At 41.7% G+C, this 134,315-nt stretch overlaps 2 protein-coding genes across 4 annotated transcripts; one reads left to right on the forward strand and one right to left on the reverse strand.

Moving 5' to 3' along the window:
- The first annotated feature begins 18,249 nt into the window (after positions 1-18,249).
- Positions 18,250-22,344, forward strand: anapc11 (APC11 anaphase promoting complex subunit 11 homolog (yeast)). Its single transcript, XM_068004100.1, has 2 exons — positions 18,250-18,507; positions 21,598-22,344. The coding sequence occupies exons 1-2, from the start codon at positions 18,399-18,401 to the stop codon at positions 21,741-21,743; spliced, it is 255 nt and encodes an 84-aa protein (XP_067860201.1). The 5' UTR covers positions 18,250-18,398; the 3' UTR covers positions 21,744-22,344.
- Positions 22,345-28,907: 6,563 nt separating this feature from the next.
- On the reverse strand, positions 28,908-115,187 carry card14 (caspase recruitment domain family, member 14). Of its 3 annotated transcripts, XM_068004101.1 has the most exons (22): positions 115,039-115,187; positions 86,941-87,049; positions 73,837-74,059; positions 72,824-72,961; positions 70,371-70,696; positions 65,814-65,984; positions 65,203-65,322; positions 62,967-63,092; positions 61,057-61,209; positions 59,736-59,855; positions 58,231-58,361; positions 57,404-57,492; positions 50,759-50,837; positions 46,553-46,742; positions 44,107-44,230; positions 41,922-42,165; positions 40,590-40,653; positions 39,541-39,664; positions 37,280-37,441; positions 36,680-36,804; positions 34,832-34,947; positions 28,908-30,229 (listed from the first exon to the last, which is right to left on the reverse strand). In XM_068004101.1, the coding sequence occupies exons 3-22, from the start codon at positions 74,045-74,047 to the stop codon at positions 30,025-30,027; spliced, it is 3,018 nt and encodes a 1,005-aa protein (XP_067860202.1). In that variant the 5' UTR covers positions 74,048-74,059; positions 86,941-87,049; positions 115,039-115,187; the 3' UTR covers positions 28,908-30,024. The 3 variants fall into 3 exon arrangements, with proteins under 3 accessions (XP_067860202.1, XP_067860203.1, XP_067860204.1); XM_068004102.1 differs by lacking the exon at positions 86,941-87,049; XM_068004103.1 differs by lacking the exons at positions 50,759-50,837; positions 57,404-57,492.
- Positions 115,188-134,315: the final 19,128 nt, after the last annotated feature.

A 134,315-nucleotide genomic window follows, 5' to 3' on the forward strand; every position in this document is an offset into this window, starting at 1 on the left:
ACATATGAATGGTGACAGTTGGCCTAAAGGAGAAAGTACTGCCCTAGAGTTTAGAGTATTACTTCTTTATTAGAGGGGGACATTTTGGCTATTTTAGTAAAATTTGATCACTATGCCTCCCAAAAGAGACTATAGTATTAGAAAGCATAGTGGCAGCATTACTATTGGCTTAATAGACAAATGCACCCCAGGTGTGGTATTTACAAACCAGGAAAGTTCCAGGTTCAAATCTCTGGTCTGTGTTGAATTTGCTGATCTCCACCACTACCTTAGTGTCCTTAGGGATGACCTCCACAATCCAATGCTCGTCAACACTCACTGTGTAGGTTCACACAAAGAATGGTCACTTTGACAAAATACCAGATGGCAGCTTACGCAACCATGGAGAAAGCTACAAAAACAAACTGTTACATGGATTTGATATTTTAAATCTAGTTACAAAATTATTTTGTTTTTTCCTACTGAACTTGAATAATGAAGGTGCACCCTAGCAGCAAATCTTAGTGGCTCTCAAACTGTAGAGCACTGTGAGGGATCTGATTCCTGTTATGCCACCTTCCATCAACTGCCTCAATCTGCTGCTGCTGCCTTCCCTTCCAATTCCTAACTGTCCCAATTTACCACCAGTCCCAGTGGGTAGCCACTTGGTGTGTCACTGATCCCTGCAGACCAAAATGTTCCAGGTTCGATCCCTGGCCTGTCTGTTTTAGCTAAAAGAGGGCCAGCAATTGGGGTAGTGTTGGTAAATTCTTCATTCAGCTGTTCCAACCCTGCTCTCCACTCAGCTCTTGCCGATGCCACTCTCACTCCTCCCTCACTTCTGTTTCTCCCTGTGACAACACAAGCACTGCAGAAAACTGAAGAATACTGTTGCAGACAAATAGAAGAGAGGCAAAAACAAGTAAAAATGGAGAAAAGAAAAAGTAAAATGAAGAGGGAAGAGGTAAAGAGAAATAGAAGTGAAGGGGAAGAGGGAGAACTAGAAAAGAGAACAGATTTGAAGCAGGGGAGAGGAAGAAGTGAGAGAGAAACCAGGAAAGGAAAGTAGGAGAGAGAGAACAAATAGGAGTGAAGAGAGAGAAGTGAAGAACAGAGACAGATGAAGAAAAACACAAAGGGAGAGAAAAACAGAAGGGAGAATAACAAAAGCAGCAAATAGGTGAGAATGGTGACAATGCAAGTTTTGCAGGCATTCTTTTTTGTGGACTTGCAGTATGCATTAGTATCCAAAGCTACCATATATACTTGTACATAAGGTAGCATTCAATTGTGGAATAACACCTCAGCAAGGGCAATGCTTTTTGGAGGGAAGGGAAGAAAACTGAAAAAAAAATGGATGATTTTAGCACATAATTACTTATGGTGTGAGACCTCGCTTTATTTTCAGAAATTTTTTTTAAGGGCTACCTTAATGGCTGTATGGGTAGCCACCTAGTCTATCACTGATCCCTGCAGACCAAAATGTCCCAGGTTCGATCCTTGGACTGTCTGTTTTAGCTAAGCGAGGGCAAGCAGTTGGGGTACTAAATCTGGTCCTCGCATTCCTAGGCTGGTGTTCCTTCTCTTGATTGCTTTGCAGTAACTGCTGCTGGAAAGTACCAGCATTTAGACATCAGGTGTAAATTAGATCCAGCTCAACTGTAATGCCCCCCAAATCGAATTGTCTGCCTACATGAAGAGTGATCACTTAGTCATAGAACCATATCCCAGTATAACGTAGCATTTTCAGGAAAAGAGGGGTGAAAACGTGCAGAACGTTAAAAGATTAAGTCGGATTGTCATTCAAGTTTTACATAAATCATTCGTCTCCTTTCTTAAAGCATACTGAACCATGGACAGGCAGAGTTGATAGGTATACTGGTTTGGAAATTGGATGGTGTCTGAATTGGGGCACGATCTCAGTGCAGTGCTCGCTGCCACACCTAACGATGCCGGCAACTATGTTGGGAGTACTTGGTGCTGGGTGCCCAAAATAGAAAAGTATTTTATTCTAACACCCTTCACCTTGACATGCACAAAAAATCCAACAAATATATGAAGGGAATCACAAGCTAAGGTGTAAGATATTTGCTTGACAATTTATGCATTATCTATCACAAACCCTACTGATTGCAAAATTAATTGGTTTATTCATTAGAATTATAACCCACAATTTATAAACCAGCTGGAGTTGGCATCTTGATTTTTTTTAAACTCCATTATTTTATGAAGATGGCCCCTTCTTAGCCAACCACTTGTACAGTGGGCAGGAAAATATTCATTCTAATGAATCCCTGGATCGTTACAAGGGGATTGAAGTTCACAAACTTCAAAAAGGAATATCAATTTGGACCATTATCTTTGGACAAGAGATTTGTAATAATTAATTATAATACAATAATGATGTTTGACCAGAGTCAAAAGATTTACATATTTTGATAAGCTGACCAGTTACAGAATTTTTAAAAATACCAAGTATTTTCCTATAAAGGCCTCGTGCTTCCATTCTTCCTTTAGACAGAAGGGGGGAGCAACAGGGAGTTCCAAATGTCGCCACAATTTTGCTGATGACACTCTGTTCAGCTGAGCTAAAAGACTTAAAAGGATGCAAAGTTAGACAACAGGTTTTGCTTCTTCCTCATTCTCCATTCCTTTTCCCTGCCAAAACAAAAAAAGAGATTAGTTGCCAAGACTGTTGAAACTCATCACTAAAAGGCTGATGTTTAAAAAGTCTTATTTCAACAAACTTGCAGATAGCACTTCATTTCTGTAAAAATTGTATCTTTAATAATAGATTCTAAACTATTTTTCTAAAAGATTGTAAATACCTTGCATTCTCCACAATCTGGAATGCACCTTTACTGCTCATTATCAATGTCCTGAACTAACTGGCACTGACCACCTTCTGTTATAGGCTATATTCAATCATACCTAGGCCTGGAGTCTTTCCCCCTGATTGATTAGATAGAAAAATATATATGTCTCTGACTGCCTCTCTACCGCAAGCCCACGGACAACCTCACGATGCTCCACTTTTCCAGCTTCCACCCCAACCACGTCAAAGAGGCCATCCCCTATGGACAGGCCCTACGAATACACAGGATCTGCTCAGACGAGGAGGAACGCGATGGACACCTACAGACGCTGAAAGACGCCCTCGTAAGAACGGGATATGACGCTCGACTTGTCGATCGACAGTTCCGACGGGCCACAGTGAAGAATCGCATAGACCTCCTCAGAAGACAAACACGGGACGCAACCAACAGAGTACCCTTCGTCGTCCAGTACTTCCCTGGAGCGGAGAAACTACACCATGTTCTCCGCAGCCTTCAACATGTCATCGATGACGACGAACACCTCGCTAAGGCCATCCTCACGCCTCCACTGCTTGCCTTTAAACAGCCACCCAACCTCAAACAGACCATCGTTCGCAGCAAGTTACCCCGTTTTCAGGAGAATAGCGTCCACGACACCACACAACCCTGCCACGGCAACCTCTGCAAGACATGCCAGATCATCGACACGGATACCGCCATCACACGAGAGGACACCACCCACCAGGTACATGGTTCATACTCCTGTGACTCGGCCAACGTTGTTTACCTCATACGTTGCAGGAAAGGATGCCCCGGAGCATGGTACATTGGCGAGACCATGCAGACGCTGCGACAACGGATGAACGGACACCGCGCAACAATCGCCAAACAGGAGGGTTCCCTCCCAGTCGGGGAACACTTTAGCAGTCAAGGACATTCAGCCACCGATCTTCGGGTAAGCGTTCTCCAAGGCGGCCTTCGAGACACACGACAACGCAAAATCGTCGAGCAGAAGTTGATAGCCAAGTTCCGCACCCATGAGGACGGCCTCAACCGGGATCTTGGGTTCATGTCACGCTACACGTAACCCCACCAGCAAAAAGGGGGAAAAAATTTATACGTTTTTTAAAATTCTCTCTCTCTCTCTGCCATTTTGAGTTTCTTTCTGCCTGCCTGTGTAATAGACACAATGTATATCTAGTGTACTGGGACGTGCTGTTCTCCGTGACTGGCCTGTTTGAATAACAACGACACCTTTTGATTGGTGTGATGCTGTCCCAACATAGTATAAGAGATGCGATTTGAGAACCTTTTCATTCATTCATCTGACGAAGGAGATAATCTCCGAAAGCTTGTGATTTTAAAATAAATTTGTTGGACTATAACCTGGTGTTGTAAGATTCCTTACATTTGTCCACCCCAGTCCATCACCGGCATCTCCACATCATGCCTCTCTACAGGGAGAGGAAGAAACAAAAATTGACCTCTCCCTCAACTCTAGGTGTTGAAGATTGTTCCGCCAAGCTGCTAATCAAAGTTCTCACCTAAAATGACAGACTGCTTCCTTGGTGTGGAGGCTTGTAGCACTTGTTCAGCTAAGTCCCTGCAGGGTATATTGAATGAAAATCATTTTAGAACTTGGTGCAAACTATTTTGGGATGTACTCAACAACTTCCCATTGTTTTCCCAATAGCATCCTAATTGACTCTAAAATGTTAAATTGATCATTTGTAAGCTAAACTTGACATTATATCAATAACAAGATAAATTAAAACAAGATCCCTTCCAGGCCAAATAGGTGAAAGCCCAAAAGTTTGAGTCACGTTTAACATTTGTTAAACATCAAAAAATTAATATGTAATGTTACATCTTCAATCCTGTTCTATTGCAGTTTTGTTTATTTCTTTATGGTTGTTTTTGGTTAAATATGCTGGTCTTAATAGTATATTGTTTATAAAATTTGATGTTAAGAATAATTCTAAATGGCTGACCCACTAGCTTAAAGTGTAGATGCATGTGGCTGTCAATCTTAGAGGTCACAAGTTCAAATTTCCAGGCCACATATCACTTGGCTTGGCTGAGTTCTGTTAGCTCCTAGCCAAGCTACTGGTAAAACACTATACAGAAATGAGAAATACCCACAAAATATAATAAAGGAGAAAAAAAGTAAATAATTTACCTAAATCTGCGCTTGCTTTTTTGGAATCCCCCCTCCCCCCACCAATTTCCTCCCCTCTTCATGTGTGAGTCCAGACAATGAGCATTGCAGACTATTAAATTGTGTGGGCAAATCTCAGCCAAACCAATACTTGTCCTCACCCAACATCCGCACATGCACATTTTCCAGCGGGGGATATGATAAGGAGGAAACCCTGGTTGATCTCCTCTCTCCTAGTTGAGGAGCATGAGGCCAACTGTAGTGCATCTACTGCCATTTAGGTGAGATTTTATCTTGTTCGTGTGTTGCATCGAGCCCTTTGCCGAGTCCATCAGGAGGGATGCGGGTATAAGAGGGGTGACGATCCCAGGCAGCGGAGGCACTCAGGTCAAGGCCTCCCTGTACGTGGACGACGTTGCCGTCTTTTGCTCGGATCAGCTGTCGGTCTGCAGATTGATGAGCATCTGCGACCAGTTCGAACTGGCCTCGGGGGCCAGGGTAAATCGTAGCAAGAGCGAGGCCATGTTCTTTGGGAACTGGACCGACCGATCCTTTGTCCCCTTCACTGTCAGGTCGGATTACCTGAAGGTGCTGGGGATCTGGTTTGGGGGGCCGGGGCGTGCACCAAAAACTGGGGGGAGCGTATTTCCAAAGTTAAGCAGAAACTGGGACTGTGGGATCGACGATCCCTCTCGATCGTGGGCAAGAACCTGGTCATCAGGTGCGAGGTGCTCTCGGTGTTGCTGTACGTGGCGCAGGTCTGGCCCATACCTCGCTCGTGCGCTGCGACAGTCACCCGAGCCATCTTCCGCTTTGTCTGGAGATCAAAAATGGACCGTGTCCGCAGGGTCACGATGTACAAATCTCCAGAGAAAGGGGAGAAAGGCGTGCCCAACGTGGCCCTCATCCTGATGGCCACCTTTGTGTGCGGCTGCATCGAGCTGTGCATAGACCCTCGGTACGCAAACACAAAGTGTCACTACATGCTGAGGTTCTACCTGTCCCCGGTGTTGAGAAGGATGGGCCTGGCCATGCTGCCACGGAACGCTCCGTCCAGTTGGACCGTTCCGCCCCACCTATCCTTCGTGGAAAAGTTTGTGCAGAGAAACACCTTTGACCACAAGGCGATCAGCAAGTGGTCCGCACGTAACGTCCTCGAGACCCTGAGGGAAAAGGAGATGGTGGATCCTGTCGGTTGGTTCCCCGAGCAGACTGTCAATGTCATTTGGCAGAACGCCTCATCGCCAGAGCTTTCAAACAAGCACCAAGACCTAGCTTGGCTGGTGGTGAGAAGGGCCCTTCCCGTCAGATCCTTCATGCACTCCCGGACTCTCAGCGCCACCGCGCGCTGTCCCAGAGGAGGCTGCGGTGGAGACGAGACCATCAGCCATCTCCTTCTGGAATGTGCCTTTGCAAAGAAGGTCTGGAGAGAGATGCAGTGGTATCTGTCCAGGTTCGTCCCGAGCAGTTCCGTAACACAGGATGCTGTGCTCTACAGGCTGTTCCCGGGGACGCACACTGAGACGGACATCAACTACTGCTAGAAGACCATCAACTCGGTGAAAGACGCCCTATGGTCTGCCCGAAACTTGGTCTTCCAATGCAAGGCGCTGTCCTTGACCGAGTGTTGCAGACTGGCACATTCCAAGGTCCAGGACTACGTGCTAAGGGACGCACTGAGGATGGGTGCGGCCGCCGCAAAGGATCTGTGGGGGAAAGGCAACCGTTTAGAGCCTTCCCGCCATTGTATACCGTGGGGCTGCAATCAGGGAAAAACCCCCTCGGGCAGAATGTAAAATTCAAATTGATGTAATGTACCCGTAATAAATCTGTAATGTATCTGTAATGACTCACCTGTATTGATTGTGATGCAATGAGGCACCCTAGAGTGTCATGAACTGTAATTATGTCCAATGTGTTTCATTGAACTGTACTTGATGTAACCTGCAAATTGCATAATCTATATTGTGTACGTTTGGAATGTAATATGACAACTGTATTGTATGAACTGCTGCAAATTTTAATAAAGTATATTTTTTGAAAAAAAAAATCAGTGAAGGGACATATTTATACCTAACCCCCACCCCCCCTTTTTTTTATAAAGGGACTTAAACTAAAAAAAACAAAGACATGACTGACCCACCCTGAGCTCTCCTTGTAAGGGATTGGTCAAGTGAGCTGCCAATCAAACCTACTACAGCCCTCCTTGGTTGGGTCCTTTGGCAGATACCTCACGATAAGCTCTCATGAATGAGGCTTTCCCAACATACATGTGAATGTCACTAGAATGTACTAATGACCCCATTGTCTCAAACTGATAACGACATTCGAGAAACACAATTCTGTCAGGCATTTTGAGGGAGAAATTGTTCCTCGTTGCACCCATTTTCCGGGCATAAAACAGGGACAAAAAGGACCAATTTTGGGGTGCAATGTCCCACACCCGATCTTCGCCTGCGTTATGCGCGTGCCATAGTGGTATTGGTGGCTTTCCAGGCGCCCCTGCCGCTCGTCCTTGCATATGCAAATTACAGGTCCAACGCCTGTTTAAGGACCACTACCAGAAATTCATCTGCCTAGGGTGGCCTACTCTACTCAGGATTAACAGTGCCATGTGTGGCCTAAGGAGCAGTCCTAAAAGGGATTGCTGGGGGCCCCAAAAAATATATAAGTATTTAAAAAATGTTGTTTTTGGTTGCAGTAAGAGTAGGGATGTCTTACTACAGTTGTACAGGGCTTTATTGAGACCTCACCTGGAGTACTGCGTACTGTTTTGGTCTCCTTATCTAAGAAAGGATATACTTGTCTTAGAGGCAGTGTTAGATTAATTCCTCGGATGAGAAAGGTTGTCCTATGAGGAGAGATTGAGTAGAATGGGCCTATATTCTCTGGAGTTTAGAAGAATGAGAGGTGATCTCATTGAAATACATAAGATTATGAGGGGACTTGACAAGGTAGATGCTGAGAGATTGTTTCTGCTGACTGGAGTGTTTAGAATTAGGGGGCATAGTCGCAGGACAAGGGGTTGGCCATTCAAGGCCGAGGTGAGGTGGAATTTCTTCACGCAGAGGGTTGTGAATCTTTGGAATTCGCTACACCAGAGGGCTGTGGATGCTGAGTCATTGAAATTATTCAAAGCTGAGATGGATAGATTAATAGATTCTAGGGGAATCAAGGGATATGGGGATCAGGCGGGAAAGTGGAGTTGAGGTCGAAGATCAGCCAAGATCTGATTGAATGGCAGAGCAGGCTCGAGGGGCCGTATGGCCTACTCCTGGCTTCTATTTCTTACGTTCTTATTTACCTTCATATGAAGCCAGGAGGAGCACAGCACTACTGTGGGCCACAAACATTCCGCACTAGCCCCCCCTCCCATTCTCTTCCCCCTTCAGGATTTACCTGAGGGCCACTGCCGGCAAGACAGGCAGCCCAAGTTGTTCCCATGACAACCGGTGAGCTGCATCTGGAGGCGCGACAGGCCCCGGAAGCTCACCGCAATTATTAAAACAAAGCCCTCCAGCTTCTGATGTGTGCGCAGGCCGTTTGCCTCTCCAAAACAGACAGAGACCAATTTCTACCCCTTTGTCTGGTCTAAGCTTCTGGCTAGAAAATACTTTCATGTTGATTTAACGTTTTGTATAGTGAATTTAACTTAATAGTATCAGGATATAAATAAACCTGAAATTTCTCCTAGTTCAAATAGTCAAAAATCTTGAAAGGTTGCATTTATATAGTGCCTTTAACACAGATAAATGTTCCAAAGTGCTTCACGGAGACATAATCAAAAAAATGTCACATCATGTAATAGTAAAAATGTAAAAGTGGGAATATCCTGATCATAAACACTTCACATTTTTATTTCACAAAGTAATTTAAAATTATTTGTATTTACTGTATGTTTAAGACACAAGCTTAAAAAGAAAACATTGGGAGAAAAAGAGCTCAATTGGTGTTCTTGCAAACATTTCTGATTTTTATCCAATATTTTTCTCCGTGTTAATTTTTAACAAATCTGCAAACAAGTTCACAAATAAGATATTTCAATAGATATCTCAACCAACACCACCACAACCTGTTTTAACTGGCCATTTATCTCATTGCTGCTTGTGGGACCTTGCTGTGTGCACATTCTGTATTATGTTTGCTATAAAACATCAGTGACTACACTTCAAAATGCCGAGAATGTAAAAAATACTAAATAAATTCAAGTTATTTCTTTCTTTCTCAAGTTACAAACTCACCATTAAAGCCAATAAATCATCATAATTTGCCTGAGTTGCTATGTAGGCACAAAATAATGGTACATACTTTAAATTGGGTCATAACCACATTAGCTCACCACCCACCTGCAGAAATAAGCCAAAGGAAGCTTACCTATGCAACCTAACCAATGAACAGACTGAGATCCATAACAAGTCGAATGCTTTAATTTACTTAAGAGAGAATGATGAATAAAATATTCCAATTAATCATATAATTTTTTTGTAGCATTTTAGCAATCCATTGAGGTTGCAAACTGAATACAACTTTACCGAGTGCATTTCCCTATGATATGCCAGGAACACATTCACACATTTTATGGTTTTTGCTTTTATTACTTCTAAAATACTCTAAGTCAAAATGAAAATCACATCCATCTATATATCTATTAAATGGGATTTGGTGGTTTCCCCTGCCCTATTTTCCTCTATTTTATACTCTGGGACTGCCCAAACGTGGGCAGAATCCTAGAGGAAAATCTAGCCCCATATGCTAGCAAACTATTCCATTATCGCAGACATCACAACCAAGCCCAATTTTGCATGCGCACACACAAACTTATTTCCAGCAGGGGTCTTTGGATAGTAAACAGGAGTAGCAACCATGGCCGATTTTCCCCGAACTTAACCCAGGGGAACTGAGGCCAACTGGAGCACACCTATTGCTGCTCTATCTGGATTCAGCTAACTCAGCACAGACTAGGGATTAAACCTAAGGCTTTCCATGGTTCACAAATTAGTAGATAAACTTGTTGAGCCATCGGGGAAATCCCAGCTGAACAATGTTGTCGTAAAATGCTATGTAACTTTTTTTAAAACTGTTCTGAAACTCAGACGGCGCAAATTGTTAAATAATGAACTGGGAAACTAAGGAAAGGCAGACTGAGTTGAGGTTCAGAAGACAGTGCTCATCATCAGTCCATGTTCACAATGTTTGCTGATCCATTGTCCTTTCATTTATTATCAGTGAAGTTGTTACATTTTGCATTTATTAATTGGTTGATAGAGTCCTGTAACGCTTAACGCTTTATTGAATTACAGTTCATTCATTAGCACATCCTGTAAAATCACTGCAATAAAGTCAACAAAAAAGGGAAAAAAGTCAGTGTCCCAACACCTTTAAATAGTGCGCTGAATGTCATAACACATGTCTGAGTTTGGATTTCAGCCTCTAATGTTCTACGAATTTGGCTAGTCTCCAAAAGGAAGTTTCACGCTCTCTTCCATCAGCAATTTATCTCACAGAGAACAATAATTGGGAGGGTGATTTATCCATCCTATAAAAGTGAACCCCCTATTGGCTAAAAGAGAGGCATTGTAATGAGCTCTACAATTCAGACTGTCCCATTCTTAATGGTGAAGGAAAACAGAATTAAAGGTAGCAAGGCAGTGAAAGGGGAAAATGACAACAAAGGAACCATCATTACAACAGCACAATGGCAAGATTATACAGCTCCTTTAACACAATGGTATGGCGCAGATTACAGTTGCTATTGTAATTCAACCAAGTTGCTAAACTCGTTTGAATTACAACTAAATCGTCACATATCCCCCTCCTTTTACTCTTGTAAACAATTTTACAACACCAAGTTATAGTCCAGCAATTTTATTTTAAATTCACAAGCTTTCGGAGATTTTCTCCTTCCTCAGGTAAATGTTTCAAGATCTCCTTGAAGCCTACGCATTTATACATATTGAATAATACATGGTGTTTACAGACTGCCCCTGCAACTGCCCGTTGCCAAGGCAATCACCGTGTTCAGACAGAGAGGTGTCATCTGCAGAACCCCCGAATACACATTCAACAAAAAAACAAACAGGGAAAAAAAACAGAGAAAAAAAAACACAGAGAGAGGCAGAAACATCCGGAAGGCAGAGAGAGCCAGCAAATGACCCATTATATTAAAAACAGATAACATTTGTTCGCTGGTGGGGTAACGTGTAGCGTGACATGAACCCAAGATCCCGGTTGAGGCCGTCCTCATGGGTGCGGAACTTGGCTATCAATTTCTGCTCGACGATTTTGCGTTGTCGTGTGTCTCGAAGGCCGCCTTGGAGTACGCTTACCCGAAGGTCGGTGGATGAATGTCCATGACTGCTGAAGTGTTCCCCGACTGGGAGGGAACCCTCCTGTTTGGCGATTGTTGCGCGGTCTCCATCTTTTCTGAAGGCAATGACTCATGCTGAGGTACAATTCCATAGTCACCTGCAGTCTTTGGTACTTCATTCAGAACATGGCATGGATCAAAGTCAAGTCCTCTTTCCCCACAAGAACTATGATTTTTATATTTATTTTTCAAATTAAATACACACACACACACCTTTCAATAATCATCAGCAGTTCTGACAATTCTTTTTGTACGAGAGTAGAAGCAGGCACTGGTGGGCTTGTGAAATGTAGTAAAATAGACAGAAACATTGGTGAGATCTGGAAGGACAGAGACAGCATTAAAAAAGTGATAGCTTACCAAAGGTAGTCACATTTTTGGGAATGCTGAGGTGGGGATAGGAATGAATGTGTCAGAAGATACTACCGATTATTCCAATTTAGAGTAAATTTTCCTGTTTTTTTCCACAAAATAGTATCCTCTCAAAAGGTAAAGTATGAAGGATAATTACTTCAATATTTTGTTTATAAAAAGAGCTGGGATCTGTGACAGGCTGTAACTACTGATGAGGAAATTAAGCTCAGTTGCTATCAGGCTCTAAATGCAAATGAGAATGCTCATTCAACTGCCTTCCCTACTTCTTGTAAACAATTTTACAACACCAAGTTATAGTCCAGCAATTTTATTTTAAATTCACAAGCTTTCGGAGGCTTCCTCCTTCCTCAGGTGAACGTTGTTGGAAATGAAATCCTCGAAATGAAATCGCATTTATAATTCACAGAACAATGCTTGGTGATTACAGACAGCTTTTTCAACTGCCCGTTGCCAAGGCAATCAGTGTGCAGACAGACAGGTGTTACCTGCAAGGTCTCCGAATATACAAATCACCAAAAAAAACAAAAAAAACAAAAAAAAGAGATAGAGAGGTAGAAACATAGAAAAGACAGCAACTGACCCGTTATATTAAAAACAGGTAACATTTGTTCGCTGGTGGGGTAACGTGTAGCATGACATGAACCCAAGATCCCGGTTGAGGCCGTCCTCATGGGTGCGGAACTTGGCTATCAATTTCTGCTCGACGATTTTGCGTTGTCGTGTGTCTCGAAGGTCGCCTTGGAGTACGCTTACCCGAAGGTCGGTGGCTGAATGTCCTTGACTGCTGAAGTGTTCCCCGACTGGGAGGGAACCCTCCTGTTTGGTGATTGTTGCGCGGTGTCCGTTCATCCTTCAGTACTTCCATACTTCAGTACATTCCCTCTACCCTTGTCAGTAGCTCAGACTCAACACATACTTCCTTGCTCTCTATCAAAATCAAAGGATCCTTATCTGGAGGCAAGGCTATCCCAACAAGTTTATCATGTTTCTCAAAAACATCCCAAAGAATATTTTGCGTCCGTCTTCACAAAAGAGAGGGACGATGCAGATTATAGTTAAGGAGGAGGTATGTGAAATATTGGATGGGATAAACATAGTGAGAGAGGAAGTATTAAGGGGTTTAGCATCTTTGAAATTAGATAAATCGCCAGGCCCGGATGAAATGTATCCCAGGCTGCTAAGTGAAGCAAGGGAGGAAATAGTGGAGGCTCTGACCATCATTTTCCAATCCTCCCTGGCTACAGGTGTTGTGCCGGAGGATTGAAGCACTGCTAACGTTGTACCATTGTTTAAAAAAAAAGAGAAAGAGATAGACCAAGCAATTATAGGCCAGTCTAACCTCGGAGGTGGGCAAATTATTGGAATTGATTCTGAGGGATAGCATAAATAGTCATTTAGAAAGGCACGGGTTAATTAAGGACAGTCAGCATGGATTTGGTACGGGAAGGTCGTGTCTGATTAACTTGATTGAATTTTTTGAGCAGGTAACAAGGAGGGTCGATGAGAGTGACGTGTTTGATGTAGTCTACATGGATTTTAGCAAGGCTTTTGACAAGGTCCCACATGGCAGACTGGTCAAAAAAGTAAAAACCCATGGGATCCAAGGGAAAGTGGCTAGTGGGATCCAAAATTGGCTCAGTGGCAGGAAGCAAAGGGTAATGGTTGACAGGTGCTTTTGCGACTGGAAGGCTGTTTCCAGTGGGGTCCCGCAAGGCTCAGTACTCGGTCCCTTGCTTTTTGTAGTATATATTAATGATTTGGACTTGAATGTGAGGGGCTTGATCAAGAAATTTGCAGGTGATACAAAAATTGGCCGTGTGATTGATAGTGAGGAGGAAAGCTGTAGACTGCAGGAAGGTATCATTGGACCGGTCAGGTGGACAGAAAAGTGGCAAATGGAATTCAATCCAGAGAAGTGTGAGGTAATGCATTTGGGGAGGGCAAACAAGGCAAGGGAGTACACAATAGATGGGAGGATACCGAGAGGTGTAGAGGAAGTAGTGGTAGGAGTGACCACCGCACTGTCCTCGTGGAGACGAAGTCCCGTCTTCGCACTGAGAACACCATTCAGCGTGTTGTGTGGCATTACCACCGTGCTAAATGGGATAGATTCAGAACAGATATAGCAGCTCAAAACTGGGCATCCATGAGGTGTTGTGGGCCATTAGCAGCAGCAGAATTGTATTCCAGCACAGTCTGTAACCTCATGGCCCGGCATATTCCTCATGCCACCATTACCAACAAGCCAGGGGATCAACCCTGGTTCAATGAGGAGTGTAGAAGAGCATGCCAGCTGCAGCACCAGGCATACCTAAAAATGAGGTGCCAACCTGGTGAAGCTACAACTCAGGACTACATGCATACTGAACAGCAGAAGCAACATACTATAGACAGAGCTAAGCGATTCCACAACCAACGGATCAGATCAAAGCTCTGCAGTCCTGCCACATCCAGTCATGAATGGTGGTGGACAATTAAACAACTAATGGGAGGAGGAGGCTCTGTAAACATCCCCATCCTCAATGATGGCGGAATCCAGCACGTGAGTGCAAACGACAAGGCTGAAGCGTTTGCAACCATCTTCAGCCAGAAGTGCCGAGTGGATGATCCATCTCGGCCTCCTCTCGATATCCCCATCATTACAGAAGCCAGTCTTCAGCCAATTCGATCCACTCCACGTGATATCAAGAAACGGCCAAATGCACTGGATACAACAAAAGCTATGGGCCCCGACAACATCCCGGCTGTAGTGCCGAAGATTTGTGCTCCAGAACTAGCCACGCCTCGAGCCAAACTGTTCCAGTACAGCTACAACACTGGCATTTACCCGACAATGTGGAAAATTGCCCAGTTGTGTCCTGTCCACAAAAAGCAGGACAAATCCAATCCGGCCAATTACCGCCCCATCAGTCTACTCTCAATCATCAGCAAAGTGATGGAAGGTGTCGTCGACAGTGCTATCAAGCGGCACTTACTCACCAATAAACCTGCTCACCGATGCTCAGTTTGGGTTCCGCCAGGACCACTCGGCTCCAGAAACTCATTACAGCTTTGGTCCAAACATGGACAAAAGAGCTGAATTCCAGAGGTGAGGTGAGGTGAGGTGACTGCCCTTGACATCAAGGCAGCATTTGACCGAGTGTGGCACCAAGGAGCCCTAGTAAAACTGAAGTGAATGGGAATCAGGGGAAAACTCTCCAGTGGCTGGAGTCATACCTAATACAAAGGAAGATGGTAGTGATTGTTGGAGGCCAATCATCTCAGCCCCAGGACATTGCTGCAGGAGTTCCTCAGGGCAGTGTCCTTGACCTAACCATCTTCGGCTGCTTCATCAATGACCTTCCCTCCATCATAAGGTCAGAAATGGGGATGTTTGCTGATGATTGCACAGCATTCCGTTCCATTCGCAACCCCTCAGATAATGAAGCAGACCGTGCCCGCATACAGCAAGACCTGGACAACATCCAGGCTTGGGCTGATAAGTGGCAAGTAACATTCGCGCCTGACAAATGCCAGGCAATGAACATCTCCAACAAGAGGGAATCTAACCACCTCCCCTTGACATTCAACGGCATTACCATCGCCGAATCTCCCACCATCAACATCCTGGGGGTCACCATTGACCAGAAACTTAACTGAACAAGCCACATAAATACTGTGGCTACAAGAGCAGGTCAGAGGCTGGGTATTCTGCAGCGAGTGACTCACCTCCTGACTCCCCAAAGCCTTTCCACCATCTAAAAGACACAAGTCAGGGGCGTGATGGGATATTCTCTACTTACCTGGATGAGTGCAGCTCCAACAACACTCGAGGCTCAACAACACCCAGGACAAAGCAGCCCGCTTGATTGGCACCCCATCCACCACCCTAAACATTCACTCCCTCCACCACTGGCGTACCGTGGCTACAGTGCGTACCATCCACAAGATGCACTGCAGCAACTTGCCAAGGCTTCTTCAACAGCATCTCAAACCCATGACCTCTACCACCTAGACGGACAAAGGCAGCAGGTACATGGGAACACCACCACCTGCACATTTCCCTCCAAGTCACACGCCATCCAGACTTGGAAATATATTGCCGTTCCTTCATAGTCGCCGAGTCAAAATCCTGGAACTCCCTACCTAACAGCACTGTGGGAGAACCTTCACCACACAGACTGCAGCAGTTCAAGAAGGCGGCTCACCACCACCTTCTCAAGGGCAATAAATGCTGGCTTTGCCAGTGACGCCCACATCCCATGAACAAATAAAAAAAAGAACCTTGGAGTGCATGTCCACAGATCCCTGAAGGTAGCAGTTCAGGTAGATAAGGTGGCTAAAAAGACATACAGGATACTTTCCTTTATTAGCAGAGGCATAGAATATAAGAGCAGGGAGGTTATGCTAGAACTATGTAAAACACTAGTTAGGCCACAGCTTGAGTACTGCATACTGTTCTGGTCACCACATTACAGGAAAGGTGTGGCTAGAACATTGGGAACGTCCCCTCTCCTTTGAATGATACCAAAGGATCTTTTCCATCCACCTGAGGGGGCAAACAGGGCCTTGGTTAACATCTCATCCAAAAGACAACACCTCTGACAATGTAGCACTCCCTCAGTACCGCACTGAATTATCAGCCTAGATTATGTGTTCAAGTCTCTGCCTGAAGCATCACCTCACAACTTTCTGAAGTGAGTGTAATACTCCTGAGACGAAGCTGATATATCACTCTTTGAATATAGGCACTTCTCATTTAAAAAATTGTTTTCATCTATTTCTATTTTTGCCCACTGGTCTTAGTTTCCTAGGTTACTTTGAAGTAATAATGTAGTTGTGCTATACCTTTTAAAATTTTATATGCTTTAGAACTGTAGATATATCAGCTTGGCTTAAATGAGAGCAGTCTTGCCTCATGGTCAGAAGGTTATGGATTCAAGCACATAATCTAAGCTGACAGAACAGTGCAGTACTGAGGGAGTGCTGCATTGTCAGAGATGCTGTCCTTCAGACAAAATGTTACACTGAGGTCCCATCTGCCAGTTTACATAGATGCTAAAGATTCCATGACAGCTGTTAACAAAGAGCTGGGAGATCGCCTGGTGGCTTGGTTAACATTTCCCTCTCAATCAATATCAAAAAAACAGATTCACTGGTCATTGATCTCATTGTTTGTGGAATCTTGCTATGTGTAAAATGGCCACTGCATTCACCTGCATAGCAACAGTGACTGCACCAGACTAATTTGTTGTATGTGTTACTTTGGGATGTTTCTACTTCTGTTCTCCATTCTGTAAAGTACTGAGAAGTTGTTCCATATGCAAGGAGCTCAATACAAATATAAATTGTTGCTGCACACAATAGACAATTCACTTAGTACTATTAAATGGGAACAAATAGGACAGTAGTAACTTGTTTATGCCTGTCTGTACAGCCAATAATGTCAGCACAGGTCTCGTTTGTATAAAGCAACTAATGGTAAATTGGAAACATCCATTAATTTTTCCTACTATTTTCAGGTCATTGAGTAAAATATTCATGGTAGTTCCATGAATAACTGATGAGTCATGATGTCTACAGGGTTAAGATGGCCACGAGTTTAATATTTCATGTTTAAGGGTGTGTTTCCAAGAAAGTGGGTGGTCAGGTACAAACTGAAGTACGTATAACATAAAGGAGTGTTAAAACTTTCACATTTTTGCACTTAGACTCTCCATTAAAAGGGATTGCACGTGTAATTAAAAATAAATGATGGAAGAACAAACGGACCAAAATAGCAATTGTTAACTACTCAAATTACCTACAGGTAGGATGGCCCCATCATAGAAAGGTTACAGCAGGGAAAGAAGCCATTCAGCCCATCGAATCCATGCCAGCTCTACAGCAAGAACAATCCAGCTGGTCCCACTCCCCCGCCCTATCCACGTAATATGCAAAATTTATTCCATTCAAGAAATCTGCCTCCGCCACTGGCAGTGCGTCCCAGATCCTAACCACTGGCTGCATAAAAAAGTTTTTCCTCATATCACCTTCGGTTCTTTTGCCATATCTTTATAATAAAAAGTAACTACTCAAATACCAACAGAAAAGAAAATGCAGCAATCCTTTGCACTACAATTGGTCCAGCAACGCAGCTTAAGGATGCTGCAGCCGCGAATCTGCTCGAGCAGCCCGGCGGAGGGAGCAAAAAAAACCAATCAGAAAGAGCCGCTGACCGAGCCAATCAGAGCGCTCGGAACCTGGCTGCGCAGACATTGCGAATCAAGCGGCGAAAAAAAAATTCGATGATGGAAAAATCTCGTCAACTGTGGAATTTTTTTTTAAAACACAAAGGAAAACGTTTCTTTTTTGAAAAAAAATCACCTTAAAAAATACTTTTGTTTTCTAAATCGCTTTTAATGTCACATTTCGGTTGAGCGCTCGGTTTTGTCGGAGGGGGTGGCCGCGGCAGCGAGCGCGGACCAAGCAGTGGTGATGGATTGTGAGCGAGGGGCGGCGGTTTGAAGCTCGCGCCCGCGGACCAGGCAGGGGTAACGGATTGTGAGCGAGGGGCGGCGGTTTGAAGCTCGCGCCCGCTCTCGCGGACCAGGCAGGGGTAATGGATTGTGAGCGAGGGGCGGCGGTTTGAAGCTCGCGCCCGCTCTCGCGGACCAGGCAGGGGTAATGGATTGTGAGCGAGGGGCGGCGGTTTGAAGCTCGCGCCCGCTCTCGCGCTGCTGTGATGCGGGTGAAGGTGAAGCGCTGGAATGCCATCGCTTCGTGGTTTTGGGTAGCGAACGATGAGAACTGCGGTATCTGCCGGACGGCGTTTAACGGCTGCTGCCCGGACTGTGAGTACGGAGTCGGAGCGGAGGGGGAGGGGGAGGGGGAGGGGGACTTTTCAACTCCCGCACCGCCCGCCGACTAGCACCGGGCCGCGGCCCGGACTGTGAGGGGCACGGGCTTCAACAGCAACCGGCCCGCTGATGCCGGCAGCAGGCTCAGTCACACCAGGCAGCAGCTGGAGTTGGCTACAGCCCCGGCCCAGTTGCCGGTCGTCCGAAGCAGTCGATCCCTCATTGGGGGCCGGTTCCACCCAAGGAGGATGAGGCTATTTGGCGGGAGGAATACGTCCGACCCCGAGTTGGCATCACCACTCTATTCTAAATCGCTCCCATTGCCTGGAGTGGTGAAATTCCTCTTGTAGACCTTCCTGGAGGTTGGCAGCTACCAGATCACCAAGTGGAGCTTTGCCTCTGGAGGTAGTCAAATGTAAGGAATCTTACAACACCAGGTTATAATTGGACTGTAACCTGGTGTTGTAAGATTGTTTACATTTGTCAACCCCAGTCCATCACCGGCATCTCCACATCTGGAGGGAGTGAATGAGACCATAGTATGAGATATCGTTAAGTGCCTTTGGAGACACGTTAACCACCTTGTTTATATTGCACACTGTTAATATAAAGTGGTAATTGGGCACTGTTTAAATTGTGGGGAATATAAAGTTTATTTGATGTGCATGTGTATGAACACTGGATGATACAAGTTTTTTTTCTTAACAACCTTTCAATACTACGCTTTCTTGGATTTAAATAAGATGAGTGAATGCCTGCTGCCCGTTCCGTTGCGTTATGAAGGAGGAAGACTCACACTGGTGGTGCTTTTTGGGCAGCAGTTTTACCTTTTTGTTGTAACGGCCCATACTATAAATGTGTTAAATTTATAAATGCGATTAAACGGCAATTGTGTAGTATTGCTTTAAGTGACTTACTTTTAGTAAGAAAAGTTTAGTTGGACTGACTTCTCCTTCGTGCCCTTCAATCGTTTTTTCTGCTAGTACATTTTGCACAGGCTGGATCCACTACTATACCCCAGACAGCACCTCTTTCATTAAAGGATGCATCATACAGATATCACACTGTTAAAGATGCGAAATGCCACGTCCTTCTGAGCTGCAGCTTGAAACTGAATACATTAGAATCTAAAAGTTTCCTAACCAAATAGCATTTACACTTTTACCCAAGTTGATTTAACAAAAATGAGACTGTGGGTTTAAATACATAGCTCCAGTATTGCAGAATAAAATATTGTGTATTATGTGGTACTGTATAATATTCCTGACCGATAAACAGTTCATCATCCAACTTGCCACAAGCAGTGCTTTGTTGGACAAGTCTAAAGTACTGCAGATCGGAAGGATGGCTGGGTGACATGTACTTCATGAATGTTATTAAAATAGCTAAACAAGGAGGTTTAAACTCGCAATGGTAAATGTAGCACTGATAGCAGGATGTTTTTCAGAGTGAACAATGCATGGAAATCACTCTGGAAAAGGTAGTGGAAGCGAAAGCCTGGAATTGTTGAAGAAACAATTGGATGCTGCAATGGGGAGACTATAGGGTCTTTCTGGATGGTTGAAGTAATGGCCAAATAGCTTTTCTGTAATTATCATGTGTATTAGTTATTTGCCATTTTTTTAAGTGTCTTGGTGTTTATACACCAATCCCTAGCTGCCAGGGCTCTGCTAATCTAGTTTTCATTTGGCTGGAAGTATGCATGTGGGTAACATGCCTATTCGCTCCTTACAGTGTGCTCACTTCATGGCTGCTTCATTTCATGGTGGCTGTTTTATCAGACTCTAGCTGAGTGTGGAATGGTGGGTAATCTTCACTAGAGTGCATTATCGCCTAACAGCTTCTACTATTACATCACCTTGATATTTTTAAATGGATATAATGTGAAAGAAAGAACATGCATTTATTTAGCACCTTTTATGAACTCGGGATGTCCCAAAGCGCTTCACAATTAATTACTTTTGAAGTGTGGTCACTGTTGTAATATAGGGAAACGTGGTAGCCAATTTGCGCACAGCATGGTCCCACAAACAGCTATGAGATAAATGACTAAATAAACTCTTTTTAGTGGTGTTGATTGAGGGATAAATGTTGGCCACGACAGTGGGAGAACTTCCCTGCCCTTCAAGTAGTGCCATGGGATCTTTTATATCCTCCTGAGAGGGCAAATGGGACCTTGGTTTAACATCTCATCCAAAAGATAGCACCTCCAACAGTGCAGCATTCTATCAGCACTGCACTAGAGTGCCAGCCAAGATTATGTGCTCAAGGCCTGGAGTGGGCTTGCACCCACAACCTTTTGACTCTGAGGCAAGAGTGCTACCACTGAACCACAACTGACGATTGTTGAGTGATTTTGAGGAATTTATAATTAGTAAGTGAATCAGCTCCCCTTGCTTGCATCTTTGTACCAATGTTAGATTGTAAAACACTGCCTGAACAGGCTTGCTACATAATTTGGCTGGGCTTGGTGCAGAAATTGGGTTTGAGGTGCTACAGAATTCTAGGGGTTCTGTTTTTACCTCGACACTCGAGTGTTTGCAAAAAATGAAAGAAAAAAGATTGATTCCTGTGCTCACCTTTCCTAAAACTTGCATGATTGTGCATTGTTCAAATTTAAATGTAAACACTCCATTAATGCTGATACTAGGGTGAACTACATATGCATGGTAAAGGAGTACATAATAGCTGGGATTTCTTCCTACACCATTCAAGTGAGACTTCTGGTGGGCGATTAAGAGGAGATATTTAAAGTCAATAAATTCCAATAATAACCTCAGTTCAGTAACATGAAAGCAGATTTCAGTTTATTTCACTTACATTTTCTTGGAAAGCTGTAGTTGGACTCAGACCAGAAACTAGTTTCTGTATGGCACCAATTTTAACTTTTGCGTCTCAAACATTTTTTTAATGGACTTTTTGGCCTGAAGAAGCCAAAGTGAAAAGCTTATTGCACCTTTTGATCTGAATGCTCCTTTTCTGATGTCTACAGATTATTCAAATTCTGTGCAAGAAAGTAGCACGAGGCAACCTGAAGCTGAGAAATGTTTCACAGAATCCCTTACATAGATGTTTGTGTTTCAGGTAAAGTGCCAGGAGATGACTGCCCATTGGTGTGGGGTCAGTGCTCTCATTGTTTCCATATGCACTGTATCCTGAAATGGCTGAACTCTCAGCAGGTCCAGCAACATTGTCCCATGTGTCGACAGGAGTGGAAGTTCAAAGAGTGATGAGTAACTGGAGAAATTGAGTGAGGAATCCTGAAGGCTCAGAATCGGACTTTGTACAGACCTTTTCTTTGGTTTCTCAACAATAATGCAATAAAACAACATCTTTAGCTTGTTACCAAGGAGATTAAGGACAGTCTAATACTTTTGTAAATATTACATAAAGTGGTGTAAAGCAAGAATAACTGATGAACTACGTAAAATAGTTGCAATGCTAAGTGAGCAGCCAGATGCTATGTATAAAACTGTTTAACATAAAAGGTCAATATGACATCTTTGACTACCTACTATCTGACTTCATGGCTAATTGGTGAATTAAAACTTTTGTTCATAAACATTGCTATGTATTTTTTATTCTCAAACCATTAAAGAGACTGATGCAGTTCAACTAAAGGAGGTCTGGCTATATTTTTGAAAATGTAGCACTGCATAGTTTCTATGTGTTCCTGCTAGAAAGCAGAAAATCTGTTTGTGCAGCTTTAGCAAAATGTTGTGGGGAAGGGGGAGAGAAATGGTGCTTCACTTTTTAAAACAAAAACTCATCACTTCGACCAAAGTTTTGGATATGTTAAATGCTAAAATAAAGGATTGACTTCTTTTAAAAGCTGTGAAGTTATTGAATTACCATTGAATTTTACAGCACAGATCGAGGCCATTCAGCACACCAATACCTGTGCTGCTCTCTGAAAGAGCTATCCACTTAGTCCCATTCACCCTCCCTTTCACAAAATCACTTCAAATTTTTCTTTTTCCCCTTTAAAAACTAATATGGATTCTCTTTCGGGTAGTGCATTCCAGACTTCGTTCTTTTGGTAATAGTCTTAAATTTATGCTCTCTAGTTACCGACTCACCAATCAAAGTAAACAGTTTTCCCTATTTACCTCATCACAACCCCTGCTTTGAACACCTGTATCAGATTGCTTGACTATCTCTGTTCTAATGAAAAGAGCTACAGTTTTTCTAGATTCTCATCCCTGGTATCATCATCTTCAGTCTCTTCTGCACCCTCTCCCTGGTTTTCACATCTTTCCCAAAGTACAATACATAAAACTGGATGCAAGATTTTGACTGTGACCTGACCAATGATTTGTTTAGGTTTAGCAATTATTTGCTTTTGTACTCTATTCCCCTAATTATAAACCTAGGGTCCTATTTGCTTTTTGTTAGTTTTTTCAGCTTGTCTTCTGTTTAAAAAATGACAGTAAATTTTAATACATAATTCATTGAGGAAAAGTTTTAATGCAAGTTATATATCTGAACACTAAAATAGCACAAACTATAGATTTAAGAGGCAGGAAGGAGAACAATATTTCCCTTAAAATATAGGAGGAAGGAATATGTGATGGAAGATTCATTTTACTAGCAAAAAAGCAGTCCCCTGGATGTCTGCCATGCCAACTCTTATGATAGGAACAAGACCCATTCAGTAGAATTGACAGGTTGACATTAAGTTGAATATCAAAAAGCTCAATATTGGCCATGGCTTGAGTTGCTGGTCAGTCAGCCTTATTTGGCACAATGCACTGTAACTTCAGAAACAAGGTCTATGATGATATGAGGAAAATTTGGCCTTCAAGCTGACCAAGGATAATTTTCTGTGGCCTTCAGAGGCCGACTGAATGAGTATGCAGTTGAAAGATCTACAAAGCAATGAAAACTGAAAGTATAAGAATTTTGTTAACTTATCAGTGATCTTCCTGGCTTTACAGCAATATATCTGACACTAATTTGCACTAAGCCGAGACTGATCATCATGTGGGAAGAACCAAATTGTTTTCAGTAAGTGTGATGAGAATGTGTTTATAGCAAACACTTCAACTGAATGGGTGATGTTCAGAACAGTTGAAAATAAAATGTGTTTATTTCACAGCATGATAGTAAATCTCTCACTTTTTAGAATGCATTATTTGCAACCAGGTTTGATCTCAGTATGTGTTTATATTTCCCCACAAGGTGTCGATCATATTTGATTTTATCTAATTTCATTTGAACTCCCTTTCTGTTCGTTGTTTTGATTTTGATCTAAAGGAAAATAGATCAACATTTTGAGGGATCTTTTGAGGTTGGGGAGCAAGGTAGCATAACAGAGGAGTTTGGAGAGAGAGCTGCCTCGAGTCAGGCCAAGACAGCTGAAGGCTCAGTCACTGGTGGAGGCGAGGGAGCAGGGATCAGCATCAGAAGACTGGAGGGCATAGGCTCATACAGAGCATGGAACAGATTGGGTGGGGCAAGACAAGACATATTTGGAAACGAGGATGAGTTTAGTAGAAGGTTATGCTGATAGGGTTAGATGAAGCAGGGTGGGAGATGGCTCACGTTGAGCATAAACACCGGCACAGACCAGTTGGGCTGAATGGCCTGTCGTGGTGCCGATGACAGAGAGGACGGGCAAGTGGGATAAGGTGCAGTTGGTAAAGTTTTGGACGAATGTACGTTTATGTAGGGTGGAATGTAGGAGACTAATGAGTGAGTTGGGGAGCTGGGCCTGCAGGTCATGAAAGAGTAGATAAGGATTTCAGCAACAGTGGAGGTATGGGTGGAGATGGGCACTGTTGTAGAGGTGTAAATAAGCAATTATGGTGGAGGATATGCAGTTCTGTAATGTTGCAGCCCACTAAAAACGCAAAACCATATTGATGGTATTTACTACACATTTTCTTTTCCCAGTTTTAACTTTTTTCCCGCATTTCATTAGTGCTCACTGGGCCATACATAGAGAAAATGAGCATATGACCTGCCAGGCCTTTTGCCAGTGCTGCTGTTGAGATCATAGCAAGAATGTGCATGAGACTACCACTTAGTTTTCTTCCCCCACCCTCCCTTGTGGAGCACTTGGCCTTCTATTAGGATCAAGATAAAGTCTGAAAAAAAGTCATAGTATGGAAATTTGCATCCAATTTGTTCTACCACTCTGGCACACCATATTGAAATGTACTCAATTTTATTTTTCTCACCACTGTTAGTACCACCACTCTTAGAAGCTATAAAATCTATTTTATTTTAGTATCTTTATTATAGTTTTAATTTGGTTATATTTTAGTCTTTATTTTAATGCCCTATCATCAGCTTCTGTTCCAGTAGAGCATTAGTGCATGGATTGTAACTTGTCCCTATGAATGTATTTTAACCCTTTTGCAGATGCAAACATGTTTACACAAATTGTACTCCAGATGGCACCAACCGAACATAAATTTAGAAATATTATGCACAAAACATGTGCAACCAGTACCTTTTTTGCAAAATAACTTTTGCTCGGACACACTTGTGGTAAATAAGTTAAATTTAAATTTTCAGTAAAATATACGTGCTCAATTGGATTGGGAAATGATTCGTATATTTTGTTAATGCTAAGTTTGATGGCATTAATTCTTGGGCAATGCTTGTATGTATTCTACTCAATGTGTTGGTGCAAAGATATATTCAGCCATTTTGATTTTGGGGTGTGGAAATACTGCTAGTATCTTCAGTATAATACAAATTAATTAATGTTTGTGGCTAGGAGTTATTCAAATCCTTAAAAAAATGAACATAAAGAAACTATCAAGATTGCTTGCTAGGTGAGCTAATAAAATAACTAGACCAGGCTTCATGTTACAGTCATTCAATTTACAGTATGGTATGTTGGTAGGCCTGCATTCTGCCAAATATGTGCTTAAAAGATAATTTGACAAAAAAAAAAATCAAGGTTTCTAGTGGGAGAATGAACCTATTGTCCTGCCACTTCATTTTGAACAGATAATCACTTTATAGACAGAATTTCCAATCCAAATTGAAGTATTGGTCTCAGATATTAATAAAACAATGGGTATGTGAATAGCATTTAACTGCACCCTCCACTCTGCAATACTTTGCTTCAGGAAGATTTTAGCACTAAAATAAAATGTGAAGCAAGAATATAATTTGTCATTTTATTCCCATAGTCAATGAGCTGTGGATCTTTTTTCAGTTTCATAAGTGCAACTAATTTCTTCAAATAGAAATTTGAAGAAATATAATTTCGCCAACAGAAATTATAATCTGCAAAAGTTTTCATGCTGAATATTATGGAATACAGTGAAAGCAAAATAGATACCAATGTTCATAGTACATTCAGAAACAATGTTACAACACTCTTGCTTCTAATCTGTGGTAACCACACAGGGACAATGGGGAATAGTACACATCTGAAACCAGACAATGCCATTGTGCTTTAAATGCATAACTGACATTTCAAGGGTTTGAGTTGTCGGGTAAAATTGACTCTATGATTGACATAAAAACAGATTATTCCTATTGAAGCCATTTTGGGAAGTTTCTTGTTTTAACATTAAAAACTACCCCCTCAATTGACTGCTGGAGTTGTAATGGCACTAGTAATAGCACTAAGGGAAAATGAAATTTTTTCTCCCTTTTCACACTTGCATTATTTGCAATAGAAGAATGTGGTTGGATATGTTGCTGTTTTAGTACTGTACTCAAAAAATTCTCAGCCTCTTTGCTACACAACTGCCCCTGTATAAAATGGGAAATTATGGCTGGGAGAGGTTGGTGAGTAAAGTCACCTTGATCATCTTGTACACAAAAGATTTCAGGGCAGGGGTGGGGGGGGGGGGGAAATCACTCTACAAAAAATACACCCTCACATAGTGCTGCCTTTCCTTCTCGATTATGCTTACTTTAAAATGAAAAGAAACTTATTAGGATGATTAGAAATTATCTGTTTAGCACTGTGCTTATGAAACTTTGGCTTGGAGTTACTGGAGTAAAAATTCATCTGGGCCAGTTTTCGTTCCCAGATTCAGTGCTGCACAATTAGCTCCTTCTGGTTTCACAGGAAGAGTTGAAAAAAAATCCATACTTATAGTTGGTGCCGCTTGGGCTGCTGAAGAATCCTGAGCAGAGCATATAATGGGGGCCTAACGCCTGTTTTAGGTGTTGTACCAACTGAATATCATTTGGAAAGGCAATAAAAGAAAACCTGCAAATGCTGCAAATCAAACAAAACCAGAAAATGTTGGAAACAGCCAGCAGCTGTGGAGCAGACAAATCATGTTTTTGGCTGGGCCCCTTTTGCAGAACTGAAAGATGTACAAGCATTTTTATAGTCTCAGAAAAAGGGGAAGGAGAGGGAAGAAACAAAAATACAACAACAGACAGGAAGTATCCATGGAACGGCTGTTAGATAATTTAACACATTGTTTTGGTGGTGCAGTGGGAAGAATAATTAAGCAAGAATGTGTGAATAGTCATGGCAATGTGAAGCACACCGACAGGAAAGTTGAGAAAAGGAAATCACAGAAAACCTATAGATCAGGTCTAAAATGAATACAGAAAATGCTGGCACCAGTTCAAAGAAAAAAGGAAAAAACAGGCCAACACATTCTTTTCCCCCCAATGCCACCAGCACCCTGGGTTCTGACAAAGTGTCTTTTTTTTACTCCAGTGACTCCAAATGTCAATCCACACCTACACTTAATGCCACTGACAGATGCATCCAACAGCACCAGTACCCTTTGTTAAGAAAATGGAGGATATAGCTAAGGTCCAAAGTTATTAAAGTCAATGTTCAGACCAGAAATTTGCAGAGTACCCATGAGGGAGATAAGATCCCGTTCCTCAAACTTGTCTTGAGCTTTATTGGAACAATGTAACGGTAAAGACAATGGCGAGAGTGGGAAGGAGAGTTAAAGTGGTGAGCCACAGGTGGCTCAGAGTCACATTTCCAATTAAAATGGAGGTGTTCAGCAAAGCATTTGTTCGTACAAATGTACAGCAGATTGCGCTGTGAGCAGTGAATACACCATACAGAAAGTACATCTAAATTGGTGTCTCACATGGAAGAAGCTCTGGTACAGAAGGTAAATGCAACAGAGAAACTGTGAGATAAGTATAGGATCTTTATAGGAAACAGGGTGAGTAGAAACATACCCCAGGTAGTTGTGGGAGTTGGTGAGCTTATAATAGATGTCTGTGGAAAGCCTGATGCTGGACAGAGAGAGAGAGAGAGAGACTGGAGGTAGACCACATAAAAGGTGAGGTGGAAATTGAAAGCATAATTAATAAAATATTCAAAATCAGAGCAAAAGCATGAAGCGGCACCAACACAGTCATGATTATAAAAGAAGAGGAGGCCAGAGAGGCACGAGACAGATTGTGTTCAGCATATCCTTACAAAAAAACAGGCAGAGTGGGCCCCTTATGGGTTCCCATAGGGACACATTTATCTGGAGGAAGTGAGTGGAGTTAAAGAGAAGTTGCTCAAAATGAGAATAGGTTCAACCAGCTGGAGGAGGCTCGTGGTGGATGGGCACTGTTTGGATCGCTGTTCGTAGAAGAAGTGGAGGGTCTAGAAAATGTGCTGGTGATAGACGGAGGCACACAAGTGGCGTTTTTTAACCCTGCTCACCTGGTGGAAACTGGGCAGGTAGGTAGTTAAAATCACCCATGAGACTTACCCGCCAATGTCCCACCTCTCTTCCCACAAGTTCCAATTTTAACCTGCCCTTTCAAGCAGTGGGAAGGACATCGGATTATATCATCATGGCCTGACAGCTATTTTAACAAGAGGCCCGATCGGGGAAGCCACTGTGACTTTCCAGCCAGGCCAACCTAGTGGGAAGAGGAGCCAGAAGAGGCCCAAAAAGGTAAGTCAGTTTACTTTTTTAAAAAAAACTTTCTTTGTGGGGCAGGAGGAACAGGAGTGCATCTATAGGCACCATGAGGAAAGTTTAAGCCTTCTCTGGCCCTTCTGAACCCCCTCCCCACGAGTGCTGGGGACCGTTCCACTTGATCCCTGGTGGAGGTCTCTGCTTCCTGTAATTCTGCTCCCACCCACTGGCCAGCTGCCATATGGGGATCACTCCTTCCACCTGTTTGCAAACAACTCTTAATGCATACTGCCAGGCCCACCATTTATACATAGAAAGTCGTAAGTGGAAACTCATAATTGATTACCACCACTGTTCTTGCCGACAGAAGGTGATTATTTGGTTTTCAGTTAAAGCCTGACTGAACTATCATCTAAAACAAAGTTTTATTGATACTTAAAGGGGACAAATCAGTTTGTTTAAATTACTTGATTAATGGAAATTGGATAATGTATCTCAGACACAAAAATATTTAGCAGTGTTTTTAAAGAAGTACAATATTCAATTTATATATTTCAAACAATTTCAAGACATTAAATATTTGTTTTCCTGGAGGAAACCAGGCAGTGATTTATTATGGTGCAGCTTAGATTACGGTTCACTCAGTCCTAACACTTCAACAAGTACTTACAGTATCGTCCACAGAGTTCTGCTGGTTCATGCAAATTTGACATGTCAGGCACTACTTAAAACATCTCAAGCATTTACAGTCTTTAACAGCTGTTTCATACCAAAAAAAATGGATTCATGCAGTGTTCTTAGTTCTTACAAGCAGTGGTTTCAAAAAAAATGACAAACACTTTAAATATATATTATACATACATAAATACAAAAAGTTCTAGTTAATAATTAAACAACAGATGTCCTCATAGGTATCTGGAAATAAGTTATATTATGAAGACAAATGCTAAGGTGCCACTCACTTGTTTTGCTATCAAAAAAGACAGGATACATAACCTCACTAGTACCTGGTAAACGTGCATGCATTTACTGGTGCCAATTTGTTTATCATTGTGACTGGATCACATTTACAACTTACATTTTTATAGTCCTCACATACAGAAAGATATCACAAAGTGCTTTACAAAGTAGGGTAAAATAATGGACCTATTTAAGTACAATCAAAGATCTTTCTAAAACTTCAATCACAGTCATAGAAATTCATTGGAAATGTTTCCCCCACCATTATTTGCCTAGTTTTATATAAATATTGAATTATTTTGAGAAGACTACTAGGCTATTTAGGCTCACTAAATGTTACATTCAAAGAGCTCAAGGGAAACAATTTCCCATTCAGCATCCATGACATCACTGTACACCACGAGTGCAGAAGTAGGTGGTTTTACTTTTGTTCTGTACCTACAATAAGAGTATTCCCCCTCTATATCTCTCTCCTCACAAGTTAGAATGATGCCAACGGGGGGGAAAATGCATCTGAAATTATACAATAAACCTTTGACTTTTTACGTATAATAAAAACATAACAAACTAGATTTCCAACGGTATGCACGAAAACGTAATAGCATCCTATGTCTGAAAACACACTGGCTGGAATTTCCTTTTCCACCCACCCCATGTATTAAGAGCAAAGGAAAAATTCACCCACTGATTATTAAATTCTTCAGATTTCCTTTCATACGATCCTTAGACAAATGCACTAGAGTGGTGCTTGTTCAATCCAGACAATTTTCTTTTGCTCATCCTTTATTGCTGCTTTTACTGAGGTGACGAGTGAATCAAGATCACTCCAACTGTCGGCAATACTGTTGTACAGGCATGGCAGGGTGTCCAAGCAAGTCTCCTCCCTTCGAGAACACTCCAAAAGCAAATCTTCTGTCACTCCGTATTTCTGCAAGATTTTTCTAAACAAATCAAGAATACATTAATGTGTCTTCTGCCACATAAGGACAGACTCTTGAAAGAGAATAAAGCGTATAAGTACCAAAAACTTAAGTTACATCAGAAAATTAGTTTTTTCCTCCCCATACAATCATTGTGTTAATAATTCTAGTTAAAGATCTCCTCGGTGGAATCTTGTGTTCACACCTTTCACACCCTAGGTTCAATGACCTAGGGAAAGGGGGTTCCCTTGGAGAGCATCCACTGAATAATACTGGCACTGACCAGGAGGCCAATTTGGAGGCTAATCATGGATTATTTTCTGAAGGTGTTCTTCTCTGGGGAATTTATGGAGGCTGAACAACAACAACAACAACTTGCATTAATGTAATGCCTTTAATGTAAAAAAAACCCCAAGGCACTTCATGATAGAAATAGATGAGAAACAAATGCCGAGCCATGGAGGGAGAGATTAGGATTGGTGTTGAGTAGATTTGTAATGGTGGAGAGAGAAGTGGTGACAGTGTAGATTAATAAGGACAGGTGTTATGGATAAGTGGGACTTAGTATAGGACAGGGTATGATCAGCTGAATTTTGGTCAAGTTGGAGTTTATGGAGTGAATTATCCAACTCAGCCTCCTCCTAAGGTCTCCACCATCATAGATGTCAATGTCCAACCAATTCAGTTCACTCCATGTAACATTGAGAAGTGACTGAGTGCATTGGACACAGTGAAGGCTATGGGCCTTGACAACATCCCGGCTGTAGCTTTGAAGACTTGCACACCAGAACTAGTTGTTCCCCAATCAAGCTGTTCCAGTGCAGTTATTACACTGACATCTACCTGACAGTGTGGACAATTACTTAGGTCTGTTCTATCCACAAAAAAAAACTTTTAAAAATCTAAACCAGCTAATTATCTCCCAATCAGCAGCAAACTGGTGGAAGGAATCATTTATGCTAAGCTGTTTCCCATATCATTCGTTATTTCACGAAAGGTGTAGGACACTTCTAGTAGGTACACCACTGAAATATAAGCAATCAAAGTCATGCTCTGAACCAGCAACAGCATTGAAATGCCCTCATAGAAGGATGGATGTGGACTGGCCACATGAGTACAATCTATAATACCCTGGAATTTTGTGAAGCCTGCCACATGGAAAAGGTTCTCCAGCTGTAGTATCCTTTCTACAAGGAAAGTTATGAAGATATTTTCCCAGGCAAAATGGCACCTGTTGTTTGCTTTATGCATCAATGGACAGCATACTGGTTGATTTAGCAGATGTCCCTTGTGGTGGCCTGGAAGGATCCTGATGCTTATTGCAGTGGTGACCTCTGCAGCTACAGAAGAACCATCCCATATCTTGAAGTCACCTGCAGGTCAGCTTGGAGAAGTTGGCATAGCTCTGTTACAGCCTCTCCAATTTAGGCAATGTACTACTTGCTGGCCTCCCATCCTCCACTCTCCATAAACTGCAACTTGTCCAAAATGCAGCTGCCCATATCCTATCCCTTAGTAAGACCCGTTTGTCCACCATCTCCATCCTGACTCACCTACATTGGCTCCCAATGCATTGAAATTAATATCCTAGCCCACGTCTTCAAATCTTTCCACTACCTTATTTTGCCCTCTCTCTGCAACCTTCTCCAGCCTATTATTCCCTCCTGCATCTTTCAGTCCTCCAGTGCTGCCGGTTTGTGCATTCCACTCTCCCCTCACCCAAACACTGTAGCATAGTCTTCAACCGCCACAGGTCTGCACTCTGGAACCCTCCCTATTCCCTTCTGCCTCTCTATTTCTCTCCATTTTTAAAAACCATCCCCAAACCGTTTTTTTTGAGCTCGCTTTCTGACACCTCTCCTAACTCTCCCGCCATCATCTACGAACTTGACCAATTAACATTGTAACTAATGATCACAATGGTTTTTTCAATAAATTACTGAATAAATTCATTAACTATCACTAACATTAACTTGGCACCATGGAATTACAATGCTATTCAGAAAATTCTGGCACATGCTTCCCCCTCAACTGGAGTTGATTCTGAGCTGTAAAACCATGCGCAGTCAAAACATTTATGAAGCAACATCAAGTTGTCAAAAACAAAAGGACTTGCACACAAGCTGAACATATGCAAATAAGCTTGCCTACACAAAGTTTGCTCCTGTTATTTACGAGCACACTGTTAAATTATTTAAAGCAGATGATGAATAGGAACCTTTAGGGATTTAGCAACAGGCATGCAAGAGGAAAGGTTGCAAGTAAGCAAGAAGAATAAAAGCTCATATCTATTCCATCCACACATCTGCTTTCTGTGCCATTTCAAACAAACCAAAAAATTTCTGCATGCACAAAGTTGCAGTATCTGTTGCGCACAATCTGTTGTGCACAGACGGAGGAAATGATATATGCGCATACACTATAGTACTTGCATACTTTGTACAGTTGTGGTGCCACAGATGACGATGGTTAAAGGAAGACATTCAGCACCTTTTAATCTAGTACATCATGATGTTGGTACAATTGTCTTAGGCAACAACTTCCGACGAGCTTACAGCAAGGTCGGTAGTTCACAAAACAAACTGGGGAGACTGGCGCAAGGAGGTTCACGGTCTCTGTTTTAGTGCTGCTTTTTTGTCATCTAAACATGAAGGTAAAAGTGCTTTTTGGCTCAGTTCTGCTAAGGGTGCTCTGATCCACCTGGGTACCAATTGACTTGCTGACTGAAACAAAACAAAAACGTTTTAGGTTTAAGGGCTCCCTTTTGAAAAGAACTCCTATGTCCCTTTTGGGGATATAGGGCAGGATTTTAACTGCCAAGTCTGGGTGGGTTCAGGGCAGGGGTGCAAACAAAATCGCATTTTTATGGAGCGGGAGGGAATCCTGGCTCCAAACAGCTGAAAAACGCGTACGACCCAGAAGCATCTGGGTGCGTGCACGGATCAGGAAGCCGGAAGTCCCGCCGGCAATTAAATCCGGCGGGCCGATAATTAAAAGGGGCAAATGTACCTCATTGAGGTACTTAAGTTTGTCTAAAATGCAAAAAATAAACTCTTAAAAAGATTTTAATGTTACCTGGGTGGCTTTCCCACGGCTTCCGATTCACGCCTGGTGAAACCAGGCGGGAAGGGCCGGATCAGTGAAAAATAAAATAAATAAGTGAAATAAAATTACATTTCCCATTGTAAAATATAAATAAAACATACCTTACAAATGATGTCACCTGCACCCCCACTGCTCCAATGTCCCCCTCCCCACCCCCCCCTGATGTCTGATGTGTCCCTCCTCCCCCATCTCTCTTCCAGCAGCCAATGAGGTCTCTCTCTCTCTCTCTCTCTCCTCCCCCCCCCCCCACCCCTCAGATGTGTAGTTCCTCTCTGTTGACAGGCAGCCAGCCTGTCAATCAGGCTGGCTGCTGGGCGCGAAACCAGGAAGAGGCATTGATTGGCCTCATTAACACTTCCCTTCCTGGTTTCGCACTGGCAAATCCTCCTCCCTGCTCTCCTGCTGGCATGCCCATAGTCTCCCTTGGTTATTACATGAGCATGGTATGATATAAAAAGTCAAGGATTCATCCTGACCATATATTATTTAATAGATTTATAAATTAGCATTTTTAAAGGTGACAATATATAAGATATGCCACATTGCTGTTGAATGAGATGTTAAAGGGGATATTTAATTACATGTGAAAATGTTCAGTAAGCGTGAATATGGGCATTTTTACATTAGCTTTTGCCTAGTTCAGATGGCAGGAGAGCAGTGTTCTTGCATTTACACTGCTAGAGCTGACTTCTGTAATCTGGCAACAAAACTGTCGACCCAACATTCCCCCGCAACAAGGGGGGGCCAGCTTTAGCAATTCAAAAACAGGGAACCTGTGCACTGATGCTGTTCTCCAGTGATCTGAACTAAACAAATGTTAATTTGAAAGTGCCTTACAGCTTCCGTATATACTGGTTGCATACAAATACCCTATTTTGAATTGAGCCAAATGTAAATGAATGGGATATGGTGAAACTTTCCTACAATATAAATTTGCGTACATCTAAGTTACATAAAGTTTGTTTGACCATATATGGAAACTCTTAATGCTGCATTGATATTGAAGAACTGCTTACTGAAGTAGGTGTTGCTATAGAAACCATTCCATTTAAAATGTGGGGCAATTCCTAAATCAGTTGGATTCTCTTTAACAGTGTATGAACAAACTTGTGTGTGCATTGTTGTTGTAAGGTCAGAGACTGTGACTACTGGAGTTGCTACTTTTCACAGAGAACATGACTACATCCACTTCTGAGGGCAATCCACTTTGCATTTATAAGGACAGACTGCAATCACCTATTCTGGTCACGTGCCCTGTCCAATGGAATGAAGGATGTTTATATTCAATTTGTCGCCAAATTTGAAAAAGGTTGTTGAAAAAAACCTGAAAATAAATGTGCAATCAATGTTGCAATGTTGTAATTCGGGCACTCATAACAGCTCAGTTCCTAAGCTAACATTTGCAAGACAAATACATTTGCAAATAGCGACCAATGCAAAACAGTAAATAAAATTTGTACTAGGATTTGGGAATGAACTCAGTTTTCCTATTAAACCATGCAATACAGTTTGACTTACTTCATTTTCTTAATGTTCTTCTCACAGAGGCGGACAATGATGACAATGGGATAGATCTCCATCTGATGTAACTGCCTCACACAGTCCAGACCAAGCTCCAGTAGGCAGTGGACATTCTGAAATTAACCATGGAAACCAAAGCAATTTATTTTCAGTTTTTTTTCCCCATTCAATCAACCTTTTCAGCAATGGAAAAGTACCAATGGGATTATGTAGAATATGCTCAATCCAGATTTATATTAAAACTATTGTTTCAGATTGAAAACAAATTAATTCAAATCACAGTCAGCCCAACAGCAAATGTTGATTAGAATTTAGGAGAGCATTCCTAATAGCTCAGCTAGTTAAGGCAGTGAGTAGCAGAGCCATACTCACTTGGAAGGTCCCAGGTAAAATCTTTGGTCTGGGCTGAGTTAACTGATCTCACTGGAGGCAGTTGTAGGAACTTTGCAATTGGCCTCAACTCTCCTGGCTCAGGAGAAGAAATTTGGTCAAAGTTTCCATTCCTGGACATTATCTAGTGACTCCAGCTGGAAATATTCATTTGTTGATGTCAGTTGAAAACAGAATCAAGCTTGGCTGTGATACTCCCCAAGGTTAAATGGCCTGCCGACACTCACTGCCTAGGCTCACAAATGAGAAACGGCCACTTGGATGAGGTACTGGAGGGCATCCAATACCTATTAAACTGTATCCCAAGAAGGAAGAGAAAGTACTTTCCAGAGAGAAAGAGACCAAGGGAGGTGGAAAAAGAAAACAAAAAAGTCAAGAATGAAAAAGAAAGATTATCTGAACAAAAATGAAATTAGAAACGCATCACAAAGCTTTCTCCATTAACTCATGGGTAAATACACTATTGTACTGAGTAAACAGTACTATTATACTGAGCTATATGGATCAGGACAGTCTCCGTTTTGATCCTTGGTTATTCCAGATTTAGTTAACCTCAGCAGTGGAGTGCTTCAATTGGTATCAGTGTCACTAGGCCGGGAAGGGAAACATCAGTTAAGATTTCCACTCCTATTAATTATCCAGTAAACATTCCTTTGCCTTTTCACCTTCTGGGGTGCTGACTTAAAGTTAAATAAAATTAACCTGATTAACATGATTTTTCCTCCTCAGAAGATTAAAGGGGTGAGGTAGAGTTCATGTTGGGTGATGTGCATATTATCTACAGAAGCTGTGGACTTGATGGGAAAAATGGCTGTTACTTGTTCTGTGGTTTCTTTTGTTCTTAAAACAACTGTGGATAGATAAAACACATGAATGTACCAACGTAGAGTATGTAGTATGTAACAAAACAAACTTTGGTAGTTTCTGTGGTAGAGCATTGACCTGATTTAGAAGTTCAAAGTTCAATCTCATCTTCTTCTGACACTCATATTTGTCTTCCATAATTCAGTAAGCTTTGCCAATTATTTGGCTAACTCACTAGATGAAAAACATAAGGGCAATGGGAAGTGGCAGTGCTAATCCTATTTTGCAGAAGCATCCTTTATCTATCCACATCCTTCCCCATCTACTGGTCATGAAATATGATGTGGAGATGCCGGTGATGGACTGGGGTTAACAATTGTAAACAATTTTACAACACCAAGTTATAGTCCAACGATTTTATTTTTAATCCCACAAGCTTTCGGGGGCTTTCCCCTTCCTCAGGCGTCTTTTCCACACCGCCTGAGGAAGGGGAAAGGTCATGAAATAGGTAGAGAAAAACCACAGATAAAGGAGGGATATAATGGGAAGGGCAACAATGAGAGAGCAAAAAAGGAAACGAAAAGCCAGTGAAAGAAAGAACACCAAAACCCAAATTAGTTACAAAAGTATGCATAAAATCAACAATATTACCTTAGCAACTACAGTCTCTACTGCCTTCCGTGTGTAACAGCAGCAAATTGAGTCCTGTACTTCTTTCACTCCCAAAATATCCCCTTTTCTGTCTTTCTCGGCATACTCAGTATTGTTCAAGCACTCTAAAAAATATAAAGAATTCAAGTTCTTATTCAGTTTATATGGAATATTATGAGCGAGGACATGAAATTTCCAAATAAAAGGAGCCTCTACAATATATACCTACATTTTACAGACAAATATTCAAATATCTAGGGTGCCTTCTTGAGATCTGCAGATGCAGTTTCTTTCAGATTGGGTACTCCATGCATTTGGGTTTACTATAAAATTCTTGTGTTTAGCAAGATGAGGAATGTCAGTGGAGCAAAACACTTTTTCCACCCACTGTCTGCACCATGCACTCTCAGATTAGGTATAGCCAGGTCTACAGTAAAATCTCCTCCACTATTTTCCAGCATTGATGGTGAAAAAAAAAATCCTAAAAGTATAAATGTCTCTGTCTCAAAAAAATCTTCACTGAAATATAAAACAAATCATCACTTCTGTTCCTTTTCTCCACCAAAATGTAATATATTTGTGACTCTGAAGACACCTTACCAGAGTTACACTTTTCGTACTCCTTTAGGTCTTTCAGTTTCTCGAGCACAATTTTTCCAATTCGCGTGGGTGCTATGATCACTGGTCGTAGAGATGGTGGGTGGCAGGGCCTGACCAGTGAGTAGGGCATTAAAGTAAAGCAATTGCCAGCAGGTTGGTCATCTAGAATAAATTATGTCAAAACATTAGAAATAGAAACAATAATTATGATGTGTACTTTTCAGATTCAAATGCAAAATATAAGTAATAAAGCTAATGAAATAATTATAGACAGATTGCGTGATACGGAGTGCTAGGTCTGGTACCCAGCCCGCACTAGTGATATGAGGCAGCATCAAATGATATCTGATTAACCGAAAATGCCATGTTTATATCAGAAAATTAATGTTACTCTATGTACAGCTGATAAAACAAATCTATCCAATTTTTCCACACAATACTCTAACTGGCAACTAAGACCTGGCAAAGTATGCCTAACAAGGTTACTTACCCACGATTTCAATAACTTCAGATCATAACCTACCTACCTATGTTTTTTTTGTTCGTTCATGGGATGTGGATGTCGCTGGCGAGCCCAGCATTTATTGCCCATCCCTAATTGCCCTTGAGAAGGTGGTGGTGAGCCGCCTTCTTGAACCGCTGCAGTCCGTGTGGTGAAGATTCTCCCACAGTGTTGTTAGATAGGGAGTTCCAGGATTTTGACTCAGCGACGATGAAGGAACGACAATATATTTCCAAGTCGGGACGGTGTGTGACTTGGAGGGGAATGTGCAGTTGGTGTTGTCCCCATGTGCCTGCTGCCCTTGTCCTTCTAGGTGGTAGAGGTCACGGGTTTGGGAGGTGCTGTCGGAGAAGCCTTGGCGAGTTGCTGCAGTGCATCCTGTGGATGGTACACACTGCAGCCACAGTGCGCCGGTGGTGAAGGGAGTGAATGTTTAGGGTGGTGGATGGGGTGCCAATCAAGTGGGCTGCTTTGTCCTGGATGGTGTTGAGCTTCTTGAGTGTTGTTGAAGCTGCATTCATCCAGGCAAGTGGAGAGTATTCCATCACACTCCTGACTTGTGCTTTGTAGACGGTGGAAAGGCTTTGGGGAGTCAGGAGGTGAGTCATTCACCGCAGAATACCCAGCCTCTGACCTGCTCGTGTAGCCACAGTATTTATATGGTTGGTTCAGTTAAGTTTCTGGTCAATGGTGACCCCCAGGATGTTGATGGTGGGAGATTCGGCGATGGTAATGCCGTTGAATGTCAAGGGGAGGTGGTTAGGCTCTCTGTTGTTGGAGATGGTCATTGCCTGGCACTTGTCTGGCGCGAATGTTACTTGCCACTTATTAGCCCAAGCCTGGATGTTGTCCAGGTCTTGCTGCATGCGGGCACGGACTGCTTCATTATCTGAGGGGTTGCGAATGGAACTGAACACTGTGCAATCCTCAGCGAACATCCCCATTTCTGACCTTATGATGGAGGGAAGGTCATTGATGAAACAGTTGAAGATGGTTGGGCCTGGGACACTGCCTTGAGGAACTCCTGCAGCAATGTCCTGGGGCTGAGATGATTGGCCTCCAACAACCACTACCATCTTCCTTTGTGCTAGGTATGACTCCAGCCACTGGAGAGTTTTCCCCCTAATTCCCACTGACTTCAATTTTACTAGGGCTCCTTGGTGCCACACTCAGTCAAATGCTGCTTTGATGTCAAGGGCAGTCACTCTCACCTCACCTCTGGAATTCAGCTCTTTTGTCCATGTTTGGACCAAGGCTGTAATGAGGTCTGGAGCCGAGTTGTCCTGGCGGAACCCAAACCTGCTTATGCCTGCTTCAACACACTGACCTCTGTATATTGCTCTGCTGTCCTTTTCCCCTTTACATTTGACATTGGAAGCTCATTTCTATCAGCCATTTCTGACACCCTGTGTACAAATATACAGGACCACAGCTATTTTAATTAGCAGATGGATAGCTCAACATTTCTGCAGGTCTAGGATGCCATCGGTTTCTGGAATGTTAGGATTTTTTTTGGATGAATTACAGCCAATAGAGGAAAAACTGCACATTTACAGATGGTTGCACTCTACTGTAAAAGACTAGGGAATTGAATAAAAGTGGCAATGTTGTGCTCAAATTTGATCTCGGCCAACCTTATATTAGAAGATTTTTACTGTATGGTCAAATCACCATTCGAACAATGATCATTCAAAGGCGTAATAAATTAAATGGTCACAACATAATAGATCTACATTAGTCTGTGACACCCGATTCTTACCTTGTTCTTTGTCAGGATTGGTGGTGCCACAGTCAAATGATAACCAGAGTGGATTTCTCTGACTCTTATCAGTGCTGACTATTCGCACAAGTTTATTTTGACTTGAAGAAGTTTTCCGATCTCGCTGGAGAAACAAGCACAGCACAGAGTATTAGGAAAGAGTAGGCATAACGTCTGACCTGAAACACAGCAAGTAATTTATCTACATTTTCAATGAGTTAAATGGCTCATGTGATGAATTAATGGACACTTTAAATGGATGATATTACTAAAAGTAAACAGTTAAGCCAGTAAGGTATCTATTAAGAGGCATCTGGCCCATTTACCCTGCACAATGTTATGTATATTTGCATATGGATAGGACATGAATGCCACCAAGAGACGCGAGACAAACATTGCTCCTCAGTCACCAGCACAGCTTCTCTCAACCTTAATTTCTAGTTTTCCAGCTCCAACGGTGCAATGCAGCATAATTTACCTAGTTCATATCATTAATATGCTTTTTACACTGAGACCTATGACTTGTAATGCAGGCATTTGGATCAAATATGAAATTGGACCTTAGTTCAAATTGAGAAACAGACTCATTACATATGCTTGATAGATGTTATTTTTAAAAAGGCCAAGCTCAGGAGTAGGTTGATTCAATCACATGTACCCTATATCACATCTACCGTGTACCAATGTCCATCTGTTTTACCCACCATATAAGAAAATCCCATTAAAATATACTTAGCGTGCATTGTGCAGTGCCTTGTGTGAAGTAGCACTTACAAGTACAGCTGTGGAACTGCCCTGCTGAAATCTAGCACTGTAACTCGCGCAAGCTCCATCCAATCCATATACTGGGCACAGATTATGGAGCTTGGTCTCAGTACAAAGAACATAACATACCAACCGAACTGCATTAGAAGAACAGGAACTGTTTTCTTGTTGTATGAATTATTAATGGAACACCAATCTATCTTACTTTCTTTGCTGATAAAATCTCACCATTGTACTGGTGAGAGCCCTTTTAAAATATGTTCAATTAGTATATTACATTTCACCTTTTTAATTGATGGAATCTGTCGAGCCATGTTCTGAATCATCCCAATCAACAGCTGCTGAGCACTAAACAGAAACAAGACACTCACAGTTACATCTTTACCTGACAGAATATTGATAAATAAGTTTCTTCAGAAGCAGGAATCCTGGATGATTTCCCCCTGTTTTGCTGAGGCCAATTGCAGCAATCCTGACTCAGCATAGGTCAGGGTCTGAACCTGGGACTTTTCAGTCTGTGTGGTTCCCAACATCATTGGGATAACCAATACTACAAAGATGGCTTTCATGGGGTGTACCATTTTTTAACTTGTGTAGTCCAATCAAAGTCACTCTAGTTTTTCACAACACATTGACTTCAGTATTTAAAATTACTGAAGATTACTGAAGCCAATTGTAATGCCGTAAATGCCACCTGGAAAAAATTAGTTAAATCAGCGCAGAGCAATAATTAAACATGGAACCTTCTGGTCTGTATGGTTTGGTTATATGTTGATTTTACTAACTGGGACATTGGGCAAGCTTTATTTAATATGTTTATAGCTTTGATACCCGACTAATGCAGTTGAGAGCTGGAGTGCAGAAACAGGTTGGATGGCTTGTAGGTTTTAAATGTTCCTGGGCCATGCAGTATATGACATGATCTCATTAGTAAATTCAGAAATTGTGGGTCAAGGAAGACAGTCTTAAAGCACTATTCCAGAGTAATGGGTCCCAAATTTACACCACCAAAACTCACAGGCTAGGTCCCCAATCTTATCCAGCGATCAGGAAAAATGTGAGTCAACCTGGGTAATGCACTTCCTAGCAGCTGATTATAAAATTAGCATATCTGTTCTTTTATGGGATGCTAATATATGGGGAAAAAGGAAAATAATTACGAGAAAAAAATTGAATAAAAATAAATATAAGGAGAGATTTTCTGCTTTGGCCCTCCCAGTGCAGAACATATATCAGATGTCCAAAGAACAAAAACAAATGTTTATTGCAGCAAAGCATGTTAAAATCATCCAGATGCAGGTGTATTGTCTCAGCTATATTGTTGTGTGCACAGAGGGGGGAGGCAGCAGAGGGTGTCTGACCTCAGCTCAACATCCCCTCATCAGAGAAGGAAAAAAAACAGAGATATAGTTATCGCAGGCAATAGTTGCACAACTCCCAGCAGCCAGCCAATAAGACACCAAAATTTACAAACATGATGTGTATAAAAATAATTGTCAGCATTTCTTTATTTTGTCACAAGTGCTGCAATGTTCTAAATAAAACACATTTACTGTGGTTCAGATCACAAAGACTGGTTTCCAGGACTGAAATTATCATCAATGTTACATGCTTACCGATAGTAATTTGGAATAGTACCACCATCCATGTCAGTCATTGTGTTGGGATTCACTCTGAATGCTTTCCACTCACTACTGCCTCTGTGCACGGTGTCAGTGATGTGCAGGATTTCATTGCATTGGACAGTAAATCCATCCAGGGCTCCACTTTCCTTATCAAATGTTACATTGACTCGGATGTAGAATGAATCACCAGAGGTGACAATCTTCTTCTCAATATTTTCCACTAATGTTTGATAAGCTGATTAAACAAAACACAACATATATTCTGGGTTAACTAGCTTTCTTAGACCTCCCAATCCATCTCTGCTCTGATGTCTTTTGAGTGCTATAGTACAGATTTAAATTTCAGTAATCTGGATGAGTAAATTCTGTTAAAAAATACACAAACACTGCACTGCAGATCCTATTTTTCCAACATAGTCATTAAGTTTCTTTTTCCAGATTTTCTGCTGCCAGTCCCCTCCACATGGCCTCTTTTAGCTGATAAACTAATCCAGGCTGCAAATATTGGCCCAGAAATTGCTCTGAGCAGCGAACCAAGAGTGCTCACCACTTCTTAGATTTGAACTCGCCCACTAAGTTACCACAGTATTTTTGTCGGCAACTCACTTCACATGTGAGTTCAAAAAACTGCAGCATTCTTTCCCGGGCTGTGTGAGCGGGGAAAGGATCACTCTGTTCCCTCCACCAATCAGCTTGAAGCGAGCCACGCTGTGAGAACCAGGAAGGGAATCTCATTCACAAACCGCGTAGAGTAAGAACCAGGAAGTGTCAGATAAGATTAATAAATGTACTATAAAATCAGATAGAGAAAGTGAAATAAAGAGAGAGTAAGATTAATAGAGACAAAGAAAAAGTAAAAAAAATTAAAATTTATTTTTAGAAAAAATGTCCGATACCTATTAAAAATCGAAAGTAATGAGTATCCACATTTTTAAAAGTTAATTTTCAGTGCCAGGTTGTTTGGCAGTCATTAATACTTACCACACCATTAAAAATTAGTTTAGAACTGATATAACTCAGCGTACCTTTTCTCTGGTGAGATTGGTTAGTTTCCAGCTGGGCAGGAGAGCAAGTTCACGCTGGTCCATTAATTCCTGCCTGCGATATCCCTTTAATGGGAAGCTGTCAGATCAGCAGGGAATCAGGAAGAGCAAGTTCCAGATTTCCGCGTTTGACTGCGCATGTGTGGTTGCCAGAACGTGCTCTTCGAGTTGCCCATTAATAATGGTGAGAGCTGTTAGGCTCATCGGTATTTTATGAACAATTTCTGGCCATTATAGAATCATAGAATGGTTACAGCACAGAAGGAGACCATTCAGCCCGTTGAGCCTGTGCCTGCTTTCTGCAAGTGTAGTCCAGTTAGTGCCACTCCCTCGCCCTTTCCCTGTAGCCCGACAGATTTTTTTCCCTTCAAGTACTTATCCAATTCCATTTTGAAAGCCACGATTGAATCTGCCACCATCACCCTTTCAGGCAATGCATTCCAGATCATAACCACTCGCTGCAAAAATTTTTTTTCCTCATTTCACCTTTTGTTATATTGCCAATCACCTTAAATCGGTGTCCTTTGGTTCTCGACCTTCCGCCAATAGGAACAGTTTCTCTCTATCTACTCTGTGTAGACCCCTCTTGATTTTGAATACCTCTATCAAATCTCCTCTCAACTTTCTCTGCTCTTAGGAGAACAACCCCAGCTTCTCCAATCTATCCACGTAACTGAAGTGCCTTATCCCTGGAACCATTGTCGTAAATCTTTTCTGCACCCTCTCTAAGGCCTGACGTCACTGGGAACAATGGTTTGGAAAAGTTACTGAGCCAGAATGGGTTAACTGACAATAATTCCGCTTTCTTATACCACTAGCTCCAATAACTCAATTAACTAGCAACCATTATAATCTTATCACCAATCAAATTGAAATAACAAAATCACAACAACAGCACAAATTAAACAACATTAAATCGGCAATCTTTGTAACTGATTTTTAAAAGAGCCCAGCGACTCCCTCGGTTACGGTTTGTTCTTATTAGCTGTAAAATGTTATTAATTTAATCTTTTTTGAAATCACTGATGATGTACTTGATTGTGTTTGGAACACATGCTGCATAGTTTGCTTCAAGTCCCTAGTGACTGTTGGATTAAGAGCACAGTATTTATTCCATTTGTTATGGAACTCACCCTCTTTCTTGTGCCTTATGGCCAAACAGCACATCCCTTTAATTTGCTTCAAGGTCCAAACAGCCTCCTCTAAACTGGCATCCTCTAGTATGGTCTTCTTTTGCTCTCTGCCATTATACTCCACCTGTGGATTCATCAATTTAATCAGTCTTCTGGAAAGATTTCAGTTCCTTACATCCAAACAATACCTTTTTCAACATAATTGTTACATTTATACAACTGATTTTGTATAAAAAAGACTTGAATGGAAGTCAAAGAATGGATCTGAAAATAGCACAAAACTGAAGAGAAGAACAACTGTCAAGTTAAGACTTCTGTATCACTACAGCTCACTTCCAAATGCTGAATAAATTATTTTAATTTTTGAAAGTAGGTATTGCCAGAATATTATAGTAGAGTCCCGTTATAGTCTTGTGCTTGGAACCCAGCCAGTATCCGAGGGCCACATTATCACCAAGGTCGGATATTTGCTGAATATGGGGGCATTTTGTTATAAAATGTGATTGATGGTATGGAAATGTATGGCGTAATCTGAGTAAATGGTGCAACAAAAGTGAGAAAAATTACACAAGTGTATACAACATCCCTATGATTGTCACTTTATTTCATTGACATATTGTAACAAATTAATTACAATATGAAGATGTGGTCAATCTCAGCTTTTCAGGAGCAAGTGAGGACTTGTATGAGTATTCAGACATGTGTTAAAATGAGATGTGGGGAAAGGGAATGGATTTCTATTTTTGCTGCCATTAGAATGTAGCAACAGTTTAATTTCTTTACCCTCCCCCTCTCCTGAAGGCATTGACTCACTCCATGAGGCCCTATGGGTGATGGTTGCTCCCTGGTACCTTGCCCATGTAGTTGTCATTCATATATCATCTTGAACAATGAATGTTGACAGGCTACCTGACTGCAGCAAACTTCGAAGCTGAGCCTGCCTGATCCTGTTCTCATCTAGCATCCACCCCCACATGTATCCAATTGCAATTGCATTGTACAGCATGGAGCTGGACATTTGGCTTTTTCCCTTGCCCAACTCACTGTGATTAACTGTTGTGACCCCACCGCCAACGCAGCTGACTCAGCACAGACTGAAGATTGGACCTAGCACCTTCCTGATCTCTGTGGCTTAGAGACAGAGGGGTAGAAACTGGTCATTGTTGCACCTGTTTTCCGGACAGCTATGCCCTGTGCCCCAAGGACACATAAAAAACTTAATGGCCTCAGATGATTTTCAGACGGCAGCCTTAAAAACAGGCACTGGGTGTCTTGCGTATGCTAATGAGGGTCCTAACACCTGTGTGAGGTCCCCTCTGAGAAACTGGGTTGCCCCAAGTGGAGCAGGCTGTCAAGTTTTCCAGGCATGGATGCGGCTTAGGAACTGGCCACTACCGAAAAGATAAGTTTTAATATTTGATTTTTAAGATTCATGTGGAGCCAAGAGAAGCAGAAGTGCTCCTGCTAGTGCCGCAGCACTCCTACCGGCTGCTGCCACTGTCCTCCCACCCTGCCCCTGCCCCCCGCACTCCCCCTGCCCCGGTGAGGCAGGTGGCTCAAAATTAATTTCTGCACAAGGGTGAATTGCCTATGGAAATGCAACAGGCTCCGGTTGCTCACCCACATTAGTTAGATAAAGCCCCGAGGCCCAATTTCTGGCTGGCTTCAGGTCTCCCAGTTTGCAGAGCGCATTGCGGCCACATCGCTGCCTTCACGCCCAAAACCGGGCGCTGATAAATTTCTACCCCCAAAAATGTACTTCTGATCTATCAGAATGCCTAAAACAGTTTAAATGAAATCAATATTCTGTATAGCGTTCACAATAAAAATGTTTGACTTCATATGTCATTAACAAAAATTATATTTAATTTTAATGATCATGAGAAATCAGAAAAATGTACACAATGCCACCACTTCCCTTTTTTTCAGTCTGTGGGTATGTTGGTCAATTTCACCAACCATAGGATTAATTATTTTCTTCTTTATTTATTTTTACCCCTATATGTAGATCCCTTTCAGCTGCACAGCTAAGAGGGCAGGCCAATGACTCACGCCAACATCTGTGCTGGTTGACGAGTACAAACCTTACACCCTTTTTTGAGTTCTAAGTTCTATGTCTTTCTTTGACTTTTCTGAAAGACATACAAATATATGAACAATGATGGACAGGAAATGACCCTCTGGTCCAATCCAATTGTGATACCTTGTGCATCACATTAGCCCAGAATTTGCTGGAACGGGGCATCTCGCGGCATGCCCAGTTTGTTAAACTATCATAAGGATGACACTTGTGAATTATTTGATCTTTCACAACTGTGAAAGAAGCATTGTAAGTCTCCCTCATTATTGATTTGTCCTCTGTGTAACCCTGCTCCTCCAAGTTTTCATTTTGTTTCAGTAACAAAGAAACCAGACCAAATTTTTTGCAGCATGTCTGAAACCCTACCATCATGATCTGAAACCCTGAAGTAAGGCCGCTGTTATTCGCTGGAGATGCGGGTTTGATTTTGTGAATGAATATTCCAGTCGCATTCCCGCCAATGATTTCAAGCTGATCCAGGATGCAGTCTCCATTGAATTCAAATAAAGATATTCTACTCATTAACTTCATTTGCGGAGGTCCTGGTGGGAAGGGCCTATGGCAAAAAAAAATCACAAGGAATTTAGGAATCAGGTTTGATTCGAGTTTGAAGTTTCTGTATCTGTTCCATTAATTGCCTCTTCACTTACATTGCATGATCAAATAAAACCCCAAAAATATAAACAAGTATATAAACAGTACTGTTGTCAGATATTTTCAGTTTCTCACAATGAGGGTAAGGCCTCTTCTAAGGAAACCAAAATTACTTACATCATGTGAGATGTTATGGTACCAGATGAAGTCAACTATGTAACTAGGCAACACCTGAGATTGTTTTTGTAAAAACTGGACAACATGGTTAGAGTAATGACTGACCAAGACATCCCTATATTTGGAGATGTTCCTGTTGATCTCCTTTCCATTTTGCATTCTCCCTCCTCCAACTTCTCACTCAATTGGCAGGAAGGGGTTACAAATTTTTTTTTTATTGGAGAGGCACAACATAATACTTGCTGAAGATATGATCTATGAAGCATGGTTTAATTTGAAAATTCAAATTATGTGACCAAACAAGGCTTTAAATAGATAGAGAATCTAGGAGACATCCATTACTAGCAAGTCCTGTTTTTCTCCGTTTTGACATTATAGTTCACATTACAGCATGTTATCTCATTAACTAATTTAACATGTTGGACTATCTCCCTTAAATAGAAAGAAAACAAATGCCTCATTACATCTCAGAAACATTTCAAACAGTTTCACACATAGTGAAATACTTTGAAGTGCAGTGATTGTTGTTATACTGGGCAGCGCTTTATACTTAAGAGCCATAAATTTGTTAAGTCCTTATGAGAAAAAAAGTTTTTTTCATCTCCACTCACTTATGTGCACCCAGAAGTGTTATGAATATTTATTTTGGTTTTGCCAGATATCACACACAAATACCTTGATAGGTTACAACTGCCATTCACACACAGACTTGCTGAACTTGGTGCTTGTTCTCAGCAAGTTTTTGAGAGAAAGCACAAAGTAAAAATTTAGCTAAGTTGCTTTCTCACAGAAAGGATGACAAAAGTACAGTGAAAGCATAGTGGTAACTGCAACACTGATCTGGGAGCAGGTCACCTGGCCTTTGTCTCAGAATCGAATGGTGAATAGCAAGTGGGGTAAAAAAAAAGGGCCAAAAATAATTTACAAAATTGACTACAAAAATATATAAAGGCTCTAAACTAATCTGAAGTGATCCATTTTTAAATTGCAAAATACATAAAGAAAAGAAAAATGATTGCATTTATATAGTGTCTTATCACATCTCTTAGCAATGATCTAAAAAACTTCCCTTCCAATGAGTTATTTTGAAGTGTTGTTATGTAGGTAAACATTTGAACCAGCAATATCGCACAAGCAGCATGAATAACACTTAATCTGTTTTTGGAGGTGTTGGTTGAAGAAGGAATGTTGGTTCAGAAACTGGGAGAACTGGAATCCAAAAGTCTTCCATAGGCATGTAAACAGGAAACCGGTAATAAGAGGTAGTAAGAGGAGGGGTGGGACCGATTAGGGACCAAAAAGGAGATCTATGATTGGAGGCAGAGGGCATGGCTGAGGTACTACATCAATACTTTGCATCTGTCTTTACCAAGGAAGGAGATGCTGCCAAAGTCACAGTAAAAGAGGAGGTAGTTGAGATACTGGACGGGCTAAAAATTGATAAAGAGGAGGTACTAGAAAGGCTAGCTGTATTTCAAGTAGATAAGTTACCCGATCCAGATAAGATGCATCCTAGGTTGCTGAGGGAAGTAAAGGTGTAAAATGCGGAGGTACTGGCCATAATCTTCCAATCATCCTTAGATATGGGGGTGGTGCCAGAGGACTGGGGAAATGCAAATGTTACACCCTTGTTCAAAAAAAGGTGTAAGGATAAACCCAGCAACCACAGGCCAGTCAGTTTAACCTCGGTAGTGGGGAAACTTTTAGAAATGATAATCCAGGACAAAATTAACAGTCACTTGGACAAGTGTGGATTAATTAAGGAAAGCCAGCACAGATTTGTTAAAGGCAAATCGTGTTTGATTAACTTGATTGAGTTTTTTGATGAGGTAACAGAGAGGCTCGATGAAGGCAATATGGTTGATGTGTTTATAGACTTCCAAAAGGTGTTTGATAAAGTGCCGCATAATAGGCTTATCATCAAAGTTGAAACCCATGGAACAAAAGGGGCAGTGGCAGCATGGATACAAAATTGGCTAAGTAACAGGAAATAGAGTAGTGGTGAACGGTTGTTTTACGGACTGGGGGGGGGAGATGTACAATAATGTTCCCCGGGGTCGGTACTAGGACCATTGCTTTTCTTGATATACATTAATGACTTGGAATAGGGTGTACAGGGCACAATTTCACAATTTGCAGATGACACAAAATTTGGAAGTGTAGTAAATAGTGAGGAGGATAGTGATAAGACTTCAAGAGGACATAGACAGGCTGATGGAATGGGCATACACGTGGCAGATGAAATTTAACGCAGAAAAGTGTGAAGTGATACATTTTGGTAGGAGGAACAACGAGAGGCAATATAAACTAAAGGGTACAATTCTAAAGGGGGTGCAGGAACAGAGAGACCTGGGAGTATATGTGCACAGGTTGTTGAAGGTGACAGGGCAGGTTGAGAAAGCGGTTAAGAAAGCAAAAGGGATCCTTGGCTTTATAAATAGAGGCATAGAGTACAAAAACAAGGAGGTTATGATGAACCTTTATAAAACACTGGTTCGGCCACACCTAGAGTATCGTGTCCAGTTCTGGGCACTGCACTTTAGGAAGGATGTGAAGGCCTTAGAGAGGGTGCAGAAGAGATTTACTAGAATGATTCCAAGGATGAGGGACTTCAGTTATGTGGAAAGACTAGAGAAGCTGGGGTTGTTCTCCTTAGAGCAGAGAAGGTTGAGTGGAGATTTGATAGAGATATTCAAAATCATGAAGGGTCTAAACAAAGTAGATAGAGAGAAACTGTTCCCATTGGCAGAAGGGTCAAGAACCAGAGGACAGAGATTTAAAGTGATTGGCAAAAGAACTAAAGACGACATGAGGAAAAACTTTAAGCAGTGAGTGCTTATGATCGTGAATGCACTGCCAGAGGGGGTTGTGGAGATAGATCCAATTGTGGCTTTCAAAAGGGAATTGGATGAGTACTTGAAAGGAAAAAAATTGCAGGGCTGGGGAGTGGGACTAGCTAGATTGCTCTTGCAGAGAGACGGGACAGACTTAATGGGTCGAATGGCCTCCTTCCGTGCTGTAACCATTCTATGATTCTAACTCCCTTCTTTTTCTGAATAGTGCCATTGGGATCTTTAACATCCATCAGAACCACAGGAACAAGTGGGCTGGACCTTGGTTTAACAGTTCACTCAGATGACAGCACCTCTGACAATGCAGAATGTCCTCAATAGTGTCCTGAAGTGTCAGGCTAGATTGTGTGCTCAAGTCCTGGATGGACACTCGGACCCACAACCTTCTAACTCAAAGATAAGAATGTTGTCAACTCAGACAAGCTGGCATACTACCAGTAACAATGTTATTCCACAAGTATATGGGATAACATTTATTGCCATGGGATTCACTACAGATTTGACATAGGTGCCATTACAGACTTGATCTAGAGGACTGAATAATGGATCACGTTAGAACACAGGCCTTACACAGAGGATGATATGATTGTTGATGGTCTTGGAATAAATAAGTTTGGGCAGACTCTAGACAAGTCCATTGTACAAAACCATATATGATACAACTATATCACCTTAGATAAATAGCTGTAAGGACGAAGAGACGGTGCAAAATATTCCTCCGAGATTGGGGGTTAAAGCATTTTATCTAAGGAATGAAAGGGATAGATTGGGGTTTTGTGGGCAGGGGGGTTATGAGACCTATACTTATTGAGTGCTTACCACTATTACTCTGTCAAAGCAAAATCTGTTTCGCTTCCAAGCACTTTTTTTGCCTCTCTTCAGCGATACACAAGAAGAAATTTGAAAAATACGTTGATTCTACTTAAATAAAGAAGAATGTATTGTTTACCAGTCTTGTTCAGATGGTGGAGTGGCTCCAGTCATAGATAGTGACCTTTGAGGGGATGACTCAGGCTTTTTGAATGGTACTGAAATGAATTTGACACAATTTAGATATGATTTACTCTAATGCTACATTTATTCTAATGCTACATTGTACTTACAGTCTCAGCCCAGTTTCTCTAATGTAGAAGTTGAATTGCAAACTTAAAAAGTATCTTAGCCTTTACCAATTTGAATGTCCATAGTTTCTTTAGCTTTAAGTTGATTTGTAACAAAGTATATAGACCCAATATAGTGAATGCTTTCTTTGCAACTTTTGATCAGACTATTGCATTACAACTGGCACTAATATTACTGACTTTGAAGATGCATTCCCCACACTACTCTGATATAATCACTATTAGTTGTTGTTATTCATTGAAATTGTCAGCTTAGATGTTGCAAAGCATGGCCAGAAAATATCTTTGAAACTGGAGTTCCTGCCATAGGCGCTTCACCTCACACCCACAGATTACACAAGTTATCTGGAACTCTTAAATATACATCACCATATGGGCAATGCGGTGATAATGCAGAGAAGCATTGCAACATGAAAGGATGTGGGTTTGTGCTCACGGCTCCTCAAATGATTTTTTAAAATAAGTTTCCACTCGAAAAACTGCTACACAGGCTTAAGGTAAAACCTGAATATCGATTAGGAATTGGCTGAAAGAAAGGAAGCTAGGGAGAGGAACTAATTAGGGAGCTATCAGGGTGGTGAGATGTACTGAGTGGACTACCTGAGCAATTGATACTAGGGCCCATACTGTACCTAATCTGCCAAAATCGATTCAGAACCAAAATGCAATTTGGTAGAATTCACAGATGATGAAAGAAAGAAGGAAAGGAAGAGTTTTGTATTTATATAGCACCTTATCATATCTCTCAAACATCCCAAAGTGCTTCATATTACAATGAATTACTTTGAAGAGCAGTCACTCTTATTACATGGGAACGGGGTGGGCGGACGGGGGTGGGGAGGTGCAGATGAGTCTGGTGAGGGAACCAAGGAACTACAAAAGGTGCTGGAGAAAATTTGCAAGTGGACAGAACAATGGTACATGAAATTCAATGTGGGTAAGTGCAAGATGAGAGAAAGAATGCAGAACCCACTTAATGGATATTGTTGAGCTACCTGAAAGAGATTTGGGAGTAATAGTGGACTCAAGAATTAGCACCAATGAATAAACATTACGGAAAGGTGCTGAATCAGACGGGACCTTAAAAAAAAGGTAGATTATACAGTAAACAAAATAGAAAAGTTAAATTCAGAACTTTTTTTTAAAGTTAAATCTTGACTGCAAGACAAGGGAACAGTCATAAAATAGTAAAGGTCAAGTTCAGGACAGATATCAGGAAGCACCATCATGCAACTAGTAACAATATCTGAAATAGGCTTCCAGATAGGATAGTGGAAGCAAAAAATTCTGGAATCATTCAAGGTGAGGGCCTAGAAATTTGGACATGCCCGAAAGTGGGTGCAGAGGGGGGTGTTGTGCACTACACTCGCCTGTTCACGTGGTCCCAAGGGGAAGAAGTTGCAAAGGAGGTTAATGCCAGGAGCTTAGCTCCCAGGACATGGCTGCAATGCAGGAAAAAGTTCATGACCTCACCAGAGTTGTCAAGGTAAGAATCTTAACTCTCAGTTCACTTACTCTCTGCACACATATCCACCACCTCCAGCCTCACTACTTAAAATACTCCCCTCCTCCACTTCACTCTCCTACAATCACTGCACAAAATTTCACTCCACCTCCTTCTACTACTCACACTCTCTGTGCTTCCTCCTCTCATCACTATTGTAACCCTCACTTCCTGTTGTATACAACATACAAGCTATTCAATCACGACAGGCACATTCTCTAAAAACCTCAGAAGGATGTCACTAACACACTCCCTTCTTTCTTGCAGGATAAGGTCGCGCACGACATGCAGCAGGAAGCAGTGACCGGAGGAGGCCGAGCCCGCCTGCACATTCTCTCTCCTGTGGAAGAAAACGTGCTGACCATCACTGGCAGGGGAAGAGCCATGGCCGTGGTGGATGGCAATGCTGGAGGAGACATCATGCAGGGTTTCTTCACACATTATCCTCTTTTATCCTTCTTACTTCTATCTCACCCTACAGACTCCTTGACAAACTGAAGTTGCTTTCAGCAGCCATTCATCGCTCTCTGCTTTCCCTTCACATTAAAAGCTAAACCCTTGTCCCTCTTTCATTTCAAGTGTTGTAAATGTCGACACTCCTGTGACACTTTAGGAAGAGGATGCCAGCATTCCTGAAGCTTCAATGTCACTTGATCTGACCCTAGCAACCACCAGCTCAGAGACCGCCACCACATGTAATTTAGAGGCTAGGCGAGAGGACGGCTCTTCACTTGGTGAATCACTGGCCACAAGTATGCAGGAGTTAGGGCAGAGGGATAGGACACCACAGGTGCCAGCTTGCCGGAGGGCGAGATCCTATACTAGCTCTGCTGCAGAGGATTCAGATACAGACTTTGAGAGCCCAGGCTACCAAGGAAGACTGATGGGCATACACCGGGAAATGTTAGGTGCACTGAGCAACCTGCCAGCAAGCTTGTAGGCAATGGCTCAAAGCATGGAGGAGTCCAGCTCCATCTTGTGTCAGGACTTTGCTTGGAGCATGGAGAGCGTTCTGTTCAACATGAAGTGAATGATCAGCTCCATGAACACGACAGTGGTGCCTCTGCTGACAGCTTCCATAGCAGCTTACACTACTGCCATGGAGGTCCAGACAGCTGCCATCTTGGCTTTGGGGGCCAGTGTTGACAGGGACTTCCAGAGCATCACATCACTCTTGCTATTCTCACGCAGAGCCGTATGAATGCTGAGGCCCAGTCCCAGGAGAGTGACTTTGGCTCTAAGGGAGAGGCACCTGCTGTCCTCTCTCACAATGACAGAATGCCTGTTTCCCCCACTACCCACTCCACCAGTGCCCTTGTTAGTGCCGCACAGCCAGTTGCGCCAGACTGCCCCGACCCATAGTGAGATGCTGCAGTCTGCAGCTATGCCCTCAAGGCCCAGAGCTGCTCGAGGTCACCCGACACGGCCATCTGAAGTGCCCTCAATAGATCAGCAGCCTTCCACCTTCCAAGCTGTAGCCACTGGGGATGGACGTCATTAAAGCACCAGGATAGGTAAACGAGCACAAAAGACAGGCACTATGGGATTGCACAAGGGTGATTCTTAATTATTTCTGTTAAATATTAGGCACAGATGGAATTGAGTTGTTGGATAATTTTTTTTGTTCTGGATTTGGTGTTGCTGTTTATATTTATAGTGAAATGAGGGCAAGACCTATAAGGCTAGAGTTAAGGAAGGCAGTCGGATGTTGGTAGTTTAGATGGTGGTGATGAGGACTGCGGAACAATTGGTGTATTAGGGATGGGATTGATTGTTCATGTGAAGCATTCTTGGATGAGCTGCTCTCTCAGGGCTTTGGCAGCTAGGGGTACTGCTGGTCATTGCTGCTTCTGTTCTTCCTCCTCTTTATGCTGCTCCTCCTGTTCCTGTTCCTGCTCCACTTATTGCTGCCTCATGATAGTTAAGCAGCATGCAGCAGACAACCGCAAAACTGGATACCCACTCAGGGCTATATTGCAAACTCCTTCCAGGCAGTGGAAACATTGCATGAGCACACCGACAGTCTGCTGGATGACGTTTCTGATGGTGGTGTGGCTCTCGTTGTAAGCCAGTTCTGCAGCTGTGCCCAGGTCCCTGACAGAAGTCATGTGCCATGTCTGAAGGCGTTTGGGCCTTCTTGACATGTAGCCAATCTCTGACCTGAAGACCTGGTTGGAATAAAGGCAGCACAAAGGACTGGTGCAGGATGAACAAATCACGACTGCTGTTGGGAAATCAGGCACAGACCTGCATGATGCGCTGCTTGTAGTCGCAAACAAGCTTTTCAGAAAGATACCAGGATGGTGATGGGGAACAGGCAAGTCAACATGGGTTCAGTCTATGGCACTTTGGATCCTGGGGAAACCTGCAATGTTGGCAAAGCCTAGTGCTCTTCTATCTTGCTTCACTTTGTCCATTGAGAAAGTAATGTAGCTGTTCCTCCCAGAGGGCCTCGGTGACCTCCTTGATAGAACGTTGAACAGCAAGCTAGTAGATGTCATTGATGTAGCCTGGAATGACCCCGTGGTAGAAAAGTTAAGGGCCATGATGACCTTGACAGCCACAGGCAGTGCTCTCCATGCCCTGGTGCGAGGCTCCAGTTGCAGCTGCAGCAGGTGACATAGCTCGGTGGCAGCCTCCTTGTTGAAGTGAAGGTGTCTGGTACATTGCTACTCAGTGAAGTTAACATAGGAGAAATGTTCCCCGAAGACCCGTTGTGGATATGATCCCCAGTGCAGGGCCTCCTCCTCCTTCCAGCTGATCCTGCTTTCTCCTGTCTTCTTCGCTGCTCCTCCTCATCTTCTAGCCCCAAATGTAGATCTACCAGACCACTCATGACTACAATAAAGCTGTTTTGAAGCCAAGCACAGAAAAAAAAGTTGTTGCCAAAAGTCACAAATTGGTTGTTGAAGATCGATAATAGCCAAAAAAAACCACTTAGAAGTTAACCAGCAGCCTAAAAGGACAAACCAGTAACTGACCTGTATGGAGTGGATGAGCCCTGTAAATAGCACTCCTGAAATGTCCTTGCTGTATGTTGGCACCATGAGTTTATCACGTGGCAAGTTAAGCACAGGGGCAGGCCATTTTAACAGAAGGGTACTACAACAAGCATAGAATTCTTATTGAAATATTATTATGAGCATTTTTAATTCTTCCGGTGCATGCCCTGGACACCTATAGTGAAGCCCAATGCAATATGGCGGGTGACACACATCCGGCATGGAATGAGCGCACACACACCGCCCACCATATTGGACTTGCGTGATCAAATTTCTCGGCTGAGTTGTTAAACCAAGGCTCTGTTTGCCTGTTGAGTGGACATAAAAGATCTCTTAGTATTATTCGGAGAAGAGCAGAAAGTTTTTCCGGAGTCCGAGCCAACCTTTCTCCATCAACCCCTTCCCTCTTCCTTCATTTATGTCATTAGCTTTTTGTGGCTTCTTGTTATGCACAAAAAGGCTGCCATGTTCGCTTACATAACAACAGTGACTACACTTCAAAAGTAATTAATTGGATGTGAAGTACTTTAAGACATCCCAAGGACATATTGCATCATATCATTCTTTAAGAGGCAGTTAGATGCTGAGATGTCAGGAACCTTCGGTTTCTATGGAAGGATGAACTCGTTGGGCTGAATGGCCTCCTTCATTTTTGTGATGATAGGCCCAAGATCTCCGCCATGCCATCAGGTGGGAGACATGTGTGGCACAAACTGATGAGCAGGTGGTTCTCCAAATGGAGCGAGCAATAGAAATGGAAAGGGCGAGTCACTCTGACTGCTCCGGAGAGCCTCCTATGTGCCAGCTCAAGATGCAGCATTGTAAAACGGGTAACTTTCCCATATGAAATATTATGTGGGAATTTCAGGACTTAATTGTGCAAAAAAAAAGCATGTAAATCCTGGTTCCCTGCAAAATACAATCTTACCTTTTCCAACCTGCAACAATGTTTCCAAGCCTAACCCACATTTTCATTTTAATCAGCAACATATGTGGTGCCAGTACTGGTCCCTGAACATGGAGGGGTAGTTAACAGCCTGTCTTACAGTTAACACTTACTCTGCTTCGCTCACTGGCATACTATGGTGCAAATATAGCACCAACATTTTTTTGTGAAATTAACCTATTTTACAGTAATATAGGTAGCAACTTAGGAGAAGGTTGTCTAACTGCTCTCTCAGCTGGGGAATGCCTTGTAGCCCAGTGAGACCAAGAAAATGTGAAATGAAGACATTTAAAAAAAAAATTAGAATGTTGAATCCAATTCTCACAGGTACAGTGCCCTACAGTAAGCATAGCAGGATGGAAAATGGTATTACATGCAGCCTAGCATTTGGTGAACAAAAGGAAGAAAAAAATATTTTTAAGGAGGAATTGAACAGAAATAAGACCGTCTCCATAAATGCACTTTATCTCTGGTCTCATCTTCCAATCAATATCCTGTCCACAATTTAGGAAGATGTTGTAGGTGGCTCAGTAATTTAAGTGGCTGTGCACACTAGGTCATGTGTTTGAGTCTCTTGATCATGTCGGCCTAATTTTGATGAAATTCATCAGACTGCCCATTGCAATGCAAAGTCTTCCATGTTGGGAAAGAGGAAGATATGGATGTGTTTCTGGGACGTTTTACAATGTTAAATGCACTATATATATGCAAGTTATTGTTATGATCGGGCTCATCGTGGTACAATCCCTCTCCTGGAACTTGTTCTGAAGACTTTTTACAAATCCACAGCTTGGAGGTAATATTACCATGAGCCTTCAGTTAACATAGGCTGGAAACTCTAATCTGTGGCTGTAATGAGTGACATTGTACATGTGCTAGAAATGAATAGTCTTTGAAGCTGCCAGTCTATATTGTGATAAATACCATGGCTCATTAAATTATTGCTTATTACCAGGTTGCCGAGATTTCTGTCATACGTTTGTGTTATACCCAGATCATGAATGAGAAAATGAAAACTCACTGACATCAGGAATGTTTTCATTGCAACTGTCAGTATCAGTGCAATCATCTACTGAAGTGAAAGCATCGTCATCAACATAATGTCTGTTGCTGTAAAAACACAAACAGAACAGAAAAGTTACCCAACTATAGAAGGCTTTTCCCCCCAGTTTTTTGCCTTTTCTCTGCTGAAGACGTTGATTCCTTGTAGGAGTAGCGTTTCACGGCAGCAGTTAACCTCTGGTACTTTACGCAAGTGGCCATTCTTCATGTTTGAGCCTGAGTGCTGGTAGGCTATTGACAAAGCATCACAACTGACATGGGTAGGAATAAGAAATAGAAACCCTAGCTGACTGTTTCGTCTCCAACTGAGGAGTATTGAGGCTAACCATAGTACCCCTTGTTCTGAGATCAGCTTACTCAACACCATTTTCACCATTAAAAATGATGAAGTTGTCAGATTGTGGTAAAAACCCAATTGGTCCACTAATGTCCTTTAGGGAAGGAAAACGGTGTTCTTACCTGGTCTGGCCTCTGTGACTCCAGTTAACTCTTAACTGCCCTCTGAAGTGGCCCACCAAGTCACTCAGCTGTATCAAACTGCAGACTGCAGCAGCTCAGGGAGAAGGTCCTCCACCACTTTCTCAGGGCAACTAGGGATGCCAGCCAGCCAGCGACACCCACATCCCGAGAATGAATAAAAATAAATCATCCAACCATGGCAGATGATGGCGGAACATAGGTTTATAGAATGAAAGTTGTTTAAAACACAGTGGTAATGATTTTTGACATATAGAAAGGGTGTGTGTGTGTGTGTGTGTGTGTGTGTGTGTGTGTACGGTCTCTCACCTGAATGATTCTTCCATGGCATCTTCAGTTCGACGTCTGTAGATAGATTCCTTGCTGGGTGGCTCAACGAAGGAAGAACTGACACTGCTCAGTGATTCACAGCTTTCAGTTTTCTTTAGATTTGTATAAAACTATAAATGAAAAACTGGTGCATCAGAGAAAGTAGTGAAATACACAGCTGTAGGGACACACATAATAAAACATTGGGAATCCAGAATGAGGGGAAATAATCTTAAAATTAGACCTAGGCCATTCAGCAGAGAAATCAGGAGGAAAATTTTTACACAAAGGGTAGTGGAAATCTGGAACTCTCCCCTCTCAAAAAGGTGTGGATGATGAGTCAATTGAAATTTTCAAGACTGAGATCAACAGATTTTTGTTAGGTAAGGTTATCAGAGATATGGGTCAAGGGCGGGTAAATGGAGTTGAGGTACAGATCAGCCATGACCTAACTGAATGGTGGAACAGGCTTGAGGGGCTGAATGACCAACTCCTGTTCCTATTTTCCTATGAGCTGTGGGAGTTTTACATATTGACCTCATGTAGACTTTAACCTTCCTCATAGACTCTTATAGGGTTTCAAACTTCAAACAAAGGTTTTGAACTAAAATTGCGCAAAAGAAGAAAAACAAGGAACAAAAGGTTCAAAAGTTTCACTCTGGCGCAGCTTGGAAATAATTTAAAAGGCAAGAAATAAGATATGCAGGTAATACAAACATATGAAATCGAAGGACAGGAAATGACCAGCTGGTCCATCCATCGAGCCTGTCCTATATTGTCATGGTGTAACCTCTGCACACCATGACCCCAATGTGATGCTCACATATTTACACTATCTAGCTCCAAGACATCTGATAGCAAATAGGAGCAGGAGCCCAAGTTGATTCCCTGCACTGCACCCCCACCCACCCCCTAACTCATGAATGTTGAGGCCAGTTGTAGCCCTCCAGGACTGGCCTGGCTGAGATCAACTAACTCATCACAGAGCAAGAATTGAATCATGGCCCTTCATTATCTGTATGATTCAGTAGCATATCACATGATGTATTTACAGACAACCATTGGGTAAGCTATAAATTATATATATGTATATATCTGAATCAAATTTTGTACAAGAATCAAATATAACGAAACCGACCTGTTGCATGCAACAATATTTTGAAATGCCTCTTAAGAAAAAAAACAAGGGAAATCACATTTTTCTCTGTAATAGATGACCCACCAACAAAATAGCATTCTCAGAATTCCCACAATTTCATTAGTGGGTTATTCTATTATGGGGAAAAACATAGGCATTTTCCCCATTTTTTTTGTTAAAAGGATGTTTGGGTGCAAATTCTGTTTAAATTCAACCTCAGTCTGACTCATTTTCACTGTAGATGCAAATAATTTCCAAGGAAGTGCGCAGCCCTCCTGGGAATGGAGATGCAGCACATCACTGTTCTTGGCACTCTCTTTGTATAGATGTTCTAAGTGTACACTATGCGAAAAGATTGCTCCCATACATCACTCTGGCTGCTGCTGCTGTCATCACTCTCACAGCTGAAGGTCCTGAGATTCACTGCTTGCAGACGCTTCAGTTTAGGTTTTTCACGTTGTGGGGTTACATTATCTGTGGTCTTTTTCTGTCAGGCAATAAAGAGAGGAAAATTGAAGCAAATTTAACCCATATGTTCTTCTTTTCCATAATAATATTATCTGGATTTTTCAAGCCTACAATAAAGTAAATAGCAAACTTGACTGAAACCACAAGTTTATAATGAGGTTTATTCAAGCTCCACAATAATAATTGAGTACAGATCGGTATGTTGAAGGCATGCTTCAGGTGCCTGGATCAACCTGGGGACACCCTGCTATATTGTCCTGCTAGGGAATGGAAGATCATAGTTGTTTGCTGCATGCTGCGCAACTATTCCTTACAAAGAGGCCTCGTCTTCGAGGCCTCAAAGAAGGAGGGCCTCAGTGGGTAGAATAAATTAGCAGCATGAAGATAATGTGGAGGACAAATGTTGCCAGCTGCAAAGAGACATTTGTGCATTCCCATATAAGCGACCTTCTATTTTAGGTGTCAGCCTTGGCTCAGTGGTAGCACTCTCGCTTCAGTCAGAAGGTCGTGGGTTTAAGTCCCACCCCAGAGACTTGAGCACATAATCCAGGCTGACGCCTGAAGTACTGAGGGAATGCTGCACAGCTGGCGGTGCCATCTTTAGGATGAGATGTCACACTGAGGCCCTGTCTGCTCACTCAGGTGATGGTAAAAGATCCCATGGCACTATTCCAAGAAGAGCAGGGGAGTTCGCCCAGTGTGCTGGCCAACATTTATCCCTCAACCAATGCCTAAAAACAAATGATCTGGACATTTGTTTGGTTGAAAACCAAAGAAAAGGCATGCCTTCAAGTCGTTGGCCCGCTCTGGGACCCCTTTGGAGCCTTCGGTTGGCAAGGGCTTGGGGGTAGGCCACGGTGCCAATGTGCTGAAGTGCCCAGTCAGTAATCGCAACTGAAAGCACAAACTCACTTAAATGGCTCCAATGATACTGCACCTATTGCAACTGCAGACTAGGCTCTATACCCTCTGCAAAGCCCTGGAAATCCCAGGGCAACATGAAAGGAGTGGTTGCCCGGCTCTCCACCCCTTTTTCCTGGCCTTCGTGCCCGAGTAACTGTGTATTCCATGGGGACACGAGTCTGGAAAATCAGTCCTTATATTTTTTAAGAAGGTCGTGTTGTTTTAGACATCAGATGTGGTCTTTGTCCACCTTGCTTTGGGTGACAATAAAAATCCCAGCCTGTTGTTTTTGGACAATGACCGAAAAATAGCTCTACCTCCTGCCTGTCCCCATTTGATCTTAACTGCAGCATTTCTTTATTCAGATCACAACACGTGTCCTGCAGTTCAATAACTTGCTGACGACATAAATCCTTGTCTATGATCATTTTGCCAATTTGCAATTGGGCCTCATCCCTGGCCCCATATGCCTGCAGAAAAAGAAAAAAAAAGTCTTTACTACACATTGCAACATTGCTCTCATCATTAGCCTGACACTGCCATGGATGTTTATGGTTGTTTCAAATTAGGGACTATTCAAGGAGATGTATTGTTATATCATATTTTTCACACACTGTGATATTGCTCACGGATGCACTGCATTGCTGCAATAATGAACCTTCCTGTAGTCCCAGAGCCTGAGGTTTCAATAACAAAAGGCCAAATGGTACTTTTAGTAATGCACCAATCATATAAATATAAGGGCATTATTTTATACAGAATATCTAAAATGAAAAATTAGATGGAAAGACAACCTAAAAACAATTACTCCACTTCAATCTACTGAATGCAACAGCATAATAATGGAATTTTAATGTTTTATGTTTAAAATTGTTACACTGTCGCAGTAGGAATATGTAATCCATGGTCATTCACTAGTCGAGGCAATCTTTTTCTGCAAAAAAAAAATAATGGATGAAGGAGAAGGGGATAAAGGGATCTGGGAACAGGGTGTGTAAATGTGATTAGGACTACTTGCTTGTGTGGAGGGTAGATGCCGACAAGGACTGGTTGGGCCAAATGGCGTGTTTCCATGTTGTAACTTCTATGCATTTCTATGTTCAATAATATATAGAAAATGTTCACGTTTAAATAATTTTAGTACCATCAACTGAAATCCTTTCCTAAACCACTAGTCGTTTCCAACTGTGTGAGAAAGTTAATGCAGGGGAATGGAAATGAATTACTGAAATAAAATATATTGTTTTGTAAGTGCTTTCAATTGGAAACGTTTGATTGATCTTGGTTCCCAGTTTCTGAATTCTTCTCAGTTAGAGCACAGAGATGCCTTCGGCAAAATTGTCTTTATAAATGTCACCCGCTTTTCACAGCAGCTCAAGCAGTACCACTGCACCAGCAGCAACATCAATAATAATAAGCAGTAACTTCCTGAATACATAGTCTAACTATATCATCTGTATCATTCCTTTGTGTTACCTACTCCACCAGTGACTGCCCAATATTTACATTAACTACATTTACCACATTTGCTCATCTTGCCTGCTCCAACACTAACTGTCTGAGTATGCACCAGCCACACTATTTTTGACCTACCCTATTGTTAATTGTTCCAGTAGTGAGTATCTAAACAATGCTTTATACTATTTGCCTAATTAATCAAATGGTTCCTTCTTTAGACAGTACAATTATCTTCCATCTGTCACCAGTAGGTGCTCAAGAAGGTTGAAGTGTAATGAAAAAAAGATCTTGTACATAATTTTTTATATTATATAAAGACAGCCCAGTACAATGAAATAAAGATCCCCTTAAAGGTCATTAATTCAGGCTTCTTTAAAGCTCAAATGCACCACATCGTGTGGTACTGAGCCATAAAGACCAGGAAGATCCCACGATTATCCCTGGTCTGTGCCGTTAAGTGATCTCAGCTAGGACAGCAGTGGGAATGTTAAAAATAGATTTACTATCCCAGGGAATGGGAAAAAATAATAGGTGCCAGAGTTCTTGCTCCCAGCACCTTCCACAGATTCTTGCTGGAAGTGCATGAGTGAAGACAGGATTACATTTGGCCATGATTACCCCAATGGTGAATAACTTGTTAATACTCCCTGATGAGCCTCATATTTGAAGTATGGCCATTTGGGTGAGGTACCGAGGGGCTGCTGACACCAGTACTGCTACAGAGGTTACCATCTTCAGTAACGGGAAGGTAAAGTTATATTTTATTTACCTCATCACGTTCCTTTTGTAGTTCTAAGACTTGTGTCTGGAGTGAGCTAATTTTATCTTTGTACATATCACAGTCAATCTTCAGAGTGGCACATTCCATCAGCATATTCTCCTTTTCATCCAGGTACTGGCAGGATGGAAGAAAGTAAAATAAGTTCAGATAGAAGGGAAAGATAGTGGTTGGGTCTGGAGGAATCAAGATCAGATGAAATTTAAGAGTATCAGATTGGCAAAACATAAGTGGATTAGTTCTATATTAAATCCTGTTGAAAATGGTCATGCTGTGGGCAGCAATTAAATATACATAGTGAAAGCTTACACCTCTGGGAGGCATCTTCGACATTTTACTATGTTAAAAAGGTGCTATATAAATGCAAGTTGTTGTTAGTTTGTATAAACTAACCAGTTCCCTTACTGCATTTTGGTTTTGTCACTGTTTAGTATCTTTGCGTCTGATCTGAAATTGGATTTCTAATCATGTAATAACCCTGGTCCCATTTTCTGATCCAATATGCAGTGAAAACTGGCTCAATTTTCAAATCTGGGAGAAGGAATTGCTTTGGTCACCATAAGTAGCAACAATATAAATGTGCTTATGAAGATTTCTTCATGCTTCATAAAGATTTTGTTTTCAATTTTGTTAGAAATATTGACCAGAGGAAATCTTCATGAACTAATTTATAGTCCTACATTACATAGCAATTCTTCACCCTGAAATAAAAATGGAAAATGGTGGCAGTGTCAGCAAGTGAAAAGAGAGAAGGCATGTTAACCCTTCATCGGCACCCAAAGGGTTAACCTGTCTTTCCGGTTTTCAGATGCTGATGGATCTGCTGTGTACTTCCTGCATTTCTGTTTTTATTTGATTTTCAGCAGTTGCAGTTTTTTTCCCTTTTATCAGCCACCCCTCCTGTTTAGTTAGAAACACTGGCTCTTACTGAACTTTTGACTTTGAATTTTTTTGAACCGATCAATTTTTTTTCTTCTCAGATCTGACATTTACTCTCACACTTTGATGTGTTCAGCCTTTGTTGCTGGTGACAGTATAAACTTTCCATTTGTTTTTAAATGTTAAGTTTTCATTCTGCTGACAGATACATAATTTTTGAATTTGTTCCAGAAGTTGTGAGCCAAATATATCTGGAGGCAAGAAAAGCTACCAATCAAGTAACAGGGTATGATTGTGTAGGCTCTACTATGAATGGATCATGACACCAAAGCTGTAGGTTTCGATCTCTCCAAAGTCCCAGTAGTAGTTTGCAGCTTATGCAGTCAAATTCTATGGCTTTGATTTTAACTGGGGCAACACATTCAGGAAGGGTGGGTGTGCGGGAAACCCCCGTGGGGTCTCAGTGTAAGGCCCGGGCTATTTTAACTCCTGGGCCTTGTTTAAATAATCCAGGATAGTCTCCCCTCCTGGAACTGGCAGGACTGACGTCAGGGCCGGCGGACGGGAGTGGGAAATTGGGTGGGATCCTTAGGATGCCGGCGATGCAAGGGAACGGTCCTCGGTGTAAAGTTAGCACTGAGCAAGGGCTTTGGCGACTGATGAGGGAGAGGCAAGGTCGGGGCTGGGGAGGCCCAAGGACTCCTTGTGGGGCCTGAGGGGAGCGCTCCTTCTCCTCCTGGCCCACAAGGATTCCACAGAAAAGTAATCTTTTTAAACTTATCTTGGCCTCTTCTGGCCAGTTGGCGCCTCCTGCCGTGGTTCGGCTGTCGGCGTGGGCCTCGTGCAGGCCGCCCTAATCCAGAAGTTAAAATCGCATTGCAATGCCGATGACATCATTGGGCCATGACTTTTAAATTTAAATTAGGCCCTCGCTTGCCTGCAGCAGAATCCTCGGCCAACTTTAAAGCCAATGAGGATAAGTTGTCGCAGGGTGGAAAAGGTTCGGCCTGAGGCCAGTAACTGGACTCAGCCTGATCTTAACCCCTCCCATTCTCGCTGGGGGAGGGGGTTAAAATCGAGGCCTATGTGTTTCATTTATGGTCTCAAAATAGGCATTTAGATTGGCCTCCAACGAGAAAGGACTAGTTAGGGTGATGAAATATTGGAGGTGTTCTTTACTTTATGCTGTTTTCCAATTTTGTAATGTCTCCTTCAAACCCATCTGCAAAGCCTAATGTTAGTAGGAACATAGGAATATAGGAACAGGAGTAGGCCATTCAGTCCCTCGAGCCTGCTGTGCCATTTGATAAGATCATGGCTGACATAACTTCTAAGTTAGGCTGCTTACCTCGCTCCTCAGACGTTCCGTCTGATCTAGCTCCAACCGCAGTGAGTTCATTTCTTTCATCAGATCCTGCCTGTCCTCCAAAGCTTCTACACGGTCCTGTTCCAAGATATCTATTGTCACCTGTTTAAAAAAATTAAATTGAACAAACATCTTCACCATATTTATGTAAAAAGCATTAATTAAAAGTTTATGACAAACATTTCTTACATAGTGATCTTCCTTCTGAAAGGCAACCTTCTTTAGTAATATCAAAGATGGCAGTGGACATTACAACAGTGGACACTATGTTACAACAGTAATTACACTTCAAAAGTACTTCAACGGCTGTGAAACACATTGGGACATTCTGAGGTCGTGAAAGGTGCTATATAAATGCAAATTCTTTCTTTCTTCTTCCTTAAGTGCTTTCATATCCCCTGCTTGACCTAAATACTGGTAATCTAAGCTCTCAGTTATCACAAAGCAACCCATTATATTCTGATTGGCAGGAAAATGAAAGATGATAAGAGTGAGGTAATTTGAAAGCTAGAAAAGTTCAAATTGTGAGGGAGAGCTTGAGAGAAAGACAATGCTGGATAGATACATACATACACACAATGCAGTGTACTTACTGGGTTCATTTGCAATTCTTGAATCCTGAATCTCAGTTTATCAATTTCTTCTTTTAAATATAAAAGTTCATCTTGCTTAGGCTTGAATGCTTCTCGCAGCTTAGAGGACATTTTTCGCTCAACATCAAATTCCACTTTTAGTTTCTTATTCTCCATTATGAGATTGTCCACCTTTAAAGTAAGTCAAGCAGGGTCACCATGAAACTATTTTTAGTCCATCAACAAGATCACTGGTAAGACTTAAAAATATAGAATATCTAGGTCTTAAAGGTAGCTCACCTTCTATTTTTGACTAGGTTTAGCTCTTCCTTTCCAGCTAAATATTGTATGAGGATCTCCTAATGATACAGTATGAACACTTATAGAGTTTCTTTAATTCAGTAAGTCTCAGCCTTTTGTATCAGGTTGAGTATGTCATTTAGACACACTCCATTAATAATGAGTATCTGGCAATATATCAATTAGGCAATGGTTTGAGGCAGACTGTTCCAGCAAAGCACTGAAGATAGAGTTCTGTTAGTAGAGGCTGATCTGCCAAAATGTTTCAGTATATAATTTAAAAACCTGAATAAAGTTATTCTTTATCATTTAATCTTGGATTATCAAGAACTTTACAACAAATTCTAAATAAGAACTTATTGTTGTGAGATTGTAGCGTAAATAAAAAGGCGATTTTCATATCTGGAATTGTGATTCAATCTGCAATTTCTTTTGAAATGCAAGAAAGAGGAGTGATAAATCAGCAATTTCCAAATTGTACGTCTACCATCAAATTAACTTTCTGTATCATTTGCCAATAAGAGTGAATTGTCGTCAAATGCAGGTGAAGTTTGTGATTAAATCCTGAAAATAAGAATAAGGTGAAAGGCCTGTCTTAGTGATACAGTTGGTAATAATTGTAGCATTTTGTTTATTATTTGAGAAGCTGCACTTTTAATTAACCACTAGATGGTGATTAGTAGATATTCTCTTCAGTTTACATTTAGACTCTTGTTCAATGCTGACCCTTAGTCTATTTGCTGTTGCTACATAACAGATCGGCTCTGTACTACGAATGTGGGAACTGCTTTGGGTCCAGGTTACTGCAGGCAGGACTTAAGGCCCACAGTCCAATAATTCAGTGGTTATAGTTGCAGCCAACCTGGCCCTGACTGTGTACATTTATTAAAATCACTTTTACATAGATTGCAGAGAACAGTTGCCAAATTTAATTGTTAAAATTAAACCTTAACATTTCTCAATTAAATATTAGAAAATGACAGTAGGGGTAGACAACAAGGGCAAAGCATTGACCATTTGAAATGGCAGAATGTAGACAAATGCTACTAGTTTCTAAACTGCATGCAGCAAAATATCAATATTACAAATGATCAAGAATGGTGACAGAAGCTAAAAAAATGTAATATCTGGCCTTACAGCTGTGTTATTGAGAAATATGTAAGCATAAATTAAGGAGTTTTTACTGCCCATTTTTGTCCACAATTGCAATCTTTCACTTTATTTGAATCAATTGATTTTAGTGTCATCAGCCCATATTATATGATGACAGAATGTGACATTGAGGGATGAGGTTAACTTTAGTAAAGTTTATGAATCCGGGGGGAGGAGAGTGCAATATGTCTACATGGCTTTTATGCTGCATATCTCCTTGTTCATATCTCATTATTTCTACAATTACATAATTGCACAAAGCCTTTCAGCATTACACTCATGATCCAGACAGATAGCAGTTTTATGCAGTTTAATGACAGCTGTACAATCTTTCCAGTGAAATGAAATTTCTTCAAATGCAATTGCTTCAACAACATCCTATAACAATATATTCCACCTAGAGATTAGGGAGAAAAATTGCTTTGCTGAAGCACATCTATTCTAATATAGACTTCAATCCTCTATGTCAATGCTCTTGATTGACTCTGGTTACTCATTTTAAATATTAGAGAAATTTATTTCTGATATGAATTATAAACAGACCAAACAACACTTCTTATTTAAATTATTTTCTGCAGTGGATCAGGATCGAACCAAGCTCCTACTGAATTTTAGTTCAGTGCTGTGTCTGCTATAGTTGCTTGCAGTGAATTTTACTGCCCAGTTTTGTACCTTGTTAAGTCTATTTATTTTACTGGCCTATAATTATAAGCACGACAGATGGCACACACATACTCTAAATGATGTTTAATGCTATCAAGTAAGATATAATAAACAGAGGTTATATCATCTTCCAGTTGTATGTTGGCAAAACTCAGGGTACAGTAGCATAGTGGTTATGTTACTGGACTAGTAATCCAGAGGCCTGGACTAAAAATCCAGAGTCATGAGTTCAAATCCCGCCACGGCAGCTAGTGAATTTAAATTCAATTAATTAAATTCAATTAATTAAATAAAAATCTGGAATTAAAATACTAGTATCAGTAATGGTGGCCATGAAACTACCGGATTGTTGTAAAAACCCATCTGGTTCACTAATGTCCTTCAGGGAAGGAAACCTGCCGTCCTTACCCGGTCTGGCCTATATGTGACTCCAGACCCACAGCAATGTGGTTGATTCTTAATTGCCCGCTGAAATGGCCTAGTTGTGGGAGAACTGTCACCACACGGACTGCAGCGGTTCAAGAAGGCGGCTCACCACCACCTTCTCAAGGTCAATTAGGGATGGGCAATAAATGCCGGCCTTGCCAGTGACGCCCACATCCCATGAACGAATAAAAAAAAAGATTCCTACATCACTGAGCCTTCCTGTTGTATAATGTGTAAACTGGTAGTGCCCTGATCCTGTGATATAAGAAAGCACCATCACACCATTTCTAAAAAATGAAAAGAGCAAAGTGCTTGAGATTGATTTTCCCTGCAGAAAAGCAGCACAGCTAATACTGAATTCTTCCATCATGAGGATAGAATCCTATCCTAGTAGAATACCAACAAACTGCAACTCTTTTCTTCATGTATTTAAATTATTTCTCTTGCCTTGACTATCTTCCTCTCCTTTCTCTTTATTTTTCTGCATTCACATGCTGACTTGCGACTATTCCTGAAATCATCTCCTTAAAATGGAAGTTCTAGCCAATGGTATGTTACGTGGTACTTTATCAAATGCCTTTTGAAAGTCCATATATACAACATCTATTGCACTAGTGTGTTACTGAAACTGTTTCAGCAATGTGGTTCATTACTGAAACAAACCAGGTCAGCTTCGTGTTTCAGAATGTTTGGCAGGCTAGATTTGATCTCTGGCCAACTGTATCAAGAAAACAAACTGGCAACTATTTCCCCCCACTCTCAGAGGCCGAGGGCTGGAATCACAGTGATGAAGCAATAGAGGGTTGATGAAGGTAGTGCAATAAATGTTGTATATGTGGACTTTCAAAAGGCATTCAATAAAGTACCACATAACATACTTATTCGGAAAATAGAGGCACATGGGATGAAAGGGACAGTGGTAACTTGGATACGTTATTGGCTAAGGGATAGTGGTGAATGGATGTTTTTCTGACCGGAGAGAAGTATGCAGTGGGGTCCCCCAGGGGCTGGTATTAGGACCGTTGCTTTTCTTGTTATTTATATATATATATAAATAAATGACCTGGAATTAGGTATAGAGAGCACAATTTTGAAGTTTGGGAATGATACAAAACATGGCAACTTAGTAAATAGTGAGGAGGACAGCAGCATTGGCGAGGACATAGACAGACTGGTGAAATGGGCAGACACATGGCAGATGTAATTTAATGTGGATAAGTGTGTAGGAACAACTTGGAGAGTCTGTCTAATCTAAATGGTACTATTTTTGATAGGGATGCAAGAGCAGAGGGATCTGGCAGTGCAGATCCACAAATCTTTGAAGGTGGCAGGGCAAGTCGATAAGGTGGTTAAGAAAGCGTATGGGATACTTGGCTTTGTAAACAGAAGCATTGACTACAAAAACAAAGAAGTCATGCTTAACCTTTACAAATCACTGGTTAGGCCTCAGCTGGAGTTGTGTGTGCAATTCTGGACACCACACTTTAGGAAGTATGTCAAGGCCTTGGAGAGGATACAGAGGAGGTTTACCAGGATGATACCAGGGATGAGGGACTTCAATTATGTGGAGAGATTGGAGAAGCTGGGATTGTTCTCATTAGAGCAGAGAAGGTTAAGGGGAGTCCTAATAGAGGTATTCAAAATTATGAGGGGTTTTGATAGAGCAAGTAGGGAGAAACTGTTTCCTCTGGCAGTGGGTCGGTAACCAGAGATCATAGATTTAAAATAACTGGCGTAAGAACTGGAAGGGAAATGAGGAGAAATTGTTTCATACAGAGGGTTGTTAAGATCTGGAACGCACTATCTGAAGGGTGGTGGAAGCAGATTCCGTAGGAACTTTCAAAAGGCAATTGGAAATGTACTTGACGAGGACTTATTTTTAGGTTTGTGGAGAAAAAGCTGGGGTGTGGGACTAAATTGGACAGTTCTTTCAAAGAGCCAGCACAGGCACGATAGGCCAAGTGGCCTCCTTCTGTGCTTTAAGATTCTATGATTCTATATGTCATCGAAATGAATGATTGAACAATAAAGCAATACCTGTTGTTGTAACTCTCTGCTCCGTGTCACAGACATTTCTTTCTCCTGCAGAGTGTTTGTATACCGCATTAATATCTGATAGTTTTCCTCCTTCAGACGAATCATTTCATCATGGTGACGGTTCCAGTCTACCTTCATCCTGCTTAAGTTAACCTCAGCTGCCTTCAAATTCTTGAGCTCAGTCTTGAATTGTTGGTTTTGCTCTTCCAAGCTTCGAACTTTCTCATGCAGCCGATGTTTGTGACATTTCTCTTCTCCCAACAATTTCTGAGCCTTCACCACTTCATTCATTAGAAACTGAATCAAACCCAGATTTCCTTTCTCATCTACAACAAAAGAAAGTAAACGGAGTCATTTTTGATTGTTCTTTCTTTAACACTTACTTATCTTTTCTCCTCATTGCTTCCTGTCAGAATCCCTTGCACTAGCGTATGACTGTGCTGTGTACTACTCTCACCCATATACTGTAAAACTAATGATGTGGAGATGCCGGTGATGGACTGGGGTTGACAAATGTAAGGAATCTTACAACACCAGGTTATAGGATTATAGTCCAACTGTTTTATAAAACAGTTGGACTATAACCTGGTGTTGTAAGGTTCCTTACATTTGTAAAACTAATGGCAGCTCTATGACTAGTATATCTATATGACCAATAGTCTATATGGGTGGGCTCAAAGAAGTGGTTCCCAGGTTCTACTGAAGACAAAGAAGTGAGATCTTTGCAGACCTTAGCTTTTGTGACAGAACAATTAATTCCAAGGAACCAGCAGTGATGAAGGGGAGTATATTCATGCGGTGTGGAGAAAGGAGAGGAAGGATATACTGGTGGGTTTTTTTTAAACTTGCAAATACAAGTGAAAGAGATTACTAACCTGGGATTAGAATTATTCTTATGAAAATATGGTCTTTATAACAGTTGCTTAAAGATTCGATGCGCACTAAAATTAAGATTAAGATTCTTTCCCTCCTTTTTCCTGGTAATTTTCTTCCTTCCCCGAGCAATTATGATGAGGAAACTGAGATTATCTTTCTCCCCCTAGTTTATGTATGAGTTCCAGTTTGCTGAGTTAGCTGATCTTAGCTGAGGCAGCAGTAAGAACGCTATAATTGGTCTCATTGCCTCTGGGTTAGGGAGGGAAAATCTGCTGGGAGTTCCCACTCCTGATTGCTATTCAGTGGCTCCTACTAAACTGTGGATGTGTGAGTATGCTGAGCGAGAGCAGGATCTGGCTCAGCAATAATGCCTCGCACAGTTAAATAATCTCACCGTCTAGGCTGACACATGAAGAATGGCCACTTGGAACCATACCTCAGCAAAAAAGTTAATGCCTCCAGGAGAGGAAAATGGGGAAAGGGGAGAAAATTGTCAAAGCTAATGTGACCATTACATGTTCTAAACTGAGGCTTCAGAGAGATTGTTTTCTAAACAGCTTACTAAGCTGGCCTGTCAGTAATGCACCCTCATCTTCAGGCTGCAGGAGTTTTGCCAACCAGCATGGAAGGCATTTGTATATAGTGCATAATGGACCGACATTTTTTGTGAGAAAAGATTCAAATCTAGTGAAAGATTCTCATGAGCAGGCATGTTTTCTAAAACGCTGGAGTAACAAAAAACTTCTGCAGGTGGCAGTATGAGCTTGTGTAAGAAGCCCTGTCAGTAGCACCAGAGCTGGTATTGCAATGGCATTACCTATAGTACAGAACATAACCAGTTGTTTATCAAAAGGAGTTCAGCTCAATTGTTGGAAGGTAAAACCTGACACTGCACCCAAACTTTCCCAGCTGAAGCATGTTTTGAAAGTTTTTCATTAAAAATGGATAAGGTGATAACGTGATGGATTGTATCCACCTACACTGAATGTTAGAACTTTCCACCCAAATCACTTGTTTACTTGAATAGAATTTAGTAATGCCATATCTGCATACGACAACACAAAATAATACTCAACTCAGGCCTATTTCATCAACGTTATTAAAATATTTGGTTTTTTCATTACATTGTGTGATAATGCGTTTGCATTTTATAAATAAAGCAAATAATTAGGCTTTTGGAGTTAAAACTAACAGTAATCTAGAACATTTGTGACTATACTGAGTGCAGGATGTTGGAGCACCAGATGATGGTAACCGGGTTCACATGTAGACAGCAGAGTTCCCGTTCTCAGCCAAGTCACTGTGCGGAAGTGCCATACAGAAGCATGGTGCTTCCACAAATTAGATAAGAGAAAGAGAGACAGAGAGAGAAACAGAGACAGACTCATGCCACAGAGCCATTCTTACGTACCACATAGAAGTTGGTTCAAAGAAGTGTCAGTGGAAATCTGAGAGAAGGTCGTCACTCCCTCTCACATGGCCTGCTGGGTGGTGGGGGGGGGGGAGGTGGGTAGTGGGGAGGCAATGGGAATAAATAACTTGGAAAAGAAGAATTTGCTTACAAAATTAAGTCTTACCAAGTATGCTGCTACAATCCCTGGTAGGCTCCTTCCCGGTTATTAATGTATAAATTTCAGGATTATAGAACCCTAAAGACTCCAGAAAGGCAACACCTCCCTTCTTTCCACGAGTTCTTAGGAGATCGAGCATATACCCTGGAGATAAAAATAACGTACTAATGATCTTGACTGTCTGTGCCAATTAATTACTTGTCTAACTAGTGACTATTTTAAGGACCAGTATTCAATAATAATAAAAATAATAAACCTAAAAATCAAATTGCTTGCATAATATCATTTCAAATGGTTTGGTTGCTCCCCTCTACGGACCAATGAGTTTTTACCCAGTCAGTTAGCTAAGTCATGCAGCTGAGTTAGCTGATCTCACACAGGCCATCGCACGGGCACTGTAATTAGTCTCAACGTTCCAGATTTAGGGGGGGGGGGGAAATTGGTGTTCCATTCTTTACTGGGGCATTGTGTGAATTTAGAACATAAAACCTGGAATGAGAAAATTCAGCCTTCCTATCATATTAGCCTGTGAAATTTGGGATTGACAACCAAAATTCTGCAGACCATGTAGCAACGTCACAGAGTGCAAGCAGGCCTTGGTGATCTCATCAGAACCAGAATGCTCTGCTGGAACAGTAGAATGTTGCAAAACAAGATTTTTTCCCACAACCTAGCAACAAGGGGACCAGATGGTCAATGGGTTAGACATTGGCCTTTCACCTCTGGAACCTATGTTCAAATCCAGTCTAGACTGTGTATTAGCAGCATGACTCCTATGTGGAATGAGTTTTCAGCAGTCTCAAAGCAGCACATAACTGGCTGTAATTTGGCACAAAGTTGCCAGTTTCACTCAGAGAAGCTGAAAGACGGCTGACATGGAAAAGTATCTCACTAAAGTATCTAACTATGCTACATCTGACCTAGAAGTGCTTGATGAAACGGAAAGTGTTCCACTTCCAAGCAAACACAAATAAAATTTATTAAAAAAAACAGCATACAGTTCAAGAAAGCAGACTTACCAGTTCTCATACACCGGTGTTTAAGGTGAGGGGCAAAAAGAATTTCTTCCTCATCTGTCTCCCCAATAACATGGCACTGACGCAGAAAGGGTGTGATGTGGCAGGGCCGAACCTTGCTGGTGATTATGTGGCGCTGGCTTTCAATCAGGTCCCACATTGATTCTTCATCCAGATCCTTTAATTCCTTGTCACTTGAGGCAACTGCATCCATGATGGATCACGGCTAGAAAAGAAGGAATAATTAAAGATTTCTATTACATAACTATAAATGTAAAAACACATATACATCAATTATATATTAAATTTGGTATGTGAAGCACAAGTTTCAGTGAAAATTCATTATAATAACATAAGAACTTAAGAAATAGGAGCAGGAGTAGGCCATACGGCCCCACGAGACTGCTCCACCATGCAATAAGATCATGGCTGATCTTCGACCTCAACTCCACTTTCCTGCCTGATCCCCATATCCCTTGATCCCCTTAGAGTCCAAAAATCTATCGATCTCAGCCTTGAATATACTAAACGACTGAGCATCCACAGCCTTTTGGGGTAGAGAATTCCAACCCTTTGAGTGAAGAAATTTCTCCTCATCTTGGTCCTAAATGGCCAGCCCCTTATCCTGAGACTACACCCCGTAGTTCTAGACTCTCCAGCCAGGGGAAACTGCCTCTCAGCACCTTCCCTATCAAGCCCTCTCAGAATCTTATATGTTTCAATGAGATAACCTCTCTTTCTTCTAAGTTCCAGAGAGTATAGGCCCATTCTACTCAATCTCTCTTCATTAGGAAAATCCTCTCATCCCAGGAATCATTGCACCGCCTCTAAGGCAAGTATATCCTTCCTTAGGTAAGGAGAGCCAAACTGTACACAGCACTCCAGGTGTGGTCTCACCAAAGCCCTGTACAATTTGCAGCAAGACTTAATTAATATAGATTGTAAATAGGTGAGGCCCCAGCACTGATCCTTGGGGCACCCCACTATTAACAGCCTGCCGACCTGAAAGTGACCCGTTCATTCCTACTCTCTGTTTTCTATCCATTAACCAATCCTCTATCCATGCTAATATATTACTTCCAACCCCATGAGCCCTTACCTTTTGCAACAACTTTTTGTGTGGCACCTTATCGAATGCCTTTTGAAAATCCAAATATACTACATCCACTGGTTCCCCTTTATCCACCCTGCTAGTTACATCCTCAAAAAACTCTAATAAGTTTGTCAAACATGATTTCCCTTTCATAAAGCCATGTTGACTCTGCCTAATCATATTATGATTTTCTAAGTACCCTGTTACCACATCCTTAGTAATGGATTCCAGCATTTTCCCGACGACTGATGGTAGGTTAACTGGCCTGTAGTTCTCTGTTTTCTCTCTCCTTCCTTTCTTGAATAGCAGGGTTACATTTGCTACCTTCCAATCCACTGGGATCATTCTAGAATCTAGGGAATTTTGGAAGATCACCACCAATGCATCCACTATCTCTGCAGCCACCTTTTTTGGAACCCTAGGATGTAGGTCATCAGGTCCAGGGGATTTGTCGGCTTTTAGTCCCATTAATTTCTCCAGTACTTTTTCTTTATTAATATTAATTACTTCAAGTTCCTCACTCTCATTAGACCCTTGGTTCCCCACTATTTCTGGTATTTTTTTGTGTCTTCCACTGTGAAGACAGATACAAAATATTTGTTTAACATCTCTGCCATTTCCTCATTCCCTATTATAATTTCTCCAGTCTCAGCCTCTAAGGGACCCAAATTTACTTTCTCTACTCTCTTCCTTTTTACATACTTGTAGAAGCTCTTACAATCTGTTTTTATATTTCTTGCTCGTTTACTTGTAAGTATATTTGATTTTCTTCTTCCTTATCAATTTTTTGGTTATCCTTTGCTGGTTTCTAAAACTCTCCCAATTCTCAGGCTTACTACTTTTCTTGGCAACATTATAAGCCTCTTCTTTTAATCTAATACTATTCTTAACTTCTTTAGTTAGCCACGGATGGATCACTTTTCTCATGGAGTTTTTATTTTTCAATGGAATGTATATTCATTGAGAATTATGAAATATTTCTTTAAGTGTTTGCCATTGCTTATCAACTGTCATATCTTTTAATCTAATTTCCCAATCTACCTTAACCAACTCTCCCCTCAAACCTATGTAATTGGCTCTGTTTTAGTTTAAGACTCTAGTTTTGGACTTAAGTACGTCACTCTCAAACTCAATGTGAAATTCTATTATATCATGATCATTCTTCCCCAGAGGATCCAATACGATGAGATTACTAATTAACCCTGTGTCATTACACATGACAAGATATAAAATAGCCTGTTCCCCGGTTGGTCTTACAAAGTATTGTTCTAGGAAACTGTCTCGAATGCATTCCATGAACTCGTCCTCCAAACTACTTTTGCCAACTTGATTTGCCCAGTGTATATGAGGATTAAAGTCCCCCATGATATTGCATTACCTTGGTTACAAGCTCCTCTTATTTCTTGATTAATACTCTGTCCAACAGTATAACTATTGGTAGCGCTGTGATAGGTATCTTCAGTATTAAAAAGGTGTCACACCGTGTGACACACAATAGCTGCAATTTTATAGTTATATATAGTTTATATTTTATAGTTATATTGTATATTATGTAGTTATATTGTATATTGTACTGAGATTGTGTAATTTGGCCATTGGGTTCTCACAAATTTCTCAAAATGCTTTCTGAACTTTTTATAAGCTGCAATTTTTTCTCAGTAGCTGAAATTTCTAATATCTAAAATAAGGATTTAAACAAAACAAAAAAATTCAAAAATTACATATTTCCCAATGACATGATTATATTGATCCATTGTCTTTTGTGTTTTTTAATGCTTTTGTTAAAGTTTTTACTTGAAAATTTCATCCTCTCCCAAAAGTCTGGCCTAGAAATTCGGGCGCAGCCACCTTTGGGTGTGCTGGGGGGCGGGCGGAGGGATCGATCCTTGCACCTGAATGGTGAGGCCTGCGGCACCCCAATATTGGGCCTCGTGTCACATTTCCATTGAGCTGGTGAGCTGCGGAGATCTGCGGGCAGCTCACCGACAAAGTACAATCAAAGATCAGGCAGCGGCTGGTGTCGCAGCGGCTCCCAGGTAAGTGAGGAAGGGGGGTAATCGGGTGGGAAGGTAGCGATCAGGGAGGAGTGGCGGCAATTGGGGAAGAGTGACGCCGATCGGTATCCAGCAGAACTAGTGTTCTTTAAATGTGGGGTGGGGAGGAGCAGGAGTGCCACATTCAGGTAAGTATATTTTAAAAACTTACTTTATTGGTGGTGGCCCAACAGGCGGTTCCTTTACGGACCTGGCCTTTTGTGGTATATCTGATGAGCTGCTGAACTGGATGCACAATCTCCTCAGAGACTGCAAACATTGGGTCACAATAAATGGGAGTTTATCTTGTACACAGGAATCCCTAGGGAATCTTGCCAAATCCCATTCTCTCTTTCATCTTTCACTATAATACTTTGCTGATTTTAACTTTGAGCCAAAGCAGTAAATCAGAAATGAAGAGGCAGGGACCATTACGGGTCAAAAGCAAGGAAATCAGTCAGAAAACTGCCAATGAATAAGTACATAGAATTTACGCAAACAACTGAGCCTGGCCCCTGTCCCAGTAACTCCAGATTCTAGGGTCTACGCAAAATGCCCTGAGAGCCTCTCTCTGCAGTGTTCCTAGACCCCTTCAAAGTACAGTTACAATCCAGAGACCCTATGTCAAACCCCAGGTTTCATTTCAGTGCTGCTGGATGCCAAAACCATCCCCACTGCTGATAAATCAGTTTTCCTGGTAATACTATGTGGTATAACACTCCATTATTATAAAACCGCCAACTCATCGTGACAATGCCATGGGACATCAACTTAATTATATGTTTGTACGTACATATATATGTATGATAATACAAAAGGCTGTCAGTACGTCTGATGAACAGATAAAGATTTCATTGTGGGAATTTCTGACTAATTCTATGCTCATTCTGATTACCATGTTTCTGCAGTTTCTGATTAGTCACTGGTTTGGATGAGCATCAGGGCATTATTATTTCACATCAGGAGTCAAGTACGTGATCTGAGCAGAAGGTGATGGTATAGGATGAGTGTACTCTGCACTTCTATTACGTGCATAACTGAATCACTAGAAACTTTTGCACATTTATCAGGACTATTTACTGTCTTGAAAAAAAAATGACAAACTTATCTTAGATTGCATATATGCAAAGCAGTGCCACAAATTGTGTTGAAATGCGTAATTCTGACATCCATGTCTGGTGAAATGAAGACTGATTTCTTTGACTTTTCTCTCTATGCCCCTTAACCTCATATACAAGAAAGTAACATTTCTCAAACACTTTTTTCACTGACAGTGCCTCTTTAAGAGCAATCTAGGGTTGGAAGTTTGCATGTGCACAGTTGTTTATTGTTGCTCTGGTGCTGTGGAACCTACGCAATATAAATGGGGTAGAGGGCCTGCATTGGGGATTACAGGACTGTTTCTTACTGATCTGGCATTCCAGCAAGGAATATTGCTTTCAGGGTAAGCATCACAGGAAATCGCAGATGTGAAACCAATGATTTTGCATCCATTATGGATGGAAAAAACATAGATTACACACCTGCAATTTCCTGAAAGGTGCTCACAGTGAGAGTTGCTCCCTAATGGGTGCGTCAGATCGAAGAATTACTCCCATAGCGAGAGCATGGATCGAAAACCATTAAATGTTGTGACGGCAAAGTGCACTGGAATTCTAATGTGGTGTGCCACAGAGTGATAGGATGTGAGTTAATGAGTTAATGGTGGGGGAGCCCAAGGAGTTACCTTGGGTTGCTTTCAAGTTTGTTTTACAGCTGAATTTACAGAGGCATTGGGAGAAGTCTAGGAGCACTTGGTTACTCCCTTGGCTGGAGACTTAGATGAAATCAAAGAATTCTCATAAACTACTTTGTCAAAGTCATCGAAATGGTGATAGAGGAGGATCAATGGATGTCACATACATGGTTTTTCAGACAGCACTTGATAAGGTTCCACACAAGAAACTGCAAGCTAAAATTGAGGCCTGTAGAATTGGAGGCAACCTCATGGCATGGATAGCAAACTGGTTAGGAAATAGGAGGTACAGACTTGGGATGAAAGGGGCATGCTTGGATTGGTGGGCAGTGGTAAGTGGTGTTCCCCCAAGTATTGGTGCTCAGGCCTCAGCTGCTCACTCTTTATATAAATTAAAAATTAGTGATATAAATTAAAAAGCAAAATGCTACAGATGCTGGAAATCTGAAACAAAAACAGAAAATCTTAGAAACACTCAACAGGTCTGTCAGCATCTGTGGAGAGAAGCGTCTGACAGAAGGTCAACGCCTGAAACATTAACTTGGTGTTCTCTCCACAGATGCTGTCTACATTGCAGAGTGTTTCCACCATTTTCTGCTTGTGCTCTATTTATAAATGCCTTGTGAATATAGGAGAAATGAAACTAAACTAGGAAGTAAAACAAATTGTGAACAGAGCAAAAAATTAAAAAAGGAAATAGACAGATTAAGGCAGTTGGTGGAATGTTGGCCAGTGCAGGTTAATATAATAAAAAGTGAGGTCGTACACTTTGGTCATAAGAACGGCAGATGGGTGTATAATCAAAATAGGAAGCACAAAGGAAGGAGGGAACCTGAGCGGGGAGTCAGAAGGGAGTAAAGTTGAGAGCAGCAAGAGAGGGGAAGACCCAGGGGAAATCTACAATACAAATAGTACAAACAGTTGTTCAAGAACAAATGAAAGGGAAAAGCGTAGAGCAGCGGAAAGAAAGTGTACTTTAGGCACGACAGATAAAATAAAAACTAGAAGGCGTAAGGCGATTAATCCAGCATCAAAGCTATGGCAGGGGGTTGGGAACCTGAGCAGGGAGACAGAGGAAAGCGTGTCAGGAAGGGACAGAAGGTATGGAGTAAAAGGTAAAGTGTTAAAAAAGGAAAAAGCAGGAACTAAGTGTCACAAAACATATTTGAAGGTTCTTTATCTGAATGCACGTAGCATTCATAACAAAATGGATGAGTTAACGGCACAAATAACTACGTATGGGTATGATCTTGTGGCCATTACAGAAACATGGCTGCAGGGTGACAACGACTGGGAATTAAATATGCCAGGGTATTTAACAATCAGGAAGGACAGGCAGGAAGGAAGGGGAGGTGGAGTGGCTATGTTAATAAAGGAAGGAATCACTGTAATACAGAGAAATGATATTGGGACAAAGGATCAGGATAATGAAACAGGTTGGGTAGAGATAAGGAATAATAAGGGGAAAAATACATTAGTGGGCCTAGTATATAGGCCTCCTAATAGTTGCAACTCTGCTGGAAGAAGTATTAATCAGGAAATAGTCGGGGCATGTAATAAGGGAACAGCTATAATTATGGGGGATTTTAACTATCATATTGACTGGACAAATCAAATTGGGCAGCCTTGAGGAAGAGTTTATTGAGTATATTAGGGATGGATTTCTTGAGCAGTATGTAACTGATCCTACAAGGGGGCAAGCAACCTTGGACCTGGTACTGTGTAATGAGCCAGGATTAATTAATAATGTCCTAGTTAAGGATCCCCTTGGAATGAGTGACTATAACATGGTTACATTCCATATCCAATTAGAGGGTGAGAAGGTTGGTTCTCAAACAAGCGTACTGAGCTTGAATAAAGGAGACTATGATGGTATGAGAGCGGAATTGATTAAAGTGGACTGGGAAAATAGATTAAAGGGTAAGACGGTACATGAGCAGTGGTGTTCATTTAAGGAGTTATTGTACAACTTTCAAAAAATTTATATTCCACTGAGGAAAAAAGGGTGTAAAAGAAATGACAGCCATCCGTGGCTAAGTAAAGAAATTAAGGATAGTATCCGACTAAAAACAAGGACATATAAGGTAGCCAAACTTAGTGGGAGGATAGAAGATTGGGAAGCCTTCAAAAGACAGCAAAAAGTAACGAAAGGATTGATTAAGAAAGGGAAGATAGATTATGAAAATAAATTAGCAAAAAATATAAAAACAGATAGCAAGAGTTTCTATAGTTATATAAAAAGAAAAAGGGTGGCAAGCGTAGGTCCCTTAGAGGATGAGACCGGGAAATTAATGGTGGGAAACATGGAGATGGCAAAAATGCTGAACAAATATTTTGTTTCAGTCTCTACGGTAGAGGACACTAAGAATATCCCAACACTGGACAAACAGGGGGCTCTAGGGGAGGGAGGAGCTTAATACGATTAAAATCACTAAGGAATTGGTACTCAGTAAATTAATGGGACTCAAGGCGGATAAATCCACTGGACCTGATGGCTTACATCCTAGGGTCTTGAGGGAAGTGGCAGTAGGGATTGTGGATACTTTGGTAATAATTTTCCAAAATTCTCTGGACTCGGCAAAGGTCCCGGCAGATTGGAAAACTGCTAATGTAACACCCTTATTTAAAAAGGGTAGTAGGCAGAAGGCTGGAAATTATAGACCAGTTAGCCTAACATCTGTGGTGGGTAAAATTTTGGAGTCTATTATTAAGGAGACAGTAGCGGAACATTTGGATAAACATAATTTAATTGGACAAAGTCAGCATGGCTTTACGAAGGGGAAGTCATGTCTGACAAATTTGCTTGAGTTCTTTGAGGACATAACGTACAGGGTGGATAAAGGGGAACCAGTGGACGTAGTGTATTTAGACTTCCAGAAGGCATTCGACAAGGTGCCACATAAAAGATTATTGCTCAAGATAAAGAATCACTGGATTGGGGGTAATATTCTGGCATGGGTGGAGGATTGGTTATCTAACAGGAAGCAGAGAGTTGGGATAAATGGTTCATTCTCGGACTGGCAACCAGTAGCCAGTGGTGTTCCGCAGGGGCCGGTGCTGGGTCCCCAACTCTTTACAATCTATATTAACGATTTGGAGGAGGGGACCGAGTGTAACATATCAAAGTTTGCAGATGATACAAAGATGGGAGGGAAAGTAGAGAGTGAGGAGGACATAAAAAACCTACAAGGGGATATAGACAGGCTGGGTGAGTGGGCGGAGATTTGGCAGATGCAATACAATATTGGAAAATGTGAGGTTATGCACTTTGGCAGGAAAAATCAGAGAGCAAGTTATTATCTTAATGGCGAGAAACTGGAAAGTACTGCAGGTGCAGCAGGTGATCAAGAAGGCCAACGGAATTTTGGCTTTTATTGCTAGGGGGATAGAATATAAAAACAGGGAGGTATTGCTGCAGTTATATAAGGTATTGTTTGAGACCGCACCTGGAATACTGCATACAGTTTTGGTGTCCATACTTAAGAAAAGACATACTTGCTCTCGAGGCAGTACAAAGAAGGTTCACTCGGTTAATCCCGGGGATGAGGGGGCGGACGTATGAGGAGTGGTTGAGTAGATTGGGACTCTACTCATTGGAGTTCAGAAGAATGAGAGGCGATCTTATTGAAACATATAAGATTGTGAAGGGGCTTGATCGGGTGGATGCGGTAAGGATGTTCCCAAGGATGGGTGAAACTAGAACTCGGGGGCATAATCTTAGACTAAGGGGCTGCTCTTTCAAAACTGAGATGAGGAGAAACTTCTTCACTCAGAGGGTAGTAGGTCTGTGGAATTTGCTGCCCCAGGAAGCTGTGGAAGCTACATCATTAAATAAATTTAAAACAGAAATAGACAGTTTCCTAGAAGTAAAGGGAATTAGGGGTTACGGGGAGCGGGCAGGAAATTGGACATGAATTTAGATTTGAGGTTAGGATCAGATCAGCCATGATCTTATTGAATGGCGGAGCAGGCTCGAAGGGCCGATTGGCCTACTCCTACTCCTATTTCTTATGTTCTTATGAGGGGAGGGTTTTATTGAAATGATTTATGGGTCCAGATACACAAGTCATTAAAAGCTGGTTTGTAGGCGCAAAAAATTATCAAAAAGGCTAATGGAATACTGGGCTGCATCATAACATATATAAAATATAAAAGTGCTACTGCAATTATACACAGTGCTTGTCAGACTGCCTTTTAAATATTTTCATTTTTTGGTGCCAGACCTTAGGAAGGATATATTGGACTTGAAGAAAATTTGATGACAATTCACCAGGATGATACCTGGGATGAAGGAACTGAGCTATGGTGAGCGACTGAATAAACATGGGATATATTTGTGGAACAGGACAAAGTGGTTTATGAAATAACTGAGCTGCGGTGTAGTGGCTGAAAAGCTGGGCCGCCAATGATGTAGTGGGGAATGGGTAGTAATTCAATTCGCATGATGTACAGGTTAAGACGTGATCTCATTGAGGTGTTTAAAATAATGAAGGGAATTGACAGGGTAAACGGGAATCCTGGATTCTGAGGATTCTCTAGTACAGAGATTCCAGTAGAAGAATTTGCCAGTTAAAAGCAAATCCAGGAAAAAAATTTTCATATGAAAAGTTGTGAAAATGTGGAACACACTGTCCCAGAAGCCCATAGATGTAAAATCAATTGAAATGTCTAAAACGGAGACAGATGCTGACTTGGGAAATTAGCATATTAGAGAACTGGGATTAGGTAGAGCTGTCACAGCTAGCAAAGTGGTGCAAGCAGGCATGATAGACTCCCGTGCCAATGTGAAAAGGAGAATGTAATATTTCCCTTACTTTACAGTGCTTCTGCTGACAGCAGTCCCAATTTGGAGTAGAGCAAGGGAAGGACGTGGCAGAGGCAGCTGAATGGATGGTGTTAATTTTAATGACAAAGAAGTCCACGAGCTCCTCGTTCTTCATTTTGGAGGTGAGGGTGGAGGGAGCAGGGGAGAGGGATTTAAAGAGACATTTGGTAGTGGAGAAAAGAAGCCAGGTGTTGTCTTTACATTCCAGGGTAATCCTGGAGTAGTGAGCAGCTTTGGCAGAAGAGACTTTATATGGAGGGAGAGGTTAAGGGAGGACAGGAGGATAGTGAACTCAGAGAAAAGAAGGTTTTAAGATGGTGGTGGAAATCACCGAGGACGAGAAGTTGCTCAGTGCAGAAGCTGAGGATGGAAAAGAGTGAGGATATCTCAGTGAGAAACTCAGGGTGGGGCTTGGGCGGACGGTAGAGAATGAGGATTTTAAAGGAGAAGCGAGAGGAGTGGAGCAAGACGAGGCGCTCAAAAGGAGAAGAAGGTGCCAGAGGAGTAGGGCAACAATGAGATTTGGTGACAAGGGTCACACCGCTACCGCAGTGGTTTGGGCAGGGCAGGTGGTGGAAGGTATAGCCACACAGGTAGGCAAGGGCCTTGTTTGCAAGGGAACAGACGTTCTGGAGGGAGATGCGCAGAATGGCGTTGATTATTGATCCGCTGGAAGAGTCCACGGGGTCAGCAGTGGGAGAGGTGAGCAGGATGGAAAGGATAATCTCCGAGCCCCAAGTGGGTGTGCTGGGTGGGAAAGTCGGCGAGAAAGCTGGATGGGATAACTGGGATCGCTGCTTGTAAGGAGGCACAACGAATGACTCAATGGGCCCTTCAGAGAATTCCGAGAGAGGCACAGAGGGAAGCGATGGGTATACCCGAGGGAGTCAAGTCTTGGACGGCAGCAGGAGAACAGGAAGGTCGAGGAATAGTGAAGGGTTGAGCTAGGGAGTTGATGGGGGGAGGGGGTGCACAAAGTACCTGAGAGGGGGGGAATGAAAGGAGGCATGCCAGGGTAACAGGAAGGAGAGGAGACAGGAGAGAAGGGCCTGAGAGAGGTAAAGAGAAGAGAAAGGAAAAGGGAGGTAGAAGTAACGGGCTCAGGTCCGGGGTGCTTTGGCTGCCTCAGGAGCTACAAATCATCTCAGTAGGTAGCTCTCCAAAACTCTTCCAATCAAAGCAATGCCGCAACTAGCAAATAGAAACAGCTGCCAGCGCTAGCTGCTTTTTCATTAGTATCTATGTTAGTTTGTTTAATATTCATTAATGACACTGGCCTTTGGTACACACTGTATAAGTTATTGGCTATGGAGCCATCAACATTTTACAGTTCTTGTCTCAGATGTCTGGTAATGGTTTATACTCTGTATTGTAGATACAAATATATACCAGATAAAGGTTATTTTGAAGCCTAGGGTCTTTATTCATAGGATAATGATTTTTGCAACATTTATTTAGTACATATAACGGAAAGAATCAGTTCTGGACCAGACAATCTACTCCTGTTAATTTGAAGCCACATTTTGTCCAAAAATTTTGAATTATCCAATAATTTGAAGTAAGCAACGTAAATAACATAGCAAAGTGGGAACTTGGTGTTTACAAAAATTGACTCATCAGATAATTTGAATTAAGCAACTTCTTAACTTCTCTTTGTTAAAATGATTCTTTGGGTGAATTCCTCAACAATAGTTAAATAATATATGATGTCCAATATTTTAATTCCCGTATCAGTACGGAACCAGTTCCATACATCTGTGTGCTGGTAGAGGAGGTGACCAATCTGACGGCAGCTTGCAAAACCCATGAAAATCTGGGTTTGCAATTATGTTGGAGTTTTAAAGGTTGTGTCATTTAAATTTGTCAGTACAGCTGATGGTAGGATAACCAGGCATCGTGCTCAGGGTAAAAGTGACTTATTTGAAGGCAGTTGTATACAGAATGATGGCAAAGCAAGCAGGTATCACTGTAGATATGAACTGATTGTTATATAATAAATTCAATACTTTTAAAGCCCTACTAAATAAATTTAGTTCTTCCTTCTCAGATTTTCAAAATGGAACTTGTGGGGTCTGCAATATTGCAATATAATGTATCCTGGGTCAGTCATTGTCTCCTGTGAGAGTAAGAGGGCAGCAGCAGACTGATCAATCTCATCAACTTACTCCGACTGCACTGGCCAACTTTTGAGTTATTTCATAAGGTTGATTTGTTTTGTTGTTTCTCTTTCAACCTCAGATAATCATTCATCATTTATCAATGGCACTGTACGCAGTTCTGTTTACTGTGATTCTTATTTTATTAAGCCAAAGGTGATCATTATATTAAAAATTGTGTAACAGTGCTCTGCAAAATCCCAATGTAATCAATCCTGCAGTCTTGCAGGCTACAAGGACACAGGCCATGGTAAACAGAAACCACTCTGTAGGCGTTGAGTAGTATAATGTCCCCAATATATGGGGAATATTGCATTGTATCTGGCCTACCTTGCCCCAGCCCTAGGAATACTTTGTTATCAGTGGACATCAATGTGTTATCTTGAGCAGTAAAGGGTATATATGCACAACAAAAACAAAGTGCAATTTAGCAATAGAATAACAAATCAAAGCAAATCTCAGTGTATAATGTGTTATCTGTCAGATATCTGTGTACCTAAGGTGAATAAATACAGTATTAGCACATTGGAATGGTTATCAGGGTTCTTATCACAAACTGATGTGATTGGGTTCAACTTATGTTTCGTTTCATTCAACTGTATCAACTCACAACAACTTCAGTACAATAATATTGCATATATTTTGTCTGATTGACATATAAAATCTCCATTCTGAACTTCATTTTCTAAATATTGCAACTATCTAAACCAGGTTTTAACCGTTTCCCGGTACCATCCGTAATTCCTCAGTTGAGAGAGTGAGTAAGTGACCATCTCCTTAGCATCCTGTCAATATCTCTCCATAACCACCAGTGTACACAGGATTCACCTGGGGCAAGGAACATTCCCGTTATTCTTCCTTTAGGAAGTGGGAAACTTCCATTCTGCACCAAACCCCAATGACCCAGCTGTGGTTAGGATATCGCCATGTGATGAATCACAGGTGTAAACCAGCATTCTGCCACTCGCGGCACAGTATATCGGTACACCAATATTGTTTACCATTTTAACCATTAAATAGCTCAATGGAGTAACATTGTCTCTTATTTTAAAACATTTTTTTTGGCAGGAGTAGGCGTTGATTGCAAACATAGGTGCTTAGTGGTAAATAGATGAGCATCAAATACAGTACTGTAGTGTCTGGTACTGACTGTGAGTGTCACTCAAACCAAGAATAGCAAACTGCTTTATAAAACCATCATGTTTTGTAGAACCACTGACTACTTACTTAACTTGCTAATGTATCGCACAAAGCATTTCACTTACGGTAAAAAGATCTCCACACTGTTTTAATATTCCTGGTAAGGTGCTCTATTGCAGGACAAACGTTTCCTCCTACTTTGCTGAGGCAAGAGGCACAGAACGCAGAACAGAGCTGTAGAGCCAGAGAGAAGAAGAAAACAAGGAAGTAAATGCCTTCAGGAAATAAAAGAAAATAAGACACCTGCTTTAGATTAACTCTTCAAGAGCCTACACCACAAAGAGACTTTGGAAATACTCAACTTTTTTCCCTTTGCTTTTCAAAGCATGTAATTAATTCCTATTGAATGCAGTGGGAAATTTAATTTTTGTTTTAATGTCCTAGAAAAACTGTAAAATATCAAGATTAAGAAATTGAATATTATAAATGGTGGAATATTAGTGTGGTCACAGTCCTGCAATTGCTTTCTCAATTAAACCATTAAATAGTTCATTAAGCAGATGAGAATGAAGCAGACATTTTGCAGCTAGAATAATAAGTCCCGATTTTAACTGGGGGTAAGGGACAAGAATAGGGCCGGCAGGAGAAGTATCAGGCTCAGGGAAAACAGAGGGATTGTGGTTGGGGGAGGGAGAAAGGGAAACAGAGGGATTGTGGTTGAGGGAAGGGGAAGGGGCAACAGAGGCGATTGTGGTTGAGGGAGGGGGAAAGGGGCAACAGAGGCGATTGTGGTTGAGGGAGGGGGAAAGGGGCAACAGAGGCGATTGTGGTTGAGGGAGGGGGAAAGGGGCAACAGAGGCGATTGTGGTTGGAGGAGGGGGAGAAGGGGAAGCAGAGGCGATTGTGGTTGAGGAGGGGGAGAAGGGGAAGCAGAGGCGATTGTGGTTGGGGGAGGGGGAAAGGGGCAACAGAGGCGATTGTGGTTGGGGAGGGGGAGAAGGGGCAACAGAGGCGATTGTGGTTGAGGAGGGGGAGAAGGGGAAACAGAGGCGATTGTGGTGGGGGAGGAGGGGGAGGGCAACCCAGGGTAAGAGTGGCCCAAATTTTCCTTCTGGGGCCCGGAGGAGCTCCTCCCGACTCACCTGAAAAAAAAACTGACTTTCTCAGCCCTCTTCTGGGCCTGCTGCTCCTTAGCACTGAGTTTCCTTGGTGATACCAGCACCAGGCACCAACCCCGCTGACAATGACCTAAAATGGCAGCAGGGCCTGAATGAAATCATCAGACCTCAATTTCTGCATTTCAGTGAGGCCTGGCGCAAGGGCCTGACAGCTGCCCAAAACACGTCTGTTAAAATGGCGTGGGAAGGGAGCGTGAAGGTGAGTGAACTGCCGATATTTTAACCCCTCCTCAGGTGCGGGGAGGTTAAAATTGTAAAATTTTGATCAGCACAGAAGGGGGCCATGCGGCATTTCATGCTGGTCTCTGAAAAGAGCTATCCACAGACCTATTCCCCAACCTTTTCCCCATTTCCGTTAAATTTTTCATTTTCAAATATTTATCCATTTCCCTTTTAAAAGTTAATGTGGATTCTGCTTCCCCCACTGGTCGGGGAGGGCATTCCATATCCTAACAGTCGGCATTAAAAAAATTCTGCTAACCTCTCCCTTCATTCTTCTTGATGATGATATTAAATTTATGCACTTTAGTTACTGATGTACCGACCAGTGAGTGGTGGTGTTATCGGCTGAGAGAACTGAATCTATGATTTATAATTGTTATCATGCAGTGAGCACTGACTTCTCTTATAATTTTTATCATTGTGGAAAATAATATCGCAGGAGCAGAATAGTAACATTCAATTCTGAAAACCGCAACACTCTTGTACCTCCCTTCAGTCAAGTATTTCAATCATTTATGCATACAGTGTGTATCAATCAATTTCACATTGCCACTAGAGTTTGAAACAAGATGACACTGTATTATATGTATATGTATTATACATTCATACGCATGATTTTTACCAGACTCTCACACAGGTACATGCACACATGCTCACACATTGATTCTACCACACGGAGGTACACATGTACAGAGCACCTACCACACATGTAGGGAGCCTCATACATACTTAATTTTTATAGAGATATCTTTTTTTTTTAAATTGTACGGAAATAAAACAAGATCATGCACAAATTACTTTAACACCAGAAACCAAAGCCCTACACACCACATTCATCTGTCACAAATCGCTGAGGAAAGAAAACACTGACTGTGCAACCAAAACAATTCATTTCATTTTTAAAACCTTTTCAAAACCCGAGTATTTTCGTATCTGTCTTAATTCAAACCGTTTAAGAATTTCTCGTATAGATACACAAAAATACATCTGATTTTTACCTTCTAAATAATAATCCTCCTTACCAAACCTAATCATGCAGGATAATGCCAGAATTCAAAGCCGGCTGTAAACCCTGCTGAGAGACTGCAGCACCCACACAGTGCTGTCAGTCTATAGATTGCATTTCAGTACAGCTCCTGTAATTGTATCGTGGGCCAGACCATGCTCAAGAATGCCTAAGCTGAGCTTTTATTCACCTTTTAATCCAGAGCTGCGGGGTAAATGGGTGAATTAGTGCCTGTTTAAATGAAAAGAAATTCACAATGATTTGTCTTGTTCTGCTTGAAATATGTACATTTATAAAATTATTTTTTCTTGCCACTGAAATGTAATCTAATTCCATCAGTATCCAAAATGCAGTATCTATAAGTATCCACATTTTTAATTCTATTAATCTTCACCCCGTTAAATACCAGGAGATAGAATTTCCTTTGGGGATCTCCTGCTCTCCCACCATAACTTTTCTGGAAGATCGACAGAAACCCCAAATAAATGGGGCAGGAGATCAGGAGAAGCCCCAGGGGATTTTTTCCCCATGATTTTTTAAATCATTCCTGATCAGTTTTTAACTGATTTTCACTAACTTGTAACTGATGGAATTTCCTGAAACCTTGCAACTTTTGAGTCTCATGAGATTTGGTGCCTTAAATCTGCCCTTTCCTATCCCGGAAGTGATGACTCATGCTGGGATACAATCCATGGGCACCAGCAACTTTCTATTATTTTACTTACAATGGGCATCACTTTCATACGAGTAGGCTATTTGACCTCGGAAATAACAACAATAACTTGCATTTATATGGCACCTTTAACATAGAAAAACATTCCAAGGCACTTCACAGAGACGTAATCACACAAAAATGGATGGCGCGGCAAAGAAAGAGATATTAGGAGGGAAGACCAAAAACTTGGTCAAAGAGATAGGTTTTAAGGTTTTTAGCATGGGACGTCTAGAGCACATCAATGGTGGGATGAAGTTGGTGGGGGGCGGGGAGAATGCACAAGATACCAGTGTCAGAAGAAAGAAGAGTTGGAGTTTTAATTTAAAAAAAATATTCACAGTAAATTAAGTAATGTCCTTATGCCAGTTTTAGCAACCTTTTTCTCCTAATTGTAGGTCATTAAAGTCTCAATCTCATTGTTGAACTGTAAGCAACGCCAAAGTACTGACACGATGTTGGAAATGGCGGAAAAAAAACAAGTTAATAATTAAAGTAACAAACAGCCAAAAGATTTTTTTTTTCACTATTGTTTGGAGATTTTGAAGGCTTGGATTTACATGCGAACTACTGTTAATGACAGTAAAACAAGTATGATTTGCTGTCCGCAGAAACAGCTCAATTTTATAAGTCTACAATTTCATGTCTGTTTATTGGAGTTAGATCTTGTTCTTCTACAGCAAAGGTTCCCAAATTGAGATCTGTGGGCCCCAAGAGGCTTGCCAAGGGATTCCAGGGTGTCTGCAAGGCCATCCGTTTTCTGAGGCAATATTTTCCTGTATTTGTTTACTTACTGGCACCTTATTTCTATTGCTCAAAGTCCATTAATGACCCATATTTGAGCCAAATGATACAAATAAAAAACATTTTCTGGAATAACATTGGTTTCCTTTGGGTAGCTGGCACTGTCTTTCAGACATGGGGTCCCTGGGAGTGTGCCAATATTTGTAGGAGATTCCCAGGGAAGTTTACTGTTCTGTTATCAAGAAGAAAGACATGACTCTGGAGAAATCTGATCTTAAATTGCAATAATTTAAATCACCACCTCTTGAAGAATAGTCAATGCAGTTTTCTATATTTTTTACATTATGTTAAAGTTATCACTAAACCCAACTTTATTCACGTAACAAATTCCCTGCTGCTTATTTTTGCCCGTCAAAATGCATGAATCTTAAAACATTAAAGCATTATGTTCTTTTTTCTATGGATATGGGGAAAGAGCAGAGAAACTCTAGTAGAGTATAGAGCTCCAGTTAAAATGTAGCACTGGTACAGATGTGATATGCCAAATGGCCTCATCCTATGCTGTAGTTTCTATGCCTCTTGTTTTATAGCTGACAAGCGCATAAAAGAAAACAGGCAAGACCTTCATGTGCTGTGGAAGTAACTAGGAAAGTAATTATCTTTGATATTTCTTTCAGTTACAATGAATAGAATTCCTACTTTGTCAAATTAAATGACACAAACTGGCCCAAAGGAGACTGAGCTAACACTAATTGATTTTCTTAAGATGACTGCACTCTGTAAATGATTTTGTCCTGATCTCAAACTTGTTAAATTGGGGTTCTTAATGTACAGTCATTCTTACATAATGAAAAATAGGACTGGGAGAAAAACTCTGTTAATGATTGCTCTGCTGTCTGGAGCAATGCAGCTGTTTGCAAGCCGTTGAAGCTTGCTGCAGCAACTTTATGCCCCCATATTGGCATGACTCCCCAGCGGAGGCTGGAGAGCCTGCCTCCCACATGTAAATGACTCCAGGGCTGTAAATATGGCCAGGGTCAGCGAGCCATCTCCAGGTTGGGCAGAAGTCCTGTCCTGACAGAAATGCACCCTAATCAAGGAGGAGGGGAGGTGTGGGGGTGGGGGTGGTGGGGGGGAAGCCTAGGCCTCAGTATCGAGGATTACACATGAACAAAATGGCGATTTGGGAGAGGTGTTGGAGGGTAGCTGGCATCCATACCACTGCATGAGTTAGTGTCTTCAGGAGAGGAAGAGTAAAAGGAAATCAGAAAGAAAATTGGAAAATTTCTTCGATTCCTGATCCATAGAAGTCAGATATTTGTAAATTAAAATTAAAGGGTGCAGAGGAGGGCCACAAGATTAACTTCCAGTCTAAAACACCTTGGTTACCCAGATAGGCTCAAAGGGCTGGGTCTGTAGAGAAGCACAGGCTCAGGTGATTTTATCAAGGTTTATAAAATAATGAAGGGACTAGATTGTGTTCATGTGGACCAATTATTTCAACTAGATCGGTTAGGGAGGACCAGGTTATTTAAGGGCAGAACTAGGTTGGATGTTAGGCGGTTCTTCTTTCCCCCACAGAGAATAGTGGACTTGTGGAACAAGTTGCCGGCTCGTGCGGTGAACGTTGATTCGCTGTATTTCTTCAAGGGTGAGCTGGACCTGTTTCTGTCTGGGGTGGAGATCACCTCGCACATGAAGTAGGTATCCTATAATATAAAACCGGTCACTGTGATTTCCTGGACTGGTTTCAATTGCCTGAAGGGGTTGGAGAGGAATGTTCCAGACTTTTTTCTCTAATTGGCCTGGGTTTTTAAACAGTTTTTTTTGCTTCTCCCAGGAGATCACATGCTTCAGGTGCATAGCGAGTTTCTGTATCGCGATGCGTCTCAATTATATGGGACAGGCTAGATGGACCAGTGGATCTTTTCCTGTCCATCATTTTCATATGTTTGTATGTTCGTAAATTTGGAATCATTACTTGGGCAACATTGATATATCATGAAGGGGAGGAGTAGTAGACTGTTGTGTCAAACTCATTAGGGCCTAAATTCATTAGTGCCCGAAACCCAGCGTGATCCTTGCGGTGCGCAGGAAAGGGGCACCAGGATGGAGAGGCATGAAGACCTAAATTTGTCCACAGGCCTCATCATCATAATTGCTGTGAGCTGTAGTCAGCAACCGGGCAGCCTGCCCCTCCAGTCTCTACAGTAAGGTAAGTTAAACAAAACTTACCTGCAACGCTTCTCCTGCGGCCTCTGGTGGCCTCTTTAAGGACCACTGGTTAGGCCGCTGTAGAGCCTGAAAAAGTAGTCGGAGCTTGTGGCAACTCATGCTCTGACAACTTTTTACCAATTTTGGGAACGAGTTCAGAAATGGGTGCAGGAGCCTCATTTCAATATTGAAAAGAGGCTGCACTCACTCCATTCAGGCAGCCGCCGTGGCTGCCTACAAAAAGGCCCTGCTGAATTTTACACTGGCCCAGGCAAAATGGGCAATGGCCTTCCCACTGCTAAATGTCATTACTGCTCACATTTTATGCTCGTAAAACGGGCGCAATGGTGTTGAATTTAGACCCCACTAACTTTAAAGATGGCACCTCACTGCCACATTAAAATACCTCCCCTACCTCCTTACAGCATACTGTGTAGGGGTACATTAGTTTGAATTATTTGCCTCCAAACAAAAGAAGCAAAATGCAGTCAAAAGTGAATCCACTGGTGATTCACTCACTAATGGGTTGAATATAACTGAACAACTCTATTTTCTGCAGTCACTAAAGCTTTCCGGGATTGCTTCAACAGTTCCATTGCTTCAAAATTAAAATAACCTTCAGATCATCTCCCTTGACAAGATAATAGATTACTTCAATCAAGGTGGCTGCTTCGTGAAGGATTTTTATAATTAATACATAATTATTATTCATGCAAAACTTCACTTACATAAGGCCAAGCTCCCAAATTTTAAATCCTGTTCAAGTCAGTAATAGTGTATCAAAGCTTTTAATTTATTTAATGATATGAAAGCCTCTAAGACAGCTTCCTAACAGATAATAATTGGCTCTCTTATTTCTTTTGATTCCTGGAGATCTAACTTTATTCTCTTTTCACATAAAATATTTATTAGGAGAATGTTTGTTGTTAATACCCACTTTCATAATTTCTCATTTCTTAATTCACAAGAACACAAGATAATTATGATGGGAAAGGTCATTCGGCCCATCTTAGTTCATCCATCCAGAATGACACTAAAGTCTTCCCATTTCTTTGTCTGGGAATCTATTCCAAGTGTTGATCACTCTTTATGTGAAGAATTTCCTAATATTAGTCTTAATTTTCTTTTTTAAACATGTAGCCCCTTGTTCTACTCTTGCAATTTAATTTAAAATAATTATCCAGATTTTTCCATACTGTTCACTATTTCATAAACCTCTATAAGATCTTCTCTCAGCCTCTTTTCAAGGCTGAATAAACGCGTCTTTCCTTGTAACCCAGACCTCTAAGCCTAGGGATCAGTCTTGCGACCTTTCTTTATACAGCCTCCAACTCTTGAATGTCTCCCTTGTTTCTTGGTGACCTGAGCTGGATGCAGCTTTTAATGTAAAAACAATGTCCTAGGGTGCTCTATGGAATAAGCATATGGAGAAAGGACACTAGGCCAAGAAAACAGATATTAAGAGGGGTGACTAAAAGCCTTATCAAAGGGATGATTTTGAGAAGGTTGTTAAAGGTGGAGCAGCAGAGGGGTTTAGGCAGGAAATTCCAGAGGATAGGACCCAGGTGGCTGAAGGCCCTGCCCTGGTAAGGCAAAGGGAGGGAGTATGCACAAGAAGCCAGAGTCAGAGGAACAATGTATTTGGGTTGAGGTGGGATATAAGGCTGAAGCAGGTTGCAGAGATAACCATGCAAACCATGGAGGGATATAAAGATGAGGACAAGGATTTTAAATTTGATGCACTAGGGAATGGAGAGCCAATGAAGGTCAGGGAGGACAAGAGTGATGGGCAGGTGGGACTTAGTGCAGGATAGGGATCTTCCACTACATGCTGCCAAAAAGTGATCATTACTCTTGTCTCCAAAAAATAAAAAGTCTCTAATGTACCCACCACTACATCCTAATATTGAGTGCTGCCCTGTGAAGCCAGTTTGCATTATTTGATATAAACAGATAGTTAGGACCACCACTATAATAACTTTTCCTTGAGGAATATGATAGGAAAATTAAAAATAAATGTAAAAATCTATTTGGTGTGACCGAATAACAGTATGAATTCTCTGAAAAGGTTGGTAGATAGATATGCTTAACCGTAATCATTCAACCTATCCTGAATTTGGTATGATAGTGCACATGCACATCTTTTATTGCTTAATTATCATTTACCCTTGAGGGTTATTAAACTAGTAGGCAACAGGGCTTGACAGTTACAAATCAGCCTGCACCCTGAGGCACAGCGAATGTGCAGGGAATGAGCACAGAAGTAACGCCTGAGCAAGTGGGTAAAGGGAGAGATAAAAGCAGTGCAGTTACATTCAGTTCCTCTACAGACCAAATGGGGTATTCCAGCAAAATAGTAGGTCTTGATCAAAACTAATCAAGATCTCACATTTTCTGTACCACCGAGTGACCAACAACTGGTTATATAGGCATTATTTTATTGGCATGTGAACTGATGGACAGTGCCCTTGGAGGAGAAAAAAGCCTAGGTAAATCTGAGCTGTCAGAGTACTGCAATATCATCTCACTCTTACACGTTCAGAAATGGAGGGCAATGGCACTGAGTTACAATGGATTTTTAGGAGTATTGTAGGATTAAGTCATGATGGCAATCTGTTAGCATTCTTCATCTGTATTTACCTTGTGATCATTTACACCTTTATTGTACAACTACAGCTTATTCACTCAGCACATTCTGCTGGATTTCTAAAAAAATCTTATGAGAATTAAAGGTTGGTGAGGGGAAATTTTCAGTTAATCACCTGAGCCCAACTGAACGTATCTGGGATTTAGCTACGCTGCTACACAAAAGTCAACATCTCCTGGCACAATTTAAAGACACTGAACCAATTTATAATACAATCTGTATTCAAAGTGTTGTACAGCACTGAAGGGGGCCATTCGGCCCATTGTGCCTGTGCCAGCTCTTTGAAAGACTTATCCAATTAGTCCCCCTCCCCTAATAAAGCTATTAATCTATTATCCATAATATAGTAAAATCCTTGTTCTGCATGTACTTTCTTTCTGCATCATTGGACTTTCTTGTTGTCTCATTTTAGTCACACTTTTTGTGTCCACATTTTCCATTTTAAATTCCTATGTCCATATTTATAATGTAAAATGCTTAACTAAACTCATCATTCTTATTGCGCAATCTGGTCACTGGGTTTCCACAAATCGCTCAAAATAATTTCAGAAATTTTTTTAATCTGCTGATTTTCTGTCAGTAAAATTACATCCAAAATAAGGGTTTAAACACAACAAAATAATTACACATTTCCCAATAATATTATTACATGTATCCATTGAATTGTTTTATGTGTCTTTTAACACCTTGATTAAAGTTTTTACCTGAAGGCCTCAGCCTCTCCTAAAAGCCTGGGGTTGGAGTTGATCATTTTGCCTGGAGCTGTGCCATTGAGCTGAATTTGGATTGTGCAGTCTACATAATTTTCCACGTTGAATCAGAACTGTTTGGTCAGCTATACGGGGGAATATCTTTTCTTTAGCTTCTAGTAGTTTATAATCAAAAGTTTTGAAAAATTATTTGAAGAAAAGCTAGGTTTTTTTAAAAGAGAAGCTGTGTGTGTCTGTGTCTATGTGTGAGGGAGGAAAAATGATAGTGTTCTGAATAAACACCTGTTGTAATCCTTGTTTTGTATTCAGAGACTGGTGTGAGAGAGGGATAAGAAGGAGAAAGAGTGTGCTTTCATGTAATGCTACTTCAATTATAAAAATACCAACTGAATTTTGAAGCCAACAATTACCTCACCTGTGTTTTGTTGACAATTAGAAAAGATCAATGCTAATGGTTTATATACCTGTGAGACAGATTCTAATTGCTAACACCTTTGAGACAGAGAATACACGCCACCCACACAGAAAGACACAACTGAAAAGGGCAGAAGGTAGTTTCTTAGCTCATTCTAATTTAATAATTTTCTCAAAAAACAAGTTGAATTTGAAAGCAAATTTTACTTGTTTGAAGAAAACAGACATGAAGATAGGCTCAGGTGAGGAGGGAAAGAGGGAAACTGATTGAGGGTGAAGGAGTCTCTGATCTCTCACTATCAGCCCTTGGGGGGGACCTAGTGGGAGTGGATGGAAATTTAAGGCTGATTGACAGCAGAGCTCAGCGGAGGGTAGAAATGAGTTGAGTGAGTAGTTCCAAGGGGAAAAGATAGGGTGTGAGAGGATGGTGGGAAGGGGAATTGGTAGTGGGAAGGGGAAGGGGAAGATGAAGGAGTAGGGAACATGATGGGAGTGAAGGGGTACTGGGAAGCACAAACGATTGGGGTAGCGGATGGGAAGTAAACTGCTGACAGACGTATTTTCCTCAGAACCCCCCACTACACCATGCCATGCCACCACCACCTCCTCCCCAAAAGAAAGAAGAAAACAGAGAGAGAAACAAAAAGAAGAATTTAGGGGCAAGAAGCAGGAGAGACAGACAGACAGACAGACAGAACCAAAGGGGAAGAGACAGAGAAAGAGGGAAACAGCAACATGAAAACAGCAAAGATAGGTAAGAAAGAGAGCATGTTCTTTGACTTAGCATATGCAACATTTATCCCTCAACCAACACTACCAAAACAGATTATCCGGTCATTTATCTAATTTCTGTTCGTGGGACCTTGCTGTGTTCAAATTGGCTGCCATGTTTTCTCACATTGCAACAGTGACTACACTTCAAAAGTACTTCATTAGCCACAAAGTGCTTTGGGATGTCCTGAGGGCGTGAAATGCGCAATATAAACGCAAGTTCTTTCTTTGGTTTATTGTGCTTCCTCAATCCCAGCCTGTGGCTCTGGCCAGATCACTCCCCCCACAAACAATCTTACAACCACCATGTCCTTCCAACCTGTGGCCCTGGGTGGATCCCTCCCCCACCAGTGACCCACTACTTGCTATGGCCCATAGACCAAGGCCACAGCCAAATCCTTCCTTCCTTGCTGACCGGCTATGTCCCACTGGCCTGGAGCCCTGGATAGAGAAACAGGAGAGCAGAAAGAGATCAACAGAAAAGAAGAGAAAAAGCAGTGAGAAGAGGAGGAGAAAGGAAAGAGAGAGCAGCAGAAGCACAAGGCCACAAAGAAGCAGAAAAGTGGATAAAGTGAGAGAGAAAAGTGGCAACATGAAAATACCAGAGTGGTAAGAGAAAGATTGCTCTGATTCATTGCGAGCAGCACAGTAGGAGAGTGGAGAGAATATTTAAGATATGAGAATGCAAGGAATGTAAAGTTCATTCTGTTGTCCTGTATCCTACCTCCCATGCTTCATGGGAAAGTATTCTCACATTTAACATACCTTAAGTATTCATAGCAGGAACTGATGTAAATACAAGATACGGAATCAGATTTTCTACATTTGCAATTACTGTTGGCATTTTGCTGATTCTAAAAGTGATCCCATGTATCATGGATCAAAAGCACCACTGAAAGCGCAGGTGAACTGTAACTTGCACGCTCTTCCAGCAGTGTTACACATTGCTACTATCAAAATAGAACCTTTCTCTTGCCTGTAGCACAAGGGAGGGAAGGCTGCAAGTAATTGCCAGTAATTTAGGAGCCAAACCTGATTCCCTCAGGCCTCATGTAAATGTCATGAGTTGTTTTATAAACATAAAAAATGAGATGTAGTTTAGGACTTCTATCCAATTGGGAACAGAAGTCTGTTCATCTCTAATTACTTTGTTTTTCTAATTAATTACAGAAAATATTTTGATGCACTCCTTCCAGTAACCTACCACTAGCCTATGCAGTGCCAGAAATAAAAATAGAATCCTGTTGTTGGTATTTGAAGTCCTACACAAAATAAATATTGGTGTGTTTGCACTTCCTGAGTGTCTGGGCACTTGGATCTAGTAGTAACCATGACTGACTCGAGAGGGAGATTTCTTTTTTTTTGTGTGGTGCTGAACATCTTTACTATCATTGCAAAAATGATAGAATCCTGATCACTGTGTATTGCCATGGAACCTGTTTAATACATATTAGTAATTATTTCCTGAGTAGCATTTAGTGACATATTAGCATTTCACAATTCTTTATAAATTGCCTTTCGCTCTTCACTCCCTCTCTTTTGGGAAGGGAGAGTGTAGTGTGAGCTCTAACAAAACGCCCCACCCAAACTGTTAAGCTGTCTTTTACTCTTTTAGATGCTTACTCACCTGCAGTGCATTCCCAACGTTATGCCTTGTGTAGTAATAAGTGATGCACTTTTTGTTTCCTTCATTAATTACAAATAGAGTAGGTATTATTGTAAAGGTAATACTCTGTGTGACTGTGACTGTTGTCCTTCATACAAAACATACAAAAAAAGGACATGAGAAAAGCCTGTCCCATCCTAAACGGACACCGCGCAACAATCGCCAAACAGGAGGGTTCTCTCCCTGTCGGGTAACACTTCAGCAGTCATGGACATTCAGCCACCGACCTTCGGGTAAGCATACTCCAAGGCGGCCTTCGAGACACACGACAACGCAAAATCGTCGAGCAGAAATTGATAGCCAAGTTCCACACCCATGAGGACGGCCTCAACCGGGATCTTGGGTTCATGTCACACTACACGTAACCCCACCAGCGAACAAATGTTACCTGTTTTTAATATAACGGGTCATTGACTATCTTCCTTCTCTCTCTTTTTTTTGTTGGGGGTTTGTATATTCGGTGGCCTTTTAGGTGACACCTCTCTGTCTGCTCACTGTGATTGCCTTGGCAACGGGCAGTAATCACCAGGCATTGTTCTGTGATTTTCAAATGCGAAGGATTCGAAAATTTCATTTCCACACCACCTGAGGAAGGAGGAAGCCTCCGAAAGCTTGTGGAATTTAAAATAAATTTGTTGGACTATAACTTGGTGTTGTAAAATTGTTTACAATCATCCTAATATGGTTCAACCTACATTCGCCATCAATCCCATGCCCCACCCCCACCCTTGCAGCCACACAATCTCCTGAAAGGCAAAAAAAAAGAGGAAAAAACTTACGGCCTATTTAAGAAAAATGGAAAAATTCCTCTTCGAGCTCCAAAGACAATCAAGCAAACTCCAGGAGACCACATGACATATATCACAAGTCCCTGTCAACCCATCTACCTTTTATAACTTGAGATATCTTCCCCCTGCAGAAACTCATTCAGCTGCCTTTTGAATTTACACTCACCGCACATACTGGCAACCTATTCCGAGGTTAATGGCTCTCTGCGATAAGAAATAGCACCTAACCTAACTCTATGCTTTTAGAGCGTGTACTGATGCCCCCTAGTCCTCTCCTGCTTATCTAGCTCAAATAACCCATCCTCTTGGGCAGAATCGAATCCTCTCATTACATAGAAGACCTCAATCAGATCCCCTCAAAGACTATGCTTTTCCAAAGTAAAATGCCTCAATTCTTCAAGCCTGACTGGATAATGAAGGACCCTTATACTATGTGTCAATTGAGTGACCTTCCTCTAATCCATTCCGGGGCCTCCTAATCCAGTGTGGAGAGTAAAATTGGACACAGTATTCTAGATGCAGCTGGACCAAGGTGTTGTACAAAGAAATAATTGTACTTCTGATTTTATATTTAATTGTCCAAGCTAAACATTCTAACAGCCTCGTGAGACTGGTAATGGACTGTCAAAGACTCATGGACTACAATCTCCAGGTCTTTCTCCCAGTTAGCAGCCTTGGATGCGCAACACTACATGGTGCATGCTTGGAATTACCTCTGCCCAGATGCATGGTACTGCACTTGTCTATTTTTTTTTATTCATTCATGGGATGTGGGCGTTGTTGGTGAGGCCGGCATTCATTGCCCATCCCTAATTGCCCTTGAGAAGGTAGTGGTGAGCCGCCTTTTTGAACCGCTGCAGTCCGTGTGGTGAAGGTTCTCCCACAGTGCTGTTAGGAAGGAAGTTCCAGGATTTTGACCCAGCAATGATGAATGAACGGCGATATATTTCCAAGTCGGGATGGCGTGTGACTTGGAGGGGACCGTGCAGGTGGTGTTGTTCCCATGTGCCTGCTGCTCTTGTCCTTCTAGGTGGTAGAGGTCGCGGGTTTGGAAGGTGCTGTCGAAGAAGCCTTGGCGAGTTGCTGCTGTGCATCCTGTGGATGGTACACACTGCAGCCACAGTGCGCCGGTGGTGAAGGGAGTGAATGTTTAGGGTGGTGGATGGGGTGCCAATCAAGCGGGCTGCTTTGTCCTGTATGGTATCGGGCTTCTTGAATGTTGTTGGAGCTGCACTCATCCAGGCAAGAGGACAGTATTCCATCACACTCCTGACTTTGTCTATATTAACAGATGTCTGCTAGACATAGGCCCATTCCCCCATTGTGTCTAGATCTACCTGCAAGTTATGTTATGCATTTAGTGTCCTAACTCTGGCATATATCGTTGTGTCATCTGCAAACTCGTGGATCGTTCTCCCATGCCTTCATTGAGATCATGAATAAACAAGGTGAAGAGCAATGACCCTAGCACTGATTCCTGCACGCCTCCACAAGTGACCAGCCCCCACACAGAGCCATTAACAACTATCCTCTGTCTATGCAAATGTAACCAATTGTTTATCCAACCTAAGTTCTGCTTGCTACTCTCACAAGATGGAACTTTACTTAGCAGCCTTTTGTGCGGCACCTTATCAAAGGCTTTTTGAAAATCTTTGCGTTTTTGCTGCCTTTGACACTGTCAACCATTATATCCTCCTTGAACATGTCTCCTTCACAGTTCACCTCTGCTCCTTCCCAGTTACATGCCCACCAATGTAATAACTCTAGTTATTACATTGCCTGTAATGGCTTCTCTCCCTTGTCCCCATGGTAACTTCTGATGTACCCCAGGGTTCCATTCTTGGACCCTCCTCTTCAACATTTAAATGTTACCCCTTGGCAATATCATCTGGAAGCATGAGGTCAGTTTTCACATGCAAGTTGACAACACTCAGCTCTTCTCTACTTCTTCTATTGACCCCTCAGCTGTCACCATTCTATCCTACTGCCTGTCCAACAATAAGACCTGGATGAACCAGAACTTTTGACATCTGAGGAATTTTTCAGGGATGACATTTTATTCGAGGTTAATGTCGGCAAACTGAAGCTGTTCATTTTTCTGCCTCATACACTTCTGCATCTCTGGCCTAGTCTTCATCGAGGCTGCCACCACCTCAGGTTAAACCCAGAGGTTTGGAACTTTGACCCCATATTTGATCCATCACCAAGACTGCCTGTCTCTGCCCCTATGTTTTCCGCCTCTGATGCCGAAACCCTAATCCATGTCTTTATCATCTCATATTTGAACCTCTTCATTGCTTTCTTTCTGAACTCTGCATTTCCACCATTCATAACCTACTATCATCCAAAATGTAATGACTTCTGTTCCCACTCACAGTAAGGCCTGTATCATCATCACCCCCCTGTCTCTGCCAAGCTCCACTGTACCCCAGAGAATTGACTTTAAGATTCATGTCCTTGCTTTTAAATACCCCCCTGCTCCCCGCCCCCCCACATGCATGCTCTCCAGCCTTATGTCCTCATGTGTACCCTCTATTACTTCAAAATTGGTTTACTTATTATTCCCCATTCCCTTTAATCCACCATTGGCAGCTATTCCTTCAGCCACTATGCCCTGGCTCTCTGGAACTCCCTCCCTCAATGTCTTTATTTTGATGCCTCCGTGCTGCCTTTAAAAGCCTCCACAAGACTCTTCTTTTTGCCCCCTCATGACCCTCTTCCTTTTCTTCTGCCTGCTGGGTTTCAGTTCGCTGTCCACCACCCTTTAAAGGACTCTGAACTGTCTCTCTGTAACAAGCGCTATATAAATGTGAATTGTTGTTTCACTGCAAAATACTTTCAGCAAAATGGTGTCTAGATCTGATGTGTGAGATCGAGCTGTATTGAATGTACCCAGAAATTAAAATAGGCCATTCTAGTTTTGCCAAATGAGATATTTTTCAGGAGTGACCTGATTTTAACATTAGTCAGATGTAAAAGGAGAACTCAAATGGGTGAAAAACATTGTAAAATCTGCTAATATCATTAATAAATAAACATTTAAATTATTTTAAATATTTTGAAATACTTGCATTTATATACTGCCTCAACACGCAGCAGAAATTTTTCACACACTTTGCACTGTGAATTGTTTATGAAGTGCAATAATTTCTGGAGGCAAACATGGCAGCCATTTTTCACCAGCATAATCATTAAAACAAGAAGTAGATAATCTGCATTTTGCTGATATTAATTGAGGGGGAATGTTGGCCAGGACACCAAGAGAACTTTCTGCTCTTCAATTATGGTATTTTTAACATCCATCTGAGCAGTCAAATGGTGCCTGGTTTAATTTCTCATCTTGACAACAGTAACTCCACCAATGCAGTGCTCCTTCAGTACTACACTGGAGTACTAACCTAGTTTATGTGCTCAAACCCTATTGTGTGGCTTGAACCCACAGAATTTTGTGGTCCAGAAGTGAGAGTGCTACCAATTGGACAAAGTCGAAATCGAATTCCTTTTTAAGTGAAGGTATTTTTTTAAGTGCATTTTAATAAGTTATTTATTTACTAGAAATTAAGGAGACCCATAAGGAAGTAAAATGGATTGATCATTATTGAATGTTTCTGTATAATGCTATTTATTATAATGCGCTTCGCAGTGTCCTTGATAACGCCTAAACCTGCCAAACACATAACTTCATTTGTTACCTACACTGATTTCAAATGTTCGGTTAATTGATACAGTGGTTCCTTGTTCGAACATGGTAATTGTGAGTCAGCCTCAAACTACATTCCAATGAGGGTAACATTTTTGGCTTGGTCTATTGACTTCAATATACCAACATACATGGAGCTTGTTTACAATTATCAGGTTCCCCTAATACAAGAAGTCCCTTTCGTAGCCTCAATAACTCCTGAGTTAATAACAGAAACTGACAATTTGCATATTTGTTTTTAAATTAACTTTCTGGGTTTCTATCACAACTATGGCTAACAAATAAAGGCATAGACATAAAATGACTCAGCTATTAATGTTTCTTAGATTTGCCGTCACAGCTCATTGACCTGCTGACTCGCTCATTTACATACACCCTGAATCCAACCATGTATCAATAGAATCGTAGAAACAAATGTAGCAACCTTGGTGGTATGTATGGATTCTAGGCTGATCAGGCAAAGTGGATTCACATGTAGAAATTATCATACAAAGCAGGGGCCTTATACAAGGAAAAATAAAACAATCCTTTTGAAAATAGGGTTACCAACTCTGGTTGGACATAATCCTGGAGGTTTCCTGCCTAGTCAAATAGCCTTTTACCCATCTCCAATGTTTTTATAATTAATAAATGAAATATTCAAAGAAATTGAAAAATAAACATCATTTTTTTTTAATGCCCCTTTGATTTTTCTCCCGGGTTGCTCACATCAGTATCCAGTTCAATTCCTGAAGACTCCAGGGCAATCCTGGAGGATTCGCAACCTTATTTGAAAGAGATCACACAATCCGAACTATTCCATTAACCAGTGATCATCACAGTGGAAGATACTGTGTATGAATACTGCTGGGGTAGAAAATGGAATGTCTGCAGTTAAAAATTAAATATAGTGCTGTAACTAAGGATTTTCATTTTCAGTTTTTGGATAGCCAGCTGTAGAGAAATATAAGTGGATTGAATCTTACAAAAGGTTGTAACCATCCATTTGTCAAATAGTCTTGCTGAATAATATGATTTTCTTTTGATTATGCTTCTGTGAAGCACTTTGAGATTGATGCATATGTTACATCACCAGCTTCTCCCAAGACAGCAGGCATACTGAATCGAGTTTTTAGAATGGGTTTTTTAGGATATAAATCCACCCACTGTTTTCCCTAATGGGAAAACTTATCTTTAATCTACCAACTTATATTGATTTGTAATCAAAATCGATAGCTTCGCTCCTGGCATGTCACTGAAGTTATCATCTGTTATTAGGGACAGAGTGACTGAGCAATTGGACAAATATTAGTTGATCAGATAACGCCAACATAGATTTGTAAAGGGTAAGTCATGTCTAACTAACCAAGTTGAATTTTTTGCGGAGGTCACTAACATGGCAAATAAGCCACTGTCTATGGATGTTACTTATATGGACTTCCAGAAGGCATTCGATAAGGTTCCACACACAAGACTGTTAGCAAAAATAGAAGTGCATTGAATTGGAGGCAACCTATTGACGTGGGTAGGGAATTGGTTAGGAGTTAGGAGACAGAGAGTAGGGATAGTGGGCATATATTTCATGGGCAGGATGTGACTAATGGTGTCCCTCAGGGATCTGTTTTAGGGCCTTGGCTTTTCACTATATTTATTAATGACTTAGATGAAGGAATAGAGAGCCCTATGTCCAAGTTTGCTGACAACACTAAGTTAGGTGGCACAGTAAGTAGTGTAGACTGGAGTAGAAAGTTGCAATGGGACATTGATAGATTAAGTGAGTGGGTGAAACTGTGGCAGATGGAGTTCAGTGTGGGGAAGTGTGAGGTCATCCACTTTGGACTTAAGATAGATCAGAGTATTTTGTAAATGGTGCAACGCTAGGAATCTACAGAAATCATTAAAAACTAGTGGGCAGGTACAAAAAATAATTTGAAAGGCTAATGGAATGTTAGCCTTTATCTCAAGGGGACTGGAATACACAGGAATGGAAGTTAAAGTTGTATAAAGCTCTGGTTAGACCGCATCTAAAGTACTGCATTCAGTTCTGGGCACACACCTCAGGGAGGATATATTGGCCATGGAGGGGGTGCAGTGCAGATTCACCAGAATGATAACTGGAGCTGAAAGAGTTAAATTACGAGGACTGGTTGCATAGACTAGGCTTGTATTCCCTTGAGCACTTAAGATTAAGGGGTGATCTAATTGAGGTGTGTTTAAGATGATTAGGGGATCTGATAGGGTAGATAGAGAGAAACTATTTCCTCTGGGGGGGGGGGGGGGGGGGAGTTCCAGAACACGGGGCATAACCTTAAAATTAGAGCTCGGCTGTTCGGGGGAGATATCAGAAGCACATCTTCATGCAAAGGGTAGTGGAAATCTGTAACGCTCTCCCCCAAAAAGCTGTTGAGGCTAGTTCAATTGAAAATTTCAAAATTGAGATTGGTAGATTTTTGTTAGGCAAGGGTATTAAGGGTTACGGAACCAAGGGGGGTAGATGGAGTTAAGATACAGATCAGCCATGATCTAACTGAATGGCGGAACAGGCTCAAGGTGTTGAATGGTCTACTCCTGTTCCTATGTTCATAAGAAAATATGTAATCAGATTATTGTGTTGAGCAGCTGAAAATTGCAGCTTATAACATTGCAAAATTATACAAGGAGCTATCTGGAATTCAGATCACCTCTTGCATAATGAGGCAGAGGCTTTTGTGTGAAAGAACTTTTCCAGAAAGATTGCTGAAAGTAACACTGAGGAAGAGAGATGCTAAGCTATGATTTGGTAGCTTCAATGATATAAAAAGCACAGAGGCCAAATCAAATCAGGGATGTTATGCAATAACAGTAAAAAAAAATTACATTCTCCATTTGGAAAGAAAGGTAGTGCAAATTTGTATGTTTGAGAAAGTTATGCCTCCATCCATTTCCATGGATTGTATTTAAAAGGAAATGATCTTTGGTTTATTGAGATATATATAATTTGTAAAATTGTCAGTCACTTTAAGCTTTGATTATTGCCATAGTCAGTATTCAGCTCAGAATGCACAAGCCACTTCAGACAAGATCCAGGATTTCCCTATTCAATTGAATAGACCGGACATTCTTCCCATGCAAAGAAATCTATCCAGACAATCTATCATATACCCTTGAGTCCTGACCTTCCCTCCTAGTCTCACCTGAAGAACATTGTTCGAATGCCTTTTGAAACTGCAAAAACTGGATTACCTTCATCCGCAAGCTTAATTATCTCCTCAAAGAATTCCAATAGGTTTTCAAAGCATGACCTATTACTTTTAAAACAATTTCTGATTACACTTGTACTTTAAATGTTCACTTATACCATCCTGGAGAATACCCTCAAACTTTTAAAATTTTTTACAATGAATCTTTAACTGGCCTGTAATAATCAGGTTTTGAATATTGGAACTACATTTTCTATCCTCTGGTCCTCAGGTACTATTCCAATATTTGTGGAAATCTGAAAAATATCACCAATTTCCTCCTTTTAGTTCTGTGAAGATTCTAGGATATATTCACTCTCACCCAGGAAAATTTAATTCTTACAGTTTCTGCACAACACATTCTTCATTAACTTTTATATATGTGACTGATCACCCATTTACTATTCATGGAATATGCCTGCAGTCCACCTTTCTGAAAAGTGATGTGAAGAACTGATCAATATATTTGCCACGTATTGATTATCTGTAATACTTTTACCCAATTTATCCTTTAGCAGGCCAATCTGTTTTCTGATCTTTCTTCTAATATTAACATAGTGGTAAAACTTTTTTGAGTCGCCCTGCTGCCCTTGTGACTTGTCTCTCCCTTTCGAATACACTCCTTAGCTATCCTCAGTCGCCCTGTGTCAATCCCAATTCTCCCTATTTAAAAAAAATAATAATTTCCTATGTTTATTTCAATGTCTTCGTTATATCAACATGGTGGAAAAATCTGACTATTGCCTGCCATTGAGTTTGACACGGAGACAGTGTGAAGAAAGGTAAGGCTGTTTGGTGTTAGATGTACAATTATTTGTAAGCAAATTGAAATAAATTTTAATAGTATCCTCAGAAGTGACAAAAATACATAGAACATAAATTTTAAAGTATAAATCTAAAAGGCACTTGTGCCCTTTAAGCAGCTTGCTTAAATCCAATTCATTCCAAGTTAATCTTGACAGAAACTCAAGCAAGCAACCATAGAATGCTGGTAAACATAAGAACATAAGAAATAGGAGCAGGAATAGGCCATATGGCCCATTGAGCCTCCTTCTTGAATAGCAGTGTTACATTTGCTACTTTCCAATCCACTGGGACTGCAATAAAGGCCAATATACCATTTGCCTTCCTAATTGCTTGCTGTACCTGCATGTTAACTTTCTGTGTTTCATGTACAAGGACATCCAAATCCCTCTGAACGTCAACATTTAATAGTTTCTCACCATTTAAAAAATATTCTGTTTTTCTATTCTTGCTACCAAAGTGAATAACCTCACGTTTCCCCACTTTATACTCCATCTGCCGCCTTCTTACCCACTCACTTAACCTGTCAATATCCCTTTGCAGGCTCTTTGGCCCTGATATTAGGAGGGAGGCGGGTTGGCAGCGGGGGTCGACTGGGCGCGTGGGTAACACGCCCAGTGAAATGCGATCGCAGCCTAATTGAAGGTACTTACACGTGCTTCCAGGTTTCCTGTTGCAGACCTGCGCAGCGGGCGCACTGCGCACCCGCATCACAGGCTGTCAGCAGAAGGAGTTCTATTTAAAGGGGTAGTCCTCCAATGCTCCTCCTGCAGCAAAGAACCAAATTGGCAGCATGGAGCAGCCCAGAGGCAAGGCTGCTCCAAGGTTCTCAGACTCCTCACTCCAGGTGCTGCTCGATGGGGTCAGGAGGAGGAGGGAAATGTTTTTCCCAGCGGACGGGAGGAAGTGGCCTTCCTCTGCCACCAAGAAGGCCTGGCTCGAGGTGGCAGAGGAAGTCACCAGCAGCAGTAACATCTCCCGAACCTGGGTCCAGTGCAGGAAGTGCTTTAATAACCTAACCAGGTCAGCCAAAGTGAGTATACTTACGCATTCTCCCACACTCCGTCTTCCACATCACTTCCACCACCACACAACCCCTTCTGCTCTGCCACCACAATGCTCTCTCATCACTTCTCACATCCACGCAACCATCATCCTCACCTTGCCTGCACTTACACACCGCCCCAGTTCCCATTCAAACACTACCACGCAACCCAATCCTCATACAATCTCATGGCTATGTCTCACACGCACTCTCCAATGTATCTCCCTCATGGTCACCCCCACCCACACCAATGCATACGGCAGGTCATTATGCAACCATCACTCAATCATGCCTCTTTGTGTTTTGCTTTGATAGGAGAAGAGATGCCAGAATGCCCGGGAGAGGGCACGGATCGGAGGGGGCCCGCCACACCAGCTGGTACTCACCGACGCAGAGCAGCAGGCACTGGAATTAAGCCGTACGCTGGAGTGCCTGTCCGTGGCGGACGCCGAGACTGGGAGCGCACAAACGGCTGGTGACAGAAATCTAACACTCAGCACTCATGATAGCGAATGATCTTAACATCACTTGGCATCTGCAGCACCTCAACATTTGTCCACTTGCTTAATATTGCTTTCTGTTCTCTTGCAGGGCCATCTGCGAGCGCCGTGATGGTGATTGGCAATTCCTCAGAGGACCTGCTGGCCTCTGAGGGGGCATCTTCACATCTGAGCCAGCCATCCACCAGTGCAAATACACACACCTCGGTAGCTCCCTGTCCTCAGTTAGTTGGGGTTGCACATGGTGAGTCACCACGCACATGTGAGCAGGAACAGACCCTGGTGGCAGGGGCAGCCGTGGAGAGTCCACGTTAGTGGGAGCACTCTTCTCCAGGATCTGCTCAGCTGGACCCAGTTGCTGAACCCTGGGGGCCTGCCATGAAAAGGAGAGTCATCGAGGGGCAGCAGCACATTGCCGAGGTACTGGAACAGTTGCCACGCACACTCTCCTCAATCGCGCAGAGGATGGAGGAGTCCAACTCCTGCATGAGTGGAATACTGTCACAGGGACGTGAAGGCATGCATCTCTGAGATAGTGCCACGGGTAAGTGCGGGAATGTCTGCGATGGTGGGAAGGCTAGCCTCCATTACGCTTCAAGCACGGCTCAATAATGAGTCCATTCAGGCCCTGACAACGGCCGTTCGGATTCAGGATGAGCAACATTCTGCCACCTTAAACAGGCTGACAGATGCCTTACAACTGGCCTTCCAAGGCTTCACACAAGTCCTCCAAATTGTCATCCAGCAGGGTGGAAGGAGTGATCTGGGCCTGGCCCAGGAGAGGGATGATGGCAAAAGGGGACATGGAAGTGGGGACGCCACTCAAAGCACTCCCACGTCTCACCCGTTGCCCCCCTCTCAACCAGTACCCGCAATGCTGCCTCCTCTCCGGGTGGTCGAGTCTGCCCCTGCACAGGTGCAGGTGGAGCAGTCTTTGGAGGGGCCCTCACGGACACCGAAACCCAGAGGGCGTCCGCGCAAAGCATCTCATCGGTCAGGGCACGGACAAGAGCAACCTGCAACTACCTTTGCTGAAGCCACAGGGGTAGAACCACGTAGGGGTTCCCGTAAACGTAAGGCTAAGGTTTTGTGAGCACAAAGGGGATGCACAAGGGTGTATGACAGAATGTCATGTTTTTCATCTAGATTTATTTCTTTTACCACTCACATTAAATGTTGTTATCACCACTACTGCCACGTCTTTGCAAATCTTGTCTGGCTTGTGGAATAATATCCTTTCCTGAGGATCACCATGAAGACCCACACCTGATGCCACCCATTGTGTCACTGCAGAGTGGGTGTAGGTGTATTTGCAGGGCTCTTTTGTGCAGACAACTGAGAGATGCCGGCCACATCCCCAGTGATACCCTGGAAGGATCTGGAGGAGAAGTTGTTGAGGGCAGTGGTGACTTTGACAGCGACAGGTAAGAAGATGGTGCTCGGGCCAGCCGAGAGCAGCTCGGCATCAAGGAGGCTGCAGATGTCCATGACTACATGTCAAGTGACTCTGAGCCAACGTGTGCACTGCTCCTCAGAGAGGTCCAGGAAGCTGAGCCACGGTCTGTAGACCCTACGGTGAGGGTAGTGCCTTCTGCATCTCTCTCTGCAGTTGCCCTCCCTCCTGCTGTGCAGGTGGATGTGTCACAGCACTGTGTTGTGGAGCTCCACGTGTCTGAAGTGGACGGTGTGGCCGGCGAGGCTGGTGATGTTGTTCGTCCTCCGATGAGGTCATGACTGTAGCTATGGCGGCCCCCATCCGGAAGATGAGGTTCCAAGTTGGTGAATTTTAGTGTTCGGAGGAGGGTGGTGTGGGCCAAACTTTGTCCAAAGTGACAGAGTGGCCTCCTGCAATGAGTGAGGGTCTCCCCCCACCTGTGAAATGGACCTTTGCAGCTGCCACAGGCTGGTGGCTGCAACACGTCTGTTTCAACTGGGAGTGCTTCCCCCAGCACGGGAATCATGCTCTGTTGAGATGAAAATCCCACGCCTCCTAAAATATCATGTCAATCAGGTCTGCAAACGACCTGAACTATCTAAATAATTGCTTTAAATGGGATCCCGCCGGCTTTAATTGCCGGTGGGAGTCCCGTATGCGGGGGCTGCACGCGCATCTCTAAGTGCGTCATTGGGGAACCCGGAAGTGGGCGGGTTGGAGCCGGGCTCCGGACCTGCTCCGGGATTCCCCGATTTCAGCAACCCCCCACCATGAACGCACCCGCTCGGCCATCCTAAAATTGACCCCTTTGTGTCCTCCTCACAGCTTACTTTCCTACTTAGCTTTGAATCGTCAGCAAACTTGGATACATTACACTCGGTCCCTTCATCTAAGTCATTAATATAGATTGTAAATAGCTGAGGCCAAAGCACTGATCCTTGCGGCACCCCATTGCCTATGTTGCCACAGTTACAGCCCAAAAACCTGAAAATGACCCGTTTATTCCTACTCTATGCTTTCTTCCGTTAACCAATCCTCTATCCATGTTAATATATTACCCCAACCCCATGAGCCCTTATCTTGTGTAACAACCTTTTGTGTGGCACCTTATCACATGCCTTTTGAAAATCCAAATATCCTACATCCACTGGTTCTCCTTTACCTACCCTGCTAGTTACATCCTCAAAAAACTTGAATAGATTTATCAAACATGATTTCCCTTTCATAAAACCATGTTGATTCTGCCTAATCATATTATGATTTACTATGTCCCATTACCACATCCTTAATAGTAGATTCCAGCATTTTCCTGACTACTGATGTCAGCTAATTGGCCTGTTTTTCCCTATTTTCTCTCTCCCTCCTTTCTTGAATAGAAGTGTTACTTTTGCTACTTTCCAATCCACTGGGACTGTTCTAGAATCTAGGGAATTTTGGAAGATCACGACCAATGCATCCACTATCTCTGCAGCCACCTCTTTTAGAACCCTAGGATGTAAGCCATCAGGTCCTGGGGATTTTCCGGCTTTTAGACCCATTAATTTCTCCAGTACTTTTTCTTTACGAATATTAATTACTTTAAGTTCCTCACTCTCATTAGACCCTTGGTTCTCCACTATTTCTGGTATGTTTTTTGTGCCTTGTACCGTGAAGACAGATGCGAAATATTTGTTTAACGTCCCTGCCATTTCCTTATTCCCCATTATAATTTCTCCAGTCTCAGCCTCTAAGGGGCCCACATTTACTTTCACCACTCTCTTCCTTTTTTGCATACTTGTGGAAGCTCTTACAATCTGTTTTTATATTTCTTGCTAATTTGCTCTCATATTCTATTTTCTCCCTCTTTGTCAATTTTTTGGTCATCCTTTGCTGGTTTCTAAAACTCTCCCAATCCTCAGACTTACAACTGTTCTGGGCAACATTTTGGCCTCTTCTTTTAATCTAATACTATCCTTAACTTCTTTAGTTAGCCACGGAGGATCAATTTTCCCGTGGAGTTTTTATTCCTCAATCGAATGAATATGCGTTGAGAATGATGAAATGTTTCTTTAAATGTTCGCCATTGCTTATCTACCGTCAACCTTAGCCAACTTGCCCCTCATACATATGTAATTGGCTTTGTTTAAGTTTAAGACTCTAGTTTCGGATGTAAATACGTCACTCTCGAACTCAATGTGAAATTCTATCATGTTATGATCACTCTTCCCCAGATGATCCCTTACTGTAAGATTACTAATTAACCCTATTTCATTACATAAGACAAGATCTAAAATAACCTGTTTCCTGGTTGGTTCCACAACATATTGTTCTCATTGAAACATGTAAGATTATGATGGGGCTTGACAGGGTAGATGCTGACAGATTGTTTCCCCTGGCTAGAGAGTCTAGAACAAGGGGCATAATCGTAGGATCCCGGGTCGGCCATTCAAGACTGAGATGAGGAGGAATTTCTTCATGCAGAGGGTTGTGACTCTTTGGAATTCTCTACCCTGGAGGGCTGTGGATGCTGAGTCATTGAATATATTCAAGGCTGAGATGGACTCTAGGGGATATGGGGATCAGGCGGGAAAGTGGAGTTGAGGTCGAAGATCAGCCATGATCTTATTGAATGGCAGAGCCGGTTTGAGGGGCCTCTCCTGCTCCTATTTCTTATGTTCTAGGAAACTGTCTCGAATGCATTCCATTAACTCGTCATCCAAACTACTTTTGCCGATTTGATTTGCCCGGTCTATATGAAGATTAAAGTCCCCCATGATTATTGCATTACCTTTGTAACAAGCTCCTCTTATTTCTTGATTAATACTCTGTCCAACAGTATAACTTCTGTTAGGAGGCCTATAGACTACTCCCACCGGTGTTTTCTGCCCCTTGTTACTTCTTATCTCCACCCATACTGATTCTACTTCCTGATCTTCCAAGCCAAGACCCTTTCTCACTACTGTCCTTATGTCGTCCTTTATTACCTACCACCATCCCCCCCCCCCCCCCCCCACCAACCTTTCCATTTTGTCCATCTTTTCGAAAAGTCAAGTATCCTGGAATATTTAGTTTCCAATCTTGGTCACAGTAATGGCTACTAGATCAAATCCATTTATCTCTATTTGTACCATTAATTAGTCTACTTTGTTACTAGTGCTTCATGCATTCAGATGCAGCACCTTTAATTTTAACTTCTAACTATTTTTCCCTGATTAGACCTTATTTACTGATGCACTATTACCGTTAAATGCTCTGTCCCTTCCTGACAATTGTAAACAATTTTACAACACCAAGTTATAGTCCAGCAATTTTATTTTAAATTCACAAGCTTTCGGAGGCTACCTCCTTCCTCAGGTGAACCTGACACACTCTGCTAAGCTTTACCCAAATCGCTACACTGCTCTTTGGCCTTGACTTTTCTCTTTAGGTTTATAAATTTACCCTTACCTGAACCTTTTTAGTCTAAAGCCCTATCTACCACCCTAGTTATTCGAATCACCAGGACACTGGTCCCAGCCCGTTTAAGTGGACCCCGTCCCAACGGAACAGCTCCCTCTTTACCCAGTACTGATGCCAGTGCCCCATGAATTGAAACCCCTGTCTCCCACACCACTCTTTGAGCCACGCATTTAACTCTCTAATCTGTTTGTCCCTATGCTAATTTGCACGTGACTCAGGTAGTAATCCAGAGATTATTACCTTTGAGGTTCTGCTTATTAATTTAGTCCCTAGCTCCTCAAACTGTCTCAGCAGAACCCCATTCTTAGTTCTACCTATGTCGTTGGTTCCTACGTGGACCACGACAACTGGATCCTCCCCCTTCTGCTTCAAGTTCTTCTCCAGCCTTGAGGCGATATCCTTAACCCTGGCAACACAGCCTTCGGGACTCCCAGTTGTGGCTGCAGAGAACAATATCTATCCCCCTGACTATACAACCCCTAACTAGCACATTCCTTTTTACTCCCCCCACTTGAATGACCTCCTGTACTACAGTGCCGTGGTCAAATTGCCCATCTTCCCTGCAGTCTTTGTTCTCATCCACACATGTAGTAAATACCTCGTACCTGTTGGACAAGGTCAAAGGCTGAGGCTCCTCCATCACTGCACCCTGGATCCTCATACCGCTGTGACTTGCAGTCACATCCTCCTGTCCCTGAGGACTGACCAAATCTAAACTACTACCTAACCTAAGTGGTGTGACTGCCTCTTGGATCATGACCTTTCCTGATGCATCGCAATGTCTGCAGCTCAGACTCCAGCCCAATAACTCTGAGCTGAATTTCCTCGAGTTGTAGACATTTACTGCAGATGTGGAGACCAGTTAATGTTTTTATTCACTCAATATTTTTAGTTTTATTAACTAATTAGTTTATCTAGTTTAAGTTATTAAATTAATAAAGTAACAGCAAGTTATGGTTTCTCAGTTCTTAGTTTAAACCATTGCCCTAGCTTAGAGCAAAAAACGGTAATATTCACCAACCAAACACCTACCTGCTGTCCTGTGATGTCGCTTCTTGATTTTTTTGTTTGTTTGTTTGTTTTTGTTTTTGATGTCATCGGGATTGGTTCTGGGGCCTCCCGCTCGGATCTGCTCTCTTGCTCCACAGCCCCGCCACCTTCCCTGCCACTTTTATAGGGAGCGGTTCCTGGGCCTCCTGCTCAGTCCGCTCTCTCGCACTCCAATTAAAGAAAAATGACTGTGAACTTATGTGCGCTTTGGAAGAGGCTTATTGGTAATACATTGGCACGAATGATGAAATACCAGTAAGTTGCTGAAGTGAATTAATAGATTAAATTCCTTCCTGAAATGTAATGTAATGTTTTCCGTGGCTAACCTGTCTGAACACCAACGACTCCTTTGATTGCTGTGATCGTCTCCCAGCCGAGGTGTGATAGGGGGCAGTTGGAAAGATTATCTGTAATCACCTGGCATTGTTCTCTGACTATATATGCTATGCGTTTTTACTCACCTGACGAAGGAGGAAAGCTCCGAAAGCTTGTGATTTAAAATAAAACTGTTGGACTATAACCTGGTGTTGTGCAAGTCCTTACATTTGATCTGATTGTGACCTCAACCCTACTTTCCTGTCTACCTATTATAACCTTTGACTCCCTTGTTAATCAGGAATCTATCTAACTCAGCCTTAAAAATATTCAATGACCCTGCCTCCACCGCTCTCTGGGGAAGGGAGTTCCACAGACCCACGACCCTCTGAGAGAAACAATTTCTCCTCATCTACGTCTTAAATGGGAGACCACTTATTTTTAAACTGTGGTCCCTAATTCTAATCTCTCCCACAAGGGGAAACATCCTCTCAGCATTTACCCTTTCTAGTCCCCCTCAGGATCTTATATGTTTCAATAAGATCACCTCTCATTCTTCTGAACTCCAACGCATACAGGCCCAACTTGTCCAACCTTTCCTCATAAGATAGCCCCCTCATCCCAGGAATCAGTCGAGTGAACCTTCTCTGTACCGCCTCCAAAGCAAGTATGTCCTTTCTTAAATAAGGAAAACAAAACTGCACACACTATTCTAGATGTGGTCTCATCAATGCCCTGTACAACTGTAGCAAAACATCTCTACTTTTATATTCCATTCCCCTTGCAATAAATGACAACATTCCATTTGCCTTTCTAATCACCTGCTGTACCTGCACACTAACTTTTTGTGATTCATGTACTAGGACACCCTCTGTACCTCAGAGTTCTGCAATCTCTCTCCATTTAAGTAATATACTGTTTTTCTATTCCTCCTGCCAAAGTGGACAAGTTCACATTTTCCCACATTATATTCCATCTGCCAAATTTTTGCCCACTCACTTAACCAATCTATATCCCTTTGCAGACTCCTTTTGTCCTCTTCACAACTTACTTTCCTACCTACCTTTGTGTCATCAGCAAATTTAGCAACCATACATTCGGTCCCTTCATCCAAATCATTGATGTAGATTGTAAATAGCTGAGGCCCAAACACTGATCCCTGTGGCACTCCACTCGTTACATCGTTACAACCTGAAAATGACACATTTATGCCTACTCTCTGTTTCCTGTTAGCTAACCAATCCTTTATCCATGCTAATATGTTACCCCCTACACCATGAGCGCTTATTTTGTGTAGTAGCCTTTGATGTAGCACCTTGTCAAAAGCCTTCTGGAAATCCAAGTACACCACATCCACAGGATCCCCTTTATCCATGTTGCTTGTTACTTCCTCAAAGAAAATAAATTAATCAAACACGATTTCCCTTTCACAAAGCCATGTTGACTCTGCCTGATTGCACTGAGATCTTCTACGTGCCCTGCTATAATTTCCTTAATAATAGATTCTAGCATTTTCCCTATGACAGATGTTAAGCTAACTGGCCTGTAGTTTCTTGCTTTCTGTCTCCCTCCTTTCTTGAATAGAGGAGTTACATTCACTATTTTCCAATCTGATGAGACCCTTCCAAAATCTAGGGAATTTTGGAAAATTAATACCAATGCATCTACTATTTCTGCAGCCACTTCTTTTAAGACCCTAGAATGAAGTCCCAAGAGAAAGCAAAATTCCAGCTTTTAGTGAAGGCACAAGATAGAAGAGATGGAATGTATATAAACTGATTCGTCAAGAATGCTTTAAGGATCCTGAATAAAGAAGGGAAAAAAACTACACAGATCGTGAAAAAAGTACAACAATGTATACTATGTATACTGTTTAGATTAGTAGATGAAGCACTAATACATGTTCTGGTACAACCTGTCAGCTGTTGCATGCTCTAATTATAGTCATGAGTATGAACAGTTTGGATGAGCAAGACCTCCTGAGGTGATTTTGGGTATAACTATTTGTGACAGATGATTAAATAAGGTCTTCGGCAGCTTGGCTGTTTCTCACTGGGGGAAGAATGCAATATTTGCATAATGGTGTGCAAGGAGATTCTCTAGAGTGTTAGCCTTGGCTCAGTGGTAGCACTCTTCCCTATATCAGAAAGTCATGGATTCAAGTTCCAATCCAGAGACTTAAACAACAACAGCCACAACTTGCATTTATATAGAGCCTTTAATGTAGTAAAACATCCCAAGGTGGTACACAGGAGCGTTAGGAAACAAAATTTGACACTAAGGCACATAAGGAGGTATTAGGACAGGTGACCAAGAGGTTGGTCAAAGAGGTAGGTTTTAAGAGAACATCTTAAAGGAGGTGAGGTTGAGTGGCAGAAAGGCTATGGGAGGGAATTTCAGAGCTTAGGGCCTTGGCAGCCAAAGGCACGGCCGGCAATGGTGGAGCGATTAAAATTGGGGTTATGCAAGAGGCCAAAATAGGAGGAGCGCAGAGATCTTGGTGGGTTGTAGGGCTGGAGGAGGTCACAGAGATAGGGAGGGGCGAGGCCATGGAGGGATTTGAAAACTAGGATAAGAATTTTAAAAGTGAGGTATTTCTGGACCAGGAGCCACTGTAGTTCAATGAGCACAGGGGTGATGGGTGAACGGGACTTGGTATGAGTTGGGGTACGGAGTTTTGGATGAGCTCAAGTTTACGGAGGGTGCAACATGGGAGGCCGGCCAGGAGACCATTGGAATAGTTGAGTCTGGAGGTAACAAAGGCATGGATGAGGGTTTTAGTAGCAGATGAGCTGAGGTAGGGGTGGAGATAGGCGATGTTACAGAGATGGAAGTAGACGGTCTTGGTGATGGAGTGGATTGGGGCCGGAAGCTCATTTCAGCATCAAATAGGAGGTCACAGTTGCAAACAGTCTGGTTCAACATCAGACAATGGCCAGGGAGAGGAATGGAGTCGATGGCTGGAGAATGGAGTTTGTGACGTGAGCCAAAGACAATGGCTTTGGTCTTCCCAATATTTAGTTGGAGGAAATTTCTGTTTATCTAGTACCGAATGTCAGACATGCAGTGTGACAAATCAGAGGCAGTGGAAGGGTTGAGAGAGGTGGTGGTGGTGGTGAGGTAGAGTTGGGTGTCGTCAGTGTACATGTGGAACCCGACGTTTTGTTTTCAGATGATGTCACTGAGGGCCAGCATCTAGATGAAATAGGAGGGGCCCAAGGATAGATCTTTGGGGGGCTCAAGAGGGAACAATGCGGGAGCGGGAAGAGAAGCCATTGCAGGTGATTCTCTGGCTACGACTGGATAGATAAGAATGGAACCAGGCGAGGGCAGTCCTACCCAGTAGGATGATGGAGGAGAGGCGTTGAATGAGGATGGTGTGGTCAACCGTGTCAAAGGAAGCAGACAGGTCGAGAAAGGTGAGGAGGGATAGTTCACCATGGTCACAGTCACATAGGATGTCATTTGTGACTTTGATAAGGGCCGTTTCAGTGCTGTTGCAGAAATTTGATTGGAGGAGTTCAAACATGGAGTTGTGGGAAAGATGGGCATGGATTTGTGAGGCAACAACACGTTCAAGGACTTGAGAGGAAAGGGAGCACATAATCTAGGCTGGCACGTTGGTGCAGAACTGAGGGAGTGCTGCACCGTTGGAGGTGCCGTCTTTCGGATGAAAGGTTAAAACGTCTGATCTCTCAGGTGGACTTAAAAGATCCCATGATATTATTCAAAGAAGAGCAGGGGCGTTTTCCTTAGAGTCCTGGCCAACATTTATCCCTCAACCAACTCCCAATACAGATGATCTGCTCATTTATTTCATTGCTGTTTGTGGGACCTTGCTGTGCAAAAATTGGCTGCCGTGCTTCCTACACTACAATCGTGAGTACACTTAAAAAAAAGTAATTAATTTGTTGTAAAGCGCTTTGGGACATCCCGAGGTTGTGAAAAGTCCTATAAGAACGCAGGTTCTTTCTTTTCATTCCAAATACTTAAGCCTAGAACTTGGTTCATGCTGGCCTTGCAACATGAACTGGGCGTAGAGAACAATCCCTGTGCTGGAATGGGTCGATCCAAGGCAGACCTGATATTGGGCCTCGGGCCTCATTCATATGTGACTGCCGAGCAGCAGACGACTGCAGGACATCCTCAGGAAGCTCACCGGTGAAGAGGATTTAAAATTTCAGGTTTGCCACGTTGCCGACCGCAGCCCTCAGGCAGGTCCTGGGAGAGGGTAGGAAGCAATTAGGAAAGAGACGGGTAGCGATCGGGAGGGGGATGAGCAGGGGCTCGCAACAGTCTCCGTCACTGCAGAGGACCCGGGAGGATCACTCCGACTCTTCCCGGCTCCACGTTCAGCTAAGTAGTCTTTAAAAAACCTGCCTGATTGATGACGACCTCCAGCGGTCCCTTTATGGACTGCTAGTTAGGCCGCATGTAGGTCACATTTTCCTGAATGCAGCCGGCCCGGCAAAGTCTATGTGCAGGGCAGCAACAGGGGCCTCAAATAGGCCCCCTATCTGTATATTCACTGTCACAGGCCCTGGTTGCCTCTTTTTCTGCCTTTACCAAGATGGCAGGTGATGCACATCTGGCTTGTAATGAGTGAGCCCGCCCCGCATGCCATATTGAATGCTTAGGCAGCAATTTTGCACGTGAAAAAAGGGTGTGACTCCTTTGAATTTCTAGGCCATACTTCTTTCATTCTTGTTCCTATCCCTTAAAGCAATGGCACTTCTCTATTGTTAACTTTCTTATTATGCAATTGGTGAAACCTTAGTCAAATGGAAAATGAAAATTACCCTTTAAAAAATATTTTGTTCAGTTTCTATGGTACAGCCCACAATTATATAATTGAAAATGGGAAGTTAAGTGAAAGAATCTAAGGCATTACTGGACAAAATGGCAGCAATGAGGAGGGTGGCTGACAGGTAAGTAACTTCGCTTTTTATAAAACAGGCAATCTGTATTACCCTGAGTACAGCCCGTGATGGCGCAGGCTGCCGATGTTGCCGTGGGGACCTCAAGCAGGTTTTAGGCCCCTTATTACATATGCAATGGAACTAACACCTGCTTCAGGCATGGGTAAAGGTTGTCTCTTGTTTCTTATTATCCAATATGGTGGGCGGTTCACTTCTGGTCGGAAATGAGGGCACGCTTGGTGCCTGTCATTTCGGGGATTTAGCAGGTCGCATAGCACGTGAAAAATGGGCGCTCCGTGACCCAATTTCTAGGCTTCTGACTGCGTTATGGGACTTTGCCTTCATTTGCACTTTGTTCAGGGCCTTCCTGATCCAGCGCATAACATTTACGTTACAAATCGCATTATTAGGCATATATCGCATTATCGGCCACATGGTGTACAACAAATAAAGAAACATCTGCATTTCAGAAAATCAGTCAAAAAGGAAAGGCAACTTTGTACATAAGTACAAAGCACCCTCAGTAAATGGGAGTATTGATTGTGCTAAAGTTAGCTCAGGGAATCAAGGGGATATGGGGATAGGGCAGGAAAGTGGAGTTGAGGTAGAAGATCAGCCATGATCTGATTGAATGGTGGAGCAGGCTCGAGGGGCCGTATGGCCTACTCCTGCTCCTATTTCTTAAAATTGTTGTGCCAAACAAAAATTCAACCAGTGAGTCTATGAATATTACCTTGCACTTCAATTTAGCCATGAAGTTGAAATATCCGAGATTTTAAGGTTTTTTTTATAATTAAGCTCACAGGCATGGCAGGAACAAAAGGTAATTTTTATTTACATTTTCAGACACGATTTCCCAACATCCTCCTCAAAAAGCTCACTCTAGATACTTAATCAGTACAAACCATGCAATTATGCTAGTCATAACACACTACAGATAACATAAAGGGGGATTTTTAAAAGTATGTTAATTTTCAAAACTCTAGCAGTCTATGCATTAAATGGTTACCAAGCAACTGTCTCACAAAGTGAAATTACATTCAGTTTACATCCCAAGTTGCATTAGCTTTGTCTTTAACCCCGTTAATGTCTAGCTGAGGTTATTCTGAAGCTTTCAGTTTTTAATCAAAAAGCCAAACTTTTGGCATTTTATGTACATGGTTCAAATTTCCTTTTGTACAGGATGTACAGGATATGGTTATAATGAAAATAAGCCAATTGATGAGATTTCCTCTCACAGCAGCAGTGTTCAAGAGGAGCAAAGGGAATTAGTTGAAAAGGTCCCTTGGGTGAGTCATCTGATGAGTCTGACAATATGTAACAGGATTGTTGAGTTCCTGATCCATTTCTGTTTTCAGCCACATTTACCAGTATTTTCTCACTTAAAGCTTCAATCAGGAGTGCTACAGTGCTAGCTGGTAATAAATTACAAAAGCCTCTGGGAGTACTGGAAAGACAAAGGAAGTCATGTGCCTCTCAAGAATCAGAAGGTATATTCCCTGGAATGCTTTCAATCAAATCAGATATATTTTAGACTGTGTAATCCACTTTTGTTACTACAAACCATGGATAAAAAAATCAATGCACAGGTTACCATGGTAGACAGTCGACTGGAGGAGTATGAAAAAAAGGATTGATGACCGAGATAACTGGTAGGCTGAGGTAAACAATATAACCAAAGCTCTAAAGAAAGTAATATCCTTTTCATGCCACAAAATCAATGACTTCACAAACAGGCTGCACAGAAAAAATTGATGTACCAGAAAGGACTTGAGAGAAAAGTAAGGGTGATTCTTTGGTAAATAGATCAAAGATATGCTCCGTCTCATTAACCTACCCTTTAACACAAGTCACCTGGAATTGAAAGAATTGATGTGCAACAGCCAACCATATTAACTAGGAATGTTTAAAATCGAACAAAATCTGCAGATAGAATCAATTGAACCATCCTATGATTAGGTAAAGACACTAAAGCAGACAAAGAAGTTACCACATGATATTTGTTGGAAACAATTAAACACTGTGTAATTGCATTGCTAGCATGCATCACCATACTGTTTATTTTTGTTGGTTTACCTCAATACTGCATTTTTACCACAGTCCTTTGAAAATACCACACTATCTGCTTGATGGGACGGTGGGTAAATGCATTACATTGTAAGGTGCTGTGTTATATAGGAAAGTCCCACCTTCATTCTCTGGCCGATCTGTGCTGGGGGCACTACCCTTGACCTCAGTGTTCCTGAGGTTGTCAGGGGTAGAGTTGGGGGTGAAAACTGCTCCCTATTGCTGTCTAGCCACCAATGCTGGAAATGCATATTGGGCTCTGCTGTATTGGCACCTACAGTTGGAATAACTGTGCGAGGGTCACAGTCTAGGCCTAGGACATCGGTTATCAAGCTCACAGGTCAACTGTGTGCTTTCACAGCCTCTGTTGCAACCCCTGGAAAGGTTCAGTGCAGACCCACCAACATTTTCAGTGATTAAAATGAGCTGGAGTTCTCTTGAAGGCTGTCTCCCCTTTCTCAGTCTGTGTCACTCTCTGTTGACTCTCTCTCGTGTGCCAGGCAAGGACTGTCTAAACATTTTATCTGATCAATTACTTCTTGTAATTAGACATTAGAGAAGAACAGATACTCAAAGTCACATTATTTACATAGCCAACAGCCATAGATGGTATGAGTCCTAATTCAGTTAATGAGTATCTGGCTGGCTGCATCAAGTCATGCTGTAACCAATTTATAGTGATCATAAGACAGATCAGACACAAACTCCAACAAAGGAATATTAAAAATGTAGTCTTTTATCACTTAAAATGACACGAATATCCATTCCATCACAGGGACTACGAGCAGTTACTACTTAGGACTATTACTCTCAATTAAAGGTCAGCGAGTATTCCATGTCCAGTCTAAGAGGTGAAAAATGACCATTTTCTAGGCTAATACTTCATTGCAGTACTGAGGGAGTACTGCACTGTCGGAGGTGCCATCTTTCCAATGAGACATTAAACCGAGGCCCTGTCTGCCCTCTAAGGTAGACGTAAAAGATCCCATGGCACTACACAAACGGAAAAGCGGCCCAACCGTGGCTAACAAAAGAAATTAAGGATAGTATTAGATCCAAAGAGGAGTCATATAAAGTTGCCAGAAAAAGTAGCAAGCCTGAGGATTGGGAGCAGTTTAGAATTCAGCAAAAAAGGACCAAGAGATTGATTGAGAGGGGAAAATTAGAATATGAGAGTAAACTTGCAAGGAACATAAAAGTGGACTGTAAAAGCTTCTACAAGTATGTAAAAAGAAAAAGATTAGTGAAGACAAATGTAGGTCCCTTACAGTCAGAAACAGAAGAATTTATAATAGGGAACAAGGAAATGCAAGAGCAACTGAACAAATACTTTGGTTCTGTCTTCACGGAAGAGGACACAAATAACTTCTCAGAAATGCTAGGGAACCAAGGGACTAGTGAGAAGGAGGAATTAAAGGAAATTAGTATTAGTAAAAAAAATAGTGCTGGAGAAATTAACGGGACTGAAAGCCGATAAGTCCCCAGGGCCTGACAATCTGCATCCCAGAGTACTAAAAGAGGTAAACATGGAAGTAGTGGATGCACTAGTTGTCATCTTCTAAAATTCTGTAGATTATGGAAAAGTTCCTGCAGATTGGAGGGTGGCAAATGTAACCCCACTATTTAAAAAAGGAGGGAGAGAGAAAACAAGGAATTACAGACCGGATAGCCTAACATCAGTAGCAGGGAAAATGCTAGAGTCTATTATAAAGGATGTGATAACAGGACACTTAGAAAATATCAACGGGATTAGACAAAGTCAAAATGGATTTATGAAAGGGAAATCATGTTTGACAAACCTACTGGAGTTTTTTGAGGATGTAACTGGTAGAACAGGTAAGGGAGAACCAGTGGATGTAGTTTATTTGGATTTTCAGAAGGCCTTTGATAAAGTCCCACGTAAGAGGTTAGTGTGCAAAATTAAAGCACATGGGATTGGGGGTAATATACTGGCATGGATTGAAAATTGGTTAACAGACAGGAAACAGAGAGTAGGAATAAATGGGTCTTTTTCAGGGTGGCAGGCAGTGACTAGTGGGGTACCACAGGGATCAGTGCTTGGGCCCCAGCTATTCACAATATATATCAATGATTTGGATGAGGGAACCAAATGTAATATTTCCAAGTTTGTTGACGACACAAAAATAGGTGGGATTGTGAGTTGTGAAGAGGATGTAAAGAGGCTTCAAGGCGATTTAGACAAGTTGTGTGAGTGCGAAAATACATGGCAGATGCAATATAATGTGGATAAATGTGAAGTTATCCATTTCGGAAGGAAAAACAGAAAGGCAGAGTATTATTTAAATGGTGATAGATTGGGAAATGTTGATGTACAAAGGGACCTGGGTGTCCTTGTACACCACAGTCACTGAAAGCAAACATGCAAGTGCAGCAAGCAGTAAGGAAGGCAAATGGTATGTTGGCCTTCATTGCAAGAGGATTTGAGTACAGGAGCAAGGATGTCTTACTGCAGTTATACAGGGCCTTGGTGAGACCACACCTGGAGTATTGTGTACAGTTTTGGTCTCCTTACCTCAGAAAGGATATACTTGCCATAGAGGGAGTGCAGCGAACATTCACCAGACTGATTCCTGGGATGGCACAACTGTCGTATGAGGAGAGATTGGGTTGACTCAGCCTGTATTCACTCGAGTTTAAAAGAATGAGAGGGGATCTCATTGAAACGTACAAAATTCTGACAGGGCTAGACAGACTGGATGTAGGGAGGATGTTTTCCCTGGCTGGGGGGTCCAGAATGAGGGGTCACAGTCTCAGGATATGGGGTAGGACATTTAGGACTGAGATGAGGAAATATTTCTGCACTCAGAGGGTGGTGAACCTGTGGAATTCTCTACCACAGAAGGCTGTGGAGGCCAAGTCACTGAATAAATTTAAGAAGGAGCTAGATAGATTTCTAGACACAAAAGGCATCAAGGGGTATGGGGAGAGAGCAGGAATATAGTATTGAGATAGAGGATCAGCCATGATCATATTGAATGGCGGAACAGGCTCAAAGGGCCGAATGGCCTACTCCTGCTCCTATTTTCTGCGTTTCTATGTTTTATGTTTTGAAGAAGAGTAGGGGGAGTTCTCCCTGGTGACCTGACCAATATTTATCCTTCAACCAATATCATTAAAACAGGTTATCCGGTCATTATTGCATTGCTGTTTCTGGGTCTTTGCTGTGTGCAAATTGGCTGCTGCGTTTCCTACATTACAACAGTGACTACACTTTAAAAGTACTTCTTTGGCTGTAAAGTGCTTTGGGACATCCTGAGGTCATGAAAGGCGTTATATGAACGCAAGTTCTTTCTTTCTTTTATTTGGGTCTGTACTGGAGTGATCCCATTGCATTTGGAAATATATCACAGCATGAGACACTGTCATCAGCAATGGAGCAAGAAGAGGATACAACAGAAGAAAAAATTAGAAGAGACAAATGAAAGAAAAACAGTAATAATCAGGAGCATCAAATACTTGGGAGTGCACAGCAGCTCAATCAGCACCTGAAAGAAAATGTACAAGAACCACTAGTTATAGCTCATTTCATTTTCTACATGCAGGAATTTTAATCTGCAGTTTTAACCAACCTCATGACCGTTTGATTATTTGTACTTCATAATAATCACCTTTTCTGGTGTAAAGATTATCCAGCATTTAACTGACACTGAGATGCTTTGCATTTATGTTAGTATTGTTTTTTTTAATGTTTGACTAATGCTCAGATTCTAAAAAAGGAATTTTCCATTAAGATTAAGATTTGCTTTGCACTGTAACTAGCACAATAAAGTTATTCATTACCCCATAGATGTTTGAGGACTATGCACTTAAATTGGTAATTATTTACAGAGCTAAACAACGATTGCAGTGATGTGCTTCCTCTCAAAAGATGCTTGTGCCTTGTATAATATGTTAAAATAATGTTCTGCAAGTTCACTAGACCCATGTATCAGTTACAAGGAGAGGGACGAGGGTAAGAGAAACATTCATGAATGTTTTAACAGATTTACACATCCTGGTGATGCCTTTTCTACTTTCCCCACCTTTTAGCCAGTACTGCTATGTACCCACTCAATTAAAGGCTGCTCTCGTCAGCAAAATAGAACTGAAAACACAGTCTGCGTATCGCTTTGTGTTCCAACACCCAGTTCAAATTTTTATGTACTGTTTGATTTTGAGGCAATGGATATCAGTGTTGAGAAATGGAACCACAACAATGTGTCCTTTACCCGCCCCCCCTCCCCACCCCAGCCCTACCATACAAAAGTAAATGTTTCTGTGCCATTGTGAATTTTCCATTCCTTGCAGCTGCCAGACTTATGGCCTCTCTCAAAAAGACTGCCAATGTAGACTGGTTTATGCTGTGAATGTGCATCCACCAGGAACAGTGTTGGGAACACTCATACTCATTTTACACAGGACCTTTACAGCCAGTATCTGTATGTTTTTATTTACATGTATTGAGGAGATAGAGATTTGAACCTTGGTCCCAGAGTTGGAAGGGCCATGTGAACCCACTGCGACATGCAGTCCCAGACTCTCAAGTGTTTCTGAATCATTATTCCTTAGTCATTAAGCTGTAACATCTATAATTTATTAAAACTCTTATGTTTCTGCACACTTCCAGACCACTATCTTACTTCCAAGTTGTCACGGTTTTGAGTTCATTTTTTCCAATTATAAATTCCTATATCCACACTTATAATGGAAACTAACTATGCAACCTAATCGTATTGCAATTACACCCTCCAATTGTTACAGGATGGGTGATCTTACATATAAGTTACTCCTCAAAATAATAGGGTTCACAGCATTACAGGTAGACATTCACAGGTTTATTAAGCATATGATAATAAATATTATTGACAATAATTAAACATACACTTAAAAGCAGCACTTACAGCAAAACCTTGCAAGTTCACCAGAGAATTCACACGTTAACAGTTGTGAGCTCGAGGACTTTGATGGCTGATCAGGCCTCATCGAATTCTGAGATATCTCCCCCAATACCCTACTCTTTTATACCCCTTTTCCAATCTTGTTATGTTTCAGCATTACCTAAACTTTCATGTCCCTTATTTTTTTACACATCCTGATTGATCTGTCAATCAAAGCTTTAGACTGAAGACAGTTACAGGAATTCATGAACTATCAAAGACCTTCTAACTATCTGTGAGGATGTTACTTTTCCATCACCCAAGGCCATATCCCTTTGACAGATGTCGCTTTCCAAGGTTGCTTTTGCATGCAGCTGTTTATGTCTGATCAATACAACCCTTTGCAGACATTTAACCATCATAAAAATGTCACACATCTCCTGTGTCCCGTGAAGTTGAAAGACGAATAGCCTAAAAGATGCCATGTTGTCTACACACCCACTTGGGCCTATAAACTCTCAAGGATTTGTTACAAGTTAGTTATAGGATCTGTTTATATCAAAGGGATAATCAAGCTGCAGGTGAGATCAGCCACAATTGAAAAGCTACTGGTCACAGTTAATATAAAGAAATCAATAGCAGTATCATCTGATGAACCATTTCCTAACACTAATTTATTAAAAATCTTATGTTTGTGTACACTTCTGGTTCACTATCTTACTTCCAACTATCATGTTTTTGTCACACTTTTGCCCATTATAAATTCCTATGTCCACACTTATAATGGAAACTGCCTATGCAACATAATCATGCTGCAATTACACCCTCTCATCAGTGATGGCACTTAGCATCTCATGTTTGTGTCACCCAACTCCTCAGCCTCTTCTTGCAAATCCAGGTTGCACCTGAAGAGAGTATTGTTATAAGTTGCATAAAACTATGACAAAGATTTTGTGGTTACAGATCTGTCACAGGTGGTGGGAGCAATTTGAGATGATGAATTTGTACAACAATAAAGCTAACTGGCTGAAGTATCAGCTTGGCTCAGTAGTAGCACTTTTGCCTCTGAGGCAGAGGGTTGTGGGTTCAAGCTCCAGTATAATTTGAGCATATAATCTAAAACAACATTTCAGTACTGAGGGATTGTTGCATTGGCGGAAGTGCTGTTTTCAGATAAGATGCTAAACCAAAACCCCGTCTGCTTTTTGAGGTAGTTGTAAAAGATCCCATGGCCCTTTTTTATTTCTCAACAAACACCACCAAAACAGATCAACCGGCCATTCATCTCATTGCTGTGTGTGGGACCTTGCAGTGTGCAAATAGCCTGCTGTGTTTGTCTAGATAAAAACAATGACTACACTTCAAAAGTAATGCATTGGCTGTTAAGTGTTTTGTAATGTCATGAGGATGTAAAAGGCACTATATAAATGCAAGCCTTTTTAAAGTGCTATTATTCCTATAATGTACTAATATACCTTAAATAGCTTTCAGGACAACACTATGCCTTGAAAAATAGGAATTAAAGTACATAAAATGCAACAGTTTAACTAGTCAGGTACAGTTGAGCCAGCGTTATGCAAAAGATTATGGCAGACATACAAGTTAAGATATAATCTGACTTCATAAAACTGTGGCATTCTTCAAAGATACAAAATGGGAACTTGGTGACAGTGGCAGCGTGAATACAAAGTTGGCTAAGGGACAGAATGCAGAGTAGTGGTGAACGGTTGTTTTTCAGACTGGAGGGAAGTATACAGGGGTCAGTATTAGGACCACTGCTCTTTTTGATATATATTAATGACCTGGGCTTGGGTATAGAGGGTATAATTTCAAAGTCTGCAGAATGTAGTAAACAATGTGGAAGATAGTAACAGAGTTCAGGAGGACATAGACAGACTGGTGAAATGGGCAGACACATGGCAAATGAAATTTAACACAGAGAAGTGTGAAGTGATACATTTTGATACAAAGAATGAGGAGAGGCAGTACAAACTAAATGGTACAATTTTAAAGGGGATGCAGGACCAGAGAGACCCTGGGGGTGCACATACACAAATCATTGAGAGTGGCAGGATAAGTTGAGACGGTTGTTAAAAAAGCTGATGGGCTTTATAAATAGAGGCATAGGGTACAAAAGCAAAGAAGTTATGTTGAACCTTTATAAATCACTGGTTAGGCCTCAGCTGGAGTATTGCGTTCAATTCTGGGCACCACACTTTAGGGAAGGATATCAATGCCTTAGGGTGCAGAAGAGATTTACAAGCATGGTGCCAGGGATGAGGGACTTCAGTTATCCGGAGAAGCTGGGTGGTTCTCCTTAGAACAGAGAAAGTTAAGAGGAGATTTGATAGAGGTATAAAAAATCATGAACGGTTTTGATAGACTGAATAAGGAGAAACTGTTTCCAGTGGCAGAGGTGTCAGTAACTAGAGGGCACAGACTTAAGGTGATCGGCAAAAGAGCCAGAAATGACATGAGGAAACATTTTTTTGCACAGCGAGTTGTAATGGTCTGGAATGCATTGCCTGAAAGGGTGGCAGAAGCAGACTCAATAGTAACTTTCAAAAGGGAATTAGATAAATGGATAAGGGAAAATATGTACAGGGCTATGAGGAAAGAAGGGGAATGGGACTAATTGGATAGCTCTGTCAAGGCGCCGGCACAGGCATGATGGGCCGAATGGCCTTCTCCTGTGCTGTACCTACTATGATACTATAGTAACAGTTTACATATCCACCAACAAGTAAGCACGGATATTTCTCAAGATTTTGGTAGAAACTTGCTATAGAACACAAATGTATAAGTTTATTTTGACAAATTAATGATTTGGGTAGTTTTTAAAGGTAATTTATCTTATTTATACAACTGATCAATGAACAATGTAGTCTGCACAGGACAAGGACTTTCTTTAGAAAAAGAAACACAATTACTCCCCCACTTTCTTTCACAGTCTTATAGACATTATAACTGTAATGGTTTCTCAAGGACATGCCACTTGTATTGATGTATTCTTGGTTGTCTTCTCAAAAGGAATCAGAGAACATCATTCTGAAAATGATTGTGTCGTGATCAATACCTTAAGTAAACACAATGTGTTGAAGATGCTGTATACCAGCCTTACTGATGTTATAGGATTTAAAGGGGGACTGCTTGCATACAAATAGCATTTGCACATCTTAAAATTTGTAGCAAAGCAAAACTAATGGAAGCAAAACATAGAAACCTTATATACAGCAGGGATTTGCGTAGGAATAGACCTGACTGTACATCGTGCTGAAATGTCCTATTGCTATGGTTACAGATTGATTAGGTTGCTAGGAAACAGGGTTGAAGCTCTCCCATTTTAAACTTTCTAAGACAGCACTGAGGATTGTTCATTCGAGTGAAAGATATTAATTTTGTGCAGTTATTACTGTAAAGGTGTCAAAATATTACATAACAGAATTGCAAAAAAAAGAAACAAAATGATCCAGTGTTAATAGGAACAGAGTTGAATTAAAAGTGACATTGAATATGCACACATCATATATATTGTAGAGATAACAACACATGTATGTTACAAGGGTTCATACTTAAGAGTAATTTCAGGCTACTAAAAATGCTTCTAGCTAACTTTCAGAAGATAGTTCCCAAGCTGGCAATTTAAAAAAATGAACAGTGCATGACTTAAATGAAGCATAAATGGGAGCACGTACTAACCAAGGTCTCTTACTCTCGGTCATCTCTTGCTCCAAGCTTGCATCTTTCACTTCCAGCCTTGCGTCTCTTGCTACCAGTCTCAAGGTGTTTCGGGAATTGCTCTCAGCAGTAAATCAAAGCTATAGTGTTTCCTCACCATACTCCTTTGTGTCAGTGAAATCACTCTATGACTCTCTCCAAATCTGCCTGCAAACAGATCTTTCCTGATCTCTGTGCTCTCAGATGAATCATTCCCAATTACTTTCATTTATTGTGCTGCCACACCTGAATCCCTTCATTACATCTTCTGGGCTTGCACAAAAGAAACTGCTAAATAATTAAACCTTCAGAGGACTACAATGGCAAACCACTATATCAGTCTATGTGATTATAGTGCAGCCATTGTCATTATTAACCAGTCAACATGTAGAAATGTTAAACATTTAAGTCAGGCTGCTAAGATTTTTACCAAGGTACCAAATATGAGATAGGTAGCTTCTGTCTATCAGAGAAAAACATGTTTCAATTCTTTTTAAAATGTGTTCACAAAAATTACGTGTTGCATATGTATTCAACAAGCAGATCGGAAATGAATGGCATGGCTGTAGCTGGGAACTCATTATCAGACTTACAAAGTCTCAATGCAACAATTCCATGGTTGAGCACCTTGGAGCCCAATACATGACACAAATTCTTACCGGGTGCTGGTACAAAGTATAACAGATATCATTGTACCAATTTTTATTAACTGCTATTGCAGATGCAATGGGTACATTAATACCGTTCATATCTTCATGTGAAATATTGATCTGCACCACCTTGATGGTTGGTTAAAAGACAGAGACTGGAAACAGAGACTAGTAGTTAATGTTCAGACTAGAGGGATGTAATGGTCTGTGCTTACGACACTTCCTGTTGCAAAACATTCCATGTTCCAACAACCCTGATTAAAGAAATTTCTCCTAACCTTGCTCTCCTTTCTCCTTGCTCTCTTATAATTTTAAATTGTTGACCCCTTGTCACTGACTGCCCAACCAGAAGAAATTGCCTTTCCCTATTCACCTCATTGAAACCATTTATATTAAAAACCTCTATTAAATCTCCTTTTAGCCTCCTTTGTTGTGGTGGAAATAGTCCCATGTCTCATAAATACAGTTTCCTGGCATCATCCTGGTGAATCGACACTGCCTGCTGCCTCAGGTTTATGCCATGGGTTATGGTCCCCAAAGACTTGTGGACACAATTGAGTAGTTATCTTTGTCTTCTTCCTGATACCAGTATAGTTTTTCCTCTATTGGATCCAGGTATGAGTGATTTGGGTGACTGCACAGACTTTGTTGGACAACCTCCCTCCCTGCAGCTGGACACTGTGCTTTTACTGAAAGTTGGCATTCAGCACCAAATAGGCATACTGTCATATGATGTCCCTCCTGCAGCAGGACCTTCAACCCCTTTAGTATCAAAAGGAGGAATATTGACAAGTCTCCACCATACCATTGTGAACAATGTCAGCTTTTCTGTCACCACCATAACTGTGGAAAGCTGCAACCCTTTAAGCACTGCTGCCTCACCAGATTTTATGCTCCCCGCTGAAATGTACAACAGGCCAAGCTCTTTGGACAAATTTTTCATGTACTCTATTCAAATTGGGGGAGGTAGTCCCATTGAAAAATTCAAGGTGGCCCACCCTCCGAGAAGCTGTGGCATGAGCCTGATCAACACATTTTTATCATTATTGGAAAATCAGGGATTGAGCGTCAATGAGTTATGGAGACAGAAATTTAGATCACAAGTATGACAGATTATAATTTACTGTTTCTGAAGCATTAACCAGTTCGGGAACTACATAGAATATGAAATTAAAGTCTGTTGAACAACAAAAAAAATCTACATTCCCATATTTTGATATATATTGTAAAATACTAGCAGATCTTCTGTGGTGTGCTCACAGTCACTTGGAGGATACACTTTTATCCCATGTAACCTACAATATATTATGAAGTGAAATTGTGTTTTCATGCAGAGTATTGTGGGAGCATTAGTGGTATTTTCAGGCTTGAATTCCATGATTGTGTGCATATCCGTGCATAATGTTTTGTTTGATAAGGAACAGATTATATAGTGAAATGGAGAATCCATTATTGTGCAGTATATTTTATGTGTTGCTAGCAAAGAAAACGATGTTGGTGTAAAGATAAAGAAATAAATGTCGAGTAAATGATATAAAAATGCAAATGAGATAAATTGAAAAATAAAAAGAAACATAAGAAATATAAGAAATAGGAGCAGGAGTGCACCATGGGCCCCTTGAGCCTGCTCCGCAATTCACTAAGATCATGGCTGCTCTTCTACCTCAACTCCACTTTCCCGCCCTATCCCCATATCCCTTGATTCCCTTAGTGTCCAAAAATCTATTGATCTCAGTCTTGAACATACTTAATTACTGAGTATCTTCAGCACTATAGGGTAGAAAATTCCAAAGATTCACAACCCTCTGAGTGAAGAAATTTTTCCTAATCTCAGTCCTAAATGGCCGACCCATTATCTTGAGACTATAACCCCTAGACTCTCCTGCCATTGTATGTTGGAAAGTTTTTGTAAAATTGTAAAGGTTTATTAATAAAGGAAACAAAAATTAAAATAAATTATGAATTATGTGAGCATTCAATATAATTTGCATGGCATATCTTGCATAGATAAAATCAAAATATTCATAGAATTTTACACTTGTGACAATATCACTGTGTGTTGAGGGAAGGTTGTCTTTATTTGGTGAGTGACAGTGAATGTGTCACAATGCATAAAGCTGGTGGATGGTGTTTGAAAGGGGGCTGTGTTATTTTTATGGAATTGAAATTGGACATGTGACCAGCAGAAGGTTGGGGAGTTTGGATTGAGTGATATGGAGGTATAAATTGTTCGGAGAAGACAAAGTTGTAGACTGTAGGTGCAGCAAGTTGGTAGTGGCGAGTGGGAAAGAAGTAGATTGTGTGGAGTAGGTAAACCAGTTTTTGACATGGTTGACCACGTCATCCTCCTCCAACGCCTGTCCTTCATTGTCCAGCTGAGTGGGACTGCCCTTGCTTGGTTCCATTCTTATTTATTCAGCCATAGCCAGAGAATCTCCTACAATGGCTTTTCTTCCTGGTCCCACACCATTACCTCTCGAGTCCCCCAAAGACCTATTCTTGGCCACATCCTATTTCTCATCTACATGCTGTCCCTCGGCGACATCATCCAAAAACATAATGTCAAGTTCCACGTGTACGACGACACCCAGTTCCATCTCATCACTACCTCTCTTGACCCCTCCACTGCCTCTATGTTGTCATGCTGCTTGTCTGACACCCAGTACTGGATGAGCAGAAATTTCCTCCAATTATTCATTAGGAAGATCAAAGCG

Source organism: Heptranchias perlo, chromosome 23, assembly GCF_035084215.1.
Source record: "Heptranchias perlo isolate sHepPer1 chromosome 23, sHepPer1.hap1, whole genome shotgun sequence".
Classification (NCBI taxonomy): domain Eukaryota; kingdom Metazoa; phylum Chordata; class Chondrichthyes; order Hexanchiformes; family Hexanchidae; genus Heptranchias; species Heptranchias perlo.

Bases quoted from the DNA above. Each gene is read 5' to 3' on its own strand.
- anapc11 (XM_068004100.1), top strand. From the start codon at position 18,399: ATGCGGGTGAAGGTGAAGCGCTGGAATGCCATCGCTTCGTGGTTTTGG. The intron at 18,508-21,597 runs GTGAGTACGGAG...TTTGTGTTTCAG, and splicing joins TAACGGCTGCTGCCCGGACT to GTAAAGTGCCAGGAGATGAC.
- card14 (XM_068004102.1), bottom strand. From the start codon at position 74,047: ATGGATGCAGTTGCCTCAAGTGACAAGGAATTAAAGGATCTGGATGAA. The intron at 72,962-73,836 runs GTAAGTCTGCTT...TTTTATCTCCAG, and splicing joins ACACCGGTGTATGAGAACTG to GGTATATGCTCGATCTCCTA. The intron at 30,230-34,831 runs GTAAGTCAAACT...TGATTTGTTTAG, and splicing joins AAGAACATTAAGAAAATGAA to AAAAATCTTGCAGAAATACG.